Source organism: Phascolarctos cinereus, unplaced genomic scaffold, assembly GCF_003287225.1.
Source record: "Phascolarctos cinereus isolate Bilbo 61053 unplaced genomic scaffold, phaCin_HiC Scaffold_7;HRSCAF=346, whole genome shotgun sequence".
Lineage (NCBI taxonomy): Eukaryota > Metazoa > Chordata > Mammalia > Diprotodontia > Phascolarctidae > Phascolarctos > Phascolarctos cinereus.
In genome coordinates, this window is record NW_027556180.1 from 39,032,047 (window position 1) to 39,176,225 (window position 144,179).

Below are 144,179 nucleotides of genomic sequence, written 5' to 3' on the forward strand. Positions count from 1 at the left end.
AATGCTTGAATGTTAAGAATTCTTAGTTTCAGAAAAAAAAATTGAATGAAGATCAGGCTCACAAATCATGAGCTCCTACATCTATAGCTGAAAAAGACAGGAGAAATCATTTAGCCTAACCTTCTTGTTGTACAGATAGAGAAACTGAAAGCTCAGGGGCTTGAAATGAGTTGTCCAGGGTTATACACTAGTAAGTAAAACAGGTAGGATTGTCCAGGGCCTCTGATTCCAAATCCAGCACAGATCACACTCTATCACGATGTTCTCTTAAGCAGGCATTTCTATCTGTGAAGGAAATACCTTCAGTAGAGAAATTCTTATAAATTGATGAATCCCATTCCATTTTATTGAAATTTAAGATTTGGTATAAAAGTATGAATTGTTATCCATTCATTTGTTTTATTTACTCACTGGGCACACACTTGTTGATTGATTGGTGATCTATAGATGACTTTACTAACTCTGATATTTAAGTCAGCCCAAAGACAGATACTCTTTGATTCCTTTACATTTGTGAGCTCCTAATAGAAGGAGTGGGTTTGCAGTTAGACTTGCATTTGTGTGCTGTTTGAAGCCTGAACACTGATATTTATATGCTATCGATACAACTCTCTCTTTTCACATGATAATTCTTTCCCCCAGTAGCTGAGCTGCTGTAGAGGCCTATATCATCCATCAAATTAAACAGCCCAGTGGAAAGAGACCTTTGAAATGTAACCAGAAGCCCATCTTGTCACTACTAATTGGTCCAACATTACAAGGCAGCAAGGTCCAAGACTTCATTTATTGAAGACTCCCGAGTCCCAGGCCACAGATAGGAGGCTCTGTTCTTTCTAGCCATCATCATTCTGTTCTCTCCAGCATGTTCTATCTCTGCCAGGGCCAGAGCGTAGTGTCTGTTGCATTATTTAGGACCAAGTGCCTTCAAAACCTTCTATGTTGATGCTGATTATTTTTCAAACAGGGTTTCAGCCAGGCACTTTATTGTTTATTTGTCTTTTATGGAAGCAGAGAGAGAGGCCAAGAGAGGCAAAATGTCCTGTATAAGGCCATAAACCCAGTCATTGGCAGGGCCAAGCTGAGAAGGAAATGTCTGATTCATTACTCACCAAACTCTGGAAGGAGTACTCACAGGAGAGAGATTTCATGCACTGTGTCTTTATGCTGTCAAAGTATGGTGTAAAATGAAAAGGAAGATGAATCTTGTTTCAGAGGACCCAAGTTCAAATCCCAATGATGCCACATGTTACATGTTATCTTTGAGAAGGCACATCATCTCTCTGGGCCTCAGCATCCTTCTGTGTAAAATAAGGGGATTGAACTATGTGACCTGGGAGGATATTGTTCTATTGTTCTATCATCCTATTGGCAAAGTTAACAAATGGTTATTAGAAGAGAGGGAAAACTAACAACTGTGGGAATCAAGATAGGCCTCTGGTAGCAGCTGGAATCTGAGGACTGAGAGACAACATACTATAGTATATAGTGTGCTGAATTTGGAGTCAAGAAGTCCCAAATTCAAATTCTGCCTCTGCCATTTAACTGTGTGACTCTGGACAACTTATTTACTATATCTGTGCCTCAGTTTCCTTATATGAAAAATGGAGATAACAATAGCACCTACCTCCCAGGGTTGTTTCAGGGGGAAAATGAATTAATGTAAGTAAAGTGCTTTGCAAACCTTAAAGGTACGCTATAAATGTTAAGCATTCTTGTTATTGTTATTATTACAAATCTATGACCCTATGATCTTATATGTGAAGTAAATACACAATAATTTAGGGGGAAGAGAACTAACAACTGGAGGGATAGGGAAATGCCTAGCCTAGGAAAAGTCAAGTAAAGGTTGAGAGATGGCATAGGACAGTGGGAAGTGTGCTGAACTTTGAGATAGAAACAACTGAGTTCAAATCCTGCCTTTAACCATACTGTATGACCTTTTTGAGCTTCAGGGCCTTCATCTGTAAAATTAGATGATTGAACTAGATGGTCTTTAAGCTCCCTTCTAACACTAAATCTAAACTAGAGTCTATACTGGTAGGGGGAGCAACTGTACCAGATAGAAAAAAAAATAAAATTATTCACCTTTCACAAGTTTTTAAAGCAAAAGGAACTAACTTATTCAAAGAAAAGACTTAAGTATAGGACCTCAAAAGAGCACATTGAAGTAATGAAATTGAGTCACAATTATCATCTACTAGATTATCCAGAACATTCCTAATTGTGTAAATAATCTCTTAGTAATGCCAATTTCCAAAAGTTACTACCCTAAATTACAGATGTTTTTCAGGGAATTAACTCCAGAAGGGAGTTAGTCTAGGGTTGGGGAAGCTGTGGTCTCAAGGCCACATGTGGCCCTCTAAGTCCGCAAGTAAGGCCCTTTGACTGAATCCAAACTTCACAGAACAGATGTTTGTATTCATCAGAATTCAATGGAAGTTTGGATTCAATCAAAGAGCCACACTTCAGGACCTAGAGGGCCACATGTAACCTCAAGGACACAGGTTCCCCTCCCCTGGTGTTCTATTTGTCTCAGGGCCCATAGGAGGAACTTGGGTAGGTGAAGAAGGCTGAGAGAATAAATGAAAGCTCTCTACTCTTCCTATCTCTCTCTTCAGTCTTGGAGGATTTGGTTTTTGCCTCTTGGTTTGATTTTATGCATTTGGGTCTGCCCAACTATGGGAAATACCAAGAAACGACAGACAAATTGCTCTCATGGAAGGATGGATGACCTCAGTCACCTAACTCTATCCTTATAGTCTCTCAAGCTGAGTATGCCATGGCTGACCAACCTCTAACTGCAAAAACCTCCCTTGTTGGACTTTTAAAGACCTGGCCCTCAATTTGTAGTCATTTGACATTTCCTCTGTCTTGAGGGCTGAAGGTCTAGGGATCCTGCCACAGGATATTGACTCAAAGGGTAGAATTTCCTCTAAGAGAAGCAGTAAGATCAGCCTGCTTAATGGAATGGTATTTGGTCTGCCTTCCAAAAGCTATAGAAATGTTATCTTTTTTCACTTCCTTTGGAAAATGAGCTGAAGTTGAATTAACTTAGCATCAGGAAGGCTTCCCCTGATAGGAACCCTCATTTTCCTTCCTTTAATGCCTCCTCTACCATTTTAAATAATTTCTCTTCTGTTTGGGTATCTAAATACCCAAATTTATTTGGAAAGCATTAGTCATTAGCTGTCTATGTCATTTTCCCTGACACTTAATTAGACTAGCCATTTGATTCTTAGAGTCTCTGCTGGATCATCCCGTTCTTTCCATCACCGTAGCTCTCCCATCTCCCTTGGAAAAAAAAAAAAAACTCAAACAACAAATCCCCTTTCATTTGCTTCCTAACAAATGAAGGCAGACTCCCAAGATAGAATATGATTTTCTTTTGTATTTAAGAAAATTTTATTGATATATTTCTCATGTTAATCATTTTCTTGGAAATGTGATATAGAAAGTACCATGGCATGATAATAAAAGCACAGGACATGGAGTTAAGGGCCTTGGGATTGAACTTTGGCCCAGTCACTTACTACTTGTGAGAAAATAACAATCCTTCTTGAATCTTCAGATTCCTCTTTTGCAAAATGATAGAATTGGACAATATGATAGGAGCATGGTACCACTGGGAGCCAAAAGGGACAGGGTGGGATAGCAGAAAATGAGAAACACAAGCTTCCAATCTCCCAGTTTGTTTAGAATGAGTTATCTTTCTTGTCTGCTATTCTTCATTAATCATAGATTTGGAGATAAAAGGGGTCTTTGCAGCCTTGAGTTGGGAAAGTTCATAGCAAGGTAAAGAAATAGTGAGCTTGCCCAGTGCAGCATCCCTAAATGAAAGTAGGAGCAGATAAATCTGGAAATATAGGCTAGATCTCTTAAAGCTTTGAATGTCATGTTAAAGAGTTTCTACTTTATTCAGGAGACAAGGAGGAAGGATCGAAGTTTTTTAGGCAGAGGGGTAATATACTCTACATCCCCTTAAGCATCTTAGGATGTGGACAAACTCACTATCTCTTTTCCACTTCAAGGTTGCAAAGTTCCCTTTCGGCTCTGAATCTATGATCTTCTGAAGAATGGTAGAAAACAAAGGTAACTGTCTCTAAGCAACCAATAAGAATGGAAATAAAAATTGTCTTTGCCATTTCCTGGGTCCCAAGTGACATGATGCTCTTATCTAGTCCATTTTTTTCCCTCTTAATATGGTAGTGTTGTGTAGAAAGGAAGGAATTATAAGGAAACGGATGTTGAGAGACCAGTGAAGAGAAACACTGGGTGGTCAATGAATTATTCAATTGGTGGAATCCACCTAAAGGTTTAAGACTTTAGTAATGAATGAATTTCTACCTGTTCAAGTAAGGCTAAGTGATGAATCAGCCCCCATAACTTAGAATGGGATTCATTTATCCAGATTGATTATTTAAAATATTAGCCATCTCCACTCACGTATATATAAGAGTGTGCTGGAGCTGGTTCCAAATGCAATTGTTTCATTTTTACTTCATTGTGAACATTTAGGCAACCACTTCAAACAAAGCTTGATTTATTGTTTTGCTGATTGTCTAGACTTAGGAAAGTGACTGGAAAAATGTTAATAATGCAAATTAAATTTAAAAGTGTGTGCTATGGGCATTTTTTTTTTCAGAAAGCCAGGTGTTAAATATTTATGAACACCACTTTCCTAAATAGAAGCAACTTTTGGACATGCATAACTTATTATATTTTAACTTGTTATGAGTTAATAGTTTTCTTTGAGGTATAGCCATTTGTAACATTATATGTATGCTAAAAGTTCAGTCACTCCTCCATTCTCTTGTCATTTTTGCAAGAGACTTGAATGGGCTTCTTTGTGCCCCACTCTAAGTCACATCCTTCCATCCACCTGTTCATTCATCCATAGATGTATCCATTTTCCCATTCATTTAAAAAACTTTTCTTAATAACCTATTATTTTTCAGCCACTGTGCTAGGTCATGGAATATAAAATCAAAAAATAAAGATCCCCATCCCTTAAGTTCCCTAGGAACTTAAACTGTGTTGAGGGAGAGTAACATGGACACAGATAAATAAATGCAAAGTAAACATCAGGTAATTTCAGGGGACTGAATGAGCTTGCCTATAGGAGTTATCATTTGAGCTGAACTTTGAAGAAGGTAAAGATTTTGTGAACTGCAGTTGATATGGGAAGGCATTCTCAGACATGGAGAAGACCTGGAGAGGGAAGATGGAATGTTGTAAATAGGAAGAAAAAAGCAGGTGAGTTTGGCTGGGACAGAGTGCATAGAGTACCATGTACAATAAGCCAGGGTCAGATATGAAGGACTTAAAAATGTGAATAGGTGAGCTTGCATTTTCTCCAAGAGACAGCAAATAACCAGTGCAGCTTCTTGAAAGACAGAGGGATATATGGTCAGCCTTGAGTTGTAGGATAAAAATCTAGCAGCTGGGTGAAGGATGAATTGGAGAAGGAATAGAATGGAGGTGAGGTTACCAATGGGAACAGGGTATTGCAATAGTCTAGGAAGAGGTGATAACCATGAAGAATACAGTAGAGTTCCTATGAGTAGAAAGAGGGGAGCAGACACAAGAGATGCTATGGAGGTAGTTTTGCCAACTGGTTGAATATGGGAGACAATGGAGAGGGGACATTAAAAGAATCCTCAGACATTGTGAACTTTTGTGACCGGCAGGATGGTGTTTCTGTTAACAGAAAAATATGGTGTTTTTAATAAGGTTCTTCTCAGTAGCATTATTAACATATTAACTGAGAAGACTGCTGTCCTAAAATAATGGAAACCTTCTGAGTTTACTTATTGCGTGTAATGCTTTGTTTAATTATGAGAAACTAACTATTCTAGGCCTCCCTTTATCTATCTAATAACAACCATCTGATTGTAATGTTGTTGAGGGTGTGGAATGTAGGTAATGGTTGAATTTCCTGAGAAATAAATCATGAATTGAAAATAGACTGTCCCTGAGCTCTGCTGTGTGTGTCCTGGCTAGTTAGGTCCCCCCAAACCGAAAGGCTAATCACGAAGAGAGAAATAAGAAGTCTAACTTTCTTCCTCTAGGACGTAGAAGTGAACACAATTTATGCCCAAGCTGCCTTGCTGGCTAATGTTCATCTGACATCGATCAAATGGATATCAGCACTTTAATCAGTAGCTGATCTGGGCATTAAATCCAGATCTTCTGACCCAAAACTACTTCTACTAGACCATATTAGGAACTTGAGTGGCAAGGGAAAATGTGATGCCATTCATAGAAAGATGGACATCAGAAAGAGGACCACATTACAAAGGTAAGGCCATTGAGTCTGCATGATCATTTGCTATACCTATGCTAATAGACCACCCTTTTTTCACAGGTTTGCTTTCTCCTCTTTGCTCTTCTTTTTACCCTCTGGCTTCTTCAAACATTATAATGTTTCGTGTGTGTGTGTGTGTGTGTGTGTGTGTGTGTGTGTGTGAGAGAGAGAGAGAGAGAGAGACAGACAGACAGACAGACAGACAGAGACAGAGAGACAGAAAGAGAGAGAGAGACAGAGGGAAAGGAAGAAGACAAAGAAAAAAGTAGGAGGAGGAAAAAGAGGAGAGAGAAAAAGAAAGAGAAAAAAAGAGAGAGAAAAATGTCTTATGCACAGAGAGCACGGTGATTCATGTCTCTTTCTTTCATCCCTGCTTAATTAGCATGCAGGCAGCTGAGCTAGAGAGACAGATTTAGTGTTATCAGAGCCTGGATCCAGCCCTGTGTTGTAACAGCTCTCTTTGTGAACCTGCCCAGCTCCCATAACCTCACTTTATTTCTGTTGCAGCAGCCAGGACATTGGGGTAACCACACCTGCTTCCTGGGCATCAAAGACTAAGAATGATTTAATGTTAGCTAAGGGGCTTTAAAGGAAACCATTTTAGGAAGAGTCAGACCTCCGAGAAGATACATTATTAGGAATCTGGGCTGAGTCAAGGAAATTAAGTCACACAGTGTCATTGTTCTGGTCAATCATAGGTACTGATTGTGTAGTTCTGAGACAGGGGCTGGTGCTAATAGAAATTCAGGAAGGTTGAAATATTGCAAAGAGTGGGCCTACCCTTAGGCCAAATTGTGAAGCAGGCATTCTCAGAATCCCTATTCCTCGCCTACTTAGTAATATTCGCCGTTTTCTCCTCTCTGTTCTTATTGGTAAGTTTAATGCGTCTTCAATACCTCTTCTCAGGTCTTTCATTCACAGTGCAGTATGGAGTCAATGGCAGAAGGGACAATGCCCTTCTCAGGAGTATTTGCATCTTTACAAGTGAGCTATGGTGAGACAATAAATTATTTAAATAAATTCAGGTTTCCTCTAGTTATTTTTGATCCTAAAAATCCAGGAGAAAAGGAAGGGTAGAAACAGCAACAACAAAAAATGAACCAAATGAGTAAGAATCTGGACCCAGAATTTAGTAAAAGGAAGAGAATGGGTAAAGGTTTAATGAAGGTAAAGTGGCTGGGCCTTTGCCCCAGAGCACAAACATAGAGAGGAATACTTCTTCACTGACATAGCCCAAAAATTGCCATCCAGGTGCCTCCAACCTTTTCAGTCTTCCATGGTCATGCAATAAGACCTTACTCCTCCCAGCTCCAGGATGCTACTGTAATAGATCTTTTACCTCAATGCCCTGTTCTTGGACCCAAATGCCCTGACCCTGTCCAAGGCCATGCACTTACCAGTTCACTCAATTTTCCCTCAGGTTTGAAAAATCTAATTCATGGCTCTAAGAATAGGCTACAACTCTTGGGAGATTTCAGCACCCTATTAGTGATTTCACGAGTTTGTCTGTTTAATCACAATCAATGATGTTAGTTGTGAGTAATGGAGTCTGATGATCTCAAAGGAAGAAGTCAAACTTAAGTGTAACCCAAGGAATGATGGAAAGATGGATAATAGGTCTAAATGAGTCACAGTGATAAGTAGGATGGAAGAAGTGGCATAAAAAGACCATAATTAAGATCATAGATTTAAAACCGAAGCAGATTTCAGAGGCCACTGAGGGATGAAGCAGATGAGGAAACCAAGATAGAGAGAGGTTAAATGTCCCCAAGTTAGTAAGTGATAGAATGGACGTTTGAACCCATTTGTCTGACTGCAAACCCAGCATTTCTACCACACAAGGACACAAGGGACTGGAAAATCCAATAGGTTAACCACCTGCAGTCTTATATTTAGAATAAGAAAACAATGAGTAAACAACCTGAGGAGTACAATCATACCCCTGAGATACAGGAAAATAAACAAGCAACAGTAAGAGGAAGGTTCCTAGCAAATTGAATGGAGGATTCACATGTACAAAGATTTCAAATGATGAGAAGCCCTGAAGTAGTTGTATTTGTTAGGCAGCCGAAGGCTATATCCACAATGATAAAATCAAGAATCTGCCCAAGTACCATGCATGGTGCAGACAGCCTTATTGAGAAACTTTGTAGGGAACAGTAGGTTAAAGATCACTGATATACCTGTTTAGAAGAATTATGCTGTTGAATTTATTTTTATATTTTAATATAACGATGCCTCTTGCTTATAAATCACATTAAATTCTGAATTTATTATTTTTTATTTTCTATTTTCTATTTTATTTGTGCTCTCTACCAAGCACTTATTGACTCCTCTTATGAAATATAAGGTTTTCCTTGAGATCAGGAACTTTAGCCATTGGACCTCTCACACTTAGCATAATGACCGTACATCCAGTTACTTAAATGTTTGTTGAGGGGACAGAGCCAAGTGACAGAGAAGAAGAAAGTAATACAGCTGAGATTCTTTTCCTGATGCCTTCAAACAGATCTACACAATGCACCAGACTGAATCCTGAGGGAGAAATCCAGAAAAAAAAAAGTCACAAAAAGTTCTTTGTCTGGTACAGGTTGGCATAGGAAGACAGGGAGAGTGGTCTATAGACACAGGGACAGGGTCAAGGCAGGATCCCATAACATGCAGAGCATTTCAGCAGTCAGATAGAGGCTCGAGGTCCCAGATGCACACTAGGACCCCCTCAGACCCATAACAGGGCACTAACAGGGTGACCAACTGGCAGTTTTGTTATCCACTACTCAATCCTGCATCACAGATCCAGTATGAAGTGAGAACAGGAACTGAGGGAGCCCTGGTAGCATTGCTTTTCCTAGGTAGGGAAGTCTTGGGCAGTGTTGCAAGAAAGAAGAAAGTTCAGAAATCAGCAGGAGCAGTGAGGTGGCTCAGACTCCAAGTTCATAACAGAGTCTCACATCCAGAATCTAGCTCAAACTTCAGAGGAATGATCAAGGAAGGAAAACCAGATGAAAAGGGTGCCTTTGATTCTGCCACTTTGAACTAACAATTTTCCAACTTGCTGAGGGGGGCAGAGCCTAGCAGATGTCTACTTGCAAGGAGCTGAACCCAGGTAAGGAAATTGCTGAGCTCAGATCTGGTGCAGTACATGGACAGCAATCAAACTTTGCCCTGGATCACACCTCTTTGGGAGCACTGAAAGCTTGCGGGTCCCCATGTTGACCCTGAGATCCCGGAATAACATAAAACTCAATATCCCAAGAAAGCAGCATCAGGACTAGCCCGACCTTCCCTCCAGTAGTACCACAGAGTTCAGGCCCAGTATCAGGTCCAAAGTCAGGAAGTAGGCTGACAAACAAAAAAGGACCCACACCATAATGGGCACCATAATGGTGCCAGGGATGCACAAAATGCTGATGCAGAAAAAGAGAACTCAAAAACATCCCCAAGCAACGCCTTAGAGAAAAACACAGTTTGGGAACATACTCAACTAGAATTCCTGGAAGAGATGAAGCAACTGTTTTATTTTTAAGTGTTGAAAATGTTTTTTTTTTAATAAACAGAATGAAAATGCTTGAAGAAAAATGATGAAGAAATGAAAGCTCGGGAAGAAAGTGTTGAGAAGAGAATTAATAGCTTAGCACAAGAGTTACAAAATCTTGCTCAAATAACAAGCTCCCTGAAAATTCAAATGCACTGAAGAGAGGCCAATGATTTCATAAAGTGACAAGAAATAGTAAAACAAAGTCAAAAGGTTGAATAAAAATGGAAGAAAATGTAAAATATAACAAAGAAAAAAATAACTAACCTAGAAAACAGATGGAGGGAAAAAAAATAAGAATCATTGGACTTTCTGAACACAGTGATCAGAAAAGAACCCTAGACATCCTATCATAAGAAAGCTTTTAAGAAAATTGCCCAGCTCACTTAGAACCAGAGGGCAATGTGGAAATAGGAAGGATCCACAAGTCACCTCCCGAAAGAAACCCCCAAATGAAAACCCCAAGGAACATCAGAGCCAAAATCCAAAGTTCAAAGAAAGCAATGTTGCAAGATGCCAGAAAGAAAGAATACTAGTATGTACTGAGAAGTCACAGTCATGATCACACACAATTTAGTAGCTACCACAATAAAGCAGTGGGGGGCATGGAATAAAATATTCCAGAAAATGAAGGATATGGGCTTATAGGAAAGAATAACTTTGCCAGAAAAACTGAATATAATACTACAGTTATGGAAATGGTCCTTTAATGAAATAGAGGACTTCCGAGAATTCCTGATGAAATGATCAGAGCTACAGAGAAACTTAGAAGTTTAAACATAGGAGTGACGAGAAGCATAAAATGGTAAACATGAGTGAACAACAATAAAAGGCTAACCAAGGATAAACTGCTTACATTCAAATATGCGATGAGATGATACATGTGTCCCCTCTGAACTCTGTTATCATTAGGGTTCATAGGAGGAGTCCAATTACATAGGGCTTAGGAGTGGCTCTTATATCTTGATGATCTTAGGAAAATCAGAGGTGGGGGAGGGAGACACTGTGGTGGAGGAGTGATGAGAAAAGAAAGAAGAGTTAGGGAAAATTATCTCACATAATAACAGTGTGCAAGTAGACATCTACAAACAAAAAGCAGGGAGTGGGTGGGCAGTTAACATTGAACTTCACTCTCCTCTGAGCTGGTCAAAAGGAGGAAGAATAGACACAGAGAGATGGGGATTTCACATAGAAAGATATTTTGCTGGACAGAAAGAAGATAGGAAGGAAGCGGGAGGGGGAATTAGAAGGATGATAGATTAAAGCAGGGATTGGTCCTCAGCAAAACAAGCTCTAAGAATATACAAGAATGTTTATGGTTGTGTTTGGGGTGGCAACGAATGGGAATCTAAGGAACTATCCACAAGTTACAGAATGGATGATAAGTTATGCTATACAAATGTGATGGAATACTATTGTGCTGAATTGTTATTGGCATAACCATCAATCAGGATTCCAAAGGACTTACAATGGAACATGCTAGCCACCTCCTGACAGAGACATAAAGGACTCAGAATGCAAAATGAGATAATTTTTTTTTGATGGGGGTGTGGGGAAGGAACAGGGAACATGGCCAATATGGAGATGTGTTTTGATTGACTGTACACATTTATAATGAGCTTTGTTTTTCTTGCATTCTCATTTTGGGGAGGATAGGAAAGTGAGAAGGTAGATCTTGGATACTTGAATATACCTCTCCCAGCCAGTTAGCTCTTCCTTTCCAAAAACTCACTCATTACTACAGTAACAAAAACGACGTGTTCAGGAAAATTAACGGTGCCCAACGATATAGAAGGCATTCTGTACTTAGTCCTCCACTGCTTCAGTAAAAGGAGAGATGCATAGTTTCTCCACTTGGTCATTATAACTTTATAATATTCATTTTCATTTTACTGTTCTTTCCATGTTGATGTCATTACTGGACATATTGCTTTCCTGGTTCTATCTACTTCACAATGCATCAGTTCATATAAGTCTTCCCATGTTTCTATGAATGTCTCCTTTTTGCCATTTTTTACAGTACAATTATATTTTATTACTCTATTGATTTTTAAAGACAATTGAAGAGACTAAGAAAGCCACCAGACAACTCTCTTCTTAGTGACAAATGAGTGACGCTTTCCCATTTCCACTCAAAAGTTTAAAGTCTCATTCTTATTACTCACTCTACTTCCTCCTTGATTGAACAATTTCTTACAGATATAGAGAAGGAAAGAGCAATTCCTTTCTCCTGCTCCCACCATCTCTTAAAGGATAAATAGCATTTAGGCCTGTTCTTGTTTCATAACTCTGGAGTGCTGATTACACAGTCCACAGACACTCCCTTATCATTTGGTGCCCTTATACATACTTTCTCTGTGACTTCTATTTTTTTAAACCTGTCACTTTTAATCCACATCTTCTCTGCTTTTTAAATGGCCTTTTCCATTTTTCGAGAAATCACTTGGGAGTTTAAACAAAATGAATCACCCAAGGGGAAAAAAAAGAAGAGGGAAATTCACCCTTGATTCCTATGCATTACTCTGAGTGAAATTTAAGTTAATGACTTTGATATGGCAAAATTCCTTCGAGCAGCAATTTTAAATGCCACTTACTTTACTGTTTGACAGAAACAAGTTCTATGAATGGTGAGTGATATGTAATGGAATAGCATGCAAGAGTATCATGGGGAGAAAATTCCATATTCTAATAATGGAAGACAGGTATATTTCTGAAGCATCATGTAAATATAGACATGTAAGGGACTTCACTTGCCACCTACTATAACCTTTTCCTTCATGCATCTCATAGAAATGTTAATAGAGGCTAGTGATGCTCAGTGCTCTTTCTTCTTGCCCCTCCCCCCAAAAAAGAACTACAAAAAATAAAATAGAATGGCAAGATCTTCATCTGCAGGTTAATTTGCACATAACTACTGAGATTTCCAGGATGTCATCTTGGAAGAGTTTCAGGAAAAGACAATTCTCTGGGCTTGATTAAGGCATTCAATTATAAGATGTTCGCTCGGTGACTTTGCTAGCACTTCTATGACTAAGCACAAAGGTTGGAGGAATAATGAGCCTATCAACATAATGTATGGATTGCCCAAGTAGAAAGTCAAATGTCCTCATCAAGGGTGCGTGAGCAGGTAAATAGAACACGTGCTGGAACACCACAGGAATAACACCTGAAATTAAATAGAGGCAGACAGCCAGCATTTCTTTTATAACACTCCCAGGCTGCCTTTTTCAAATGGGCCCCACCTTTCCCTTTTTTCTGGACACAAATAACCTGGGTGTACTTTTTCCACTAGCACTAACTTCTCTATTATTATTATTGCTGCTATGTGGTAATGTGACCCCACTTCAAAGCCTGACTGAAAACATAAGCAGAGAATATGAGTACAATGACTGGAAGGCTAGGGGCAGAAAGACCTGGATTTGAATCTTGTCTCTGATATTTTCTAGCTGTATGATCATAGGCCAGGTATTTAGTCACCTTGACCCTCGGGTACTTCTTAATATTCTCTCCTAAGTCATATATGGGTAGCAATTTGTATAGGTGAACAAAGTGCATGATTATGGAAAGCACAGATCTTTTTTTTCCTTAAATTAATTGCATGATTTATGGAGCTCCTTTAAAGTTCGCAAAGTTATTGGCCTCCACAATATCATTTGTGCCCCTCAAGGAACAGTGATATTTACACCTACATAAAAATTCATGCCCTAGCATATACCTCATTTTTTTCTCTGCTTTTATGCCATAATCCTAAACTTTTTTACTGACCACTCAGGTAATGTGGGCTAGAGGGATGGCGGGGGGAGGGGCTGGAACAATGCCTTGTCATGGAGACAAGAATACCCACCTTTGCTACTTTCTTACTGCATGACTTTTGACAAAAAAAAAAATCCTCTCTATATACTTTAGCTGCCTTATGCATCAATTTAAGGATGTGAACTAGAAAATTTTTAAGGTCTTCCCAGTTCCCTTCTTCAATAATTTTCTTTATTCTACATACAGTCAGTTATCAATTAATGGAAGATCAATGGGAGAAAACATTAGTAAACATGAAATGTTAAATCTAGTACCTAATTTATAACCCTTAGCAGTTTTCCACTTTCATTTAAGGACACATACTCTCAACTCTAAATTTAATTTAAAGCCACATTCTCTACAGTCCTTCACAGTTAGTATGGTGAATGGGAAAAAAGCATCACACTGGATTTAGGAAAAACCTGGATTCAAATCCTACCTCTTTCTAAATGGATGGCTATAGGCAAGTCACTTAACCTCTATCTTGCCTGTAAAATGAGGAGAATTATACCCACAAGAGAGGCAGCTAAGTGGCACAGTGAATAGAATGTTGGTTCAGGAGTCAGGAAGACCTGAGCTCAAATTCAACTTCAGACTCTTACTAGCTGTATGACCCTGGGCAAGTCACTTAACCCTGTTTTCCTCAGTTTCCTTATCTGTAAAATGTGCTGGAGAAGAAAATGGCAAACCACTCTAGCATCTTTGCCAAGAAAACCCCAAATGGGAGTCACAAAGAATCAGACATAGCTAAAAATATCTAAACAACAATGATAACAGTATACGTACAAAACCCATGTCTTAGAGTTATTGTAGGGCATAAGTAAGACAGCATAGGCCAAAAGCTTTGCAAAATTTAAAGAATCTTTACAAATTAATTAATCAACACAAATTTAGTGAATGCCTATTATACATAAGGCATAGTAATCATTGATGGATCTTCAGATATAAAGTGAAAAAAAAAACAGTCCCTAGTCTCAAGAGCATTCAATTGTTGTGTGACCATAAGGTATTCACTTAACTGCTCTGAGTCTCAGTTTCCTTATCTGTAAAATGAGGTTGTAGATGGATTCTAAGGTTTATTTCCTTGCATAGAAGATCCTTGACACCTCATCACCTCTGGCTTTTCTGCTGCTACTTCACTTGGATTAATATTAAATAATCATTATTTAATGCAATGATGGTCTCCAAATGTTTTTGATCACTCATCCCTACCAGCAAAATTATTTTGAGCACTCTCTCCCAAAATATGTAACATATTTTTAAATTATAAACAGATACTACTATACAATATATTATATGGATAGAAACTAGACTTATTATTTTCTTGATATAAGGATCTCTTAGGTGAGAGAACTCCCCATACTGATGCAGATGGTCAACTCTCTGCAACTTACAGTCTAAATAGTGTTACCTGTGGAGACAGAGGTTATGTGATTTGCCCAAGGTCATGTAGCCTGAATGTGTCAGAGGCCAGACTGAACCCCAACACTTCTTGGCTTCAAGGTTGTTTTCCCAATGCCTTACAACATTTTGTGTCACATTAATCTTTAAGTATATTATAAAACTTACACAAAAATAGAAATGTAAAAAAAGAATGAGACAAAACAAAACTACCATCTAATACTAGAATCAACAAGGAGCTATTAGAGTTGATGGAACAGAAGTGATCTGGTCAGATGTGGGGCTTTAGGAAACTAACTTTGATAATTTTGTGATGGATTGGAAAAGAAAGGTACTTGAGGTAAAGAACTCAGGAGGCTAGAGAGTGAAAAAGTATCTAGCAATAAGTACTATTGCTCTATACAAGACTGTGATTGGCTCTAAAGGGAGGGTCACATCCAATCAATCTTCTCACACTCAACTTGGTTGATAACACACCCTTTGGGGTTGTGTCAAAGCCTTCTGGAGGTACATAGCCCCCATTTTGTAAACCACTGATATTTAAAGTGGTAAAGCTTTGGTAAAATCCTAGTTATATTGACCCAAAGGGCTCAATGAAATTAGAACTATAGATTTTGAGCTGAAAGGATTTAAGAGGTAATTGAGTTAAACACCTTATTTTTCAGGTGAGGGAAATGAGGACTGGAGAGGAGAAAGGACTTACCCAAAGTGACACAGGAAACAATTATTACAACTTAAATTAAAATCCCAATCATTTGTCTTCAGATCCAGCGGCCTTTCCACAGGTACACATCTGCCTATGGTCACTCAATAAGTTAGTAGCAGTGGTGAGACTTAAACCCATATCTTTCTAACTCTAGATGCAGCCCTCAATTCACACTACTATACTTCCTACACATCTCATGGTTCTTTCTAGGAAGCTTATATGAGAGAGTTTCAGTGAATGGATTTCTAACTATGAAACACAAAAGCCATCGATAACACTATCATCATCACCATCATTCATCATCAATGAATCATCATTGAAATCACCAGTGGACAAACCATCAGTTCAGATTTATCAGCAGAAGAATATTTTGATCAGTTTGGATGACATGATGTCTATTGATGTAATCATCTACTCTACGTGACCATTGGAATCTCCTAAGTCCTCCTGGGATATGCCTACCAAAGAGATGTTTCACCTTTGTGGGTTTTTTCCCCTGTAAAATTGTGATCCAATTACATCTTAATCTCTTGTACTACAGTCTGCTGGGTATGCAATTGATCAGCAAGAGCCCTTGTCTCTAATGGCAATGCATGCAGTAGATGAAAGCGAGGCTAAGAAGGTCTAAAACCAAATGAGATTAATTCAAAGGCCAGGACAAGGTCCTATCTTGTCTTTATCTATCAATGGCAGGGGACCTTTGGCTGACTCAGTGGGCAATGTCATGTCCAAGAGGCTAGAAGTTCCTCAAGTAAGGACTAGGTTCATATTTTCAGTCAAATGATACCATTCATCATGACTAACTTGCCTTGAATGTTTTGAAAATATTCCATATATGGAGCAGCTAGGTGGCGCAGTGGATAGAGCACCGGCCCTGGAGTCAGGAGGACCTGAGTTCAAATCCGGTCTCAGACACATAACACTCACTAGCTGTGTGACCCTGGGCAAGTCATTTAACCCCATTGCCTGGAAGAAACAGGAAAATATTCCATATTTGGTAATGATATTTAAAAATGTATTGAATACCAGGAAAGGTTACATTACATAATCAATAGAGAGCCAGACTCAGAGTCCAGAAGACTCTGGGTTGAAATCCTGCCTGTGATACATATTGGTTGTGAGATCCTGGCCAAGTCATTTAACCTCTTAATATCCTCAGCAACTCTCTAAGACTAAAATGCAGAGAAGGCTCTGGTTTGAATTGGTAGATGAAGTTCTCTAAGCCAATGAAATCACATACCTCCTTTTTCTGGGGGTCAGTTTTTTCTCTGTTGTTCATATGCTGAAGTGCTGAATAAATGTTCTTAATATTGTTTGATTGAATTCACGTTTTGGAGGAAGTAGGGAGATGAATCCTATTTAAAATGTGACTTTTATGGTTTTGCTCACAGGAATAAAATCTGTGTCTGAAAGATGTGGCTTTGTCACTCAAGTCTCACCATGATATTCTGGCTAAAACTGGCAGATCTAGATGTGCCAGCCAACTTATATGGAAAGTTTAGCTTCATCCTATTCACAATTAATATGTGTGGCCCCATGAGCACCCAGAGACCTACAAGTCAGAATTCCAGAACCTCTGAGTTGGAAGGGACCTCAGTGGCAATCTGGTCTCACACACACTTAGACAAGAATGCTCTGTACAGAACTCTTGCCCAGCCATTGTTTGAAGACCTCCAGCAGAGATGAGCCTGCTATCTCTAGAGGCAGCCCTCTCCATTTTGGTAAAACAGTAACAATAAAGAAACATTTTTTTCTAAGGCTAAATTTGCCTTTCTATTGCTTCCACCCATTGATTCTAATTCTGCCCTCTAGGACAAGTAGGACAAAGGTAATCTTTCTTGAGCATGACAGCCTTCCCAATATATGAAGACTGATCCATTCATTCTAAGGTTTCGTTTTACTAGGACATCCTCATCTCCTCATATCCTTCAACCAATCCTCATATAGGCTCCTATATTTAGAGCTATAAAGTCCTTTGAGATCATTGAGTCCATTCTCTCATTTTACAAATAATGAAACTGAGGTTCCATTTGACTTGCCCAGAGTTGTACAAGTGGAAAGCAGTAAAAGAGGGGTTTAATCATCTCATTCTACCACAGTATGATTTCAGCTGTTCCTTGTGATGTATATTATAGTCACTTCTACAAGAGCCTTCCCAAGTCAGAGACAAGTTGGAACAATGGAATTCTTGTCAGCACCATTTGAAAATGACACGTGTAGATACATTGAGTCACCAACCCACTGTAATCCATGTGTCGCCTTTATAAAACCAGATGAAAGATTCTCATCTCTGGCATTGTCGCAATGTTAAGGGGATTGTCTACTTTCTTTTTGGAAATTATATAGAAAGGAGAAGGATAAAAGACAAAACTAGAAACTGATTATAGGCACGTGCCAATATTCAAATAGAGCCAATATGCCAACACTACTTGGCAGTGTCTTAAAAAGGAAACTGGCTCTGTTACTGTCCCTTACAATAGAACACAATCCAGTATTCTCCCAAATGTAGGCCACATCCTTAAAATGAGACTCCTTGAAAGGGAAAAATTGTATATGCCTTTACAGACAGCATGCTGTGGCAGAGAGAGTGCTGAACTTGGAGACAGGAAGACCTGGGGTCAAATACTGTGTCAGATAAGCTGTGTGTCCTGGGGCATATCACTTTACCTTTCTCAGTCTCAGTTTCTTCATCTGTAAAATGAGGATAATAAGAGCGCCTCCTCCCAGGGTTCCTGTGAAAATCAAATGAAATTGTGTACATGAAGGCCTTTGTAAACCTTGAAGTCGTATAGAAATGTCAGAAATTATTGTCATACTGTATGTGGGAAAACAGCAGTTATTCTAAGCTGTGCCCCAGGTTTATACCAATTTGATTTAAGAAGGGTACACACTGTGTTCAGAGTAATATATAAGATGCCGACAATCACTTTCAATATAGAGTTCTAATAAAATGATTTTTGTTTTCTTATCAATAGAATCATTATATTTAGTGGGAGGAGAGGGGAACATTAATTATTTTGAATACCATTTTTAGCAGATACAAATGTAGGATGGACAGCTAGGTGGTACAGTGGGATAGAGTGCTGAGCCAGAAGTCAGAAAGATTCATCTTCCTGAGTTAAATCTAGCCTCAGAAACTTACTAACTGTGTGACACTGGGCAAATCACTTAACCCTGTTTGCCTCAGTTTCCTCGTGTGGAAAATGTAAAATGTAAAAAGGAAATGGCAAACCACTCCAGTATCTTTGCCAAGAAAACCCCAAATGTAGTGGTCAGATACAACTGAAATGACTGAATAACAAAAACGTAGGGTGACATACTTGGTTAAAGCATGAAATAACTATATGAATAGAAGGAAAATTTCTTTAAATTTATATTAAATACATATCTTACATATGAAAATGAATCTGAATATGTTTGAAAGCTAAACAGTATTATCCTTTTAAGAAGCACGTATATGTACATTTTTCCAATTTTTGTAGCATCTTGACACTAGAAAAGGGCATTACACATATCTTCTGCCTTGATCTTCAAAACAACCCTCAAAACAAAGCTAGGTGGCTGCTAAGAAAACTGAGAATCTGAGAGGTGTTTTGTTCTCTTGCCTTCTGTCTAAAGTCCCATAACTACTTAGTGTCAGAGGTGAGATTAAAATCCAGAACTTCCAAGGCCAGTGGCCTATTCGCAATAAGGCACTGCCTTAAAGTTGGAAGGAAAAGTAAGAGTGGTAAATTTCAGTGAAAAAAAAAAAGTGTGGTACAAGGAAGGAGCTGTGTTCAACTACTACCCCTGATGCTTATTACCTGTATATCCTCAGGTAAAAATCACTTAACCTCCCTGGGCCTCTGAGTTTCCCTCAAAGTTCTAGATCTATGATCTAAATGTAAATTAGAAATCTCCATAGGGAAAGTTGAGGGAAAGACTCAGAGAAGTTGTCAGGATGATCTTTTCCTAACTGGAAAAGGATAATCCCAAGCTTATAGACCCATAGGATATGAGAACTTGTCTATTTGAAGCTATTTATCTCAGAGGAAAGCTTTGAGTAGGTCATATACTTCTTTCCTGAGAAAAAGAGGCTAAGAACTTTAGGTGGGTTCATGGCCTTAAGCTCTCAGATCTGTGATTTGCCAATTTGACAAATGTTTGTTGAGCCTTATCATGTACAAGGTATTGTGTTAAGGCAATTAATAATGGCATCAAAAAGAAAACTGCCCATAGCAGAGGACAGCTAAGAATAAACTCTTTGTTGCATATATTATAATCAGGATTAAGTTAAAAAGTCTCCTTAAAGGAGAATAAGGAAGATCAAGGTGAGAGGTAGAAGGTAACCCTCTTTACAAAGCATTATGCAAATTTTAATAATTGCCATGCATAAATATTCATGCTGTTATTTTAAGAAAGAATTATATTTTGGTATAAAAAGCACAATTAACTGGATCCTGTGTTTTCTTCTGTTCTCTCCATTATCCATGCCTAGCGAAAACTAAGCTATTTTGTCCATAACATTTTAAGATGAGATGATTTCTCTTCAATGTCTGAGATGCTGGCATCATACCTGAGAGTAAACTGGCCATCTCTAAAATGCTGGCTTCCCAGCCCCAGACCTATAAAGTAACATTGAATGTCATATACTATTACATTAACAAGTTCTAAAAGCAGTGATTCCCTTCTTCATACTTTTTTTTTCTGATTTTTCCTAACTCCAGATGATGTTAATCACTATTTCATACTGCTTTTCCTACTGGGAAGACTTGAGAATGTCATAGGGCACATAAAATTTCCCCAGAGATCAGTTTACCAGCTCTCACACTGTGATGGTACTCTTGAAAAATAATTTGTAAAAACATGTTTTGTTTTTTTATTACTCACATTTCCCTATATCTCCTCCTCCTCTAACAGAGAGTCGTCCCATATGTAACAACAAATAAAAAGAAGGAAAATGTTAAAAGTATAAGTGATGTATCAAAAAAGGCTGATGTAATACAGTGTTCCATACACATCATCCCCACCTGTGTAAAGAAGTGGGTAGGGATGCTTCTATGAAGGCACTTTATAGCCTTTAACAAATAAGATCATATTGATTGCATAGAGTCACATTAGAGAAAGAAGGTAAATGGAGACAGTAGGAGGAGAGGGCTCTCCATCCTCTGTCCCACCTCCATCTCCTAGTGTAATGCTCTTTATATGTCTGACAAATAAAATCTTGATTCTGTCAACCAAGTAATTGATCAAAATGGGGATTAGTACTGTACTAAATGGCAGATTACCTGGAAAACCTGCTGGCAGTGCCCTTCTTGAGAAGGTGAAAACTCAGTGTGAATGCCATGACATCCTTTTCTAAAATGACATTTTCTTTTTGGCACTGAGTGCTGGACTAAGGACTGAATCTGGAGCACCCACCAAGTTCCTTGAAATGTGATAGCACAAATGGTTCACAGCTGTGATTACAAGGGCTCAAAATATTCTTCCAGGACCCTGACAGGGAGGAAAGGGAAAAGGACAAGAAGATTCATTTCCTACATTGGTTAGAACTATCTGAGCAGAACTCTTCTAATTTTGGGAGGGAAAAGTTTAAATGAGAAGGAAAATAAAACAAAAGTTGTGTTCAAACTCAGGATTAACCCCCTCATTTGAGAGAGAAAAAAAATTTCTGAAAGCATAACCCAGAGATATTAAGTGAATTGTTCGAGGTTGCACAGATCAGAACAGCTTCTGGAGGGATGTTGTAGGGATTTAGAGGGGTGTTTTTGGAGGAGACTTTTCTGTCTTGCCCTGCGATTTTACCAGTATGCATAATCCCCTGGTGGGGGCGGGGGGAGAAGGGGCAGCTAGGTGAGGCAGTAGATAGAATGTCGGTCAGGAAGACTCATCTTCCTGAGTTCAAATCTGGCCTCAGACACTTAATAGGTGTGGGACCCGGAGCAATTTGCTTAACCCTGTTTGCCTTACTTTCCTCATCTGTAAAATGAGATGGAGAAGGAAATGGCCAACTACTCCAGCCTCTTTGCCAAGAAAACTCCAAATGAGTTCATGAAATCATGCATGATTGAAAACAACTGAACAACAATATAATCCCTACACTAGTAAAACTCCTCTGCAGCCCCTAGACTTAGTTACCCAGAACACTGAATGGGTTAAATGACTTGTCCAGGGTCACAGAGTCAGGGAAAGAATGATGGCTTTGGAGTTAAAGCATCTGGGTTCAAATTGTGGCTCTGGCAACTTATAATCTATGTGACTCTGGATAAATCATTTAACTTCACTGGACTTGTTTTCCTCATATGAAAAAATGAAATGGTTGGATGAGATCACCTCTTAAGATTCCTTCAAATTCTAAATCTAAGATCTTATGTGTCAGCATTAGGAATTCAATGTGCATATTTCTGATTCCAGTGTTGGCCTATCTACTATAACGTTCTTCTTTCTTGGTTACTGTCAAATACAAATTATGTTTTCCTTCTGATGAATTAGCATGGTCATTTTAGAAGAAATCGAGGATTAGATAAGAAAAATACATAAAATCACGAGGACATCTCGTCTGAAGTTTCTTTTTTTATTTAGGATTTTGTTTTGACCCAAAGAATCTACATTAAACTAGGCTAAAAAATATCCAGAAACAATCACAATAAAATCTTGTGATTTTTCTGCTTGTCTTTTGCTATAACTTAGTAAGCCTTTTTTTGAATTTTTATAATGAATTCCATACAATATTCTCAGTTCTTCCTAAAATCCAGTATCTTTTAAAAAATTATAGTTGTATGCTGAATTGGATCTCAGACTTCATGAACATAAAGCTTAATTCTTTCTGCTTCCTTCCCAAATCATACTTTCTTCTTCTTAAGAGACTGAGGTTTCTGATCCCAGGGCTCAACTTGTGAAGAACATTAAGCTTCTCTGGCTTTCTATTAGAATTTATGTTAGGAAAGAATAATGGGATGTCTACTCTGTACATGCCCAGGAGTATGTTCCTTTCAAAGAGACAGCTCTAAGACTGAATATTGTGAGGATAAAAAGAATTCCCCAATTTACTTTCAAAGAAGTCTGAGTATTATGCTAGCAGCACCCAGCACTAATTGGAGAAGCCACATATGGTAGAAATAGGACCATTGGCAGGAAGGAAGGAATTGGGTTCTCTCAAGCAAGCATACATTTATTAAGTGCCTACTAATGTGCCAGGCACTGCACTTACAAAACCTTTAAACACATAATGACCAAGGAAAGATTAAATGCCAACTATGTGACAGGCATTGGGGATACAAAGAATGAAACAATCCCTATTCAAATGAACTTGCATCCTAATGGGGGGGGGACACATATAATATATATGTCACAAATGTTCATGTAATAAACATACAAAGTAGCATGAAGCATTTTGGGTGGGATGGGTCCTTGTCAGCTGGAGGATTGGTAAAGGTTTCATGCGGAATATGGTACCAGAGATGCTTCTTTTTTTTTCTTTTTCTTTTTGGTGAGGCAATTGGGGTTAAGTGACTTGCCCAGGGTCACACAGCTAGTAAGTGTCAAGTGCAAGTCCATATTTGAACTCAGGTCCTCCTGACTCCAAGGCCAGAGCTCTATCCACTGCACCACCTAGCTGCCCCCAGAGGTGCTTCTTAAAGGAAGAGAGGAAGAGATATGGAGGCAAGGAGGGCATGTATTCCAGGCATGGGAGGTGGTCAAAGCAAAGGTGAAAAGACAGGGGGTATGGTGTTGTGTGGAAGGAAACAGTGAAGGCCAGTTTGGCGGCATCCCAGAGTGTGGGTGGGGGAATATTGCCCAATAAGGCTGAAAAAGAGGTTCCACTCTCAGCCCAGCTGTCATCTGCTCATGTGACTTTGGGAGTCTGGGGGTAATTTTGCTTTGGTGTCCTCGTTCCTGTAAACTTGGGGGGGGGTTGACTAAACGATTGCTAAGCACCTGGGGTCAAAGTCTTGAGTTTGCTTATGCTCGGTGTACTAGGTGAAATGTCTAAGGAGAATGGGCATGTGGAAACCCTAACTAGAAGTGCTAAGTATTTAAATTCTCCAATGTTATTTCATATTGTTTCTACTTTGTTGAGATTTCAGCGTCAAACAAGGGTAAATGAAGCCTGATTTAAGGACTTTTTTGCACTTTCCTGGAGATTCATGAGATTTCTTAATATTCCCCATTATACTCCAGTGATTTGAACATTCCAGAACTCTGGCTCTTGGAGAAGTAGAATCTGATTCTACTACAAAATCATATATTGGGTATAAAAATGACAATTGTGACACTGCCTGTGTGCCCCACAATCTAAGGAATAAGTTGTAGCATTCAATGCCCAGAATCCAACAGCTGCCACTGCTCCACTGAGGGTTTTTTCAATCTCCAACAGATGGCCATGCTTACTGGAATTGCCTGTAGCTTTTAGAGGCAGTCACTGGCCAACTGTGGTGTCAGCACAACGACTAGAGAGATTCGGAAATAAGAGAATGCTAGATTTAGGCTTCTAAGAGTCAGTCTCAAACATGGTATGCAAATGGATCCCTGATCTCATCTATGCATCCATTCCCTTGAAAGATAAATATCATAGGGGCAGCTAGGTGGCATAGTAGATAGAGCACCAGCCCTGGAGTCAGGAGGACCTGAGGTTAAATCCAGCCTCAGACCCACAACACTTACTAGCTGGGTGACTCTGGGCAAGTCACTTAACCTCAATTACCTCACTAAAAAAAAAATAAGATCTGAAGATCATGACGCTTCCATTCTTGCTCTTGTATGACACTTATCCACATCCCTCTACATCCTCTATGTAGGGCCCACCCAAGATATTGGGAACTTTCCTTGCATTCTTTTAACATCTCAAGGCTAATGGTGGAAAACACAGGTTGTGAGGGGGTAACCCCTCACCCTTGGAGTCCATCTCCTTTTGTGATAATGTATTTATTTGATGACATAGTTTACATCTGATTCTCTTTTGTATTCCCTTATTTGTTGAAGTCTGCTCATGCCTACCATGTGCTTTCTATTGCCCTTTCTATGATAACTAGTTTTACTTCTTCAGAAACTATAGAGTTCCATGACTTGAAGTCATATTAAAAAATCAATATTGTAGACCAAATTGTATTAACCAGAAGGGACTTCATTTTAGGAAGAAGTTGAAATTCTTTTGGTCAAACTCTTTTGAATTATACATCTTTCTTGTGTACAGGCTCTACAGTATTTTAGATTTTGATGTTGTCTTTAACCTAGATTTACCTTCACTTAACTCTTTTAATATGTGATATTTCTCAGAATCTCCTAATATCCTTATCAGAATGATTTTTGTAAATGATATTCTCCATTAGTTTTGCCCTAGACCATCTTATCATCATTCCCAGCAAGTAAATCAAGTGAATACTGAATTAAAACATTTATGGAGCCCTTTTTCTATCTTCGTTATGGCATTTGACTTACATTACTTCAATTTCGATATGAAAATATTGTAATCAGTGTCTATGTCATTTCTTCTGTCCATATTCCATTTTCATCATTAAGTACTTGTTTAAATTGATCAGGTTGAAATTCTTTTAATTTAAAAGCATGTTTTCTTAATTATTTAATACATCCTTTTTCCTTCATAATAAAATCAACTTTGTTAACTTCTTTATATGTCTCTCAAAAAAAGAACCCATTCTTCCACTTAGCTTTATTATTCTTGTGTTTCTTTTTTAATTTTGAAAATGTCAATATCACTATGGTTCAGCTCCTTCAATAATATATCTGAGGGAAAGCAAAGTGGTGCAGTGAATAGTACACCGGTTGTGGGGTCAAGAGGGCCTGAGTTCCAATCCTGCCTCAGGCACTTACTGGCTGTATGATCCCAGGCAAATCACTTACCCACTATTGCTTTAAAAATAATAATAATATATCTGATCATTGGACAATGATATAATGCTTAGCTCAATGAATATAGAATTTAGCTATATAGACTGATAAATACAATAATTTTAGCAACATTTGCCCCATTTTAGACGCTAAAGCACTGACACTCTAGAAGCAAAGAGAAGCACAGAAAGTTGTTTTGTCATTTTCTTTGTTTCATGAATTGACATAGCCAAATAATTCATCTTCAAATGTCCAGTTTATTAGTTATGAGATTATGAAACAGGTCAAGCTGGTTCTCAGGAAATAGATTTATTCTCTTACTTGGACTCCAATCAAAGTTGTTCTTTTTTCTTAAGCATTTCATTAAAAAATCTCAGTTTTTACATCACCTGTATTTCTCTCTATGGCTCTCTCCCATCACATTTCAGAAACCAATCCTTTATAATAGAGTTGTTTTTCTTAAACAGGAAGAAAAAAAGAGCAGCAAAACTAACATATCAATGAAGTCTAACTTTATATGTACTATACCCATCCTCTACCACTGCAAAGAATCAGGGGAAAGTGATTTCTCATATTTCTTCACTGGAATTATAATTTGTATTTATTCAGTTTAATTTCTGTTGTTGTACATTCTGTTCATGTCATTGTAGTTATTGTGAAGATTGTTTTCCTAGTGTCATTTACTTCACATTTCCTATGAGTCTTCCTTTGTTTCTCTATATTTTTCATATTCATAATTTCTCATAAGAGAGTAATATTCCATTCCACTCATGTACCATAATTTGCTTAACCATTTCCCAATTAATGGCCATCTACTTTGTTTCTAGTTCTACCCAAAGCCTTTCGAAACCATGCCGCTCCACGGGCATTGCCTTTGGAAACACAGTATCTCTTCAACACTATTGTGAGTCACCAGAGTAGTGATCTGGTTTATGAAGATTAAAAGCTTACTATCCATTAGAGGTTTTAAAGATGGGCCGGCCTGTCTCGTGAGGTAGTCATGTCCTGATGCCCCCTGGGTTCTGAAAGCAAAGACTTGAGATGTGGCATATCCAACACCAGAGGCTGCTATGGGGCATGAAACATTATTTCTCTTCCCCTTCTCAAGATCTTAGGATACAAGATTGCTGATCACCCTTTGCTTCTACCTATACATGGATGGTACCTGTGTCACATCTCCTTTTCATACCCAATAATGTAGATGATATTTCAAAGAAATGGAGTGTGGATTTCTCAGTTCATTGTCTTCACCTACCCCAATTTATCAGATTGCTGATTTACTTTAATTTAATTCTCTTGAGGTCACAAAATTATAAAGCATTTAATTGGTTTAGGAAAAACTTAATAGAAACAAAAGCATCACTTGCATGTAATGGAGATTTGGATTATGCATTTCTGTACAGTTGTTAGACCTAACCTATCAGAAAAAAAGAAACAGTTTCTTAGATGAAGTTGTTCCCAGATCCAGATACCGCTGCTTTCATGGTAAGCTAAGGGGCAGGGACAGTAGGGAGCAGTATATTCATAACCATTCCAGCTTTCACTAAAACTGAAGCTGGATGCATGAGCTAGTTCATAACTGGCATAGAACGCTGTAGAAACTTGGGTTTCTTCTTCTGGTTGTGCCTGCATGGATGAATAAGTCACACGATACATCGGGGTGACTTCGGTGGTCCTTATAAGGCTCAGTTCCCTTGCTTAATGATGTTTTGCCTCCTCTATAAAATGAGGGACCATAATAATGCAGTCTGGAACATAGCAAGTGCTTAATAAATACTTCTTTCCTTCTTATATTTCTGTTCCTTGAAAGTGGAACGAAGTCCATTGAATTTCTCCATAGAAGGAAATCGTTATCTGCTATTTTAGGCCCTGACGGGCAGATGGTATAAGGAGATGAGCAAGCTATGTGTTCTACCATCATTGTTCTTCTCTCAATTATCTCGTTGGAAAACTTGGGTGCCATGGATAGCTCTTGCACAGTTAAACTCTGCTTGGCTATAAAAGCTAGCTAGAATTTGTAGAGAGCTTTAAGATTTGCAAAGCACTTTATAAATATTAGCTTATTTAATCCTCACTACAACCTTGGTTGGTAGGTTTTCTTATTATCCCTATTTTACAGAGGAGGAAGCAGAGGCAAACAAAGGTTAAATGACTTATCTAGAATAACCCTAATAACCTAAAATGATAAATGTCTGAGACTATTTGAAACCAGGTCTTCCTGAATCCAGTTCAACACTCTACCACTGTATCACTTAGCTGCCTGCAGGGTATGCATATCCTTACCTGGTTACAGACACCCCAATTACATGGTGAATAACTGTTTGTTGGGTTCTATAGAGGGGCTTCTTGTCTGAGATCAGAGTGGATTAAATGGTTTCTTTAGTTGTTATTTACTCATTTCAGTCATATCAGACATTTTATGACCCCATTTGGGGTTTTCTTGACAAAGATACTGGAGTGGTTTGCCATTTTATTCTCCAGTTCATTTTACAGATGAGGAAACTGAGGTAAACAGGGTCAAGTGACTTGCCCAGGGTCACATAGATAGCAAGTGTCTGAGGTCGGATTTGAACTCAGGTCTTCCTGACTCCAGGCCCAGTGCTGTTAATACACTGGGCCACCTAGCTGCCTTTAGATGGTCTCTAAGGTCACTTAAAACTCTGACATTCTGGTATTTTGTAAAAGTGAATAAATCACATTTCTGGCCCAGATATGTTTTTCAGGTCTAGTCACAAATACTGATAGCCAGGGGATAATGGGAGGTATTCACATTCTTTTGGTCTATATCACAAATCTTTTTAAGCCCTTATAGACTAACATATCTATATCTATATCTATATCTATATATATATATATATATATATATACATATATATATATATATATGTATATATATATGTGTGTGTGTGTGTGTGTGTGTGTGTGTGTGTGTGTGTGTGTTGTGTGTACACAACCAAATGCACATTCAGTTGCTAATCGATTTTCTGTTAAATCTAATACCACTTGTTCATTAGCTGGAGATGACTACAGAGGACATGCTCAGTAACTCCTGTATCTGAAACCTGAATCCCATCTGTCTATTAGTCAGCCTCTGAGAGAATAATTCTCAACTTCTCAAATCCACTTATTGTTTTTTTTTCTAGAAAGAAGTGATAGCAACCATCTGTGTGTGTCTTCTATTAATGCCCAGCATGGCACACCATAAGGATGTCAGAATAACCTGGCCATTCATTTGGCCTTCTCCATAGGAGACATGACATGCTGGTTTTTTAACTTCTATTCTTACCTGCTGAGCTTTCCAATTGTCACAAGCCACTATCAAAATTTAATGTAGCATCCAAAATGCCATTTTAAAATTTAATTTCTACCACTCAGTTACTGGCATTCCCACCTAATACCACTGAAAAGAGCCTGGAATAGAACACCTAGCATATTTCAACATATTCTGCTAAAGTTGACTAATTTTATTTTGTGCAAAATGGCCTACTTGCCTGAAAAACTGTATTAATTAAATTATTCAGAAGAACATCAACCTTATATTGGTATTCCCTATTATTTGAATATTTGAATAGGGAATTTTTTAAAGTAAATAACTCACAAGAATACATATAGAAACTATTTGAAATATCTTATTGGGAGCCCAGGATGAATGTAGGCCTTGGATAAAAATTGTATAAACAAGCAAACATTTAATGGCTAACCAGCAAAATAAAGTAGGATACTGCAAAGGAAAAGGCATCTTTCAAAACACAGAATGATTGCTCAAGTGAGGTGAGCAGGGAAACCTGCAGTGTTCAGGTCAGATGCAAAATAAAAGTTCAGTCAACCAAAAAATGATTCAAAGGCCATTTTGTAAGAGGCACCAGAGTCAATAAGTTATTCTTTAAATAAATCAAAAAGAAAGAACTGTAGGGATACTTGATGATTATAGGGAAAAAAAATGGATTCAGGGTGATAAGGAAATAGCAAAGAGATGTAAGCATCTTTTTCTTTAGTATTTTTAGGGATAGGAAGGAAGAGAGGAAGATTCCTGCTGTTCAATTATCATTGATAATAGGCATACTGGAGAGATATTATGTCAAATCGTACTAAAATGCACAGGATATTTTAGGTTTATTTGAAAAACTTGTTGGAGAGAAATCACCAGGACCTATTGGCATCCAGACAAAAGTTTTAAAAGAGCTTAAATAGAAAAAAAAAAGAGCTTAAATAGAAATATTGTTAGCTCAAATGTATAAGCAGCCTTTCATTACATTCAATCATTGTATCAGAGACTGGTAGATTGTCTCTTACACATCCATTCACAAAGCAAGTACCATATTGAATTCTGAAAACTACAGAATAATGAGGCCCATTCCTCTTCTGGTCAAACTGGGTGAATTTACAAGAGGTAGAATCACAAATTCTCTAAAACGGTGGGTATGTCTATAGTGAAGGATAGTGGTACATAGTAAATAATATGATGACCTGGAAGACCTGTATTCAAATCCTACTTGTCTCAATAATCAACTGGCTGTATGACCATGGACAAATCTTTTCATGCCTTTGAGACTCAGTGTACTAATTTGTAAAATTGGAATAACCATTCCTGTGGTCTCCCAGTTTTGTAACTTTGGCATCATCCTTGACTCTTCATAGTCATGAATTCAGGATGTATAATCAACTGTCAAATCTGTTCACAATTCTGTAATCTGGCTTCTTCTCTCCACTCATACAGCTAGCACCATTGCTAAGGCCCTCATCTCTTGCCAATACTACTTCAATGGCTTTCTCATTGGTATCCCTGTATCTTGTCTCCTCGATCCAATATACCCTCCATATAGCTACCAATATTATTTTCCTTAAGCAAAGAACTGGCCCACATCAAGCCTTTACTAAACTCCATTAGCTCCTTAACACCACATGTGAACCCATGTGTTTGGCTTTTTAAACCCCTCATGATCTGACCCCACCCTATTTTCCCCTTCTCATTAAATATCATACCACACTCTACAATCTAGGAAAACATTCCTTTTTTTTTTTCCTTTTCTTCACATACCACTCCATTTTCCATTTCTCTAACTTTGCACTGGTCATCTCCTTTGTCTGGAATGCAATCTTTCCTTGATTCTTTGTCATAGAATACCTCATTCTTTCAAGACTCAACTCAATCTCCCTAATTACTAGTGTCCTCCCTGCCAGACTATTGCAGAATAATTTTGTATTCATTGTCTATATATTATTTTATTATTAATAATTATTATTGATCTGATTATGTTGTCAAATCTTAAAAGTAATAATGTAAGTAGCTAGCATTTATTTAGAACTTCACGGTTTGCAAAGTATTTTACAAATATTATCTCATTTTATCCTACATATATATTTTGTTTCCCAGTAAAACATAAGCTCCTTGAGTATAGGGATTATTTCAATTTTTGCTTTTGTATCTCTAGGTACATGATAACTATTGAATCCATTGATTGATTGATACGTTACAAAATTTGTTGAGGGTCAAATAAGACATTGACAATGAAGTGCTTATGAATATGTTCAGTAGATAGAGTGCTAGAATCTAAAGATGCAAAATTCATAAATATTAAAAATGATTTTCACAACTCATGTGGACATAGATCAGTCAGTACCTAAGCAGCCTTTAATGCTAATGACCATACCAACAATAACAATTATAACGCTAATAACAGCTAACATTGATATAGTGTGTTAAAGCCTGTCAAGGGCTTTACATACATAAAGTGTTCTAAGCATACTATTCAAACACATCTCAAGTGTCTGGCCCCAGCCTCCCTATTAGTTACTCCCATGAGGAGTAAACAAGTATTTCCAAAATTGTTCCATTCACAGCCTCCAGGAGGGTCACCATCTAGTCAGTTAAGAGAACTTGAAATTGATGCAGAATTGACCAGTTTCTACTCCTCCCCAAAGGCAGCCACAGGCAATCTGGATCCCAAGGCTGTTTCTTCTCCTAACTACTTTCCCTTACTGCCTTCTGCTTCTTTTTTGCTTCACCTCCAGCCTCTTCTGTCTCAGCATTAGTCTACTCCTTCCCAGTCTCACTGAGTCTTCAGACAAATAAATGGCTCCAGGATCAACCAATATCTTTTTCCATGAGAAGTCTTTGTCTTCCCTTTGACAGATAGCATTTATATGGTGAATTGTTATTTATCAAGTGCTTTGCATATCGTATTTTATTTGATCCCCACCACAACCCTCTAAAGTAGGTGCTATCATTGTCCCCATTTCATAGAGGAGAATACTGAAGCTGCCAGAGGTTAAGAGACTTAAGTAGAACCACATAGCTAGTAAAACTCTGTGGCAGGATTAAAATTCAAGTCCTCCTGTCTCCAAATTGAGGACTCTATCTACTGAAACACTTATATAGGCCACAGATCTCCTCCTTCTTGCAAAGTTCAATCGTCAATGATCTAAGAGCATTTCTGCCCTGATCCTTGCCTTTTAAAAATGGGTGCAGCATTGTGGTCATGTCTGACCCAAAACTTTGGAATCATAGCTTATCAAATGAAGCATAGATATAATCCCAGTTGAACAAAGGAAGTGAATATGACCATGGGCTACAGTAAAAGAGGCATGTTTTCTAGCTATGTGGAAGTCCCTTGGTACTCTGAACTTGTCAGAAAGTGCATTTAGAGTACTGTGTTTGCTTCTAATCGCCATATTTTAGGAAGGTCACTGAAGAGTTTTGCAGTGTCTAGATGAAGACAACCAGAAAAGTTGAAGAAGGAACTGAAGTGAGGGGGGATTCCATGTTAAAGGAGACTTGCTGTGGATGTGATAGCTATCATTAAGTTGTTATTGTTGTTTCATTCTTCTTTCTAGAAGCAGACCAATGATATCACAAAAGTGATGTCTTGACTTTCATGTGAATTGGACATGAGCGGGGCAGAGCTGTGCAAAATCTCAGCTTTACTCTCTCCTCCCAAGTCATTAAAGTCCAGGAGCAAGACAAAAGTCAATACGACTGGCAGTGACCCAGGGTGCATCAAGTATTAGACAAGCCGTCAGGTAGAAAAGACATCGGATGTACTATCCAGGACCCCAGAGGGCCAGTCGGATATTGTAAAGAAGCCAATTCAGGCTCGATGTCAGAAAAGCCTTCCTCCTAATTAGGACTGCTCCAAAGTGGAATGGAATCCTTCTGAAGGCAGTGATTCCCCACCCCCATATTGGAAGGTTTTTAGGCAAAAGCTTAACAGGTCAGTGATAGAAGGGAATTTCATTCCATGGTGGCTGGAACTAAAGAGTATCTGAAGTTCCTTGCATTTCAGAATTCTGATGCTGTCAAGGTGCTATAGGAACATGCCAATGTCTATTCCCCTTCCCTAGACACAACTCAGCCTCCTCGTTGGCGATTTGGTTGCTGCTATCTTGCTGCCACCTCTCCTCTTTCTGTCGTTAATAACAGAATGCATTTCCTATGTCAGCTCCATTCAATTTAAACCTTATCTCAATCAAGCATGCTATTAATTACATCCATTCCATTGGAAACCAAGCCCATATTCCATTGAAATGGACCTGGGATTGACCAAGCATGTCTGCTGAGATGATATGATTGAAGGGCATGAAGTAGTGAACTATAGCACTGTAAAGCTTAATTATGGACATTCCTTCCATTCCCTAAAATGTGCAAAGGGGGAGCAAGTAGAAAGCATTCAGATGGCAGCAGACTGAAAATGAGTAAAAAGGACTTTTTTTATGGAGTGCATAATTAGCCTTCAGAAGCGACCACTGAAGGATATTACTCAGGCTAATATTTTAGGAAAGTTTCAAGATCAGAATAAGAATAGCATCTGTGGGCTCACCAGTTAGATTGGAATTTATAGGTCTGTCAGTCCTCATGCTCTGATCCATAAAGCAATCAGCAGCTGGTACAGGGAGGTAATCCCTTCCCACAATAAAGTTAGACACAGATATAGTATGGGCCAGTTGTAGAATGTGTTAGGTACAAGAGGACCCAGCAAAGTGTTATGTCCAGGCCACTGCCAAGGGTGAGATCATGTCTGAAGTAGACATGGTCAGCCCACTATTTCCTGGCTCAGGGCTGCTAGGTTCTTCCTGTGTTCACCTATCCTTGTTGCTCAAGGAAATCTCATTTTCCTCAGCTTATTGGCATGCTTTATGTTCCAAAGAGTTGAGCTGGGTGGGCACCTATATAGATTATCAGGGATATCGGTAGGTTGTTTCTGGGAGAGCCAGGCTGACTTTCATCTCTAACGTTGCCTTTCCTTAAAGATTCCTCCCCTGACTTTCAACCCCTCCCCCAGCCTGCTGTAGGAATGAGGACAATGGCAGTGATTGGAGCCTGCTACTTAGGACCAGCCTGGTAGGCCTGGTTATCAGAGCCCCTGCTGATACCCTAAATCCTCTCTGTTCAGACTGACAGATTCAGGTCATGCTACAGATGTCACAAACAGGGAGAAATGTATTATCGATCTTCCTGTTATTGGGGACAGATTTACTATTTTGTTCTTTTAATAAATGTTCAAAAACAAACAGAAAAGCAACACTGAGGTCAAAACTGGGGATTGCAAAGAGCAGGGCGACTCCTTTATTTCTCTCTTCTGAGGTCTGTAAAGTAATTACTGTCTTGGTTTCATGTTCACTTGCTAAGATTGAGGGCAAAATGAATGATCCCTTAGGAACCTAGGGTGCAAAAACTTAAGAGAAAACCAATTCCTAAACTGGATAACACATGTCTCTATGGGAAAGAAATTAGCCCCCAAGCCTAAATCTAGCAGAGACTTAAATGTGGAAAAGCTTCCTGGAATCTGTCTGAAAATGATCAGGGCATTTTAGTGGTCTGTGAGGTTATTTTGAGTCTACAGGCCAATTACAATAATCAATAAAGTGGTTATAATGGTTGTTGTACACCTCTTTTTGACTCCATGGACCATAGCACACCAATACTGTCCAAAAGGTTTCTTGGCAAAGATACCAGAGTGCTTTGCTGTTTCCTTCTCCAATGTATTAAGGAAAACAAAGGTTAAGTGACTTGTCCAGGGAGACACAGCTAGTAAGTGTTTAAAGCTGGACTTGAAATCAGGTCTTCCTGACTACAGGTCCACTTCTCTATCCATTTAGCCACCTAGCTGCCCCATTTTGATGGTAGGTTTTATTTAAAAAAAAAAAGGCAGAGTGCCTAATACTAGGGAACTGGCTGTCCTGACATCCTCCACCGTTGTTAGATAGCATCTAGCTTATTGGATTCAATCAACAAGTATTTATTAGTTGACCACTACATCCCAGTGACTCTGCTAGTGGTTAGCTGCATCGAGAAAGTCAGTATGCATAGTGGATAAAGAGATGTCCTTGGAACCAGGAAGAACTGGGTTCCGGTCCCAATCCTTACATCCATGGGCTATGTGGTCTTGGACAAGTAAATGGCATAGCTTCTCAGTGCTCCAAGCAGCTCTCTAAGACTAGAGGTCAGAGAGAAGTTGCTAGCCTGCATTGGTAGAGGATTTTTCTCATCAGGGAATCCCCTACACTAATAAAATCACAGATCTAGGCTTATAAATAAGCCAAGTGAGCAAAATCACTCCTATACACATGAAACCTGCTTTTTAAATACTAAAATATGATCCAAAACAAGTCATGTAAAATCCATGTGAAGAGGATAGGATAGTTTTGTTATTTAATCAATAAGCATTTAGTAAATACATACTATATACAATAGACACTGTACTGTAAGCTGAGGATATAAAGACAAAATATAGTTCCTGACCTCAAGGCACAAATAATTTGTCAGGAAGACAATACGTGCATATCTATATCTCTACCTATAATTATAGCACCTATATAAGTATCCATTTGTATATTTAATTATATCTGTATATGATATATGTGCACATGGATATACATATATATGTATATATGTATGTGTGCATACATATGTATATATGTGTGTGTACATATATATGTATATATGTGTGTGTGCATATATATGCATATATGTTTGTGTAAGTACTTATATTTAAGCTTATTGAGGATAAATATCTGGCATTTGGGAGGATAAGAATATTGCTATCTAAGAAAATCATTTGTCAAGCTTCCCTTATGCCCAAATCTTATGAGCTTACACAGTCCTTCCTGCAGCCTATTAGTTTTAGCTACTACCTGGACCTTGACCCACTCTATCAGCTGATTTCCATGAAAAGATTTCGCTGCATGCTTCTCCATTTACACTTGCATTTATACCAAGGCAGAACAGGAAAAAGAGCTCAGTCTCCCTCCGAGCAAAGAACATAAAAGGGATGGGAAAATGTCTTTGAGCTGTCCAGGTTGTCTGAGAGAATGACTTAAAAAAAAAACTGATGGAAGCAGGGCTTCAAGTCACAAACAAAGAAAAAAATGGATCTGAAGAGGCAGAGGAAAATCCTGACCTGTGGGGTAGATTAGTGGGGGAAGTATGGGACTCAAAACAGGATGGGAAAAATAAGGACCATGTAATCTGTGGAGCCAAAGAAGAGGCTGATAGGCCAAGATGTGGCAGGGAGCTTAGAGACCACCTATGCCAACTCTCTCAATTTACAGATGAGGATCTAAGGCCCAGGGAGCATAAAGGCCTAGCCCAAGGTAACCCATGTGGGAGGATCATAGGGATCCATAGACTTAGACCTGAAAAAGACTTCAGTGGCAGTTTAGACCAATCCCCTCATTTACACATGGGGAAATTAAGGCTTGAATGAGGTTACATGGGTAGAGCTGGGATTCAAACCTCGGTTACCCTTTGTCAAAACCAAAGTTCTTTTCACTGTGCAACATTGTCTCTCAGTGTGAGGTTCTTCCACAGAAGAAACATCTGATAGCCCTCCAAGAATGATGCTATGGTGGATGCCACCCAATGAAAGTCAAAGAAATAAGAAATGAGCTGTGGTTCAAAGAGCCACACTTCCTGGGTGGGGCTGAGGCAGGAATTTGGCTTCTGTCCGAAGTAGTCTACCTGCTGAGGGCCACCCAACAAAAACAAAAGGTCTGATGTCTTCCCAGGGAATGCACCTGCAACATCATAGAAAGCTTTTCAAGATCTTTCAAACCCAGTGATCACTCTCATAACACCTATTAAAACCTTTCTGGGCCTCAGTTTCCTCTTCTGTAGCATGAGATGTTTGGACTAGCTGGTATCTAAGGTCCTTTTAAATCTAGCAATTTGACTATGAAATAATAGACAAGAAGCTAAGAATTGACATTCTCTTCACTGTTGTTGATTGAAGCAAGGAGTTTTAGGGGGCAAAAGGGCAGGTCTGAGCAGTAACTATCTGGTTAACAATCTTGGTAGCCAAATAGTTGGCCAATAAGGGTACTGTCCATACCCTTCTTTGGATAAGATAATGCCAGAGCTCTGTGAAGCTGAACAAGCCCTTCAACCTCTGTCAGCCTTACTGTCTGTACATAAAAGAGGAATCATGAGACCAATAACACTTACCTCATGCAGTTATATGATCAAATGAGATAACCTACATAGAGTGCTTTGCATATCTTAAATTGTTATATACATATCAGCTAGCATTATGTTTAATGTTATATGACTGCTAGGCCACATCCCCAAAGAGATCAAAAAAGAGGGAAAGAACTAAAAATACAAATGTATTTGTATCATCTCTTTTCATGGTAGCCAAAAATGGAAAAAAAAATAAGGGATTGTTCTCCTATTGGAGAATAGATAAACAGATTGAGGTATGTGAATGTAATGGAATATTGCTGTGCCATAAGAAATAACGAAATGCACAATATCAGAAGGAATTGGGAAGACTGCTGTGAATGACGTCAGAGAGAACTGAGCAGAACTAGTAGAACATATTTTATAGTGATGACAACATCGTAGAGAAAAACTATGTTGAAAGACGTTGGAACATCGGTCGATGTAATGACAAAGCCTGAGTTCAAAAGACTGAAGATCAAACATGCCACTCATATCCTGCTAGAAAAGTAATAGACTTAAAATGCAGAGAGAGACATACACTTTTGGACATGCTCAATATGGGAATTTGTTTTTCTTGATTACGCATGCTAATGTTAAGGGTCTTGTTTTTTGTTCTTTTTTTTGCTCACTAGAGGGGGGTGGTGGGAGGAACAGACTAAAATGGAAAAATGGAGGGGGACAAATGGTGTCCCAGAAAAGAATTTATATTTCTGGATCACAGCTTAAAATAAAGGAATGAGAAATTCTTGGTCAGGGATATAATGTTCCTGGTAAGGTCTGACAAAACCATATTTGTCTGGAGTCTTACAAATTTAACCAAGAAAACTTCAAACCAAAAATAATTAAGGGGAGTAACAACCTATAAAGCTATTTTAGATAGATAGATATGTAGATACATAGATACATAGATGAATGGATGGATAATCAACCACATGCATTCCAGATACCATAAAAGTAGTAGCTACGAATTGAACAAAATAGAGTTAGAGGCAACCAGAATTTGCAAAGGAACATATTCAATTCAATTCTATATACCAAATATTGGTAAAATTTGGGAAAAGCATGAGCAACAAAACTCATGATCTCAGAGGTCTATAACAAAAAGATAGGGCACATTGCTACAAAGCAAGGTGAACATAATATTCTAAAAAAGAATGAATAAATATAACCCAGTAAATTTTAGAGAGACTTAGTGTGATGGTTAGAATATACATTGGGAGAAGCACACCTCATTCAAAAGGCTCAGGATAGATAAAAAGAGGGGATATAATGTGACATTGTATATTAAGAAGATAATTTGAGGAAAACCTGGAATCAGAAAGGAGTATGGTAGGGGGCACTTAGGCTAAGATCAATTCTGAGAGAAACAGAAGGGATATTATTGTGACTGCCCAGATAGAAGGAGGGGACTATGGAGGATTTTAGGAAGCTGACTGCAAGCCTGGCAAGGAGACAAGATAAGTAGGAGGGATGAGGGACTTAATTTATTTGAACACAGACTGCAGCTTTCTCTCTCTCTCTCTCTCTCTCTCTCTCTCTCTCTCTCTCTCCTCTCTCTCTCTCTCTCTCTCTGTCTTTCTCTGTCTCTGTCTCTATCTCTGTCACACACACACAAAAGTGGAGTAGTGTTGACATGCTGTAACGATCATTTCATTCTTCAAAATGTGATGCAAGTGAAAAGGGGTGAAATCGTATTCTTAAACAAATTCTGACTATCAGTAAAGAACTGGTGGCTTAATTAGACAGGATGACATCGTTGGGAGAAAGAACATACCTAGGATATGATAGGGGTTGCACAAGATAAACTCTAATGTCCATTCCCACTTTCCATAAATGATCCCATCACATTATGATCTTAGAAATTATGAAAGAAGAGAGGAAAATCAGCACAATCTTATAAGTGCTTTGGATTTTCAGGGAGCAGATGGAAGAATTCAGATAAAAGAAATGTACAACCCTGTAGCTAAGATTCCGCAGAGGAAGTCATCCAAAAAAGGTGGGTGAGAAACTCAAGAATGAAATTCTGAAGACACAAATGGAAGCAATGTCAATGAGTAAGAAAAACATGAACTGTTCTTAAAGAATCATATATGCCCTTAAAAGCCATCTAGTCTGATCACCACATGTTAGTTATTCAAGGAAACAGAAGCCTATGGAAGTTGGTCAAGTGAAGCAAGTTGACTTAGTTAACTAAGTTGATCAAGGTCATGTAGGAAGTAAACATCAGAGCCAGGATCTGAACCCAGGTCCTGCACCAGAGAGAATCAAGGCTCTTTCTATTACACATACTCTTTACCTAAAAGACCAATGTGGGTATATTATAAGCTCATTCCTCAACTTAAAAAGAGACACACATAGATGATGGATGTGAGGACAGATAAATACAAAAAGTCAGGAGGTGGGTGGGAAGATTACTTGGATTCCTGTTAAAAATGATATCAAGAGGAACAAAGTCCAAAATGATTTGAGACTAGTGGTAATTTCTAAGAACAACCACCAAAAATAAAATAAAAACAAACAAAACAAAACAAAAACCATGGCTATGATGTGGAAGAAGGATCAAAGAAGTAATAACCTTGCTACTTTTGGTGGATAAGATGATAATATAAGATGGAAAGAAGGCAGAAATAATTAACCTTTGTTTTACTTCTGTTGTCTCACTCTCAATACTTCTTTCTTTTTCTTTCTTTCTTCCTTCCTTCCTTTCTTTCTTTCTTTCTTTCTTTCTTTCTTTCTTTCTTTCTTTCTTTTTCTTTTTTTCTTTCTTTCTGTCTCTCTTGATCCATGTATGTTTCTTTTTGTGTCTCTCTCTCCTCCCTGTTTCTCCTTTCTTCTTGTGTCTCTGTCACTAGCAGGTCTTGACAGGTCAAATACATTTTGTTTTTGGATAGGGTTTCTAGACTAGTAGATAGAAAAACATTGTAGTGAAAATTTACCTAGGCATTTGGCCAAATTTTGGTGCTCTTCTTGTGAACAGAATGAAAAGATGTGGGCCAATAAATTTAGCTGAACTCAGTGCTAGTTGGATGATTGAATCCAAAGATTGATAAATTGAAATCAAGCTGGAGAACAGTAAGAGCCCATTCTTGGCTTTGCATTTTTAACATTTGAATTAATGATTTGAATGAAAGCATACATGACATTTTAAGCACATCTGAAGATGACCCTGGAAGCCACAACTATCATGCTGAACAGAATCAGCGTACTGTGAAATATGAGGCAAAGATGATGGGCTGTATCTAAATCAGATGAAATTTAATCAAGATAAGATCATATGCTTGGGTTCAAAACTTGAACCTTACAGATAGAGTTTGGGGAGGTATGGCTTAATAACAGTTTGTCTGAAACATGATCTGAAGTTTTAGTTGACTTCGAAATCAAAGTTAGCATTTTGATAAAGCAGTGAAAAAAAAACTAAAGCATTATTAGTCTTCATTAACAAAGACTTAGCTGTGTTTTGCATGACTACACATGTATGTAAAATTGCTTGCCTTCTCAATGGTGGGGGAGGGTTACTCAAAATTTGAAAGAAAAAAGCCTGTTAAAATTATTTTTGCATATAATTTGGAAAAAAATAAAATATTAAATTAAAAACAAAAAAGAATGGCCTAATGTCCAGAACGAGAGAGGCAAGAATACCTTGCTCTAGGTTGCCCTGAATAGACCAACCCTACAGTATTTTGACACATGTTTGGAAGGACAATGATATTCTGCAAATCATCCAGAGAATAATTTTGATTAAAAGTGCCATGAGTCTGGTTGGATGGTAGTAGGGACATCCATCCAGGAACAAAATCTATTTCATGTGGATTAGCTTTTCTACCCAGGGGATTCTTGAGTATCCAGGGCATTTCCAAACCAGGGTAGTCTGTGAAAGTATCACCCCACAAGCCAGTGAATTTGACAGTAATTCTTGTTGGTGGTGGTGGTGCTGTGCTGCTGCTGCTGCTACTGCAAATAAATATATCTCTAAGCCTGTACAGAAATTTCTGGGTGAAGCAATTTCTCTGATAAAAGGCTTGCCCAAAGAGTCCAAACCCACACAAATGAACTCTACTTAGAGGCTGCTTATATGAGCCCTCTCTTTGATCTTGCTTTAAGAGCATCCATTGTACCTTGTTTTCTGTTATTTACTTGCCAATAAAATAGCAGATATACTTTCCACCTAAGTACTGCATCGAGGTGGCATTTCCATGAGAGTCTAGCGTCCGAAGGCCTCCAGATCTGAGTCACAGTAAAAATGGGGAAATGGTTAGCATTGTCTCTCAGCTGCTAAAAAATGGTCTATTTTCTTTGTGAGAGTTATAGGATTTTAATCTAAATTCTTTTCTCCTAAAAAAAAAACTTAATTCACATTTCTGTTTGTTCTGGATTACCACGATGACCACCATTACCACCACTATTATCAATATTACTACTATTGATCTTAACGATTATGCTTGATGTTAAGAAGCTTTTTTAAAAAAATCATGTTTAATGTACAATAATAAAAATAGCTGATGTTTCTATGCATCTAGGGTCTGGGGTGGAGCCAGCAGTGCTATCAGGGAGCCCTTTCCCCAACACTGAGCCTACTTCCTGCTTAGATTCCATTAGCATCATTTTTTCCAATAGTGCAGGCTTCTGGCTAAAAGGTGAATATAGCCACTCATACCATTTCTATGAATCACTAATGATAATCCCCCTAGTTATATGGAATCCAACCTCAGGCCTAATTATTTGCCCTGCCACTGCATCATAAGGCTTTCTGCCCTTGACATCACCCTGTTTTCTCCAAATACCAAGGCATTACTGTTTGTCCTACTGCCAATCCCTAAGGCCCCTGGATCCTTACCTTTAGTTTTACAGCTGATTTTTAAAAACCTCCAGACCATTCTATCAACACCTTCTCTATGAATTGTCATCTCCTATTATTAGAATGGAAGCTTTTTAAGAGTAGGGAGTGTTTCACTTTTCTATTTATTCCCCAATCACTTCACCCAGTACTTTGTATATTGCAAGTACTCAATATATGCATATTCAGGCATTTTGTGATTCATATAATTCTTTATGGTTTAAAAAATAAAACACTTTACCTCATTTGGGACCAGTCTCAACCATAGATAGGTTGAGATGGTGTAATAATGATCATGATAGTGGTGGTAATAGTGATAGGGGTGGAAATGATACCTGGCATTTATATTATACTTTAAGCTTTACAAAATGCTCAGCATACTTTTTTCACTTATTCCTCACAATGATACTGTGAAATAGAGACTACTGTTATTCCCATTTTGCAAATGAGGAGACTGAGGCTTAGAGAACTTCCTGTGACATGCCTAAGGCCATAGAACTAGCACCTGAGGTGGGATTCAAACCAAAGTCAGCCAATAAGTCAAGAAAGCTTGTAATAAGAGCCTACAATCTGCCAGGCTCTGAGCTAAGCACTGAGGAGATAAAGAAACATAAAACAGTCCCTGCTTTCAAGGAACTTATCAGCTAAGGGCTGAGACAACAAGCAAATAAGACACATATAAGAAAATGGGAAATAATCAGTAGATCTCTCGGCTTCTAAGTCTAACCCTCTCTTCATCATGCCATGTTGTCTCTGGTTACCACGTGCTTTCTTATTCCTATTTCTGAGATAAGGGAATTAAGGGTGAGAGAAGTGAAATGGCTCAGTCATAGTCATAAACAGGCTAATGGTGGCATCTATATGCCAATCTCTCTTGAATCTAGATGTCACTTTTGTTCAAAGTAAAAAGTAGAAAGCCACACATGCCCGTGTGCTTCCTGGAAAGAGTGCCATGTACTTAGCATGTATACCGTTGCCCATGGTGGACAGAGAAAACTCACCAAGATTTCTTAGTACATAAGATAGGATCATGGTGGAGTGGAAAGATCACTGGACTTAGAATATGAGGACCAAAGTAAGAATATTGGGTTGGCCATGTCATGTATGACCCTGGATAAGTCAGCTCTCTGGGGTCTCGGTTTCCTTATCTGTAAAATGGGCTTGGATCAGATGAACTCCAGGGTCCCTTCCTGCTCTGGATCTAGTATCCTGTGAGAAGTCCTAACTGCAATGGATGACAGAAACATATTTATTACCCAAGGAATGCTGCAATTTGTCAGGTCACATTTCATTAAACCTGTCAGATCATTGATTTTGTTCATACTTTAATTATGTCTAAATTGAGGCATTTATATATCAGCAAATGTGCTGATAAACAGATGTAAGTCATTGAGTTACTCGGGATGAAAAAAAAACCTGGCTATATAATATACTCTGCAAACTTTACATTGCCTCACTTGAAAGATTGCACACTTTGCTGTATATTCATTGTTCTTGCCATTGCTGGCTTGGTGGTGGTTTTAACACCACCACCATCATGGTCATCAAACCTTTTTCTCATACTGTCCTCTTAAGCTCACCATAATCCTTCTGTCTTCTGTGCCTCTAGGTCCTGTATAATCTAGGGTGATCAGACCAGAGGAGATCTCTTCTTCCATCACAGACTGTGACATAAGCAATTCTGACTTTGTATACATTTCACCATGAATTCAAATGCAATTACAGGATGTATAGCAAGAGGTGATCTTAAAGATAATGTAGTACGACTCTGACATTAGACAGATGAGACCCCTGAGGCCCAGAGAAGATAAATGGGCTACCCAAGGTCATAAAGTTAGTAACTGGCAGAGATCAGACCAGGGCCTGTCCTATCTTTCTACCCCACTTCCTTTTTGACCTAAATAGCTCTAAGTTGTTTCACAAAATCAAGAACCAGGGTTTTAATTAATACATTGAGCTAGAGGGAACATAGAGGTCATCTTAACTGAGTCTTTAGTTTTGATTTTTTTTAATTAGTTATTATTGATATCTTTAATTTTTATATCACACTCTTTGCTACATTAAATCCTCCTACCCCACCACACAATAATTCTTCCCTTGTAACAAAAGAAAAACAATTAATCAAAACTATCCAATCCCTGTTACGTGGTAAGTGCTTAATAAATGATTGGTTGGGGCAGCTAGGTGGTATAGTGGATAGAGCACTGGCCCTGGAGTCAGGAAGGACCCGAGTTCAAATCCAGCCACAGACACATAATAGCTGTGTGTCCCTGGACATGTCACTTAACCACGGAAAAGATTGGTGACTTGACTTGACTTAACTTGACCTACCCAACACATGTATAACACCTGATAGCAAATACAACATTCTAACCCCACGTCCATCTACCTCTCTAAGAAAAGTCATCAGAAAGAGTATAAATTGTTTCAATACACAGCCAATCCACGCAAGTTCAACTGCCTGAAGCTGAACTTCTAAAATTATTTGTATTCTATTTTTTCATTTAAGTCACTGCTAAAACACCTTAATTTAGAAAGGCCAAGGGGACCCACTGCATCCCAGTCCATCACCAGTTGTCCTGACTTTTGTCTTGCCACTGGACTAATACCTGAAAGAGAGAGTAAAGATCATGACTGTGCAGCTCTGTCTCACTTAAATCCAATCCATGTAACAAGTCAAAACATCACCTTGTGGTGTCATTGGTCCACTTTGAGAATGTAGGACACACAATAATAGTAACAAAAGAATTGGTAAAATGAGCTTCAGCACTTCTTTGAGATCCAGATTGATCATTACAGATAGATAAAATTCCACTTCATGTTAGTGTTCCTACAGTAGTCACTATGCGCATTATTTTCTTGGTACAGCAGTTCATTCTGACGTGTTTAGAAGTCAGCCATGTTGCTCTTAGATTTTTATCCACTTCATTTAATATAGCACAATAATAATGTTACATTCATATCACACAATTCATTCCACCCATTCCTCAGTGAATCAGTAAACAAGTATTTATTAGAACCTACTTATGTGCCAAGCAGAGTACCAGGCACTGAGGTATACAAGTATACACAATGAAATGGGGACCTGCTTAGTTTTTGGAGCTTTCTGTTATAGTACAGAGAGTTGCTACGACAATGTGATTATATGTGGACTCTTTCAGTCTGCCTTTGAGCTCTTTGGGGTAAATATCCAACGATGGAATCTCTAGGTCAGAGGATATTGAACAGTTCAGTGACATCACTCAGAAAAATTCCATTTGCTTTCCAGGATGGTTGTACCAATTCCTAGCACCGACAATAGTGTATTGCTGTGCCTACCTTCCCAGATCCTCTCTGACATTGACTATTTCTGTACTTTGTCAACTTGATGACTTTGCTGAGTATGAGATGAATGATACCCTTATTTTACATGTAAGGAACCACAGGTACAACATAAAGGTTATGAAAAAAGGGAATAAATGTCATGTAAAATGGCTTCTGCTTTAAGCTAATGGGACTTAGTGTGTTGATTTAGTTTTATTTTTCAAACTGTCAGCATTTTATCCAATGAATATGTCTTTTCATGATACTATGGGATTTTATGGTCAATCGGTACCTGGCAATATAAAATATTACCATATAAAAGGAGCACTGGGAAGTTATCTAGTAAAGGCTATTGTTTGGCACATTTCGCCTATGCTATAGCTCAGAGGGATCCCAGGAATGCTTAGAATTCTTATTTATTTTCTATGATAGTCGTCAGATGGAGTATAAATTGTACCAACACACTGCCACTCGTGTGAGTTCAACTGCCCAGGGTTCGTTTCCATTTTCCCTTCAGAAATTGTTTCTGTCAATATTTTGATTTAAGCAGGCCCAAAAGGAAGGAAGGAGAAAGATTTAATCAGAGGATTGTCAACCTTCTGCATATGCCTAAGAATTAGTGAGCACTGCTGTATCTGCAGCTCAGCAGACCTGACATTTCTGAAGAGATGCATCTTTTATGCATTTTTTCTAAAATCATTTGTTTCTGGGAGGTTTTTCTTCCTCTAGGAATTATTTGCCAGAAGAAGAAGAAAAAAAAACCCTCCGGGAATAACAACTTGGTCCAAACAGGGACACTTCTGAGGATGTCTGACTGAAGATCTTAGAATGAGAATTTGGGAAATGTGCCTTTCTCAGATACTGGGTGAGAGGGGAGAACTTCTGCTGAAAATGTCAACATCTTAACCTAAAAGGACCATTTTGTCTATGGCCATGGACCACTTAGGTTATGAACAGCCAAAGGTATCCTAGTTTAGGCTATGATATTGTCAGACAGAAATTCCACAGAATATCAGATCTATAAAAATATTATGCAAGCCCTCCCTCCTGAGGCAGCAGGGTATTTGAAAATGGTTAACGTTAACCTATTTAATCAGCAAGCATTTGTTGAGCATCTGCTACATGGTGCTGAAAATACAAAGACAAAAGAATAAAGTCCCTGGCCTCAAGGAGCTTACACTTTTCTGTGTGGATACACTACTTGCATAAAAACAAAACAAAAATATCTAATAGAGCTGTGGACTCATAAATTTTGGTATTCACCATATCTATTATTATTATTTAATATTTATATAATGCTTTGAAGTTTACAATGTGCTTCACTCGTACTTCATTTGATTTTCACAACAACCCTATAAAGTAAATATTATTATTACCCCCATTTCATATAAGTTGAAACTGATGTTAGGACAAGTAAAATGACTTACCTAGGGTCACACAGCTCATAAGTGTTTGAGGCAGGATTTGGACCCATTCTTTTTGACTCAGACTTCATACTCTCTCCAAGACCCCACCAATGACACAGGTCATTAATGAAGTCATCTATGCCAGCTTAGCCTATGTGATCTATTCTACAATGTTCCCATTGAGATGGGCCCAGCTTGCTTTCTTTGGCATAGTGAAGACATGATCAGAGGAGCCCAGGAAACTGTGTGTATATGTATGTATGTATTACATATATATGTATGTATGTATATGTTATACCTTTCTCTTCCTATGTGACCAACACGAGTTCTTTTTCATTGGTATACTCCTTTGATATCATCCACTGCCATTTCTTTTTACTAATTCATTGCAGCCTACTCACACCCACTCTGCACTTTCCTGTTGCCTCCTGGGGGCATGTTCATGCTCAATTATTTGGAGGCTGCAGTGTTCTGTGACTCACAGTCATATAATAACACTTAAAGAATCTTGGTATTTAAAAGTTAGGTCTTTGTTTTAGGGAAATGTTTGGATACGTTATAAGAACTTCATAATTTTTCAAACAAAATTCATCCTAATATGCCTATCCTGTTCAATTCTGGGCATAATTCATTGTCTTCTAGTTTGTCAACAATCATTTATTAAGTGCTTACTCTATATTCAGCACAGAATATGTTCAATTCTGGGAATATGGAAAGAAAGAAAGAAAGAAAGAAAGAAAGAAAGAAAGAAAGAAAGAAAGAAAGAAAGAAAGAAAGAAAGAAAGAAAGAAAGAAAGAAAGAAAGAGAAAGAAAGAAACAAAGGAAGAAACAAAGAAACAAAGAGAGAGAGAAGGAAGGACGGAAAGCAAAACATAGTTCTCTGTCCTAGAGGAGCCTACATCCTATTTGGGGATATAACATGCAAACACATATATCCATATAAGATGTATACAGTGAAAATAGGAGATAATAAAAAAAAGAGAGACTATTGTAATGAGACAAACACATGAAAGTTCCCTTACAGAAGGTAGAATTTGAGATAAGACAATGAGAAAACCCGGGAAGTCAGGAGGTGGTGGCAAAGAAGACAAATATTGCAGATAGAGAAGATGGCCAATGAAGAGGCAGGAACACAGAGTGCCACAAAGTGTCAGTGTTTGAGAGATAGCAAGGCCAGTGTCTCTGAATCACAGCTACAATAATAGAGATTTGCATGAGAGATGTTCTGAAGTTAGAAATAACTGGAGGTCAGAAAAGAGGTTAGGCTTAGATATATAGATACGATGAATAAACCCATGGGAGCTAATGAGTTCAGCTAAAGAGAAAGTATAGAGGAAGAAGAGAAAGAGGTCAAGGACAAAGGGAATAAGAATGTCTTGAATAAAATCCAAGAAAGAATGAGAAAGATTGGTCAGCAAAGTAAGAGCAGAGTGAGAACAGGACAGAACAGTAATGTGAATACCCAGAGAGGATGGGTAATTGACAATATGAAATATTGAAAAGAGGTCACAAAGGATGAATGTCAAGAAACTGTCATTGAATTTGCTAATAAGGAGATCATTGCTAGTTTGGAGATACAGTAGTTATATTTGAATGATGAGGTTGGAAGTCTGAATGAATTGGATTTAGAAGAGGAGAAGAGAGGAGAGGAAGTGGAGTTAACGAAACTGAAAGTTAGCCAAGAAAAGTACGGATTATTATTATTACTTATTAATATTGCTTGAACCTAATTTTATATGACTCGAGATTGTTTCAACCCAGAATGTCACCTTGAATTCAATGACTGTCCAGAAATTCAAGGGATGCCTATGAGGAATTTTGGGTACCCTTAAGTCATGGATCCACCCAAAACATTATAGAGAAATCGATAACTTCCATCAAAGAAGAGAGTTCTGACACCTATATCACAGGTCTGGGCCATTTACCAGTGCAAATCTTTATTTATATCACTATAAATAAATCCAAATCAGACTCTATGTTTGAACACATATATGTTCCAAATTAGATGAAAACATAACAATTCTCTGTATATTACAAAAATTTGGAGACCTCCAATATGGAGAGGCTCTTTTGTTTTATTTAGATTTCCCAGGATATGGTATCTTTGAGTTTGAGGTATGTGTGTGCCATTACTGCTGTTAGACACTTTGGAAGATGGAGGAAAATCCCAATAGATGAAAAATTGTTAGCAGTAGTAGGATAATTCAAGTGTTGTTTAGTTCCAATAAAACACTTAGGCAATTTTGAAGAGATATGTCTAATTGTCATAACTGTTACATGCTAAAGGATTATTTGCATGTAGATCTTTTTTTTTGTTTATGCCATACACTTTAATAATTACTTGGATGACAAACTCCATTAAACATGGTCTTAATAAATGGGTGACATTTGGCAAGCATGATGTCATAAGTATCTTAGTGAATTTAAATTAAATTTCTATTTGAGAAACAGAAGGAGAGGTATGGTTTGTGGTATGAAATGGGAGAAGGCAAATATTTAATAACCTATCATACAGAATCATTGGACAATGGGAAACTATTTAACAAGCAAGGGTTTGGGGACCAGACCTCATTTCATTCATCCAAAAAGCACTGTGTGGATGTGGCTGGAGATGATTATGATCAATCAAAGAGTTAGGAGTATAGGTGGGCATTGTATGTGGGTGCCATGTGCTGGCACATGTTGGTAGGAGTATTACAATTGCTTCCTCACTTTCTCCTCAGGTACCAGTGACAATGCTCAACCTGGTTTATGTCAACATGACAGCACACCACTCCACATTCTGTGCACATCCCTGGTAGGGAGAAATCTTGCAAAAATTCAAATTCAAGCCTTTTATTGCACAGAGAAGTGAAATAGCCTGTTAAGATCATATAAGATTACAGATGTACCTGGAAAGGTTCTTGGAAATCATTCAGTCCACCTTCTCTAATTCTACAATCAAGGAAACAATCGATAGTGGAGAGGTCAAGGAACAGAACCAAGATCTGAACCAGCACTTTCTCATTCCAGACACAGAGTTCTTTCCACTTACTCTGAATACAAGACCCCATTGTGTTGCGTCTGCTCTAGTGCTATTGACTATCACAACTTTACTGATGCACTTATCTTACAACTCAGACCTTCCATTTTTCCTAAATTCTCTATTAATGTAGATGATACCACTAGTCCACTACTTACAAAAATTAAAATCTCAGAGTTTGGACTCTTTCCTCTCTCATCCCCTCATTATAACTAGTAACTAAGACCTTTTAAATCTGGTTGTGCAAAATCCATTGAATTCATCATCCCCTTCTCTCTAGTCCCACTGACACCACCCTACTGTTACATCTCATCTAGATATTGTAACAGGCTCTAAACTGACCTCCCTGCCTCCAGTCTTTCCTCTATACAATTTACCTTTCATGGGGATGTCAAAGTAATTTGCCAAATAAATAGCTATGATAACATCGTCCCTCCCCTCGAAAAACTTCATTGGCTCTCCTTTGCTCTCATAATAGACACTATTTAAAACCTGTCATTTAATTATGCCTGTGCCAAAATGTTTATGCAGTTCTCTTTTCACCTTAGCTACAGACCCACAACTAGGGTAAGACAAATAGAGCTTTGTCCCAAGACACCAAAATGTAGAGGGAGCAAATTTTTAATACATGTAGTCCTTTAATAACACCATAATACTTAAATCCCACTTGAGCCTTGATCAGTTAAATTTGTCTCAATTATTTTCTGCATTGTTTTCACTGAATCTATTATAAGATTACTTCAAAGGCAGATTTGTGCTGCTTGCCCCAGGCCTGACATGAGTGGGTTACCCCAGGCACCAAAACTGGTAGTTATACCTCTGCATCTTCACTGAGAAGCTGCTTAACCAGCTCCTCAGAATCACTTTCCTCTCCCTCAGACTCCTTTTATTTAGCTATTCCACTCTTCATTCGTATTTGGACTAGGAGGTAGGCAAAGAAAATCAGACAGTTGATTTAGCTTCTTGATAGTTATGTTATTTTTAAAAGATTGCGAATGAAAATAAAGATTTTACATTATCTGCATATTTTATTGATGCTTGGTGCTTTAAGAAAAATGGCATTTTATTCTCAATATGTGTGTAACATATATACACACACACACACACACATATATGATTTTTGTTGTGTGGTAGATTGTTCAAAACTCCTTTTGAGGAGTTTTCTTGGCAAAGATACTGGAATGATTTGTCACTTTCTTCTCAAGCTCATTTTACAGATGAGGAAACTGAGGCAAACAGGGTTAAGTGACTTGCCCAGGGTCACACAACCAGCACGTGTTTGTGGCCAGATTTTAACTCATATCTTTATGACTCCAGGGCAGACACTATATCCACTGCACTGTGTAGATATACATTATGTATATGTGTGTATATTTCACACAATATGTAATACACATATTGGAAAAAGAGAAAGAGAGAGAGAGAGAGAGAGAGAGAGAGAGAGAGAGAGAGAGAGAGAGAGAGAGAGAGAGAATGTAGAGAATATATGCCCTTACCCAGTTCATTAGAGAATTAAGTGCAAATTCTAAGTGGCTGAAAACAATCAGTGAGTCTCTAATGAGCACATAAAAATTCAATTTAATGAGTAGAAAACTAAATTGGGGTGAGGAGATTATGCTCTTTATTAACATGGACAGGGGTAAGGCAAATTTCTTTGCTCCTTTCTACCTGAAAAAGGGATCGTATTCCTTCCAGAACGATAATGGTGTTCAATGAGAGACACCAAGTTTCGTTAAGGCTAGTTTTCCATGATTTGGGCCCCCTGACCCATACATTCCAGAACTCACCCTTCTGACCATATTAATTAGTACTAAACAGACTTCCTATCAGCTCTCATTTCCTAAGAGTGCCCCAGAATTTCACGGCTTACAAAGGGAGCAGGAGCCAATGTCAGGGCAATGAGGCCCTGGGCCAAGACATAAAAAGTTCATTTCTGACCCTGTTCATCTCTTTTGAGAAGCAGAAATCAGTGCCTATCTTTTTTTTTTAAGGGAACAAGAAAAATAAAGTGGCTTCAAGCAGGCCTGCAATTATTACGGCTTTTTTTTTTCCAAATGATTCCAACTTGTTAGGCCCAATTTAATATTTGGCCAAGACTTGATATGCCTAAGTCTGATCATTGCTTTTGTGGCTTTTGATCAAAATCTTGCAACCTTGATTTAAAAAGGTGTGCCTGTCTTACTCCCAAATTCCATCTTATACCTAGAGGCTGAAAATGACAGTCTTTCAATGTGAGAGTGAGGCTGTGCTCTGCATTTAATCATAGATCTAAGAACTGAGAATGACAGGGTGGAGCCAAATAGGACTTCAGACATCACCTAGTCCAGGGCTGCTTAACCCTTTCTGTGTCATAGATCCCCTTGGCTCGTCTGTTTATGTATGAGGAGAATTAAAATTTTAATTAGTAACACGTACATGTTTTCAATGAACTATTTATATGCACACATTTACCTATTTGTCTAAATGAGAGTTTCTTAATTTTTTGTGTGTGTGTAATGGAATACTTAGGCAGTCTGGTGAAGCTCCTGGTCTGATTCTCAGAATTGTATTTTAAATTAATAATTAAAATGTATAATTGTTATTATAGAATATATAAATATTACATATAGCATATAATGATCAATATACCATATACATGCTATATAATCTATAGTCTATATAATACATAAATAAGCATTAATATATTAATAAACAGTACATAATAAATATATAAATATATAGTATATAATAAAAAGTTTAAATTTTAAGATTTTAAATTAATAAACTATATGATTACAAAGGGAACTATTGAAATACAGTTACAAAAATTTGTTGCTGTTTTCAAATTCACAGACTCCAAATTAAGATCTGCTGATCTAGTTTAACCCCCAGTTTTTAGAGGAGGAGAAGAGAGGCTTGGAAAAGAGAGAGAACCCACAGAACTCAAAGAGCTCACAGCCCTGATTTTCTAAGGTAAACATGGGTTTGAATATTACCTCTGACTCCTACCAGCTATGTTCATGGGATAAAAAATCCCCCCCCCATCCATGAGTCTTTTCACTGGCTGTACAGTATTGCTGAAATGGTTCCCCTTCTCACCTCCACTCCTAGTTTCCGTGGCTTCCTTCAAGTCCCAGCTAAAATCCCATCTTCTACAAGAAGTCTTACCTGATTCCTACTGCCTTTCTTCTGTTCTTTATCTCCAATTTATCCTGTATATATCATATTTGTACATAGCTGTTCGCATAATGTCTCCCCAATCAGACTGTGAGCTCCTTGAGAGAAAAGGGATTGCTTTGTCTTTATAGCCCAACATTTAGCACAGTGCTTGCAACACATAAATGGTATTTAATAAGTGCTTACTGATTGACTGTCATTATAACTGAAGTGGCAAAGCGGATAGAGCCCAGGACTTGTAATAAGAAAGATCTTAGTTTGAAACCTGCCTCAGATACTTACTAGCTGTGTGACCCTGAGCAATATAATTTCACCTCTTCCTGCCTGTTTTCTCATCTGTAAAATGGGAATAACAGTAGTATCTCCACAGAGGTGTGCTGGGAAATGTATAGCGACCAGCTCTCAGGAATGGAAGTGGGGGGAGACAAGAGACACACGACACAAGTTTTAAGTTTAATTAACATCATTAACATTTTCTCCATCAATTTCTCAAGTCTCAACAGCTGATGAAATAATAAAGTAAGCCATGATTTGTAAAATTTGCCAGTTTCTGAGGTGCAAATGATCACACTGGAAATTTACCAATCAGCTTTCATGAGCAGGTTGGCTCATGTGCTACATACCTCACAAAGTTGTCGTAAGAATTAAATGAGATAACATATTTAAACCACTTTGTAAACTTTAAGCACTTTGTAAATGCCTTTGTTATTGTTATTATTAACCAAGAAAGAGAGCAAGCATTTTTAAAGCGCCTACTGGATGCAAGACCCTGGACTACAAAGACAGTCTGAAGAATCCTGCCCTCAAAGACCTTACTTTCTACTACCTAGGCTAATACAGCTTATACAGCTGACGTATACCTTCTAAGTAACAAGTAAGTGTATATATGCTCTAATTTGAGGGGATGGGCAATAGTAACTAGGAGGAGCAGGGACAGCTTAGTATAAGAGATGACACCTAATATGACCCTTGAAAGATGCTAGGGACTTTGCAAAGGTGAGGTCAGGAATGAGTATATAAGAGGAATAGGGGAGGGCCTGCAAAGAGTAAGTGGTGGAGGTGGAGTGTCAAGTTTAGGAAATCAGAAATAAGCCACCTTGACTAGAACAAAGAAGACGTAAAGGGGAGTAAGGTGCAATTACCTTCAAAAAGTACAAATTCTATTCATCTCAATGCATATGGGTTAGAAGGTAGTGGTGACACAGCAGATAGAGCATTAGAATTGGAGTCAGGAAGACCTAAGTTCAAATCCAATGTCAGATACTTACTAGCTATGTGATATGTTATTAAACTTCTGTCTGACTCCGTTTTCCCATCTGTCAAATGGGGAGAATAATAGCACCTACCTCCCAGGGTTTTTGAGAGGACATGATGAGACATAATTTGTAAAAAGCTTTGCAAACCATAAAGTACTATATAAAAGCTAGCCATTAACATTATTATTAATGTGCCAAGACCACTGGACAGGGAGTGGATTTGGGTCCTAGGCCTAATTCTGTCATGGACTAGCTGCATAAACCCAGTGATACAAGAAAGTTAGACAGGCCTCTTCCCTCGAATGGTCATCAGGAAGTCAAATACAGACAACTAGAGTGACTGATGAATAGCCATGAGGACAGCACTGGACCTCAAAGGAATTCTACCAACTCCTAAGTTTGGCTTTATCTGGCCAAAGAGAGATGGATTCATTGAAAGGTAAATGAAGTTTGCTTACTGCTAGATTAGTCATTTGCAAAGACTTCCAGCTCCCTTTGTCTCTTTCCGTATATAGCCATACAAACCCTAATGCTGCATGCTATAAAATAGTCTGGTTACATCTGCACTGAGGTAGTTCCCTAGGAGCAATTGCATGTTCAGCTTAATTTCCCTCCCCTGGGGCAGAGGGGTGGGGGAGCTGCAGGTAGCAACAGTGCAGTTTTCACTTTCTCCTACCCCTTTTCAATGGGTGAGGATGTCCACTGAATCAGTTTGCATATTACAAATGAACCCCATCACTGGATCAATAGAACTTATCCCTGTAACTTAAAATCCCAGACCGATCAAGTCACTGGTGGGAATCATTTTCTTCTATGGCCTCAAGTTCTGTAAAACAAAATAAAAATTGTGGACTATGTAAGCTCTAAAGCCTCTCCCATCTTTATGTTCCATAATTCAAAGAGTTTGCACTTTCTAATTTTATTTTTTTCTGTATTTTTCTACTACTGTCCTCCTCTGAACCTCATTGTGCTGTGCTGACTTTATGTTTTTCTTCTTTTTTTAAAGGCAATCAGGGTAAAGTGACTTGCCCAGAGTCACATAGCTAGTAAGTATCTGGGGCAAGATTTGAACTCAGATCTTCCTGCTCAGTGAACTCCAGTGGTCCTTTTTTACTTCTTAGGATAGCATATCCACTCCTCTGGCATTTAGGTATCTTTAGAACCTGGTGTCTTCCTAACTTTCCAGATTTCTTTTATTTTACTACCCCCCCCCCAATATTTTTAATTTGTGCCATTGGCCTTCTTCTGGTTCCTCACAATGCTCTTATCCATCCCTTTGCACTAATACTCTGTATACCAAGAATACTTTGCCTCATCACTTCCAAATTCTGGCTTTCATTAAAACTCAGCTCAAATCCCACATTCTGTTGGAGAACTTTCCTAGTGTCTCCAGAAGACAATGTCATCCCTTCTCAGATTACCATCCATCTAATCTGAATAATATTAATAATAATAATAAACATTTATGTAACACTTTTAATGTTTACAAAGCACTTTATAAATATTATCTCATTTTATCCCCAAAGCAACTCTGGACAGCTAGATGGTGCAGTGGATAGAGTACCAGGCTTGGAGTCCAGAAGACCTGAGTTCAAATCCAGCCTTAGACACTTAGTAGGTATGTGACCCTAGGCAAGTCACTGTTTGCCTCAGTTTCCTCATCTATAAAATGAACTGGAGAAGTAAATGGCAAATCTATCCAGTATCTTTGCCAAGAAAACCCCAAATGGGGTCACAGACTCAGATATGACTGAACAGTAGCATCTCTTGGAGTAAGAGCTATTATTATCCCCATTTTATGGATGAAGAAACTCAGGCAAATAGAGGTTAGGTGAATTGCCCAGGGTCATATGTCTGGTAAGTATCTGAGGCTAGATTACAAAACATGACTCCCAGACTTCAGGTTGAGAGCAATTCACCTAACCTGTGTTTGCCCGAGTTTCTTCATCTTACCACTCATCTCATGCACACACACACACACACACACACACACACACACACACACACACACACCCCATATGCATGTATTGTCTGCATACACCATACACACATGTATACACTCATGATTGTGCACGCATAGACTGTATGCATACATATGAACACATTGTTTACATGTGCATATACATGGATCTGTATGCACACATGCATATGTGTGTACATTTATGTGTGGATTTTATTATGAATTGTATGCATACACATGTGCACACATATATCATATTATATTGCAGCATATCATTTATTTTGATTATGTCTAAAAATTTGCATATTGTTCTTCTCCATTAGAATATGAGCTCCTTAAGGGCTAGGAATGTTTTTATCTTTTCCTTGTGCTTATCCCAGCATCTGACTGACACATAGAAAGAGCTTAATAAATACTGGTGGCCACACAGAACCTCAAAGGATTGAAAGAAGTACCGTATTAATGAAGATACCCAGATAATGAAGGTAGTCAGTGAAGCGCATAGATGTTTCATAGGTAGGGTTGGAAAGGAAAGACTAATTGGATTCCCCTGGGAGCCCTGGTTGTAGAAAACTTGTGGGGGGGGTGTCTTGGAAAAAGACAAGAAGAGTAAAATATGGGGGCTCTCACACCACAGCCAACCTTCGTGCTCTAAAGGGGACAGATTGGAACAGGAGGCAGATGGAATAATTCACTATTTTTGTTGAGAATATCACTCTCCATCCAATCACTCAGAATCCCTCTCAAGATGGCATAAGGCCATATGAGGATAAACTGAAGGAGCTGGGGATATTCATACTGTAGAAGAAAAGACTCAGGGTATATGTGTGAGGGGAGAGGAGAATGAAAGGACTTGAATGCAACAGTGTCCAAGGGTTTGAAGGGATATACTATGGATGGTGGGCTAGACTTATTCTGTTTGGCCCCAAAGGGAAGAACCCAGAGCAATGCGGGGGGGGGGGGTATAGCCATGCTGCAAAAATTTCAGCTTGGCGTCAGGAGAAGGTCCTAACAATTTGAATGATCTCCAACCAGAATGATAATACTTCTGCTGAAGTGTTCCAGCAAAGCCTCATCAGGGACATCATATAGAATTTTTGTGACCAGTTATAGGACAGACTCTAGTTGGACACTAAGATCCTTTCCAACTTCGAGACTCAGTGACTCTTTGAAGCTAGACATGCAAAAGGAGCCTCACGATCCATGCCCAACAGAATATTCAATATTGCAGTGAAAATTGCAATACTAATACAATAGACTGGAAATGAAGATGAAACAATTTAATGTTATCCCCCTAAAATAGAATAATATTTCTCTACACTGCTTTTCAATGCTATCTTTTAAAATTTAAACTCAATTTTACTTTAAAATAAAAATTTCATTACACTTGTCTACTCAGCATGAGAAACATGGCATCTCTTGATCAGTTGCCTACCTTCTCCTTTCTGATTGAAGATGGCCACCATGTAACTACATTCTTTTTTCTTCTCAATAAAAGCATCTCTTTCCTTGAAGCAAGGCTTTGGAATCAGCCAGGGTCTTTGAATCAATTCTAATCACACTCTACCTTAATCTAGCCCTGTCAATACACCTCGGTTCAAAAATCGTCCAAAGACTTTCAGTCTGTTTCAGTGAATCTTGACCAGAGGAGAGATTAGCCTCTTCTTAGAGATCAGCTGGAGTCAGAACCTGGTTTCTAACCCCTTTACATTTGTTCTTTTGGCTACCCTGGTGTTTTCAATGAAATCAATAACAAATGTTAGCCAGGTGACTGACTGTTCCTTGAGGTCCCCTTGGTTAATTAAAGCTGCCTTTAAGCGTAGTTCCTGACCACATTACAAAGCTGGAGGAGTCACAATACTGGGTACTGTGATATAGACTTACGTCACATCACGTAAATTTCAGTGGTGCCCCTGCTACAATAGAAAAAGGAAATTAACAGCAATTACAGTCTAAATGAGCCTCAGATTACAGTCTAAATGAGCCTCAGAATGCCGTATGCCTCTGGTCAGCACATTATGTTCTGAGCAGGCAAAGAGAATAGAGCCACGTGGAAAATAAGACGGTGGGGAGGGAAGGTATGTTCAGCAAAGATTTAGGTGACCTGAGTGGGGGTGAGCATGAGGAGGAAGGAGTAGTTTTTAATGTTAGCATAATGTTCATTTGAAAGTTAAGATCATTTTCCAGTCAGTCTGGGGTTTGTCTGGGGAATCTATGTTCAATCAGAAAGCATTAAGAATTAATTGCATGATACAGTTGAATGATTAATGGATGTGGGTCAAAGGATCCAGGTGTGAATCCCTGCTCTACTCCTTGCTAGCTTGTGTGACCTTGGACAAGCTGCTATACTTCTCTGCTTCTGGTTACCTCCTCTTTAAAATGATGGGATTGGACTTAGTGACCTCTAAGGTCGCTTCTAGCTTTAAATCTGTGATCTTATGATCTACGATGTCAGGAATATGAATCTATGGTAAAATACGGTATATGATTTATGGTGTCAGCCATAGAGGCAGCAAAACATACTGGGTACAGAGCCAATCTCAAAGTAGCAATGACCTGGGATCAATTCTTCCCTCTGATCTATACTGGCTGTTTTACCTCAGGTGAGTCACCTAACCTCTTGTCCACTGGACTTCTCTAAAGCCAGAATTTGCAGAATTGTTTATATTATTATTAAATAATTGTTACATATTAATTTTCATTTTTATCTTTAATTTTATTATATTCTGAACTTAAGAAATAAAACAAGCATTTTCATAACATAGTAAAATGGAAAAAAAAATTTACATGAAGCTGCAAATCTGTTATGTACAACTTGTGATTCCTTTAAAATATATAATAATCATATAATTTTCTCTTTTTTTCTTCCCTTCCCCCCTCCCCCCCCAAGTTGCTTAGCGGCAATGGTAGAGGGAGTAGGCAGTTCTTTATATGAAATAAAGCACATGTTCAGGTTAAAAAAAAAGAAGAATGTAACCACTCAATTAAAATATAGTTCTTTGACATAATGTGTAAGGGTTCTCTTGATCTATGAAATTTTAGAGATGGAAATGTACTTGGAAATACCATAATCACAGGATCCAAGATCTAGAGTTAAAAGGGACCACAGAGGCCATCTAGTCTAACACTCTCATTTTACAGATGTGGAAACTGAGGCTCAGGAAAATGAAGTGATTTGTCTAAGGTCACACAGATTGTATGCATCAGAGGCTGGATTTGAACTCAAATCTGATGACCTGAAAGACAACATTCTTTCTGCTGTCCCATGCTAGTATAATAATGTCATGTTATAGATGAGGCTGAAGTCACCCAGAAAGTTAGTAGCAAGAACAATTGGATTCAATTTTTAAAATACCTACTATGTACCAGGTACTGTGCTAGATACCATAAACTACAAATATGAAGTTGAAACAGCTGTCCACCATATGCCACCATTCTATGGGGCAGATAGACCTCTCCTGGTTCCTTCCTTCAATCTAATGTTTCTTTGTTTGTTGATTTGTTTTTACCCACTAATCCCAAATCTAAGAGGTAAAGCTGATGAAAGTGTATCAATCAATCAATGAGCATTTATTTGGCATCTTCTGTGTTCTAGACATAGGAGATGGAGATAGAAAGACAAAGGTAAAAGCAGCCCATGCCCTCAAGGAGCTTATAGTCTGATTAGGGAATACAAAACAGATGTGCCAAGATCAAGGGTAGGAGGTAGAGAAAAGAAACACTGTCAGGCCAAACATAAGAGCCATCCAGAATACATCCTTTGGGGCTAGATGTGTTCTCACATTTTCTGATAGGTAAGGTCATTCATAGAGTCATAGCATGTTAGATATTAAAGATAGCTCCGAGATCTTTAGGGGTCCAGGCCTTTCTCTTTATTTCACAGATGATGACATGGGTGAAGTCCCCGAAGAATAGTGGCATAGCCAGAACTAGGACCCAGCCTGCTGATTCCTGCTTCAGAGTCCTGGCTGTTACAGATCCACTCCCCTCCAACCCAGCCTCCATCCTCTTGCCAGATTGATATTCCTAAAGCACAAATTTGACTCTCATTTGCCTTTTCAAGAAATTCTGGCTGGTCTTGCTAAGTGTTTTTGTGTGTTGGAAGGAAGAGTACACTGAGTGGAAGGGCTTAAGGGGAAATAGCATAAAGGCAAAATGTAACAATAATAAAAAAAAGATAAATCCAAGAATAAGTGAATAAGGGATCTCCCAAAAGGAATACAGAGCTACATTCTCAAAGATAATGGAGGAGGTGAAATTTGGTCTGGGTCTTGAAGAAACCTAAAGACATGGTATGACATAGTGAAATGAGAGCTGGACATATAGTCACAGGAATTGTGTCTAAGTCCTGACTGTACTTATTCATCACAGACAAATTGTTTAAATTCTTTCTGTCTCCTGACATATAAAAGTGGGATAGCTCTTAGAAGTCTAAAATTATGAGCCGTAACTGCATACACACAAACTCCATGAAGGCAGAAAACATGCCTTATTTATATCAATCTATCTCCCTGGGCAGAGCATTTTGAACATAGTAGACACTTGATAACACTGGTTGAAGTGAAGGATGGGTAAGAGGAATGAGATAACTCTAACTGGAAGGAGGGGTTTTCTTGCCAGAGGGTACATACAATATGCACAAAAGCACATAGGTGGGGATTTCACACGGTTCAGGAGGCAAGGCTTAGTGAAAATATAGCCTTGTTATGCTACTACTTCCTTGTAAACTCCTAATTAGACATTAAAATTTTAGGTAATTATTGTTTTAGAAAATCCTTCCGGTACTCTGACATTTTAGCAATGTCAGGCAAGAGGAAGGAAAGGCCAAATCTTGACTTCAGGAGGAAAGGCAATTCATGCTAGGTAAACATTCTTCAGGGGAGAAAAACAAAGCATTTGAGTCTGGAGCTTATTAGGATTTGTGTTTTGAGCGTGATGTTTTAGGGCTCTCCAAACTCCATGTGGGCGGAGAAGGCTGAGGTTCAGGCAGAAACGGGAACTGTAATTTTCAAATATCTCTTGCAAGAACATTTTGTTTTTCTGCTTCAGAACCTGGTAAACAAGTTGGCTGCTTCCCTGAGTGGAGGCTGGATACAGTTCCTTGAAGGAATTCGGGGTGTGGAGATGTTGCTCTGGTTCTGAGAGTGTGTTTGAAAATACTGGATATCAAAGGCACACGCAAATTAGAGCCCATAAAAAACTAATACACCTGGAGGACACAGAAACATGTTCCACTTCTGATCTCAAATTCCTTGGCCCTTGCCTGAGAATTGGGATCCTGTGATAGGGACTCCGCCTTCATCTTGGATTTGAACAACAGAAGAAAAGGTGAAGAAAATAGTGAGCTCACCTTTGAGCATCAGATAGGCAGAAAGATATCCCAAACCAAGGTGGTGTCTATGAGACACCAAACCACTCTACTGTATTGAAGGAAAAAGTGAAAAATTAAATTAAAACTGTTGTTTTATCTTCATAATATCATACAAAGCCTTTTTTTGTTTTGCTTTCTATTGAAATGATTGTTAATTGTATTTTGTTTACGAGATAGGTCTGATTTTGACACAGATGATATGTCATAAACCCCGTGGAAAGTCCGGCAAAGCTTCTGGACCCTTTCTCAGTAAAAAAAAAAAAAGAATGAACAAACAAATAAATAAATAAATAAATAAACAAACAAACAAACAAATAAATAAATAATTGAAAGAAATGATAAAATTTAGTTAGAAGTTAGTGAAAATAATGTGGTTTTTTTTCCATCCAAGTTCACTGGCTCCATGAAATTGTTCCATGAACCCCTTGGGGTTAAGAACAGCTGGCCAAGGGCATTTTTGCCTCAGAATCATGACTATATTAAATTTGTAAGGGATATCAGCAGTGGTCCAAGCTGCAGCAGAATGAGAATCCTCTGGACAACACCCATGACAAGTAATCAGAACTGCCCGAAATCCTCCAAAGAGGGAGAGCTCATAACCTCTGGACACAGCCTATTTCACATTAGGACAGCTTTAATGTGAAGGAACTTTACTTCAGATAGATAGATAGATAGATAGATAGATAGATAGATAGATAGATAGATAGATAGATAGATAGATAGATAGATAGATATGGTGATAGTCAACATATATGTGTATATGTATGCATGTTTGTACGTGTGTGTATGTGTGTATATATTATGGTGATAATCAACTGAGTCCTGCCCCCTCCTCCAAATCAGTCAGACAGTCAATCTAAATTTAGTGAGCTCTTACCATCTGCCAGGCATTGTGTTAAGCTCTGTGGTTAGAAATAAGGTAAAAACAGTCCCTGCCCACCTTATGAGCCAAGAGCTCCCATTTTGGAGGGAGAGCAAATGATGTAAAGAGCTAGGTATACATAAAACATATAAGATAATGTAAATGGCACAAATGGAAGGCAATCTTTAAGGGAAGGTAGAGCGGGAGGAAGAAATTGGGAAAGATCTTAAGTATTTGACATGTTGGAAAGAAGCAATGATCCTTTCATCCCATGGTGTTAGTAAGAGGGGCTGTATCAAAGAGGATTGGTCTGTGAGATAGGCAGAACTGACTCCAGAATAGACCTTAAGGGAAGCAAATCTCCCCTCTGGCACTTTCCTGCTATGTGTTCCAATATGTGACTTCTCTTTCTCTCTCTCTCTGTCTCTTTCTCTCACACTCTGTCTCTCTCTCTGTGTATGTGTGTTTCTCTTCACCAAAGAGGGGTGAAGGAAGATCTCTTTTGATCAACTCAGCAATAAGGACAGCTTCAGGTACATGTGCTAACTATTCCAGCTCAAGTTTAAGCCTTGGGCCCTTGACTGCCTTTTCTGCTTTGTCTTTCTTTCCCTCAGCACAGATCTTCAGAATATCGTAGCAGGGTTAAGATTTTAATCTAGCTTCTCTGATTCCATGCCCAATGTTCATTCCACTGCACCATTCTGCCTCCTTTATGACTATTATTTATAACTTTGCTCTATGGTGTTTCATTGGAAACATTGATTGCTACCAAAAGACTGCCCAGTACACAGTAGGCATTTAATATATGCTTGCTGATGGATTGAATGATTTGAATAATAGACTGGCTGGCTGACTCCCCACTAATCATAGAAGTTAATTGATAGGACCCTGCCCCTGTGCTCCCTCTTGTTCCCACCTTCCCCCTTACAACTAAAGGCTTCCTGAAATCTTTGATGACTGAATTGTCAATTAAAATCTTACTAGATAATCATGGCAACCCAAATGATCCATGTGTGGGGAGTGAGGACTGCAGAGAATTGTGCTAGACCTGCATTCAACCACCCCCAAGAATAATGGGGACATGTGGGCTCTTCTGCATTTTTATTCTAAGTGATGCAGTGGTTGCTATGGCAAACCTGTGACTATGGCAAATGTGGAAGGCTGGCATGTAATCTGAAGATTTAATGAAACATGGGCTTGCGTATGTGACTTGTTTTTAAGTGAACAGGCATATTTCACACTTTAATTCACCTCATCCTGTGTCTTCAAAAATGTGTACTCTTAAAATATGTAGTGAGGAATCCATTATTAGAGTCCGGGAAGTGAGAAATCTGAGCAACCTTGAATTCACAGATTTCTTTTTTAACATTAAGTACTGGGAATATTCTTGAATCCTGTTTGAAACTGAATTCTATTCAATTTAACAAGCATTTGCAGAGAACCTACTATGTGCAAGGCATTGTACTAGGCACTAGAGAAACTATGATAAATAGAAAATGATGCTTGCTTTCAAGGACCTTGCATCCTACTGAGGATTCAACATATGCACAGACAATTAAAAGCAATACATAGAATGCATATGACAAGTGACTAGCACAGTTCCTGGTGCACAGTAGGTATTGTTGGTTAGATGATATATAAAAAGTCTTCTGGAGGAAGCCTAACCCCTGGAGAGTGGGGATTAAGACTCATTTTAGGTAGGAGATAGCACCTGAACTGAACCATGAAGGGAGCCAGAGATAAGTGAAAGCTGTCCACGAATTTCACATGCCTGTGAAAAGGTGTAGAGATGGAAGATGGAATGTATTTTAAAAGAAACAGCAAATAGGTCAATTTGGCTGGGATATAGAGAACCTAGGAAACTAGCTCTTTGATTGTCACTCAAGCATATCAAGTTGGGGATTTTTTCCAGGGCCCATCTTGTTAAGGCATTATCAATTTCTTGTATGTACAAAATGAAACCAACTTTGTCAACTTTTAAGATTGTTAGGCTTATTACAAATCTCTTATTTTCTCTATCTTCTCCCAAGCTACCACACTGTAAAAAGTGGTTTGTAAGCCGATTCATTTCCTAAGGTTGCCAGGCAAGTCTTTTTTCCTCTGGCTGTCCAGTTGGGGAAGCATAGCAAGTTATCCATCATTAATGTTCATTTGTATTCATTTCAGTAGAGAGGATCTTAATGAATGTATGGCATTCTTGTGACCATCATCTACCCCTAGAAAAGTTTAATTGTTCCTTCTGCATTAATTAAGCTTGAATTAACGAGCACTTCCAATGTTACTCAATGATTAAATCATTGCTTTTCTAAGAGCATGGATAAGGCAGAATAAGTTCAGGCTGTGATTGCTATTACGGGTATCAACACGAAAGGCATGAAGAAATGAGTTGCACTAGGGAACAGTAAATCCTTTCTCTAAGTAAGCCATGTGTATTGGCAGAGACACACAACTTGGCATGCCCCCTAAGTGGGAGATCAATAGTCTTTGCTTTTAATTCCTATTAAAGGAGAACTGAAGTCATTGTCAAGATTTCCCCGCTAGTCTAATGAGTTTGGGGTGATGTAAGGTCCTAGTGTCCTCAATTACATCAGTATTAAAAAGAAGCTTCCTAAGTGCAATACTGGATTGTACAAGTCTCAGCAGCTCATTGGGCTACTGAAGCCACTACTTTCCTTAGTTAAGGGAGGAAGTTGTCATTAATTAGAATGATCACAATAATAATAATAGCTTAAAAGCACATCAGCTGTTATATCAAAATACTCCAATGGGTCTATGACCTCACTGATGTGAATATTCTCTATAATGATATATATTGAAGCCATTGTATGCTTCTGTGGTTCATGTTAAACACAGATGTCTACTTAATAGGCTAGAAGCCTTCTTCGTTTCCTCCCAGCTTTTCATCTGTCACCCTTCTCTTCCTGTTATTGTCTCTCTAATGACACCATCTACTCCATTCTTTTTCAAAGTTTCTTATTGCCTTAAGTGTAGAGCTTGCTCACACCCACAATGCCCTTCTCTATTATTTTCTGAATGATCTTCAATTTCAATTCTTTGAAGACTGTTGTATTTCATGTTTCACTGCCATACAACAACGACAATAGTGACTAACAATTATGTAGCACTTACTATACGCCAGTCACTGGGCTAAGCATTTTACAATTATTATCTCATTTGATCCTCACAACAATCTTGGGAAGTAGATACTATTGTTATCCCTATTTTACAGATGAAGAAACTGAAATCAAATGACTTGCCTAGGGTCACAAAGCCAGTGTCTACAATCAGATTTGAACTCAGGTCTTCCTGACTCCAGGCTCAGAGCTCTATCCACTGACACACAGCTACTAGTAGGTTGTTGGCATTTTTTTTTTTACTAGATCTTCCTTAAGAAGTTTGGAGTCAATAAAGGAACTTCAAGGTTTCCTTAAAGTAATTCAGCTCATTTTTCTGTTTCCGTTTAATGCTGAGTCTAACTTGTTTTCCACTTGTACTGTCTATCCCAGATGGACAAGCTAAAAAGACATAGATATTCTTCATCCACTTGGTTTGTTTTTTTTTTTTTTCTGTGTATATGGTCAAGCCAAATTCTTTTGTGTGGTAAAGTTGTAATATATAATGCATAATAGATATAACATCCTCCAAAGTCCTCCTGCAATACCTCATTGAAGTAAGGAGGTAACTCTGGGATCTTGAAGGTTATGCCCATGGAAAGAAAGCTTTGATAAGTTCTATTATGGTGGAAAGAATTTAGTCAAAAAGCGCAACAGATGGTGCCTGTTATCAGAGGACTAGACAACCTCAGGATGGAGAAACTCATCATTAGAAGGTAGACTGTTAGATGATGCTTTTTTGACATGAAAACCAAGAAAAAGAAACAAATACAAGTTCAACTTAATTTTAATTTAATTTCCAAAAGCATTTTATATATCTACTATGCACTAATTCCTTGATCATCTACAAATAGTAATCACTATTGGTGTTCTAACTGAAATCTTAGTCCAGTTCCTTATAAGCTAATATGGGACCGGGAGAATTGAATAATAGCCTTACTGATATTCAGTTTGCTATGTATTATGCCAAACAAACACAAAGTTTCAGGGATATGGAGAATGGCTTGGATGTCCTCCTTAGGGAGGAAGACAAAGGAGTAGGCTTCATTAGGAACTCATGGACAATAAGAATCATGCAATAATAGATTTACAGATGGAAGATACAATAAAATCCAACTAGTCCAATCATCTCTTTTTTATACATAAGGAAACTAAATTCCAAAGAGGTAAAGTGATTCATACAAGTAGTAATCATGAAAGGCAAGATTTGAACACACATCTTGTTCTGGCAAAGGCACTACTCTCTGCATTGTGTCACATTGCCATCCAACTTCAAAACACACAACTTCAATGCACAGAAGTAAACATCACCTAGAAGATAATCTCAATGCATGTACCAAAGAAGTTTGTATTAGTAGATGGAGAAGCAAAGAGATTTCTCAGAAGCACTGGTTAAGTCCCTTCATACTCTGTCTATAAGGCACTCTGTTACTTCAATGGGAATTTGGGTACAGGGATAGGCAAATGGAATCTATGCTTTATCCCAAAATGAAAGATCTCAAAGAGTTATACAAAAGTCTCTTTCTATACATAACACATACTTTCTTTGAGAAGTAAGTTAAAAGGCTGTGTATGGCGAGGACCACATAACTTTTTTAAATATGTAATAACTATCTTACCCAACAAGAAAATAACTGATAAGCTTTTCATGAATGCCTGTTGATTGATTGATTGGATGGTGGATTACAGAACAAAGAGATACTTGAAGGGGGCCAGAATCAATTAGAAGACTGTTTTAATAGACTGGCTAGGAAACAATGAGGGCTTAACCTAGCCTGGTGGTCAAATGAGTGGAGAGACAAGGAAGAACTATTTTGTGGAGATAGAATCAATGACTTGGCAACCAATTGGACATGTGGGCATATATAAGAGTCTGCCACTGCTGGCACTGTTCTTAGAAGCTCCACTGCTTTACTGCCTCCACTGAGGCCAAGAGAGCAAAAACTTCCTGATGAGAGTCAGTTTCCCAAACTTGATCCAACAAATCTTAGCATGGCCTAGGAGGTGAAACAGTCACTAAGTGTATCCTCAGAAGAGAGAGTTGGCCCCATAAAAAAAAAAAAAAAAATTGCTTAGTATTTACAAGTATCCCCTGGAGTGAAAGTGGAGATATGGAATGCAACTTTCAAGAGACTGTTTTCATTAAATTTCTCTCCCAAGTTTTGACTTTTGCTAATGCCTAACACTGGCAACTATAATATGGAAAATCATCAGGAAATAAAACACACTGTGCAGGCAATTTCAGAGAGTTAGCCAGCTCCCCTGGTAACAGGAGGAGGCTGAAGGCCAACAGCTTTTATACTTCAAGTCTAGGATCTTCAAGAAATAAAATTCTTAAAGTGTTTTATTGGTCTTATGGCATGCAAGGAGAAAAACAGCTTAATTTGTATATACTTTATTAAGATTTTATAAAGCACTCTACATACCTTCACTCATTTGACCTTCTGGATAACTTTCCGAGGAAGCTGATGTTATCAGACCTATTTTACAGACGAAGAAACTGAGGCTTAGAGAGGTTAAATTCCCAGATTATATATCTTAGGTAGGACCTGAACTCACTTTGCAAATATCAAATCCTGCGCTTTATCTACCATGCAATACTGACTCTCCTGAAAATAAAATAATAATTACAAAAATCAGAAAAATGTGTAAGCCTTGTCTCAGGAACCTCCGATAATAAGATCTTAGAACACCAGTGACCATCTAATCCAAATCCTTCATATTTTAAAAGACTAAAATGAGGCTGAGGTAAATTGTGACATGCCCAGAGTTAGAAGATGAGTATTAAGTTAATGACAGAGAAGAAATTTGAACCCCAGTCCTCTAATGCTAGATGAAATCTTTTTTTTTCCATTGCCCACACTGCCTCCCAAGAGTCCAAAATCGTCTGTGAGAGTCTCTCCTTCTAACAGTGCCACGATGTTGGCCCCTTCACTCACAAAAGCAGCTGAGTGAATAGCCCTGATGAGTACAAAGAGCCAATGAAGATGAATGGCAAGCCATTGGGGGAATGAGGCTCCATTTGTGATTTTTTTCTCCAGTGACAGCCAAATGCTTTGTCTGCTTGATACCATTTTCAAGGAAAAAGGTTATTATTGGCATTATTCATAGACAGGGCTTAAATGCTTTCATATGATCAAAGTGCTTTTCAATCATTCACTAGATGTTAGTAGATATATGCATAGAGAGAACTAATATGCAACAATCACAGCATGCTGTGAAAGAGGGTTATCTAAAGCCTGGCACAGTGACCCTTTCCTATAATCTCTACTGTGGGGGAGCCTGAAGCTGTAGATCACTTGGGTTTGGGATTTCTGGGCTGCAGTAGGACTAAAACCAATTGTGTTTCTATACCTAGTTAGGTATGAATACGATGTGTCCCTGGGCACTGTAGAGCCACATGACTGCCTAAGGAGCAGTGAAGCAACCCATGTACAAAAAACAGATAAAGTTTTCTTGCTGATCAAATTGGTATGCCACAAACTCTGAAAATCAAAGGAGAAATTAATAAAATGGAAAGTAAGAAAACAATTGAATTAATAAAAGAAATTAAGAGCTGGTTTTATGAAACAAAACAATAAAATAGATAAACCTCCATTTAATTTGATTTTTAAAAAAGTAAACCAAATTACCAGTATCAGAAGTGAAAAGGGTAGATTCACCACCAATGAAGAGGAAATTAAAGCAATAATTAGGAGCTATTTTGCCCAACTATATGCAATAAATCTGGCAATCTAAGTGAAGTTGATGGATATTAACAAAAATATAAATTGTCCAGATTAACAGAAGAGGAAATAAAATACTTAAGTGACCACATTTTACAAAAAGAAATTGAATGATCCATCAATGAACTCCCTAAGGAAAAATCTTCAGGGCCAGATGGATTTATGAGTGAATTCTACCAAACCTTTAAAGAACAATTAATTCCAATACTGTATAAACTATTTGGGAAAATAGATGGAGTCCTATCAAATTCCTTTTATTGCAAATATAGTATTATTACCTAAACCAGGAAGAGCCAAAACAGAGAAAGAAAATTATAGAACAATTTCCCTAATGAATACTGATGCAAAAAATTTAAATGAAATATTAGCAAAGATATTATAGCTATTTATCACCAGGATAATACACTATGACCAGATGGGATTTATAGAAGGAATGCAGAGCTGGTTTAATATCAGGAAAACTATCAGCACAATTGACCATATCAATAACAAAACTAACAGAAATCAATAGATGCAGAAAAAGCTTTTGACAACATACAGCACCCAATCCTACTTAAAACATTAGAGGGCATAGGAATAAATGGAGCTTTCCTTAAAATGATGAATAGTATCTTTGTAAAACCATCAGCAAGTGTTATCTGTGATGGAGATAAGCTAGAAGCCTTCCCAATAAGATGAGGGGTGAAAAAAGGATCACCACTACTATTTAATATTGTACTAGAAATGTTAGCTTTAGAAATAAGAGAAGAAAAAGAAATTGAAGGAATTATAATAGGCAATGAGGAAACAAAACCATCACATTTTGCAGATGATATGATGGTATACTTAAAGAACACTAGAGAATCAACTAAAAAACTATTTGAAATAATTAAAAATTTAGTAAAGTTGCGATATAAGTTAAACTCACATAAATCATCTGCATTTGTACATATTACCAACAACACCCAGGAGAAAGAGATAGAAAAAGAAATTTCATTTAAAATAACTGTGGACAATATAAAATATGTGGGAGCCTATTTGCCAAGAAAAACCCAGAAATTATATGAATACAATTACAAAACATTTTTTACGCAAATAAAGTTGAGATCTAAACAACTGGAAAACTATCAGTTACTTATGGGTAGCTGAGCCAATATAAAAAAATCACAATTCTATTTAAATTAATATACTTATTCAATGCCATACTAATCAAACTACATAAAAATATCTTATAGAGCTAGAAAAAAAATAACACAATTTATCCAAAGAACAAAAGCTCAAGAATATCAAGGGGATTAATGAAAAAATGCAAAGGAGGGGCAAGCTAGGTGGCATAGTGGATAGAGCACTGGCCCTGGATTCAGGAGGACCCGAGTTCAAATCTGGACTCGGACACATAACACTTACTAGCTGTGTGACACTGGGCAAGTCATTTAACCCCATTGCCTAGCCCCCCCAAAAAAAATGCAAAGGAAAGTGGCCCAATCATACCAGATCTAAAACTATGTTATAAAGCAGCAATCATTAAAACTATTTGGTACTTGTTAAGAAATAGAGTGGTGGATCAGTGGAATAAATTAGGTACACAAGACACAGTAGTAAATAACTATACTAAACTACTGTTTGATAAACCCAAAGATCCCAGCTTCTGGGATAAGAACTCAGTATTTGACAAAAACTGCTAGGAAAATTTGGAAAATAGCATGGGAAAAACTAAGCAGAGACCAACATTTCACACTATTTACCAAGAGAAGATGAAAATGGTACACAATTTAGATGTAAAGTGTGATACCATAAGCAAATTAGGAAAGCAAGACATATTTACCTGTTAGAGCTATGGAGAGGGGAAGAATTTATGACCAAACAAGAGACAGAGAACTTTATGAAATGCAAATGGATAATTTGATTACATTAAATTAAAAAGGTTTTGCACAAACAAAACCAATGCAACCAAGATTAGAAGGGAAGCAGAAAGATGTGAAATGATTTTTACAGCAAGTGTTTTTGATAAAGGCCTCATTTCGTAAATACATAGAGAAGTGAGTCAAATTTGTAAGAATACAAGTCATTTCCCAATTGATAAATGGTCAAAGGATATGAACAGACAGTTTTCAGATGAAGAAATTAAAGCTATCTATAGTCATATGAAAAAATGCTCTAAATCACTGTTGATTAAAGAAATGAAATTAAAATATCTCTGAAGTACCACCTCATATGTATCAGATCAGCTGATATGACAGAAAAGGAAAATGATAAATGTTGGGGAAGATGTGGGAAAATTGGGACAGTAATGCATTGCTGGTAGAGTTGTGAACTGATCCAACCATTCTGGAGAGCAATTTGGAACTATGCCCAAAGGGCTATAAAACTGTACTTTTGATTTAGTAATACCATTATTAGGTCTGTTTCCCAAAGATATCATGAGAAAGGAAAAAGGACCCACATGTAATATATATATATATATATATATAGATAGATAGATAGATAGATAGATAGATAGATAGCAGTTTTCTTTGTTTTGACAAAGAGTTGGAAATAAAGGGAATGCCCATCAATTGGGGAATAACTTAATAAGTTGTGGTATATGAATGTAATGGAATACTATTGTGCTATAAGAGATGATGAGCAGGTGGATTTCGGAAAAACCTGGAAAGACTTACATGAACTGATGCTGAGTAAAGTGAGCAGAACCGGGAGAACATTGTACACTGTAGCAGCAACATCATGTTTTGATCAACCATGATTGATGTAGCTCTTCTCAGCAATACAATGATCCAAGACAATTCCAAAAAAATCAAGATGTAAAATGCTATCCACATCTAGAGAAAGAATTATGGAGTCTGAATGCAGAGCAAAGCATATTACTTTCACTTTTTTTGTTTTGTTTTTTGTGTCTTTTCCCTTTTGTTTCTTCTTTCACAATATAACTAATGTGGAAATATGTTTATATGATTGCATATGTATAACTTATATCAGATTGCTTGCCATCTTGGGGAGGGGGAATAGGAGGGAGGGAGGGAAAAAATGGAACTGAAAATCTTGTAAAAATGAATGTCAAAAATTTTGGTATGCCATGAGAGGCATTTTTAGCCTAGACAAGATGAGGAAAGCAAGAAATGGAGGAAAAGAGAGAGGGGGAAAGAGAAGAAGAAGAAGAAGAAGAAGAAGAAGAAGAAGAAGAAGAAGAAGAAGAAGAAGAAGAAGAAGAAGAAGAAGAAGAAGAAGAAGAAGAAGAAGAAGAAGAAGGAGGAGGAGGAGGAGCAGGAGGAGGAGGAGGAGCAGGAGGAGGAGGAGGAGGAGGAGGAGGAGGAGTGGGGGGAGATGCCTGGATTTTAACCCTGGGCAATTTGCTTTACCTGTCTGAACCTCAGTTTCCTCATCAGTAAAATGAGGAGATCAGACTTACACATCTGTTGACAAAATAGTACCAGTTACTAAGAAGTAGATATTTGATGGTGAAAAATACTTCTGATTTTATTTTGTTTGGTTTTTATTCTTTATTCCTCAGTTCTTAAGGCTGGAACCCAAACCCTTCTTTGATCTTTCAGCTGAAAGCAAGCAGTTATTTTATTATCCTTGACAGCAGGGGAGGCCATAATTGTGGGGGAAAAAAACTAGAATAACCATTTGGAGGTTCTTAATGGCAGAGAGGAGACAGTTAGCTGTGTGCAATGAAAGTTGACCAAATAATGTCAAAAATAACACTTCTCAGAAAAGAATCCTAGTGTGAACCTGAACCTCAAATGGAAACTGATGGCAAGAGGCATTTTGGTCAATTACCATCATGGCCTTGTTTTCATCTTATCCTTCTGAGTAGCTGAAAAAAAAAAGCTGTATTCTTGGTTTCAAGAAAGGCCAAGGTTATTATTTACTTTCTTCTCTAACACGAAGGCCTTGAAAGGTTTTAAAAAGTCACATCTGAAAGAAAATTCCCCCTGTCTTTCACTGAGCAATTATCCAGCAATGGAAGACTGTTTATTCCTTTTGTTCTCAATGACAATTTTAGCAATGAGAATTTAAAATCATAAATCATTAAACTCTCAGAACTTCTGCTGGCTCGTGCCTAACACAATAAGTTCACTGGTGCTCATTTAGCCTTATGCTTTGTCTGCCCATGAATCATATGTGAGAAGTAGGCATTTGATGGGAAGGGTTTTTTGAGAAAAGTTTGAAATCCCATCCCTGAACAATTAAGTCTTTAACCCAACCCTTGTCTTGCTCTACCAACTGAAAGTGGGTAGTTATTTGGTGGTCTTAGTGTTTCATAAACTGTGGGTCACAACCCACATGGAGCCACGTACCTGAATGTGGGTGGCATAAAAAATTAGCAACAGCAAAAGGTTGCTGAACACATAACGACCAAAAATTAATTCAAAATCAAATGCATAATGAATCCAAGGTGCTTCTGGCAGTATTTGCCCATGTTGGATCACACGACTTTACTGCAGCCTTGGTTCTGAACACAGCACTGATGATTATAAAATATTGATCAACTCTGAAAAATGTTGAGGATGTTCTACATCCTCTAGTATCAAATATCCTGCCAAGATTTAATTCTTTATATAAAAATAAATAAGTACGTCCATCTCATTTGTGGTAAATTTGCTTTCATCTCTAATAAATGGTAAAATTGTATGTATACCAAAGAATTATTTTGAAATAAATTATCAGTAAATGTTTGATTCGTATACCTATTTTATATACCTATATATCTGGGGTCATGTAAAAATTTCTTGGGTGAAAAAAAGTTTAAGAAGCCCTGCTTGAGATGGGGCTTGATATAGCAAAACAGAAGTTAACTAACTATGGAAGCTCTGTGGTTGGGACTAGGGGTTAGGAGACGGATAGCCAATACAAAAGGCTATAGAAGGACATAAAGCAATCAGAGTTCATCTTTCTGCACTGAATTTTCTAGACCTGAGAGCATTTAATTAAGGACAATGAAGAGTTCTTAAAGAGAGTGGAGAAAATGAGACTAGCAAGAGACATTAGAAATCATTAAGAATGCGTGGCTTCCAAGAAAATTCTAAATGAGGTCAGCCCTTCATTTGCCACAGGAGAAGATAGGAGCATACCTTATATTGCATGCATTTCAAGGATTTCAGGGGGAAAATTCAACACAGCATTGACTGGATTTTCATCACTCTCTAGTCTGCCTGCTGGCACTGTATAAAAAGGGGATTCATTATCAAACTCAAGTCCCTCTTTTATGGTACTTTTAAGGAAATAGTTTATATATTTATTTTTTTTAGTCACAGCCAAAAGCTAAGACTTTCAACTTGTCCCCTAGAGAACAATATAAGAGCTCTTCTTCCTTCAGTTATACTAATCAGAAGTTAGAAAGCTTAGAAATTGGAAAAAGTGGACATTTGCAGAATATTGATTTGTTCAATACATATATATTAAGTAACTGCTCTGTGCCAGGCACAATGAATGAAGGAATGAACAGATGAATGAACAAAGGAACATTAAGCCCTTGTTAGATGTTAAGTATTGGGCTAAATGCTGGGAATAGATACAGGCAAAAAGATAGCCCCTACTTTCAAGGAATTCAAGGCACTCTGATTTGGAGAGGTAATACACATTGGAGGACTCAGCTGCTGTACAGATGGCAAAACCCAGATGTACTAAGAGTTCAGCAGGGGTGATGGCAATGCCAAGACATCTTTAAAGATCAAGGTACTCAGACCTATGCATCAGTATTAGTTGAAAAACAAAGGACATCAATGAACCTGAGGCAGCTAGGTGACATCATGGATAAAACACTGAGGCTAGTAGAAAATCCTGAACTCATATTCTACCTGAGAAACCTACTAGCTATGTGAACCTGGGCAAGTCACTTAATTTCTCTCAGCCTCAATTTCTCTATTTGTAAAACAAGGGACTTGAAGTAGATCCCATCTAGTTCTAAATCGAGGATGCTACAATCATGATCATATCTCACCCCAATGGCCAAACTCTTTGAGGTTGTCTGGATCTAATTATATTTCTTGTCACACATAGATTCTCCCACCTTCACCTACTTTCTCTATCACTCCCTTCCTGTTACTAGCCCTCATTCACAACTCTTTGGTGTCCCATCTTTTTCTACAGCTGGACAGCCTAATATCCAAGAGTTCTCTGCTCTCCAAGTGCTCTTTGCACTAACATCTGAACTTTGGGCATTAAAATGACAAATTGTTTCCAGCCAGCTATGTTTCCCTCTTTGATTGTTATCATCTGGCCCTTGGAATGACTGCAAAATGCATAGACCACAGAGTTCATACATTTTTTTCAAAAGCTATTAACAAAAATCTAAGCTAAAAATCTATTTTTTATGTTCAGCAACAAAACCTAATACTACCCTTGTTTGCTGATGATAGAGATTACAACCTTTCAGTTGAATATATTTTTGCTGTACTATTTGGTGGAAGATACTTTCAGCTTCTAGCCCTTTAGCACTGGCTTTGAAGAGAGAAAGGAAGGAAGGAAGGATGGAAGGAAGGAAGGAAGGAAGGAAGGAAGGAAGGAAGGAAGGAAGGAAGGAAGGAAGGAAGGAAGGAAGGAAGGAAGGAAGGAAGGAAGGAAGGAAGAATTATAAATCCTTGTGAAAGTCTAGAAACATAGAATCTAAGCATTGTAAAGTGCCTAAGAGGTCATCTAGTACAAATTTTCCTTAAAACATACATCTTCTCTTTATGTCTCTAACAAATGGTCATCTAAACTTTGCTTGGAGATAGCCATATGGGGAACTGATGATACAGTGAATAGAAGATTGTATCTGAAATGTAGGCATACATACATACATACATACATACATACATACATATATACACACACACATACACATACATACATACATATATATACACACACACAAACACACACACATATGGCTCTGATTCATTTGGCCATAAGATCTCTCACCATCCTTTAGATATCTGGTGTCATAAATAGTGCTCAGAATGGAACACAGCCTCCATGATATGCTTTCCTCCCTTTTTCAGGAAATTCTGCTACTTTTTCTACATCTTTAAATTATGATCAATATTTGTCAGCCACCTCATACAATGGACTGATGTTGAGCTGGCAGCTCACTGAAAGTATTAGGTTTTTTTTTTTCCCCACATGAACTGCTTTCTACTCTTCCCTCCCCACCGCCTTGTATATGTTAGAGTGATTTTTGAAATCCAAATGCAAGACTTTTCATCTGTTCCCATTAAGTGTCATCCAATTAACTTCAGTCTATTTTCACAATCCCTTGAGATTTAATTGTTGAATCCCAATTGTTTAATTAAATATATTTATGATCATTCAACTTCATATCACAAATGAATGAATGAAAAATGAATGAATGGATGAATGCTTACTCAGTTTACTCTGTTCCAGACACTGTGATAAGAACTGGGGATTCAAATGCATGCAATCAAAATGGTCCTTGCCCTCAGAAGTTACATTTTTTAGAATATATATATATATATATATATATATATATATATATATATATATATATATATATATATATAAGTTACATTTTAGAAAAAGAGTAGACAACACATAAAAAAGATTCAGAAAGAGGGGGAAGAGTATGCATGCACCGGCATCCTTTGCAGACGGCTGGGAAATGATAGGAGTCCTGACACTGGGTAAGATAATGTGGAAGTTTTCCTATCATCACCCAGAATCCCAGTAATAGAGTCCAGGTTTTAGTAAAAATATGGATAAGGAAAATTGTCAGAACCTAGGAAGTGTGGGTTGGAAATATCAGACATATATCAGTCACCATTGACAAATGTCCTATCTATATTTTCATTTAAATCATGGATTTAAAAATGTTGAACCAAATATAACTACAGAGTCCTATGTTATTCCACTAGAGACTAAATTGGTATCCATCTTTTAATCAGTATTTGTTTGGTCCAATCATACAACCACTTCTGCATCAAGCAAATTATACCATCGTCCTTCAGCCCCACTTCTTCATCTTTTCTACAAGTATATCATTAGTGAATTTGTCAAATGCTTGTCAAAACTGTGAAACAAAGTCTATTTGGTATTGTTTTGGTACTTGCCGGGTATTGCCTTTGATAAATCATGTAAGCTTCTTTTCAACTTGCTCACATGCCATTTCTTTAATAATGCTGTTTTGGATTTTACCAGTAATTAATATCAAAGTAACCATATGATAATTTAAAAAATCCCCCTTCTCCTCACTGTGACTTGCATTGATATGTGGTTTAGTCCTTCCTTACCATTTCCTGATTGGTAGTTTCTGTCTTTCTCATTCTCAAGCTTATTCCTTATGGGATGGAAATCAGAAGCAAAATTGCAAGTGAGTAAGACCACCTTTCTTAGTCATCTCTCATCATCATCCCATCCATTCTAACCAGTATCCCTGCCCCTTCCTTGTTTCTCCTCTTATATTCAACCTCATTTTAAATTTATTTCTTATTGTACTTGCTGTAGGCCTTAGCTTATAATAATACTGGGCTTTTGCTTTCCTTATCCCAGCCCTATGGGATCTTATCATTTTCTGACATTCATCCTCAGTTATCCCCTTCTACATTCCTTTTATAATTGCCTTAGCCAAGCAGCTCCTTATGCAGCCACATCTGTCTCTTCGCCTCCCCCTCACCCCCACCCATTCTCCTTTGTTGGAATAATTTGTGTAGACTTTTTTGACATTTATGTTGAATCACTTTTTTCCCCTAAAATATCTACCATTATTCAGTGCTTTCTTATTTCCCTCCCAGAATCTCAGACCATAACATCCTATTGATCTAGTCTCTGAATTCTTTGAAATCAGCTCTACAAAGCTAAGTTATTGTGCTATGCCCAGTGTCCCATCTGGTATTGGTCATGAGCTCTAACATAGCATGGGCTCTTCCTCTGAAGCTTCCCACAGTTTCAACCAACCAGTTTCTGGTACATGAGAAAACAGACCAAGTAATAAACAAATTCGTCTTTGAAGAAAGAACATGGGGCTAAAATTGTAAATCCATTCTTAGAAAGAGATAGCAGAAAACCACGGTGTGGTTGTTTATGTTGATCTTAAAAACAACAATAACAACAACAAAAAAAAAAGAAAAAGAACTCTTTTTTGTGCAATGGAGTCCAGAATTAAGGAGACAATTTTGTAAGATTGTTGCATTTGGAATGAGGACCTGGGTTCAAATACTATCCTTGCAATTTACCTCCTGTGTGACATTGCATTAACCTCTGTGAACCTCTATTTTCTCAACTGTAAAATTAGAAGTTTGTCTTCTAAATTTTAAGATTCTAATATACAAGGTCAATATTTTAATGGCAATATTTCATTAGTATATGAAAATTCATAAATGAAAACAATCAAGTGGGTAGAATCAGTTTTCCACAATGTCTTCTGCTAAACAGACAAAGCCATATTTGTTTAGCTCTTCCCAAATGTCTTATATCTACATAGGTTAAGTAATCTGCACAATGAAATACATGCACACAAAGATAAATACACACGCATATATATATATATATATATATATATATATATATATACAAATACAGACTCATATGCTATGTGCATTCACATGTATGCAACACATTGTAATATGCATAGGGTAACACATGCACATATTCTCCTCCACTCATATTAATATGTATATGCATGATATGGACACTTATATGTACAAAATATACATAAATTAACTTATATGATGTACAGACATATACACACATGCAAACACAGTCACATTACCATCAACAGAACAAAATTCAACCTGAATGACAACAAATGTATCAAGTGGAGAGATGTATTAGGGAAATGTGGGATGGGAGTTAGCTGCTTTAGCAGGCTAGTTGTACTTAGGGGATATGAGTCTATGGATGAGATGAGTGAAAATGAATATGATTAGCATCTTAAATGCCTCTGTTCATATATTAAGAAGCATAATTTCATTCATCAGTTCTTCTGATTCCTAAGACATAGGCCTGAGAAAAAAGGTGTGGAAGTATGGATCCAAACGTTCCTAGATCATTTTCAAAGAGATGGATTCCTTTGAATCCTAAATTTGCTCTGTCAGAGTAGAGAGCGTCCAGAAACAGAAACATCTTTAAAGATATCATGGCATATGCCATGATTTCATTTCCAGTGCAATTTAAGGAAATGGTATGGGGGTGGGGACAAGCAGCAACTCTGAGGAAGCATTCCAGAGAGCTGACAATATGAGAAAGATGCCGACCTATTTTCATGGGCTCCATTCTGAGCTCCACAGACAGCTTCAAAAAGGTTGTTTTGTTGCACAAGGGGTTTTTGAGGCATCATCATATAATGCAAATAGAATTAGAGTAAAAGTCCAAGATTAGGAAATAAATTCTCCTTGGCTTTCTTGGTCAATGATATAACCCTTGCAAACCTACAGAAAGAGTGGCTGATGCGGGTAAGACCTAAGAGATCAGATTCGTTGTGTTTTTAATTCCAGGGAGTAACCTCATTGGCTGCAAAGAGTTGGGGTGTAAGAAGTATGTCTATTTTTATAAGTTCATCTATCAGCCAAGCATCCCTAGTAAATCTTGGTGGGGCGGGGGAGGACTCGAAGGATGAAAAGAGGCAAAACTTCTATGAGCTATGGTCTCCTACTCTGGGAAAACCAAAAGGCATGGATGCAAAGTCATTTGTTTAGAGCAGGGTCAATATCACCAGTCAATTTGACATTTTCCTAGTCAAATTATAAAATTTCATTCAGCAAAAACATACAGAGTGAGATGGGGAACCTGGCAGCAAATAGGCTCAGATTGATTCTTTTTAGCTCTCTGGCTCATTTCTGATCAAGAGACACTAGAATCCAGTGGGCAGGATAAGTGCTTATGGTTATTTCATGATCAGGGTTTTGAGATACAGGACAAAAGGAAGTCTTCTGGAGCCTAGGTCAGGGTGATACTGACCCTACTAGACATGTTCAATTAGTTCTTTCCCTCCACAGTTTTATTAGCCTGGTTCTTGCTTCTCCTTTTAAAGGCATTTTTATCTTGAACTCATAGAAAATACTTTCCCATGTTTTCAATTTCACGAAATCCAGATGTAATTTTGCTGGTGGATCTCTGCATTTTTAATAAAGGAAATTAAACTTAACCCCCAGGCTATGTCTCTATGACATTCCCTAAGCAGTTTTAAAGTAGCAAACAAGCAGCCCTGGTTAAATTTATATGACTTTTCCAAGGTCATGGAAGGAGGAAATAGCAGGATTAAAGCCACATCTGACTCCAAGGCCAAGAGGCATTTCTCTCCTCCATCCAACTGCAGACAAGCAGGACTGGCTCTATGCCTCCCATCCAGTTAGGTACCTTTTACTCTACCCACTGCAGCCATATTGTCTGCTCACTCAATTCAAATATCTTATGCACTATATCATTGACTGTGATTCAAAGCTTTTCCACTCACACCAAAAACCAGAAACCATCACTTCCCTCTACTTTAGAGTTAGAAAGGATATCAAACAAATGAGTTAATGTTTAATACTGAAAATAATAAGGAACTATTGGCATTTATTGAGTTGGGGGGGGAGGAGTGGGGGATATGGCCAAGCCATCTAGTTCAACCACTACCTGAATCAAAATGGCCTTGACAACCTTTCCATCAAGAGATCTTGAAGACTTCGTCTGAAAGACTTAAGCAAGAGGGAGTCCATTATCTCTCAAATTCCCTGAAGCAGAAAAATGGCAACCCATTGTTTCACTTTGGGAATAATTCTAATTATTAACAAGTTTTCCCTGACTATTCTGGCTCAGTGTATTTTCCCCTTTCACACACCCCTAATTGCTCCTGGCTTTTCCCTCTGTGGCTAAGAACAACAATTCTTCCTAAAGATGGTCCTCAAATACTCAAAAAAAGTCATGACGTCGTCTTTCCTTTGAGTAGTCTCTTGGGGCAGTTAGGTGATTCAGAAGATAGAGTATATGATTTGACATTAGAGAGATCTGAATTCAAATCCTATCTCATATAATTACTAAGGTGTGACCCTGTGGAAGTCATTTAACCTCTCTTTGCCTCAGTTTCCTCATTTGCAAAAGAATGGCAATAATAGCATCTATTTCACAGAGTTTTGTGAGGGTCAAATGAATTAATGCAAGTAAAGCACTTTGTCATCTTTAAAGCCTTGTATGAATGCTAGCTATCATTATCATCATCATCATTATCCAGTTTAATTATCCCCAAGTTCCTTCAACCCATACTCATGCAACATGGGCTCAAGGTATGCTTTCATTAGCATTGGCTTCCTCTGCATTTTCTCTGGCTTGTCAATATCCTTAAAATGTGATGTTCGTAACTGGACCTATTACTCCCACTGGACTCTAACCCAGAGAATGTACAAGGAGGTTATTATCCCCTTAAATTCTGCACTCTATGCCCCTCAATTTAACCAAACAAAAAGGACTTTGTGGTGGGAACTGTGCTCAGCGTCATCAATCCATGCAATCTTAGATCATGCTAACTGATCTAGCCAGCTAGCTAGCTAGCTGTCTGCCTTATCATACTGTTGACACTTGCCTAAGTAATACAGACAGAAAACCACCAAGGTGTAGATTTGTGTGTTTCTTAGCAGCAGCATCCAGTACTATAATATCTTCCTCATTTTATCACTTGAGAACTATGCCCTGGAGGATGAAGCCCTGACCCATATCAGTAGTTCATCTTTATGGTGTGTTATGGCCAACGTGATTCATCCCTGGTCATTTGCTTTGTGGTGAGGACCCATGCTGAGTTTAGCTAGGTTTATTCTCGGGTGGTAGACCTATAGGGTACAGTCATTTTCTGCTCAAAGCATTTCTCACTTGGTAGAATTTGACAGAACCTACTTTTTCTTATATTTTAGCCTTGAGAACCGCCCTGTCTTAATAAGACATCAGAGTAGGATTTCAGTAGAGAAATACATTTGGAAAATATTACTTTATGTCTACAAGTCACAGAATACTCAAGTCTCTAAAATTTAAAATGGAATATCACATTACAGATGATGGAGTATAATATGGTGAACTTGGGCAGGCTGTGATCCATAACAGGTGGCAATTAGGTGGCAAAGAGAAGAGAGCCCTGGACTTGGAATCAGGAAGACCCAAGTTCAAATCCTGACTCAGACACATACTTGACTATATTCTAGTCAAATCACTTTGTCACTGTCTGCCTCCATTTCCTCATCTGTAAAATGGAGATAACAATAGCACCTACTTCCCAGGGTTATTGTGAAGGTCAAATGAAATAACACATGTAAATCCTGCTGAAGATCTTAAAGCGTCACCTAAATGTTAACCATGATTAATTATGAAAAACAACTCTAGTGAAGGATGTCGTCAAGGAAATGTATGTGTGAAAACAAAGATGGACATGGCATGTGACGAGAGTGAGGGATAACCCATGGACAGCCTGTGTACTTCACTGGTGATCCCTATTATGGCAGGAGAAAATTTAAAAAAGCAAAGGAAGCCCCCACCTGAACACACACACACACACACACACACACACACACACACACACACACATACACACACACATACTGGGTAGATCCATCCCCTTTGGTCAATTTGGGGGAGAATATGGACAAGCAAATCATGAATGGGCTGGTCTGTGTCATTGGAGGGAATGCCCATCTGGGTGTGACCATGGATCCACTTGTATATTTGAAAATGAAGTGCTATCATAGCTATACTACTTCCTTCTCCAAAAAATAATAGTGACCTGGCAAGCTTCTGGTGCTGAGCCTCTGTACCCTTTGTTAGGCTTGTGTTCAGAGGGCCATCCACCCTTGAAATCATGATCACATTTGGCAGGGCTTGCCAGATCCTGTATTCCATCAGTGTAGCTTCTGAGGGCCAACATAAGGGGAGAGAGAGAGACAGAGAGACAGAGAGATACAGAGACACAGAGACACAGAGACACAGAGAAAGAGACACAGAGAGGAGAGCATTTAAGTGCCTACTATGTGCCAGGCACCGTGCTAAATATTGGAAATAAAATTCCAAGCTAAAAGAACAGTCCCTGCCTTTTAGTAGCTGATATTGTAATGGGGAGTGGTGGGATAGAAAAATAGTCAGGAGACTCATGGGCTGGTCCAGATTTGAAAACAACATGTCTGCATGGATGCTTCCTCAAATGGATGTTTTGAGAATAAAAAAACAAATAAAAGAAGACACTGTGGGATTGGAGGCATTGCCAGTGAGAAGAAAGCCTGGGGTAAAGGTAGAGAGGTGGTCTCTGAAATGATGGGCTGAGGAGTCATGGAAGATGCCATTTGAGGTTTCCCTCAGGAACACATACTTCTTCCTAGTTTCCAGTTGGGCGCAAAATGCCAACATGCAAACAGCTCTGCCATGGGCTGATTGGTCCAGGTTGCATTATAGAAGAGGATATGTACCATGAACTTCTGCTCTGTGACTTTTATATGCTTTCCTGATGGTGAGATTTCTCTTGAAGGCTGATGTCACAACCCCATTTTCACAAACCATTCCATTTTAATTGTATTTGGGATCATAAGCATGGGGTTTTCCATTTAAGAGGGTCTTCTTCACACTGTTTTATTGGAAAGAGCAGGTTATTATAATGGTATCTCATCAGTAGGAATTACAAAATATGCCCCAACCACTAGATACAGCAATGTTATGGTGTATGAAGCTAGGATTAAGGAGAAAGATACTTTACTCTAGACAGAGGCATTTAGCCTTCTTTGTGTTGTGGATCCCTTTGGTATTATGATGAAACCTAAAAAGCCCTTCTCAGAATAATGTTTTAAAGTGCATAGAATAAAATAAAAATAGGATTACAAAGAGAACCAATTATTTTGAACTACAGTTACATATGTGAATATGTATATATGTGTGTGTATATATATAGATATAGATATATACATACACACATTTTATATACATAGATATAGATATAGATATATACACATACACACATTATATAGATATAGATATAGATATAGATATAGATATAGATATAGATATAGATATAGATATAGATATAGATATAGATATATACACATACACACATTATATATATATATGGTTCATAGTTCCCAGGTTAAGGACCCCTGCTAAGGGATTCAATGTTTAATACTTAAGGTATTTAAACTTAAAATAATTTCAGAGCTGTATAGCAGCTGGAAATCTAGCCATTGCCTAATGCCTGGCAGTGATCAGCGAATTAGAATATTGTACCCCCGTTGAAAATATTATTTTGAATATTATGTGTTTTTTTTTAATAAGTGACAGGTTCTCTTGTCTATTGGCACAACAGTGAAGTATTTGAAAAAGAACATGGGTCTTAAGAAATGAAGAGTAAAGAGTAAGTTATGCTTATAACTTACTGCTTTGCTGGAAATAACAAATAATATAAAATGCAAATATCCTTAATATGGGTTCATCCCAGGTAAAGTTATAAAATAAGAGGAGCTTTTCTCGGAAACTTCCAACTGATGTATGGCATTATGAGGTCCTTGAGACCAATATCTGAGTTGTATCTGTACATGTTGTATGCAGAGGAACTTAATATGCATTTATTGAATCAGTTCTCTCTCTCTCTCTCTCTCCTGATTTAGGTACTCGATGTAATTAGGTGCTTTTCTTTCTTGACTTTCTTCAAATTCTGCTTTTCTTTCTCACTAGGTTATAAATGACTAATAAAATCTTAAAGTTCTAGTCTCTGGAAAAGTATTTGCATTTAACAGGGAGTATTGCTTTAAATCAAATGGATTTCATTATTAAATTGAGTGGATAGAATACAAACTCTTTGCAGACAGGGACTGTTTCATTTTTTGCATCCATAGCACCTTACAGGGTACCTAGGCTCTGCTAAGCTTTTTGAAAATGTGTGTTGATTGATTGAATGGAAGAGCCTTTTTTGGGAATGAGGCTTCCTCGGTCTCTCTGAAATCATAATGCAGAGCTCATAGGTCTAGTTACTAAGACTGTGAAAGGTAGAACTTGGACATCTGCCATTCATGAAACTCAACTCAACATTGGGTTGGATATATTGTTACCAATAGATGCACAACCTACTAGCTTCCAGGTTATTGTTAGTCAATTATCTCTTTCTCTCATGAGGTACTACGGTGTATAGAGGAAAGTCCATTGGGCTTGAACTTAGGAGACCCGGGTTCAAATCCTCTATATTTATGATGAGCTCTCTAAGCTTCAGTTTCCTCCTTTTTACAATAGCAATAATAATAATATCACACTTGGAGTGGTTGTGAGGAAATCATTAAAATTCTATATGACTGATTTTGGTAGAAGGGCATCAAGCTGGAGTGGAATGAGTAACAGACTTTCCATCAGGAAACATGGGCTAGGTTCCTGGCTCTGACCCTTACTGACTGTAACCTCAGACAAATCACATAGGTTCACTGTTCTAGTTTCCTTCCTGCAAAATAGACACAATAATCTAACGATATCCACCTCAAGAAAAGCTAGAAGGTGCATGGAGAGCTGTCATCTCAATCAGGGGTTCCTGGATTCAAGTTTTGCTCATGTTGTGTACTGGCTTAGTGACCCTGGGCAAGTCTCTTAACTTCTCAGTGATATTGCCAACTTTGTAAGGTAGAGAGAAGCTGCCAACCTGCTTGGGTTAAAGTTTATTCAACCTGGAGTTTCCCATACCAATGAAATCATGGGTTTAGTCCTTATCCAGGTTCTTATAAGAAATATGTTTTCCTCATTTGCCACCCAGCTGTCCTCGTTAAGGACATCTTTGACTTCCCCACCGTATTACTTTATTATTGGGAAATTTCATCATCCTGAAAGATCCAACCAACCTTGGTATTCATATCTACACTCTGCTCCTCTGCCGAGGAGGTGGAACCATGAATTCAGCCTCCGTTTAAAGAGACAGACATTGAATTGCCTCACTCTCCACTTAGCTCCATTCATTTTGATCTTCTCCACCATGCCCTTGCCGGGTCCCTTCCCCCCATCTGGTTTTTAGCTTTCTTCTGTGTTTTGTCTTCCTTCATTACATGGGAAGCTTCTTGAGGCAAAGACTGACTTTCCTATTCATACTTGTATCACCAGGTCTTAGGGCCTGGTACCTGGTTGGCACTCGATGAGTGTTTATTGGTTAAATATTGAATCCATTTGTAAATACTTACACAATTGCGACCTGTTACACAAACACATACAGCTTAATTCCTTGTTCAGAGATATTGCTACTAATTGTAGTGCTGGCCATGTGGCCATTCAAGAATGACTTGGAGTTAGAAGTCTTTTGTTGTTATTGTTCTTCTGTCATTTCAGTTGTATTCAACTCTTCACGACCTGATTTGAGGTTTGTCTGGCAAAGATAATGGAATGGTTTGCCATTTTATTCCCCAGCTCATTTTACAGATGAATAAACTGAAGCAAACATGGTTAAGTGATTTGCCCAGGCTCACATAGCTCAGTAAGTGTCTGAGGGTAGATTTGAACTCAGATCTTCCTGACTCCAGACCCAGCCTATTCACTGTGCCACCTAGTTGTCCCTACTGTAATGAGTGTTAGCCATTCATTACAATTTCTTTTCTGCCCTTTCTCTGCTTGCTTCTCAATGCCTTTGTTCCAAATGAACTGGACCTTTTGGAGAGCTCCATAGCAAGGTGACCTGTTGGTTGATTTTCAATTCAATTCAACAAAAATAGATTTAATCCCTAGTATCATGCACTATATGCACTCAAGGTAGGGATGTGGATGATCTGTGATTCATTAATATAGGGAAATCCCACGTAAGGAAACTTCCTCTACTAGTATACATTGGTACCTTCTCTTCAGCTTAAAAGTCTTAGCACAGAGAGGGTAAGTAACTTACACATGACTGCAAAGTAAATACGTTTCACAGTCAGGATTTGAACTTGAATCCTCCTTTAATTTCCAAGGCTGGCTCTCTATCCATGAGGCAGAAGCTGCCCCTCAGGCTCTGGGCTTTGCAAAGATGAAAAAGAAAAATAGCCCCTGACTTTAAGGAGCTTACATTTCTACTAGAGGATTATTTTGTCTAGATTGATGATTTCTTCAGTGGGGAAAATGCAAGTGTAAAAATTCCTTCTATTGATGCACATTGGCATGTTCTCAATATAATTTAGAGAATTGTTGGGAGTACAAAGAGGTCCAATGACTTGTCCAGTGCCAAAGATCCAGAATGTGTTGAAGGAATAATCTGAATGCAAGTCTTTGAGGATGGTTTTCTATCTACTGACTGTCACTGGGGTAGGTATACATGAATTTGGGGCAATATACAACAGTTTAAGAGGTAAGCAGACAAAATAAATGAAAGTAATTCTTAGGAGCAGAGAATCAATAATTGAGATTCTGTGAAGAAGATGGCAACTAAGTGTTGCTTTGGAGGAAGCTAAGGATTCTATGAAGAAGAGGTGAGAAAAGAATTCATGGACAGCCTGAGTAAAGGGACATAGATGGGAGCTAGAATCCCTACATAAGGACTGGTGAAAAGGTCAGTTTGGCTGGAATATAAAGTGAGGAATAAAGTGAAATAAGTATGGAAATATAGACTTTAGCCAAACTGTGATGGGTTTCTTCCAAATAAAGTAAAGTAATTATCCTTAGAGGCAACGTGTAGCCACTGAAGTTTCATGACTAGAGGAGTGACATCAGCAAACTGCACTTTAGGAAGATTATTTTGACAGGTTTTGGGAAAATGTATTGGGGCCAGGGAGAAATTGGGAGCCACAGTCCCAATTTAGAGACTTTTAAGTACTAGATTCATAAACTACTTCACGTCCTTTAGATGTATACTTGAACGAATAATTAATGAAACTTTTCACATGGTATTCTCACTGTAGTGCAACAGGAGTCAGACTTCACTTTGTGCTTATGCAACTCTTGAACACTCCCACATGACCTTAGAATAGATTTGATTACGGGGTCTATGCTTAATTTGTCACTGTTTGAATCAGTTGTGAAGAGGTTTAGTAGCACACTACTAACAAGGACACAGCTCAGTGAAGGGGTTTGAAATGGATGTCATAGAAGAGAGCATAGTAATAAAAAAAGGAAGTTACTTTTCTAAGGATGATTTCCGTTTTGCTGACCTCTCCAACCATAGTACCAACAATGATTCGGTATGGCTCAAAACCAAATATTGTAACATTGTTTACTTCACACCTGATGCCCTTTTTGGCAAAGTCACCAAGACAGAATCATCAGTAGTACTTTGCCCAACGTCTGTGGTCAGCAGCACTAAATACATCCTCAAATAAACCATGGGAAAAGACAGACCTCCCCCCCCCCCAACACTAATCTGTGGGTAGAGACTCTGGGAATCTATTCTGTGAGATGCCAGGACACTAGAGTTATTGCTGAGGAAGCTGCCACTGAGGACAGAGCTGGGAACTCTTCGCATGTGTATTTTTGTACTTTTCAAATTTTGGTGCCCTAAAGCAAACGTCCAGCTACCTTGCCCTAGTTTTGGCTCTTTTCCAACATCAGACATTAATAATTTGCTAAAACCTAGAATGAAATAGACATTGCTTTTGCATTTGCCAGTCTCTTTCTTAAATCAAAAATTTTATAACTCTAAGTTTCTATAAGTCAGGTGATGATTTTACTCAAAAAAGAGTAATTTAGCTTGGTTGGTTAGCATTTGGTAGGATTAGTGCCACAGTCACAGATAGGATATTTTGAGTCATCTTCATTTGCCCTGTTCCATATACAGAACACACTGCTACCACTATCTGTCACAAGAAAGACTGAGTTTGAACAAATTAATTAATTGAAAAGTGTTTGTTAATCCCCTACTGTGTTCCAAGCACTGTGCTAGGGACTAAAAGTACAATGTCAAAATAGAAATAATACTCGATCTCAAGTAACTTACATCCTAGTGCAAAACACCGTAGTGTAAAAGAAAATGTGATAAATCTAGACAAAAAGACCCAGGGTTTGAATCCCATGTTGCCCTTTTACTATCTATGTTTCTGTTCTACCCAGAAAAACTGGGAAGTTTCCACTGCCAGATTTTTTTTCTGAATAAGCAAACTAGGCCATCTTTTGCCTCATTTCTTACCTAACCTTAAACCATTGAATCACTGAATGGGTCTTGCCTCAGACAAATTGAGATCTGGGAAAGACCTCAGCTTAAAAAAGCCAAGGTCTCCTCACTGCATCTGGGACCATCTCCCGTTGTCCTGTCATATGTCTTGCTACTGGATTTGAATGACTCTGGAAGAGAAAGTAAGGCTACTCTGGAAGAGAAAGTAAGGCTGATGACTCTGCATAACTCTGCCTCACAAATCCAGTTTATTTGCAAGTCAAAACATTACACTCCTGATGTCACTGGCTGTCTTCAAAAATGGAGGATGAACAACAGCGGGAGTATGAGAAATCATTTAACATTCCTGAACCTCAGTTTTCTGTTACATAAATTGAGGGGGTTAGACTAGATATCTTGTAAGTTTCCTTATAACTGTTTAGAACCATTTTCATGACTGAATCAACCATTACAAGCATAAACCCTGCTACCACTGGGGCAATAACATTAACCTTGCTGCATGCCTCCAGGGTAAGGAATCAGCTAGCAATGTACATTATAGACACATTCACACATGCTGATGATAGATATTCAATGTTCTTTTATAGTATTTGGAACAGAGATAATCATGTCAATATCTATTGATTTTTTTTGTAAACTGCATCTTTTCTTTCTTGGTTTCTCAAAGAAAATTAGAAAGACATTGTGGAGGGGGAGCTAAGATTTGCTATATAACTGTGTGGCTGAATATTCAGTATTTAAGGAGCTATATTTTACATAACATCTGTTAAAAGCAAAATCATGTAACAGGGTGCAGTTCTAATGGATAAAATCTTTAAAATATCCCATCTAAATTTAAAATTTCTGTTTTGCATAATGGACAACGTCTTGACACCAAGAGTAACCTGCAGTGAGGAGAAGAGTAAGGTAGAATCAGCATGTGGGGCATTGTATGCATTTACTAAATCTACATAAAAATAAAAATTTTGTCACCATGTTTTCCTGTGCATGCAAAAATGGGAAACAGTGCCTCCAGAAATCCAGTCTTTTATGTGTAGTCTCAGAATTGGAAGGACTTCAGAAGCCATCTCTTACAATCTGTGCTTGAATCAACATCCCCTATAAAAAAAACTCCCAACAAGTGGTAATCCACTCTTGAAGGTATCTGGCAATAGGAAAGCCACTTCTTCACAAAGCAGCTGATTTCCCACTAAATTTGCCTAAATCTACCTTTTTGCATCTATCACATATTGCTCATGGTCCTGTCCTAGCTGGGGCCAAGCAAAATGATTCCAAATTCTTTTACACTTGAAAAATCTTTATATACTTTAAAGGTACCCACCATTCCTTCCTATGTCAGTCATCTTCTCCAGGCTAAACATCCCTAATTCCTTGAATCAGTCTTCACATGGTATGTACTTGAGGCCCTTCACTATCTTATTCATGATCCACTGGAACTTGAAAAAGGCATTAGTTGTCATATCTCCTCCCCTTCATGCCTGAAATCCCTTAGAAATATGTTTAGACTTGCTGCTTTGACTTCCTCTCCTCTCATTCCCTTCTAAACCCTTTGCCATCCAGCTTATCAATACTCTCATAACTGTCCAGTCTAAATGGCCTATTCTTAGCCTTCATCCTTCTTGACCTCTCTGGAGTATCTTGCACTGCTAACTACATTCTCATGGATACTATCTCTTCTCTGAGTTTTTATGACACTGCTCTCCCTCTCAGTTTTGCTCATATCCTCTGACCACTCTTCGTAAGTCTCCATTTTTGAATCATCATCTATGTCACTCCTATTGTGGGTTTCCTGGGTATTCTGTCCTGGGCCTTCTTGTCTTTTCCCTTTATACTCTCACATTGTGAGAATTAATCTTTTCTCATGAGTTCAATTATTATTTTTATGTTGAAGATTGCCAATTCTATGTATACAACCCTAGCTTTCCTCCTGAGCTTTGGTCCTGCATTGCCAACTTTTATTTATTGAGCATTTTGAACAGGATGGCTAATAGAAATCTCAAATGCAACATGTCCAATCGTCATCTTTTACCCAAAGTCTGCCATTCTTTCAATTGTCCCTATTTTTTTTTATCCAGGGAACCACCATCCTTCCAATATTTTGGGTTCACAACTTCATTTTTTTCCTCACCCCACAGAGTCTATCAGTTGCCAAATCTTGTAATTTTTTATCTCTACAACATCTTTTAAATATGTCCTCTTCTCCCCATTCACATAGCTTCCAACCCAATTCAAGATCTTTCCACCTCTCGCCTCGATTATTTCAACATCCTTCCAATTTGTCTCCCTACCTCAAGACTCTCATCTCCAATATAACATCCACATGTGCACCAGGAACCTATAGGGAACTTTCCTTGTCCAACTAGGTGCTGGAGTCTTCCCACAAAGGCTGTTTTGTATTCATTTGTATCTGTTTTGTATTCATTTTGGATGAATTTTAGGATGGTTTAGATTGAATCACTCCATGGCGTAATTTTCCTAGAGAATAAATTTAACCTTGTTACTCCCCTAGTCGGTAAAATCCAGTGATTTCATTACCTCTATGATCCAATGTCAGCTCCTCTTTTTTGGCATGTAAACATCCCAATTTGATTTCTTCTGTCTCTCCAGTCTTCAGACACATTGCTACTCTGTAAATTCGATGGTCCAGCTGCAGCTGCCTACTTGCTGCTCCTCACACAGGACACTCCATTTCCCAACTACATGAATTTGCACTGATCATCCCTTATGACTGGAGTCAATAAATGAGGGTTGGTTGATTGATTGATTGGTTGATATTTACACTCTTCCTAAAACGGGGCTTCCAGATCCCCAGAAGCTATTATTTCAGAAATATAGGCCTTCACAGCTCATGTTTTTAGTTCACTAGGAAAAAGACTTGGTTTCTGATCTCAGCTCCACCCTTAGTCATCTGTAAGGTATCGGACAAGTAAATCCCTTGGATTTTTTAGACCTGGGTTTCCTTCTCTGTAAAATATGGGTATCACACTAGATGACCACCAAGATCTCCCAGTTCTGAGATTCCACAACCCTGTTAAAAGAAAAATAAAAAGAAAAGCTAATGAAACACACATTGTGGGCTTGGTCAACACTAAGACAGAGTCAGCTTAAATTGCAGCCCGACAGTTCGGCGTACACTTTGAACTGTAACTTTCCATTGAAGGAAACAGGTAGTCATTCCCACTGAAAGAGAAGATGGAAGAAAAGATACCTCCTACTCTAGTCTCTCAAGTTTGGGCCATTACTGGTGAACTGTGCTAACCCACTTGACCAAAAGTTATAGTCAGAAGACTCCCTGGGATTCTTTTATTGACATAAATACTGCGGTCAAAGGATCAGACCTTTACAGCTAGAAAGGACTTTAATCTAGTCCAACCCCCCTAATTTTCAAGATAAGGAGCCCCAGGGCCGGGCAATGTTTTGTCCAAAGCCATACAGTAGTAGAGTTGGGATTTAAACTCTTACCCTCCGATTATAAATTCAGTACTCTTTACATAATGACAATTTGCTCTTGATTGGATCCAAAAATGTTCAGAATTCATTAGTTAAGCCATCCCCTGCAGGAATTCCTGTTGTAGTCAAATAACCATAGCATTTCCATTGATATTACTCAGGCTACATTAAAAGTAATTTTTCTTTCCTTTCTTTTCCTACTTACATTCCATAAAGCAAGCAATTAAGAAGTACATATTATGTGCTAGGTCCTTAAGAGACAGAAATAAAAATGAAACAGTCCCTAGCTTCAACTGTTTTTGTGAGGACACAATGTGCCCACGAATAAACACTGTACAAATATATCTAGGCCGATGGATAATATGTAAGCTGACAAGTTTCGTGGAGAAAAACGTCTATAAATATAGAGCCAGAAAGGACCTTAGAAGTCATTAAAGTCAACCTTTTTATATTACACATGAGAAAACGTGGTACCAGAGGAAGAATAGACCAAAGATAAAGAAATGGATGAGATCTGTGCAATAACATAGTCCAGCCCATTCATTTTGCAGATGAGAAAACTTGGTACCAGAGGAAGCATAAGACCAAAGATAAAGAAATGGATGAGATCTGTGCAATAATGTAGTCCAGCCCATTCATTTTGCAGATGAGAAAACTGAGGCCAGTAGTGATTAGGTAATTTGCCTAAGGTCAAGCAAATAGCAGCACAGTCAAAATTTCAACCAAGTTCATTTAACTTCAAAACAGTCACTACTCTTTCTAATGACTATAATGCTTTCCTAAGGTAAACAAATATGTTTTCAGAGAAAACAACATGTATTCCAGTATAAGGCTTCCCATTTTCCTTTAATCTCTCCAAATTGATCTCTTCTTTTCTAGGTGCATAGCCATAGCTTGGAATATGCAGAGAGACATTGATATTTCACTCATTTATGGGCTAAGAATTTATCTTCTGGCTGTGAGGTTTTGATCAGTGAGTAAGTCAGCACTGGAAAATACTATGCAAAAGCACTGCAGACCTCATTGGTGAATGGAATTTTCAAATCCCTTGCTTGTGGTTGGAGTGAATTTCCATGGGGAACTGTGTTGACATAGGAGTGGATGGAGTTCAGGATGATTGCATGTAAAGTGACTAGGGTGGTGGAATGTCTGTGGAACCAAAGGAACTCTGTGACATCAGCTTGAAAAGTGATACTTTCATTGTAGGATATTTTCATTCAAAGTAAAAATAAACAAGATAAAGAAAAATAGCAAAATAAAAAAAAAAAACCTGCCACCAAATCCCACAAAAAGGAGCCCCAGATTTCTGCATACTTGCAGCTGAATGGCATTTAATTAAACGATTTATTAATCAGCTTACTAGATCAAATGAGAACACACACTTACCCAGTCCCCCTCCTCACAGTCATATATACCCACACCCATGTAATTAGAATTTTAAAGCTTGCAAAGTGCTTTACATACATTATTTCATTTCATCCTTACCACAGTCATATGAAGAAGGTCCCATTATTATCCTCATTTTACAGATGAAAAAATTGCGGAACAGAGAGTGATGTGCCCAAGGTTATATATCTAGTAAGTGTCTATTGTTGTTGTTTAGCTCTTTCCTGTAGTCTGACCCACTTGGGCTTTTCCTGGCAAAGATTCTAGTATGGCTTGTTGTTTCTCTCTCCAGCTCATTTTACACATGAGGAAACTGAGACAAACAGAGTTAAGTGACTTACCTAGGGTCAAACAGATAGTTAGTGGCTGAGGCTGGATTTCAACTCAGGTCCTCCTGACTCCAGGCCAGGTGCCACCTATCTGCCCTGAGTAAGAATGTGAGCTGGAATTTAAATCCCTCATCTCCTGACTCCAAGTACATTTCATGATATTGCCTTTTAAGATTATCCTTATGTCGAAAATAAAGCAAATATAGTGGGTCATTTAGTCTCATAGCTACTGTGAGACAAAACTTAAATCAAAGTTTTCTTGACTTCAGGTTCAGCAGTCTATCCACCTTGCTTCATGACTTGTTGTTATTTTTGTTTGTCCTTCATTCTGGAAGAGGACCATGGCATTAAGAAGGTGACGCTATGACTTGCAAGTGAATTGGATTTAAGTGAGGGAGGGCTTTGCAAAGTCACCAGCCTCACTCTCTCCTCCAGAACCATCTGGGTCCAGTGGCAAGATACAGGTCAGGATGACTGGAGATGGCCTCCACCTTCATGATTCAGTGAAAGATAGACTCAATATTCAATAGACCTAAAGTACTGTAACTATGAATACCCTATCCCCTAGGAGCTAACAGCAAATTACCATTTCAAATGTTGCAAGGAATCTGCGACCTCATGGATTTGGGTGTTCTCTGCAATGATGGCAATGGCAACTCATCCATGCCTGCCTATGCTATCCAGCTCTTGTTCACATCCTGCCAAAAGTTCTCCATATGGGATCCACCCAACATGATTGACAGACTACTTCCCCTCCTCGTCAGCAAGGAAGTTACCATCTATCCTAACTTATTTTAAGTTGTTTTTTTTAAAGACTGTGTGATGTTAACTATCTAAATGTGTAATAAAAATTTAATCTGTTAAGTCATTATGAACAACTAAACAACAACAGACATTTACTAGATGCATAACCTTGGGCATATCGCTCTCTGGATAGCAATTTTCTCATCTGTAAAATGACGACAATAATGGGACCTTCTTCATATTACTGTCGTTAAGGATCAAATGAAATAATGTATGTAAAGCACTTTGCAAGCTTTAAAATGCCTAGTAAATACAGGAATAACCTTGGTGTCAAAAAGACCTGGGTTTAATCCCGCTTCTGACATACACTAGCTACTTGACCAGAAACAAAGCACTCATATACAGGCTTCTCTCTTGTTCTATTAAATGGAGTGGAGAGGGCACTGAGCTTGAAGCCAGATGAGACCTAGGTGTGACCCTGTGCAAGATGTCTAACCTTTGTGCTTCAGTTTCCTCGCCCATAAAATGAAGAAGTATAACTCAATGGCCTCTAAGATCCCTTCTAGCTCTAAATCTATAACTTCATGATATTTTGATATCCTAATATTAAGATTGGGTGGAAATCAATAAATATCGAGTAATTGTGTACTTGGTTTTCCTTTACTTCTTCCTTTGATGAGTCCTGATGGCATGGAGGCTGATTGTGCATTTTCGAAGGTTATGGTAGCATAGTACAACCCGCTAGATTGGAACAGCTTTGAATATGGGAAAATTATCTTTTTTATGAAGACCACCCAGACTAAATACCTAGAAGAGCAGATTAGCTTCAAGGCAATGAATATTTCATCCCACCCCACATCTTGAAGATAAGGGACCATAGGATAATAGACTGAGACCTTAGGTGTGGTCTAGTCAACACATTATCTTTCAGATGTGTAAAATCAGTTTTGAGCCTAAGCCATTTAACTTTGCTAGGCCTCACTTTCTTTATTTGTAAAGTGAAGGATTGAACTAAATAGCCTCTGTGGTACCTTCTAGCACTAGAAATATAGTCCTATAATATCATATGACTGGAAGCTTTAAATAGGGGAGGAGGAACATAGTCAGGTAAAGGATAGAAAAAGTTCTACATAGAAATTCTTTTCACTAACAAAGATAATGGAGCCATCACAGTTGGACTTTATTACCATACTTTCAGACAGTTTTATACAGGAGCTAGAAATATCACCAAAGAGAAGCACTGAAGGATTGATTTCCATGGTATATGAAGTGGGGAAAAATACACCAAAGGTATAAGAAAATACACAAACAACATATGGATATATAGAAAATATATGCACATATATACATGAATACACATGTAACACATGTGTATATCCATATATAGATATATCTATAGAACATATATACCTGTGTGCATACCCATATTCATATACACACATATGTATATGTATATATATATATATCCATTTACATATATACCCATGTTATATATGCACACATTTATACCACATACATACATACGTGTGTACATTGAGGCCTGAGTTACTATAATACCCCTTAAGGAGATTCAAACCATGATCTTTCAAGAGAGATTAGCCTAACAACACATGTAGGGAAAACCAAATGGCTGATAGCTACTTATTGGCTAGATTATGATATGCTGCTGGCACTCTATTGAGTCAATCCATGAGTACACATCGCCTGATCAATCCTTAGAAACAGATATCAATCTCAAACAGAGAAAGATGAAAAGATCCACCTAGATAGCCTTTGGGAAACTGTTGTCGCTTTTAACATTCATGTTTCTCTTTCAAACACACACACATAAGTATGCAAATACATACAAACATTTAGCAAACTTTTTTTTTCTAGTAATGTTATATGACTTTGAATCACGGAAAACCACAGTGTCTGAAGAATCAACACTCCACACGACCCAAAGTCATAAGTAGTAAGAAAGGCAGAATCTTGCTGATTATTTTTGTTTAAAAATTACACTTGTGTCTTCCCTGATAAAATTGCCTCCCTTATACTATATATATCCTTTGTGTACCTATATATGTATATATAAATATATATGTATATATACATATGCATATATATGTGTGTGTGTGTGTGTGTGTGTGTGTGTGTTGTTTTCTCTATTAGAGGTAAATTATTTTAGTTTTTTTTTTTCTTTATATGCCTAGGGTTTAGAACACTACCTGGCTCATAGTAAGCACTTAATAAATGTAGCTGAATTGATTGAATAAAAGGCATCTAGGAAATTCTCAGAAGTGGGGATGAAGCATGATATGAGAATGGTAAATGGACAGCATGAGGGCTTCACTGGTCCTTTTGGACAGGTAAAAGATCCAGAGAAAGGCATTTAGCACTTTGAGCTGATTCTCTATGAAGCTCTTATGGGAAAATGTGGAATCAAATGGCCCAGGAGAAAAAAAATGTAGAGGAACTGTGAGCAGCATTGAAAGAAGTGCTGACATTCGTGAGATCATGGAACTGATGGTGCATGTAAGTCCCAGCACATACATATGTACAATAACATGCACCCACCCATGTGCTCAAGTCTCAGATGTCTAGTTCTTTAATGAAGGCAGTTTTATCAACTTCCCCTAGAACATGTGATTGGGATAATATGTATAGATATGCACATATATGCACAAATATAACCCCACATTGTTTGTTTGTACTCTACATTAAATTTAAGAGAATGCTAGAAGAAACCCAAGATATTGGGCCGTTCCCCCAACGCCTGAATGATTTGCTCCTCTAAACACAGTATCATGTTCTTATCACTTTCCCACTGAGCCACTGTCAGCTCACAGACTTCCACAAACCACAGGCTTATCACTTGTGTTGTCCTTTAAACATTTTTCAGCACTCAACAGGGAGATGATGTGTTATTAATGATTGTAAATATGCAATCATGGTTTTGAAAGTCTCTTCTCAATTTCTTATTTCCTCAGCAATCTCCAGTAACTGAACTGACCTAGTTTAGTTCAAGCCCACAAGAGAGAAACACTGTTTTTTTCCAGGGAGGAGGTCACAGCTTGGATGAATGCTGCTAACTTGTGAGACATCATGGCAGACAGAAAAGGGGAATGTAGTCTGTTAGAGGCAGCATGGCTTAGTGGGTATTACAAAGGACTCTCAGTCAGGAACACCATGGGTTCAAATCCTCTTTCACATAATACTTATGTAACCATGTACAAGTAATTAAAACTCTCTGTGCCTCATTTTACTTATCTTATGGGTTGGACATGATGACCTCTACAATCTCTTCCAGTTTTAAACCTGTGCTCGGGCCCAATGCTTTATCCACTGAGCCACCTAGCTGCCTCTAAGGCAAACAGAGGTTAAATGACTTGCCCAAGGTCATAGTAAGTGTCTGAAGTCGCATTTGAACTCAGGTCTTTCTGAGTCCAGGTTCAGCATTCTATCCACTGATCCACCTAGCTGCTCTATAAGAAACAAGGAAGACTTGGTTCAGATCTTGCCTTGAACACCTATAAGCCATGTGACCTTGGGGTGGTCTAATCTCTCTCAGCCTCATTTTCTTCACTCATAATAATATGTGCAGAAGATATGGGTAGAATCTCACAGGGTTGTGTGGTGAGGCTCAAATTGGATAGCATACATAAATTACTTTGCAAGCCTCAAAGTTCTAAATAAATGTCAATTATTAATCATTCCTAACTCCATTCAATGTTCAGCTTACGCACGTTTCCTGAACTTCAGAGGCATTAGAGCTTTCTTGCTCCCTGCCCTCACCAGAAAAAAACAAACAAACATGATTTGTGTATATTTCACATTTAAATAACAACAAGAACAACATCTGTGTTATATATCTTATTATAAGCTTCAGGACAGGATGTTGTCACTGCATCTCCTGTGACAAGCAGGCTGTCTTGTACAATTATCAAAGTTGTCTTGGTATCTAATGCTAAGCACACTGCCTCATACATTGGCAAAGGCCTATGCATTTTGAGCTATTTCTGATCATAGCAGTAGGTCAGCACTTCCAGCCATGCTCTCTGCTCAATATTTTTGTCCAAAAGTATAAATGTTAGAAACTAAAAGCCATTTTACAAGAGATATGAAGCCAGTCCACAGACTGGAGAGCAAAGCTATAGCTTAGCTACCACCACCACTCTATTAAATGGAATCTGTGACCTTGGGGTCCTGGCATGCTAATCCATTGTGCTAAGCAGCCAGTCACTGGGAACACAGAAACCAATAATTACTGATTGATGTTCCTACATAATTAGAACGTGTCCATAACAGTACTTAAACTGCCATATTTTGCCTTCTTTTCCACTCTTTTCTTTTTTTTAATTTTATTTTCAATTCATACAACAAAATTACCATCTCCATAGCAGTACAATATAAAAGATGATTGCACATTAAACTTCACATATACCATGTATAACTTGCTATTCTCTCCAAATATACAAAGTTATCATGTAAATTTATTTTTTTCCTTCTTTTTTCATCCCTTCTTTCCACCTTAGAAATGGCTGGCATAAGCCAACAAATAGGGGTGTGTGTATGTGTGTGTGTACAATTATTGTATATATACTTCTATGTCACTCCTTTCACGTGCTACAATACTGTCCTTTAACCTGTTTGGCCTTAACTGAGGCCTTTCAAGTTGTTAGTTTTCTTTCCCTGTTGAATTCTTTTATTTTATTTTACATATATTTATTTGTTATTTATTTGTGTATAAGTTTTATGCCTCCCAGCTGAATACAAACTTCTTGGTGGCAGGGATTAATTCATTCTTGTCTTTGTATGCATGGTGCCCAACAAAGTACCTGGCACATAATACGTATTTAATAAATGTTTATAAAATTTGTTTTTAGTTAAATATTTTTATTCTAAACTTAACACCAAAAAAAGCACAGCATTTCTTTATACAAAGTAGAACAGAAAAGAGCATTTTATATAAACCTATGAATCTTTTGCAATAAATTTTACACAGTACTTCCAAAACGGTCCTTCTTATCCTATGTTTCCTTTTGGTCTCCTCTGTCTACCTTTCAAAATGTTCTAACGGCCTTCTTCCTCTTTTTTTCATATTTTCCCCATTTTTTTGGCATTTCAATCACTATCCACCTTCCAAACATCCTCAATTAAAAACAGAAAGAAAAAATACATTGTAACAAATAAACATAGCCAAACAAAATAAACTTCCATACTGGCCATGTCTAAAAAATGTGTGTCTCCCTCCACATCTGAGTCCATCAGCTTTTGTCATGACGTGGGAAACATGTTTCATCATAGGTCTTCTGAAGACATGATTGGATAATGCTGGATACTCTTTTCCTATTTAATTCCCTAAGTACTTTTTGAAGGTATTAATGTTTGAAAGGTCATTTGTTTCTTCTCTGCATATTAGAACGTTGGGATTTCATTTTCTTATGGACCTGTCTAATTGTTTAACAAATTTACCTTCCTACATCTCTTGAGACATGTATTTACACTTCAAAGTTCCCATTCAGATGACTCTAGTCTTTTCATCATCATACTTGAACATTCTCTATTACATTTAAGATTCATTTTTTCCATGTAGAAGTATTCAGCTTTTCAGAATGGCTTTCTTGGTTATAAGCTTTTATATTTTGCCTTTTTGAAAATTAGATTCTGCTATTGAGCTGTAAGAAACAATGAGCATGGATAGAGCACTGACCCTGAAGTCAGGAGGACCTGAGTTCAAATCCAGCCTCAGATCAAACACTTGATACTTACTAGCTGTGTTACCCTGGGCAAGTCACTTAACCCCAATTGCCTAAAAATTTTAAAAAAGAAATGATAAGCAGGTGGATTTCAGAAAAAACTTGGAAAGATTTATACGAAGTGATGTTGAGGGAAGTGAGCAGAACCAGGAGAACATTTTACACAGTAGCAGTAATGCTGTGTGATGATCAGCTGTGATTGACTCAGCAATGCAATGATCTAAGACAATTCCTAAGGACTCGTGACAGAAAATACTATCCACATGCAGAGAAAGAACTGTGGAGGCTGAATGCAGATCAAAACCTATTATTTTCACTTTTTTGGCTTTTTCGGGTAGTTTTTTTTCCCTTTTGTCTGTTTCTTCTTTCACAATATGATTAATGTGGAAATATATTTCCATGATTACACACGTATAACCTATATCAAATTGCTTGCCCATCTTGGGGAGGGGGGAAGGAAAGGAGCGAAGCAGAAAAGTTTAGAACTCAAAATCTTATAAAAATGGATGTTGAAAATTATCTTTACATATAATTGGAAAAAATAAAATATTATTTACAAAAAATTAGATTCTAAGATCTCCTTCTTTGTGGTCAAAGCTACCAGGCCTTATGGGATCCTCCCAGTGATATCCTGGTACCTGAACTTCTTCTGTTTGCCTGACAAAATATTGTCTTTGATGCAGAAGCTGTAGATTTTGGCTGTCTTTCTTGTAACTCTTCCTTTTGGAGTCTCCTTCAGGAAATAAGCAGTGGATTCTTTCCCATTTTCCCTTTGCCCTTGGATTCCAACGTAGCTGAAGAGTTTTCATCTATGATTTTTTTTAACATAGAGCAGCCAGCCTTTTTTTTTTTCAAATTCAGGGAATCTGATGGTTCTTAAATTACTTCTTGATCTCTTTTCCAAATCAGTTTTTTTTTAACAGAAGATGGCTTACATTTCTTCTACTTTTTCAATTTAAAAAAATTGTCATAGTATTTTTTTTTTTGCTCTCTTATGGTATTATTGATTTCTGTGTGGCCTGTTTTAGTTTTCAATGAGTCCATTTCTTGGATAAGAGTTATCACTTTCTCTTTGAAGTATTTATTCTTCTTCCAACTCGTTCTTCCAGAACCTTTATTTCATTTTCTGTCAGTTTCTTCGATATATTTGTAAATTCTTATGAAAAATCTATTTTTGTCCTAACTCCCTTCTTGTCTTCTTTCAGTGGCTGCAGAGTTTCTTTCTTCTTTTAGGCAGGATTTTTTGGCGTCTTTGGGTTTATACTAATTCTTTACAGTAGTCTATATATTCCTGTGTTTGCTCATCTCTCCAACCATAGTTCCTGAATTGGAGCTTTGTGCCAGGGCCAGGCTCTGCCTCCTGTTGTGTTTTCAGGTGGGATTCTCAGTTTTGATTGGTCTCACTTTGTGTCCTTTGGGTTCCTCCACTGATTTCTGCCTCCAGGGGTTTAAGTTCCCTTCGATATTTGAGATTATTAATACAGTATCCTTAAGGCTCCCTGTGGCGTATCTGGACAGAGTTCTAGGACCTCTGGCATCAAGAACCTGGGTATTCAAGTCTAATTGTTTCCAGAACATAGGCATAACCCACTGCTTGCCACTTTCTCTCACTTTCAAGGTCTTGTGCTAAGAGTTTACGAGCTCTATGGGACTTTTTCAGGAAAGCCCAGTGTTGACTCCAAATAAACTGTCTTGCGGTTTACACCTGCTTCTGGCTGGTTTCTGGTGAGATTGAAAGCTAACGACTTGTTTGTCTGAGCTCAGGCAAAGCTTTCTACTAGTTCCCCTTTCTCATTGCTGTGATGTTTTGGCTGTCTTTTTTTTTTAAATTTATTTGATGAAGGAAAAAAAACACTCTAGTTGTTCTTTGGATTTATTGATCATTATTCCGTCTCATGCTATTTTTACAGTTTTGCTGGGTAGGGGTATGTGAGCTGGGCTGCCCATTGTCATTAGGGGCAGGCATCTTAGAAGGAAATCTGTTCAGTTAAATTGAATACAGAATTTCATAACTTATTGAATGTGAGAGCTTGGAGGGACCTTAGTACTTATCTACTCCTCAGTGTAACTATGCAGATATGAATTATCATTAATATTATTAATATAATAGACAAATCTGGAGGGGAAATTTTACAGATAAGGAAATGGATACCTAAAAATGGTAGGTGCTACTTGATTTCATGAAAACATCTGTTAACACTTATGGTTTCTATCAGTCATAAAAAAATAAACTTAATTCTAGGTATTGGTCTTACCATCTGAAAACATGGCAATTCCTGCTTTTCTTTATAAATCTCCTTAATAGAAAAGACTAAGGATTAGTAGAAATGCATATGGAAATTTAAAGTCATAACCTTAATTTCCTGTGTCTTCTGAAGAAACATACATACATATGATATGCATGAGCTACTTTTAACTGTTCACCTCACCAATGTTTGTCATACATTTGCTTTATCTATTAAACCTATTAACAGGACAGGTTAACTCTAAATGAAATTCCAAAAGAATTGAATGGGCTTTGAGAAGCAGATTTTGAAGTATATTGGAAAGGAATCCCTTAATCCAGAAGCATGGCCTGAGGCGGAGTGTGTGATGGTTCTGAGTGGAACTTGGAGATCACCTTTCAGGAAAGTAATAAACGTTTTATTTTTCTATCTTTTGGAGGATTTGCTTGCATCTGGAGGCAGGGGGAAGGGAAACAATATTTATCAGTGACAAATAATTGGAATTGAGCTAGGCAGGATACTTCCAAAAGCCAATCTTTTTCAGGCTTATGAATGTTCTTTCCAAAGTTAGAATTGAGCTTTTGAGAACAAATGAGACTTTAAGATATTAAAAAGTTATCTTTTAATCTTTCTTTGCATCTTGTCCTCAAGTTTGTTTTCTTTTCTTCTTGGATCGTTAAAATGGTCATGATAATTTACTTCTACCTATCCCATGAGAACATTCTGTTTCTACCACAAATAAGGATTGGCATGAATCAACAGACTTTGGGTAAAGTTTCCAAATTTATATTCACTCCTGAGCTATGGGTATTGATATCTGCAGGCTATTTATGGGGTTCTAAAACCAAGGTAATTTAAAGATCCATTTGAAGGCTGTTAAGCTACTATATCAATAAAGGAAAATACATAAATATGTATAGGAATTAATTTGTAGACACACACACACATATACATATATATATATACACACATATATATATACATATATGTATGTGTGTGTGTGTGTATATATATATGTATATGTGTATGTGTGTGTGTGTGTGTGTGTGTGTGTGTGTATGTTTTAATTCAGATGCTCTCCTTCTAAAATGCCTGGCATTTCCAACAGAGACTGATAAATCCTTCATGCTTTTAGTGAGAGGCAACAGATTGACAACCTAGGCAACTATTCATCTACAGCAACTAAATCAGCAATTAAAACTCCAAAACAACACTCTGTCAAAGTTCCTTCCACATGACATGAGCATGTAATGGTCGTGCCTTCATGATTGTTGAGGTCCATAGAAGCCCATGGAAAAGATTTCATTTGGGAGAGTGGTCTTCATATCACATTTCATTTAGATGTCAATCTGATTTATAAACTATTGATCAAGCCTCAGGTGGCAAGCCTAGAAGAATATAAAAGAATCCTGGAAAGAGAGAGAGCTCTTTAGAAAGATTTAGGAAGATTTGGGCAGTGGAAGGATAGGGAATGTGACTTCTGGCCTCAGAGCCATACCTAGGAATTGTCTTGCTCAGGGCAAAGGATGACATAGATAAAGGACAAGATGAAGGTAAAAGCTTAACATCATAGGCTTATTAAAATAAAGTAGAAATTAATTTAGAGATTGTTTAACTACCATTCTCATTTTTTATAGATTGATTGAATGAATGAAGTATTTCATGTTTACTATTTCTCAAGAAATTGGCTAAGTACTCTAGGGGTACATGGAGAAAAAATATACAGTTCTGGCTTTCAAAAAACTCACATTCTAATTAGAAGAGACAACAAAAAATAAAATAAAATTAAGTTACAGGAAGGATGGAGAAGCCTGAAAGTCCCAATAGTCAGCAGTGGGGTGGATGGCAAGTCCTAAAGGTTGCCCCTATGGGTCAGGTGATAATGACAGTGGTGTAGAAAGTTAAGGCCTATAGGATATTAAGACACAATGGTGGGTAAGAAGGTAAGGCCTGGTGGTGCTCTATCTCTCCAAAAGGAATAGAGGTGTTAACTCCACTCTCATCCAAGAAGTATGAGCAAGCAAGCAACTCAGATGAGTTCTATGTGACCCTGGGGCAGGGTGCTGAGTGAAGGAAGCAAGATAGATTACATCCCCAGTAGTGGAGGTCCAGATTAGTTAGGCATACACGTAATGAGTGACAGGGTCAAGATTCAAGTCCATTTCCATGTCCCCTGAGTCAAAATTCAGTATGCTTCCCAATTTAAGAGAGGGGATTTATCTGGGATGTAACCAGTGGTGGGGCAGGAAGTACATCCTCAAACGCTGTGAGATTTCCACACAACTGATGGACTGCCTTTGATTTCATAGATGTAGAAAAGGGCTCATTACTAACAAAAATTTCTCTACCTATTCACTAATATCTCAAATTTCATAAGGATATTTCCATTTATTTGGCTTGAAATTTCTCCTCTACTGATAAATTACAAATAATTCTGGGAAAGGGTTATGTACAAAGTTTTATCATTCATATTTACCTCAGTATGAATGAATTTTGTAAATAAAGGAGAAAGGGGCAGGGGGTAAAGGAGTGCACGATGACACTGAGCAACTGGACAATTTTTAACAGGATAATACAAGGGTTGAGGGAGATAGTAATGGGAAAATGAGAGGGGCAGAGTTAAGGAAGCAAACCAGAGGTTTCCCAATTTTACTAAGACCCAGTAGACTTATTTCTGGTCATCTTTGTCTAGATTCTGCCTATATGACTTTTTCTTATCTTAATTTGACTGTACCCAACCAGAGCAGACTGTCATCTACTCAATCAAGTCATGGGCTAGCAAAAAAAAAAAAATCCATTCACATTCACCAGCCAAGGTAGGATTCCAAGCCTTTCTCGTTCTCTAGGTGAGCAATTTCCCAACACAACCTGATCTGTTTCTTTGCCCAGCAGGATTACAGAAAGAATAACATAGAGTAATGAATAGTGACTCTACAATCTGGATCTTACTTTTGATGCTTCCTACCTGTGTGACCTTCAGCAAGCCAATTAATCTCCTATATTCCTGAGTCACCATCAGCTCTGGGTGCTCTAATGACTAATTTCAGTGTTTCCCAGGAATCAAATAATTCTGAGGATTTAGAACTTGGAGGATACCTGGAGCCCATCCAGTCCAGCTCCCTTATTTTACAGAAGAAACTTTGACTTAGGGAAATTAAATTATTTACCAAAAGCCACACAAGTGGTAAGAGTAAGAGACTGAATTTGAACCCAGGTCATCTGCATCAAGAGTTAGTGCTCCCTTCTGTTCTTTTCTTGAGGAAGTCTGCCTGACTCCACATCTCCTTCTCCAGCCCAACATGCTCCCCCAGTCAATGAAAATGCTCCAGTAATAACAGAGAAGGGGAATTTCTTGGGACAAACTATCTTCAAATGAAGTCAATTAGAAGGTCATGGAAATTGCTGGCTTTTACCATTCTTGCCAGTTCCTCCATAGAAATCCTTTACTCCCAGTGCAAGCCCAAGATGAGTATTAATTCACTTTGCTCCCTTACAGTTTCTAAACAAAGAAAATAATGTGGTCCCAAGTCCAACCCTTGTCTCCATGTAGAGATATTTCTCTTAACAGCCACTGAGACAGTGGCTCCTCAGGGGTTTAATCCACAGAAAAGACTTGGCCAATTATCTTCTTTGTCTAGATGCCTTTTCTAGAAACTCATGCTTGTGCAAGATAACACAAACTCTGAAATTCACAGCTCGTTGGCACCAACTGCTCCTTAGACCCCTCCCTACCAAAGACTAGATAGGATGGAGGATGGACATTGAAGAACTTTTCTATATAAAGAAGGAGCCCAAGGAAGACTCCTCATAATTTCCCCCCTGGCTACGTATTTAATCATACCCCCATGATATACTCTCCCCCCACCGCTGCCTTTTCATATCTGTTTGTGTGTATGTATTGCCTTCCTCCATTAGATTGTGAGCTCTTTGATGGCAGACATTGTCTTTTGCCTTTCATTGTATCTCCAGCACTTAGGACATGGAACATAGTAGTGCTCCATTTTTCATCAGTATTCTGCTTAGTCTGGAGCCCAGTGAACTTCATTTCCCTATGTCAGGTCCCTTGGTGTCCCTCCACACACACACACACACACACACACACACACACACACACACACACACACACACACTTTTCAGCTTCCTTTTTGTATTGCATCTCCCTTTAGAGTTAAAGCTCCTTAAGGGCAGGGCCTGTCTTTAGTTTTGTTTGCATTTCAATGCTTAACACTATGTCTGGCAGGTGGAGACACTTAAATGTTTATTGATTTGAATTGAAACAGCAGCCATTAAATAAATATTTATTGACTGCCTGAATGCTCAGCTGGCCAGGGCTGCCAGGATCAAACCTCTTTGTACTTTCCTACCTACATTCTAAAATCTCTCTCTCCTGCTTAAAAGCTTCTTTCATCCTTCTGGGATCCAGTTTGTCTAAAAGGGACATGCTTCACTGAAGCTTTGCCCCCATTCAACATTCCTTACTGGGCCTTCAGAATAGTAGAGTTGAAAAAGACCTTAAAAATCATCCCATCTAACCCACCAGCTAATGTGGTGATCCTACTAAAAATACTTATGATTGCTGGTCACCTGGCTTCAGCCTGAATGTTTCTGCTGATGAAGAGGTCAGTATTTTTTCAAGGTACTCTGTTCCATTGCTGAACAGCTCCCAATGTTTGAAAGCTATTCCTTAAATCAAGCTCAAAATGAACAGATGGTTTAAAAAAAAAAAGATGGTATCTGAGAATGGGATTTGGATTTTTGGACTACAGCATAAATTATAGGTTGACTAGCTCCTTGAAATGTACCTAAAAAGGCTATCTAGAGCATATTTTTCACTGAATCTTGCAAACCTAGTGAAAAAGTCCTTTGCACAGAAAATAAAAGTGGGGGTGGGTGTTAGGATATATACATATACATATATGTGTATACACACACACACACACACACACATATCCAAGTTAGACACTGTAGACACTAACTGTAACAACAGAAGAAGAGCCTCAATATTGCACAGGAGACAAAAATCAAAGAAAGGAACAGGAAACAAAATAAACCAATAATGGCAAAAGAAAAACCACATGGCCCGAGGATTTCTGTACATAAATACCCACAGTCACACAGTATGGATAACAAGTAAGCAAGATGTTCTGAAGACTCTCACACAAGAAGCACATTTGAGCTCCCCAGATAACTGAGATTTGAGAGAATGAAAGCAATGCCTAGAATATGGCCCTGGAAGACTTTACCTTAATCAAAAGAAACAGGATAAGCCAAAGAGCAGTCACCATGGGGGAGGCAGTGTAAAATGGTGTATTGAGATGAAATGATCATATGGGGAAATATAAGAATCATAACTGGTGAGGACTGAGGAGAGTATGGGGGGGGGGAGCTCAATGATGTTAGAAACTGAAGCAGTATTATCTGGGCAATATACTATACACCATGTGGATGAAATGTTGAGGAATTCAGGAAAGAGATGATGAATGTCACAGAGATGCAGGCCAGCGTAGTGATGGAAGACTCAGTTATCCAGACAGTTGCTGAAAGTCTATCTCTGTCAAGATTAGAGCAGTTAATATTTTCTTGATTTGTTTTAATGATGGTTTCAATTCTTCAAAGGTTCAAAAAAAAATCAGCAAGGGGAAATTCAACTCCAGATCTGCTTCTTACCAACATGAAAGAACTGAGTGCTGAGGTGTAAATGATGGGAATCTTAGGGTGCAGTAACACCACTTAATTTTATCATTTAAATAAAGGAGGGGAAAGATATGAATAATTCAATATTGTATTTATTTTGAGGAAAAGCTGTAGGTCAGTAAGCCTGACTTCAAATTCTTGGCAATGTATTATTTTTGTGTGTGAGAGAGGCAATCATGGTGAAATGACTTGCCCAGGATCACACAGTTAGTAAGTGTCAAGCGCCTGAGGCCAGATTTAAATGCAGGTCCTCCCGACTCCATATCTGAGAATGTATTATTAAAAGGATGGTAAGTAAAAATTTAGAACAGGAAGCAGCTATCAAAAGAGTCAGCATAACACCACTAAAAATAGGTCATGCCAGATAAATTCCATTTATTTTTAATCAGGTAAATTAGGAACTCTTAAATGTAGTATTTTTAGGAAATATTATAAATATAGTATACCTAGGTGTATATTCTAAATATAGTTAATCTAGCAAATAATTTAATATATTTTCTTAACTATTCTTAGAGAAAGATGGAAGACCTGGTCTTAATCATAAATATTGTGGTTTAGTGGATTTCAAACTGGTTAAATAAACAGACTCCATAAGGTCATCATTAGTGGCTCAATGTCAATTTGAAAGGAGGCCCCCAGTGAAGGATCTGGAGGGTCTCTACTTGACTCTGTACTGCTTATCATTTTTATCAGTGATCTGGGTAAGGGCTTAGATGACAGACTTCTGAAATTTGCAAATCAGGGAAAGCTAGGAGGGATAGTCAACATATTAGACAACAGAACCCTGGCTACAGTACTTGTTCAGTGTCATGCGGTTGGTAAGTGCTCTAGCCAGGGTTCTGTCTTCTAACATATTTGTTATTACTCCTTATTTTGTATGACGTGCAAACTGGATAAACAGGTCATCTAGGCTTTCATCCAAGCCATTGATAAATGTGTGCCAGTATTTTTCTGATTCTCCATCTTCTCATCTGCCAAGTGGGGATAATATTAATTAGAATAGATAGGTGTTATGGTTGCTGTGAAAAAAAAATGCCTTGCAATATTAAAAATCAGAGAATCTGAATGCTTAAAACATTCTTTGCATGCTTATAAGAAATAAAGTAATTATTACTGTTATTCTGAAAAATGCAGTCCTCACAAAACCAACACTAAAGTTTCTTAGACTAAGGACAGATCACAGAATGAGCAAATGCCACAGAATTAGTAAACCTCAGAGAAATATGACACATTTAAAATTAAATCAGGAAACTTTCTGATTTCTGCTCCTCAGCCATCATTTTGAGATAAAAATGGATTCTGGATCATGATAAAAATGCACGCTTTAGAGGCACATTTGTATCACTGAGTGGGATTCTTCACCAAAAGGACAGAATGGCAGAGAATTGATTGTAGTCCCATAAAATAAAATAAAACAAGAAATGAAGTACAATACTTCCAGTCCCTTAGTTAATGATCCAGACTCCCTTTATTACTAGCAGTGCAGAACACCATTCCTCAATATGGGGCGTGAGGAGGGAACCCTAATAGAGAGGTGTGACTAATCTGGCCTGCCTAGCAAAGCAATTTTATCTCTATTCTTTTCCATGCACACAGACAGCTCATATGGGGTCTTCCCATTCCCATTCCCAGCTCTTTGTGTTTTTAAATTTTTCTGAAAGAAGGAATAGTTTGACATTATCAGCCTTACTGTGTTGTGTCATAGGAAAGAATGAGCATCCTGCCTGTGAGGATGGAAGAGGGGAATAGGAAGGAAGTTGAATTGGAAAGATGTGTGCCACATTTAATCAGGGTTCTTGTTCGGCCCTTTTTATTATTAGGGTGTTGTGTATCTACAGCCTTTCTCACAAGGTTCCAGGAATTAATGTAATAGTTCTCTGTGGGGAGGGAGCTGGTGATCACAGCTATGTGGGGTTAGGGGATGAGAGAGGGGAGGGGTTATATATCTATGAAATGGACTAGCCTGCAAATACAGGTGGACTGAAAAAGTCTTCTATTATAACTTTTCTATATGCTATATTTTCTGTGGCATAAAATAAAAGACTCTTTTGTGCCAGAGGGAAAAAAAAAAAAGATGTGTGCCTAAGGCCAAACATGAATTCAGCACCAGGGTGATGAAAAGCAGACTCTCAACTCCCAACATCTAAGATTTAACAGAAGAATTTGGCATGTGACCTTTTCTAAAGCAAGGAAATCTGATACAGACAGGAAGTATATAAAAATGCTAGGTAAATCTATCGCATATAGGCTGCAATTAATTGATAATCGTTTCTAAACTATCCCTTCCACTCTGTTCCTCCTCTCCTTCTCCTCATGTTGATAACTAACTTCAGAAAGAACTGAGAAGATGTTCTTTTCTTGCTCCTACCTCACCCCTCTTTAAACCCCTGACTTCCTTCAAAACACAGCTCAGGTGGGGCAAGTAGATGGTGCAATGGATAGAGCACTGGCCCTGGAGTCAGCAGGACCTAAACTGAAATCCAGTCCAGACACTTACTATCTGTATGACCCTGGGCAAGTCACTTAACCCCAATTGCCTCAAAAAATAATAGCTCAGGTGCCTTCTTCTGCATAATGTATGCATTGATCCTCCAGGTGGTTACTGTTCTTTCTCTCTTGAAATTGTGTTCAATTATTCCATATATAGCCTATATCCATTTGCCTGTCTGTGTACATTATAGCAGCATGAGAAAATAGGATGAACGCAGGATTGGAAGTCAAAGGATCTGAGCTCACTTTCTTCCTCTGTTGCTCTAGGTGCAAACTTGGCTAAGTCATTAAATCTCATTGGGCCTCAGTTTCTGCCTTCCTAAAACATAGGGAATTGACCAGGGTGGCTTTTGAAGAACTATGAAGCCACTTCCAGTCTTCAGGCCTCAGTTTCTCATTTGTAAAAGGACAACACTAACCACCTGATGGCCCCTGAGCTATATTTTTGAAGGAAGTCAGGCACTTTAAAGGTGCTTAGGGGCAAGAAGAGAGTGCATTCCAGATATGGGGGTTTCCCCTCTTTAAAGGCCCAGAAGTCAGAAACACTGATCGTTTCACAAAAGAGTTTTAGTGACTTTATTATTCATTTGTAAAATGGAGATTGGGGCAGGATGACCTCTAACGTCCATTCTAGTTCTCAATCTTATGAGTTACTCCCACTTCTACTCTCCCACCCCACTCCCAGTAGAATGTAAGATCCTTGAGGGCAGGAGCAGCATTTTCTAATTTTTTTAAATTTTTAATTTATGTGATAAAACAAGCATTTCCATAACATAACTTTAAAAAACAAGATTGCCCAAGAAACTGAAAATCTATTATGGACAACTTGCTACCCCATTTACATATAAATTCCTATATATATAATAAATTTCTTTTTTTTCTTTTTTCTTTCCTCCCTCTCACCCTAGGGATGGCTACCATTAGCTACAAATAGTATACACTAGTGTACATAATATATATATATATATATATATATATATATATATATATATATATATATATACACACACACACATACATGTATATGCATATTATATATACATATATACACATATACACATACATACATGTGTATATGTATGTATATGTCTCTATTTTAAATTATTCTATAGCTATTTCTATTTATCAGTTCTTTCTCCAGATGTAGATCGCATCTTCCTTCATATGTCCTTTATAGTGAATTTAGGTATTTGTTCTTAAGTGTGTTTCTTGTAAATCACTCCTACCCCAAAGAGTAATGTCAAATGGCCACAAATATTTGGTTTGGGTTTTTGAATCCCTACCACTTGGTTCAGTGTCTTCCACATGTCTTTTTTTAACTGAATTTAATTAAATTATGTCCCCATTTTGTGTAACTCAAAGAAGGAAGTACAAGGCAATAGCAGAGAAGGAAGGATGAGGAAGAGCTTATTTTTTTTCCTATTTTTGCTTGAGAGGAACCAAAGCAAAAAAAGGAGACCTAACTGATTAAGCTATAATGAACTTAGAAAGCAAGATCTACATCTGTGTTGGGCTATTCTCCCCACTGGGAGCTGAGCTTCAGGACCTGTAGCAGACTTTGACAAATTTTTCAGGAAATGGCTCCGTTGGTGGTTCATTATTTTTTTCTTGAGGTGCTTTCTGATTCACATTGCTGGTGGTGTGTCCTTGTACCAACATCACTCCAGCTGGTGACTAAATCCTGAAAAAAAAGATCCATCCCACAAATCACCAGCAGGTAAGAGTTTGCATCTCGGCTTTTTGTTTGGATTTAAAGTCCAATGGACAAACTCGTCAGAGAGGGAGCAACACTCTGACAGCCAGAGCACCTCTACCCATGAGGGAGCAATTTGTCATTCAAAAGAGACACTCTAACTTTTAACAGTGAAGAGCTTGACTTTAGGAGGAAGAGAATTGTTGGAGATAGAAAAATGGACCCCCCCACACACACAGAGTATGTTCTTATCTTGTCTTCCTTCAGTAAATGCTCTTTAACCTTAGGGACTTATTCTGATTTCCTGATGAAAATGAATGTATAAATCTGCACTTGCTAGGGTATAGAGAAACAAGGGCTGATACAATGTCTGTTTCCTTACCTGAAAAATGAAATGCTTGACTCAGTGGCTTTTAAGGTCTCTTTGAACTCTAAATCTATGAACCTATGTAAAGTAAGTGACTGTTTCTAGAAAGGGCTCTGGTAGACCAAAAAGCTTAACTGTCCCCCAGATGGTTTACATATCACTGCTTAGAGTCAGTCAACAAGCATTTAATAAGTACCTGCTGTGCCGGGCAATATAAGCAGCTAGGGATACAAAGAAAGGGGAAAATAGCCCTGTTTGCAGTCTAATGGGACAGACAACTATGTCCAATGGCAAGATACACGCAGGATTAACTGGAAATTGACAGGGAGAAGGCACTAAGATTAAGGAGGAGTGGGAAAGTCTTCTTGCAAAAATGGGACTTTGCTTGAGATTTGAAGGAAGCCAGAGAAGTCTCAGTTTCCCAACTTTAAGATAACTTATTGCCCCTAAAGTTCTATTTTGTTGCTTTCCTGTATTTAGAGGTAACCCTAAGCATATTAAAGACTACCCCAGAGAGCACAAGGTCTTTCAGAGCTTACCAAACTGGAAAGGCTTTGATAATAGACCATATGTTGTATTGTGTGGCTGTAATTTGACAAGATAAGTTCAGTTGTCTATTAGGTGAGGAATATTTACACAACACAGAAACCTTTTGGAGGTGATGAACTTTAGTAATAGTGTACATTCGGTCTATATCCCAAAGACATCCAAAAAAAGGGGAAAGGACCTATTTGTACAAAAAATATTTATAGCAGCTCTTTTGTGGTAGCTAAGAATTGGAAATTGAGAGGATGTTCATCAATTGGGAAATGGCTAAGCAAACAGAGGTATATCATCATAGTGGATATTATTGTACTATCAGAAATGACAAGCAGTATAATTTCAGAAAAGCCTAGAAAGACTTGTATGAACTGATGCAAGCAGAAGTGAACTGAACCAGGAGAACATTGTACAGACTGACAGCAATATTGTACGATGATGAACTGCGAATTACTTAGCTATTCTCAGCAATGCAATGATCCAAGACAATACCAAAGAACTAATGATGAAGCATATTAACTGCCTCCAGAGAAAGACCTGATATTATTTGAATGCAGACTAAAGCACCGTATTTTTCACTTTATTTCTTTCATGTTTTTCTTTTGTTGGAGTCTTCTTGTATAAAATGACTAATATGGAAATGTTTTACATAATTGTACATGTATAGCCTACATCTGATTGCTTACCATGTCAGGAAGAGGATGGGGGAGAGAGGGATAGAATTTGGAACTCAAAACTTTAAATAAAAGTGGTAAAAATTGAAAAAAAAATAATAGCTATCATTGCAGTAACACTTTGAGGCTTGCAAAAAAACTTTTGCAAAATATTTTACAAATATTATTTCATTTGATCCTCACAACAGCCTTGGGAAGTAGGTGCTACTATTATCCCCGGTTTACACATGAGGAAAATGAGGCATGCCTAGGATTTCACAGCTTCTAAGTATCTGAGACAGGATTTGAATTCTAGCCTTCCCACATCTAAATCTAACACTTTATTCACTAAATGAATTCAGTGTTGTAAGTGTCCAAAATTTGCCAAAATAAAGCACCCCAAGTTTTTGTTTTGTTTTGTTTTCCTTTTCATGTAGATAATGAGGAAAGACACAGAGCTGTTAGAAAAGATATGGTGTACAGAACCAAGGAGGCGATCATCCCTTGCCCTTTGCCCTGGTCAGACCACAACTAACATAGTATATTTAGTTCTATGAACCACACTTCAGGAAGGATAATGATCATATAGGAAGCACCCAGAGGAGAGCAAGCAGAATAATGAAGGCCCTCAGTTTCATGCCGGGTAAGGAAAGGCAGAAGACAACATAAAACAGTGGAAAGACCCCTGATTGGCATCAGAGGAGCAGGTTTCCTGTCCTAGATCTGCCCCCTAACCACCTGTAAACACTTGGGCAAAGCACTTCCCCATTGGAGCCTCAGTTTCCTCATCTAGTTAGGCTCTGAGGTCCCTTGTAGTTCTGGTGCTATGACCTAGGTCCCAGGAGGGAAGGAATTGGGAAAGCCTGGAAAAGGGAAGAAGAGGGGGCTGGGTGGGGAGCAATATGACAGATATCTTCACATATTAGAAAAACTGTCATGTGGAAGAAAGATTAAATTTTCTCAGCTTGGCCTCAAAGGGCAGAACTGACCATGGTTGGTGGAAATTGCAGAGGTTCCTGATAATTAGAGTGACCAAAGTGGAATGGGCTGCCCCTCCCCCGATCCATGGCTGGATGGCCTCTTGTCAATAATATTCCAGAGAGGATTTCTATTTTCACTTGATATCATTTCTGAGTCTGAGACCCTCCGTTTCTATCCAGTGAAATTCAATTCAGTTCAATTCAATTCAGCAAAGACTTAGCAAGGGCCGAGTGTGGCAAGGCATTGTGCCAGGCATACGAAGACCAAAATGAAAAACCATGATCCTGTGGGTGGCAGATGGAATTCAGTGCTGGAAGATTTAGGAGCAGGTGGGAAAACAAAGAAAGCCCTGTGACCGTCTTACGGTTGTCCCTCCAATAGGCTAGGGCTTGGTTATTTTCCAGACTCACCTGTCATGGTGCAGCTTTACTGACTTGTAACTCAGGTGTTCATTTGACTGCTCAAATGTGCCATGCTCCCGGCAGCCTGCCGCCATCTATTTATAGGAATGACTTCACCCTCTGCTGGAACACAGCAGCTGTTCGGCAGTGCCCGGCGACACACTAGAAGGACTCGGGGCATATCTAATTGAGCACTTAGGTACTGCAGTGATAGGCACCTCGGAAATATTTAGATAAAATGCTTTTCCCTAGATGGAATCTGGCCAGGACTCTGGGGCTAAAACCCCCATCTTGTAGGATTGCCAATAAGCCTGAGCTGGGAGCACCAGGATGGGAGGGGGAGACATCAGGAGGAATGGTATACCAGCACATCCATCCCTCCTACTGTAAACATGACAAAGAAGAGACTGGGAACAGGAGAAGATGGCCTTTTGCTGCCTCTTCTTCCATTCTTCGGGAGAAAAAAGAATCACAGTCTTCTGTGCAAATGATCTAGATGGGCAAGACAGGAACAGGGGTCATAGCATCAAGTGCTTCATCTGGAAGGCTGCACCCTACCACATCTCCAAGTATGGCCTTGGAACAGGGTAGGGGAAAGGCTCAGTTGGTAGCAGGGATGTTAGAGCAGAATAAGCTCATGTAGCTTTGAGTTTGGAAGGTAGCTCCCCGCAATTAGAATGGGTCACATTTATCATTTTTATGTCACATACCTTCCAGAGTCTGAATGACTACTACTATTAGCATTTCTTTTACTGGGAGGAGGGGAGGAGGAATTAGGGTGGGGAAGATTCAAGAAATCATACCTGGGTCAGATAAAGGAAAAGCTACCCTCCATAGGATAGGGGAGTAGGGCCCCAAAAGACAGAGAAAGAAAATCTAAGACAGCAGCATTTGGCCACTATTAGGTAAGTCAATGGGGGAGGGGGAGGAGGAGCTCGTCCCTCCAGGCATCATCTGGTAGATTTCCTATTTTAACTAATTATTCTTGCTAACTAGAGGTTACACTCTTTTGCTTCTAGTAACTCCATGTGCAGTCAATACCCTCTATATTCTGTCCCTGGGGACAAAGCTCTAGGTCATACCACCCCGGGTATGACTATATTTACTGAGCAATAATCAATCATTCACCAAGTAGCAGGGTTCCTTGTCTATAATGGAAGATAATACTTCTAGGATCTGTAATTTTCACTAGAGCAGGTCCTCTTTCTGCCAATACAAATTTCAACTCCTCTACAACTTAGATAATGGTCTTCAGAAAATACGGTGCTTAAAAAAAATCATATTGCTTTAGAAACCTGGGAATCAGTCTTTTACCATAGCTAAGGTGATCCCTGGGTCAGACAGGCAAGAGAAAGCAGGGTAGCAAAGTGGAAAGAGCACAGGATAGGAAACCTGAGGCCAAGGGTTCAAATACAAGTGTAACATTGAATAAGTTGCTTCAACTTTCTGGACTCAGTTCCTTCATCTTTAAAATGAGAGGGTTGGACCTAAAAAGTCCCTTTAAAATCCATGTCTAATTAGCAAAGATATTACAGCACATTATCACAAGGATAATAACCAGGTAGCATTTATTTCAGGAGTGCAGGGCTGGTCCAAAATTAGGAAAACTATCAGCGTAATTGATCATATCAACAACAAAACTAACAGAAACCACATGATCATCTCAATAGATGCAGAAAAACTTTGACAAAATACAACACCCATTCCTATTAAAAACCACTAGAGAACATAGGAATAAATGGAGTCTTCCTTAAAATAATAAGTAGTATCTACCTAAAACCTTCAGCAAGCATAATATGTAATGGGGACAAGCTAGAAATATTTCCAATAACATTGGTGGTGAAACAAGGATGTCCATTATCACTACTCTTGCTTACTGTCACACTGGAAATGTTAGCTTTAGCAATAAGAGAAGAAAAAGAAATTGAAGGTATTAGAATAGACAAAGGATAAACAAAGCTATCACTCTTTGTAGATGACATGATGATATACTTAGAGAATCAAGTGAAAAAATACTTGAAATAATAAACAACTTTAGCAAAGTTGCAGGCTATAAAATAAACCCTCATAAATCATCAGCATTTCTATATATTACCAACAAAGCCCAACAGCCAGAGATAGAAAGAGAGATTACGTTTAAAGTTACTGTAGATGTTATAAAATGTTTAGAAGTCTACCCCTCCAAATGAACCCAGGTGAACTTATTACAAAAAACTTTTCACACAAATAAAGTCAGATCTAAATAATTGGAAAACCATCAGTTGCTCATGGGTAGGCCAAGCTAATATAATAAAAATGACAATTCTACCTAAGCTAATATACTTATTCAGTGCCATACCAATCAAACCACCAAAAATTATTTTATAGAGATAGAAAAAATAATGAGATTGATTTGGAATAATAAAAGGTCCAGAATATCAAGGGAACTAATGAAAAGAAATGCAGGGGAAGGTGGCCTAGACATTCCAGATCTTAAATTTTATTATAAAACAGCAATCATCGAAACTGCTTGGTACTGGCTAAGAAATAGAGTGATGGATCAGTGGAATAGGTTACATATGCAAGCCACAGTAGTCAATAACTATACTAACTTACTGTTTGATAAACCCAAAGACCCTGGCTTCTGGGATAAGAACTCACTATTTGACAAAAACTGTTGGGAAAACTGGAAAAGAGTATGGCAGAAACTAGGCATAGACCCAAATCTCACACATATACCAAAATAAAATTGAAATGGGTTCATGATTTAGATATAAAGGCTGATACTATAAGCAAACTGGGAGAACAAGAAATACTTTATAAGATTTATGGGAAACAGAAGAATTCATGACCAAACAGGAGATAGAGAGCATTACAAAATGCAAAATATATAATTTGAATTTGAAAAGATTTTGTACAAAGCCAATGCAACCAAGATTAGAAGAAAAGTAAAACATTGGGAAAGAATTTTTACAACCAGTTTCTCTGATAAGGGCCTCATTTCTAAAATATGTAGAGAATTAAGTTAAATTTATAAGAATTCAAGTCATTCTCCAATTGATAAATGGTAAAAGGATATGAACCGGCAGTTCTCAGATGAAGAAATTAAAGCCATCTATAGTCATATGAAAAAATGCTCCAAATCCTTATTGATTAGAGAAATGCAAGTTAAAACAATTCTGAGGTACCACATCACACCTATCAGATTGGCCAACATGACAAAACAGGAAGATGATAAATTAAGATGTGGGAAAATTGGAACACTAATGCATTGCTGGTGGAGTTGTGAAATGATCTAACCGTTTTGGACAGCAATTTGGAACTATGCCCAAAGGGCTATAAAAATGTGCATACCCTTTGACCCAGCAATAGCACTTCTAGGGCTGCATCCCAAAGAGATCAAACAAATGGGAGAAGGACCCACATGTACAAAAATTTTTATAGCAGCTTTTTTATTTTTGCTTTTTGGTAAGGCAATCAAGGTTAAGTGACTTGCCCAAGGTAACACAGCTAGTAAGTGTCAAGTGTCTGAGGCTGGATTTGAACTCAGGTCCTCCTGACTCCTAGGATAGAGCTTTATCCACTGTGCCACCTAGCTGCCCTTTTATAGCAGCTCTTTTTGTGGTAGCAAAGAATTGAAGTTGAAAGAATGCCCATCACTTGGAGAATGGCTGAACAAGTTGTAGTATTTGAATGTAATGGAATACTGTAGTGCCATAAGAAATGATGAGCAGGTGGACTTCAGAAAAACCTGGAAAGACTTGTATGGTCTGATGCTGAGTGAAGTGAGCAGAACCAGGAGAACACTGTACACAGTGACAGCCATGTTGTGCAATGTCTAACGCTGATAGGTGTCCAGCAGTGCAAGGATCTAAGACATCTCCAAAGGTCTCATGATGGAAAGTGCTATCCAAATCCAAAGAACTATGGAGTTTGAATGTAGATCGAAGCATACTATTTGCTAATTTTTTTTCTTCTGTTGTGTTTTGTTTCCTCTTTCTGATGGTTCCTCCTATTGGTTCTAATTCTTCCTTACAACATCACTAATGTGAAAATATGTTTAATAGGAATGTATATGTATAGCCTATATCAGATTGCAAGCCATCTTAAAGAGGAAGGGGGAGAAAAATTAAAAACCCAAAAGCTTGTGGAAGTGATAGTTGATAAATCAAAATAAAGTAATAAAAAAACTTTAAAAAATCCAAGTCTAGGATCCTCAGAACCCAAGGTCACTTCCATCTTCCAAGGAGGCACTGGAGAAGGATATTAGTACACATGCCTTGTGCATAGGAGGAACTTAATGAATGCTTATTGAATGAGTGAACGTTGCTTGTCATTCAGGAACTGTTTGATTCCTTCTTTATTGCTAATATACTGTTGGTCTTGATTGGGGAGAAGAAAAAAGCAACAAAGAATAATGCAAAAAAAAATAGACCCAGAGTCAGACACAGAGACTAGAATTCTAACAATAACTAGATCTGGGATCCTGGGGAGATTTCACCTCTTTGGGCTGTCATTTCATCTTCAGTAAAATGAAAAGTTTGAAATAGGTGAGCTCTAAGTTCCCTTCTAGTGCTGATATTCTATGCTGTACATGTCACCTTTGTTCTACAATGTGCCCACATTCAGACTTCCAAAAAGATTCTCCCTCCACCCTCTCCACCCCCAAACTGAGGACCATCCTCATTCTCAGAGGCCATCTGCCATGTAAAGTTAGGAAACAAGATGAGGGATACTATCTCAAGGTTGGGGGCAGATGATGGACCAAAGGCATCAGAAAGCATCCTTGTCCCCCACAAAGAGAGATTCTAAATGGCTCCTACCAAATATAAAGCTTTACCAAATTGTCTTCAGCCCTTTTGAAAAAATCTGTGCTTATCTCATTAAATACATGACAACTATATAACACACCTGGGTGGTAAATAATGATGCCCATGGCATGTACCTCCCTGGGTGTTTGTGATGATGGCTGGAAAATCCATTGCAGACCTATGTGCTGTTACCACCGATGTTTCCATCCTTTCACAGGATCACTAAATTTTAGAGTTGAAAGGGACCCTAGGCACCTAGTCCAACCCATCCACAAAAGGAATCCTCACTATGACATTTCCAACTCAAAAGCCTCCAAGGAGGAATCCACTGCTTCTCAAAGTGGATCATTCCACTTTAGTATAGCTCTAGTTGGTAGGAAGTTTGTCTTGTTATTAAGTGTAAATTTCCTTACCTCTTTTTTACTTTCTCTCATTGCTCTAGTTCTGCCCTGAGGCCAAACAGAGCAAGCCTATTCCTTCTTCCACCCTTCAAATACTTGTCGATCATTATCATGCCCTTGAATTCTCCCAGCTGAATATGTCCAGTTCCTTGACCTGGTCTTCATATGCCATCAACTCAAGGCCAGACACAGTACTGGTTGCCTTTCTCTGAATCCTTGCCACCTTGTCAATGCCCTTCTTAAACTATATTGTCCAGAAGTGAACATAACAATCCAGTTTTGATCGGATACATACAGCGAATGGCCCATCACCTTCCTATATGTAGAAGCTATAAAAAAAAGCCCAAGCTCTCAAAGAAGCTCAAGACCACGATAGCTATTTTGGCTGCACTGCTTACTCACATTGAGTTTGCAGATCACTGAAACCCCTAGAGCTCATTCAGGACAAATGCTAACTAGCCATTTCTCCCTGCTTCATGTTCCATTGATAGTAGAACTGAGATGATGTGCGCTGTTCTTGCCAACCATTGTTCTGACACGTCTAATTCTGTTTAGAAAGTTATGAGCTTGGCGATGAACAGGAAATACACTCAGGAGAAGAGAGCAAGATGTAGGACATTTGGTATGGGAGGGAGGAAGAGGAGGCATGTTTCAGGAAAAGGGTCTTAAAAGCCCTGGGCTATTAGTTATATGTACAAGGGGGAGATCTGAGCAGAGTGGGGGAAGGGGCATTTCTGTTTCTAAATTTAAGGGATTAAAACAAAACAAAAAAGCTTTCCAGGTTTTATGTATTTCCATATACCATAAAATGTTCATTAAGCTGCTTTCTAAAAAACCAAGCAAACATTGTGAGAAGAAAAAAGATAAATGGGAAACAGCATTACCTATATGTGAACCCCTAGTGATACCCCCTAAAATAAGCATGAGGACATCTCTCAAGGAAAATATGACCACTAATGCTTAAAGAAATAGATCTCCCTCTTTTCCTTCTATATCTCTGCCCCTTAGCACCTCTGCATATCTGCCTGCCTTGCTTTTATTTTCTTCCTCAGAAGCTGACTTTCTATAACACCAGAAACAAGCAGACATCAGAGTCTATGTGGCCACAGAAAGATGACTGTGGCCACATAGTAGAGGCTACAGAACTATAGTAAGCAGATAGAACATATTTGGGGCTGTGGCCCTGGGAAGCAGTTAGTGTAAACCCATGCTCCTAGGTCCAGTATCCAGTATAGGGATGGGTGGTTTCCATAGCTTTCCCATAGGGATTTAATTTAACCTTGTATGGGTCAGAGACATACTTCTTCTACATGGATATGCCAACAGTGCCTCCTCCCCCACCCGAATCTTTCCCACCTCTACCTCATAACAAAATGGCTCCGCTTTTCTTCTTCCATTGAAATGATGGGGAAAAAATCGTTCCTTGTCCTGATCCATTATATGACTTTGGGGAAGTATTTAAATCCCCCCAATTTGGCAAACCATCTCAATTGTTGTTTCAATTCCCTCTAGGCTTCCCGCTGGAGATTTTTGTCATTTACAAGCACATTTCCTCTGTTAGATTCCTCCCCCTCCCCAAAGTTATATGAGATATAATTTTGGGACTTTTCTTTTTAGAGAATTTATCCTTTAAAAAAAAATTATAAAAATGCTTCCCCTCCATTTTTAACATTATACTGACCTCTAGAGTAGAAACAGTTGAATGTCTCAAGTGAAGGGAATAAACCAAAAAAAAAAAAAGTCTATTGAAAGAAAGTCTCCCCATCAGGTTTGAACCCATCTATTAGACATTAAATAGGCTTTATTTTATGGAGTCTTTTCAGAAAAATGGTTGATATAAAAGCGTTATTAAGAACATAGTTTTACGGGGCAGCTAGGTAGTGCAATGGATAAAGCTCTGGCCTTGGAGTCAGGAGCACCTGAGTTCAAATCCAGCCTCAGACACTTGACACTTACTAGCTGTGTGACCTCAGGCAAGTCACTTAACCCTGATTGCCTCACCAAAAAAGATATACATAGTTTTTTGGGGACAGGTAGGTGGTGCAATGCATAGAGCACTGGCTTCCAAAGTCAGGAGGACCTGAGTTCAAATCCAGCCTCCGAAAATAACTGTGTGACCCTAGCCAAGTCACTTAACCCAAATTGCCTCCAAAAGAAAAAAATACATAGTTTCGAAAATCTAAGATTAACTCTGGCAGAGCAAAGACAGAAGAAAAAAAACACACAATTACAAAAATAATGGAAAGGAAAGAGACCCTGAAAGGCAAGTGAATTCTCCTTAATTTCAATGATGATTTACTTCCTTTCAGTAGAGATGTGGGAGCTATAGTTGTAGCACTGTCATATGTACTGCATTGGATATGCTTATGTAGGTTTCTTTGTTATGAGTTGGATTCTTTTTTTTCCATTTTTTTGGAGGGGAGGGTATTATATTGAAAAATCATTGTAATAAGAAAACAAAAGGAAATACGCATGACTTTGCTTAAAAAGAAAATTATCCACCTGCATGCTGGCCTTTTACCCAAAAAAAAAAAATCCGTGTGCCAGACAAAGAATCCATATTTGAGCTACAAGATATCCAGAACTGGGAAGAGAGATGTTAAAGGAAAAGGAACTAAAAGGTATGAATTAGAACCAGAGAATCTTAGAGCTAGAGGTACCTCATCACCTAGAACAGGCCCTTGCATACACTAAGTCCCTGATAAATGTTTGTTGAATGGACAGCATCTTAGCAATCTAGATCCATCTCCCTCAATTTACAGTTTGATGGTAATGTTAGATGACTCATTCCAGTCTACCCAGCTGGGTCACATCAGAGCCAGGACTAGAATGTAGTTTTTCCACTTTATCTATTATCCCATCCTTCCTTTAAATAAAGGAGGAAACATTCCAAGTTCCATTGAGCCATCTAATGACCATGGTAGAAATTCATTCAAGCACTTCTCCAACATCATCTTCTCCATTTCTTCTTTAACCTCCCTGACGCTATTGATCCCCACACCCTTTGCTCTCAGACCTTCCATCCACACTAAGGTATGAGTGACAGATAATAGGCTCTACGTGTTATCCAAAAGAGGGATGATTTATTGTCCAACAGCTGTCAATATCTTAAAATTAGCACAGCGATGATTTCTTATGGAGAATTTTCAGATATTGTATATCAACTTGCTTGGAACATATCATAGTGTACCTGTCTCCCCTTGTACCCGCTAGGGCCGGAGATACTTAACTGGAGTAGTACAAGGACAGGGGAAGAAATTCCAGCCCCAGACTGAGAATTTATGAAAGCAGAGAGAAAGACTCCACCAACACCTTTAAGATTCTACCAGAGCAAACCGGTAGGGATCCCTATGAAATTCACAACAGCTTATTCCAAACTGTTAGTTGGTGAGTTGCTCAAAGGAGCTGAGCTTTGCAAATTCAATTCAGGGAGCATTTTTAAATACCTACCACAGACTAGGCACTAGCCTACGCACTAGAAATACAAAGACAAAAATGAAATGGCCCCATCTTCAAAGGGCTTACATTTACATAGAGGAAATACCACCTGTACACAGATCAGTAAATATATACCAAAAATAAGTAGAAAACTAATTTTGCCAGGGAGAGAGCAGTAACAACTAGGAGATGAGGGACAGTTGATCAGGAAAGGCCTAATGTTGGAGGAATTACCTCAGCTGTACTTTGAGGGAAGCTTGGGGTCCTAAGAAATGTAGGCAAAGAGGAATAACATTCTAGGTGTGGTAGACACTTGGTATAAATGCATCGAACGCCACTTGCGGGGAAAAGCTGGCATTCCAGTATGACTAAAAAGGGGAGTCTCTGAAGAGGAATGATACACAATAAGACTTAAAAGAGATGTTGGAGCCAGGTTATTTAGGTTTTTAAATGATAAATGAGTTCATAATTTATCAAAGAAACAATAAAGCCACTGAGAATTTTTAAATAGAGTAATAGTATAGACAAATCTGTTTTGCAGAAATATCAATTTGGTAGCTATCTGGAACAAATATTACAGAAATGAGAAACTGAAAATCACAAGATGAATTAGAATATTATATTAGGCCAGAAGAAAAGTGATGGTTTGAATTAGTGTGTTAACCGTGTGAGTAGAGAGATGGGGACAGATGCAAGAGATTGTAGTGGTAGAATGAAGAAAGCGTGTCAACTGATCAACGTGGGGTGAGGGAGAGTAGAAAGTTGGGGATAGATATAGGAAGTGAAGGAGAGAGAAGAATCATGGACAGTGGCAAGTTTCTGAACTGGTGTTACTGGAAGGATAGTTACGTTCACCTCAGCAAATAAGACAGTTTGGAGGCTGGGTTTGGGAGGAAATATAATTGGTTCCATTTGGGACATGTTGAGTTTCTAATGCTTATGGGGGCAGTAAGTGATTTTAATCACAGGAAATGAAAAATGCCATTTACTGTCTGTCCTTGAGTTTTCACTCTACAACAGAAAGACAGGCAGAGGCTTTAGGGGGTTAGCTCCCCAGTAGCTAAAGCCGCCTTTCTGAAAATCTGGTCTTTACCCCTCAAATAAGCAGGTCTGGGACTCACCATATAAAGTGCCTTGAATTAAAGGGACCGAGGGAAGTGAGGTCTCCCAGAGGCATCTCTGGAGGAAATTATTGGAAATGTTATCAAAATGAAACCCAAAAACAACCCTCCAAAAATCAATATGCTTCAGCTTTGCAACTCGCTTGCTTTCTTACATCTGCACGGAGAGGGAAAATAAGAGAGCAAATTGTTGTCATTATGTGCTTAGTTTTTGCCTTCTATGTACATAAAGACAGAGAGTGGTCCTTTAGAGACTCAGATTCTAAAACCACTCAAGTGAAAGCAAAAGGAACAGGGACAAAAGAAAAGGGAAAAGAGATTTTAGACAAAGACTACTGTGACCCCAGCCCTTGTGAAACTGGTTGAGAACAGGTGATCCAAAGACAGAAATGAGCCTCATCAAATAGGAGACCAGGAACCAAGCTGCAGTATCAGCAGTATGCTAGCTGCTGTTTCCGTAGAGGTGTAAGATTTACATAGCATTTCTGTATACGTGCTCCCAGTTGACTCAGTGGATTGTGGATCAAAATGGATTCCCGTTTTGCCAATAGGGGAAAATCCTGCAAGGTGCAAAGAAGCTAATTTCTTGCCCATGTTCATATACCTAGGAAGTGTTAGAGGCAGGATATGTACTCAATTTTGGCCTGACATAAAATTATGATGTCACTTCTCTCATGGGACAGAGGGCTGTGATTTGTTCATTCCTCCAGTCAATAGTAAGCATTTATCAACTATGTAATCTGTGCCACTCACTGTGATAAAGCACTGGGGATACAAAAAAATAAAAATAAGAAAGAATGAATGAAACAATCCCTGCCCTGTAGGAGCTTACATCATATTAAGGAAAAGTGCGGCAAAGGACAATATTTGCAACTACAGACATGCCCCAAAAGAAGCACTAAAGAATATCTTGCTAGGTTGTTCAGTGGATAGAGCACTAGGCTTAGAATCAGGAAGCCCTGAGTTCAAATCTGCTTGCAGACATTTAGTAGATTCTGACCCTGGGCAAGTCGCTTAATTCCTGTTTGCCTTAATCCCCTGAAGAAGGAAATAACCAACCACTCCAGTATCTTGGCCAAGAAAACCCCATGGACAAACATTAGCATGCTATGGTTTGGGGTCACAAAGAGTCAGATATAACCAAACAATCCTTTTTCTTCAAGCTCAAAGTGCTTGAAGGACCACAGATTCTGGAGCTAGAAGGGACCATAGAGTTCCATGCAGTCCAATCCCATATTTTACAAAGGAGGGAAGTGAAATGACTCATACATGGTTAAGCACCTATTAAGTGTCAGAGGCTCTGAACCCAGCTCTTCTGGACTTTAAAGCTAGCACTCTTATCAGCTATAGTAATCTGCCTCTCAGAGAAATAGGTCTTAACCACCTACCTTGTAGACAGAGAAGCGAGATCATTATTTCTGCTCTCCTCTCTCATCGATTAGATGCAAACAGCCTCTAATGATAGGCCTTCATCTAGACCAGATGACACCTCTCCTTAAAAGAATGCAGCTGACTGCACCAATCAGATTGAACCAGCCTTCCCTGTACTCAAGATGGATTGAATGCCCAATTGTTGGATAGCTTTAGACAAACTGGCTGATCAGGCTGGTACACCCACAGCATTTGTTGGCAAGGGGTCCAACTCTAATCCATTTTAATGACTTGTCAGTCCCTACCTCTGTTCCAGGGCTATATAAAGGAGGGTGAAGACCATTGGAAGTGACTTTGAATAACCCCAAGGGGAAAGGGGAAGAGGGAAGAAGGCATTGCTTCAAAACCAGTGAAAAAAAGGTGATTCCACCAAAAGAGAAAGAAAACTTCAACAGATATTTGTGTGCAGTGCTTCTGTGGGTGGTGGTCAGAAATAGCCCACCCCCAACACTTTGTTTATATATCTACCTTTGTTTCTATATCTATCTTATACATTTATTTAGAGGCAGCTAGGTGGCCTAGTGGGTAGAGTGCTGGACCTGGAATGATGATAGATCTGAGTTCTAATTTGCCTTCTGTGGACACTTACTAGTGGTAGGACCTCAGACAAGTCACTTAACCTCTACGTCTGTCTCAATTTCCTCATCTATTAGATATGGATAATAATAATAATAATTTCTATTTCCCAGGGTTGTTACAAGGATAACAAATAATATGACATTTGTAAAGTGTTTTAATAACCTTATAGCATTATATAAAGGCTAACTATTCTTAGTATATTTACTTGTCTATGGACACGTTGCATCTATCCAGTGGAACCTAAGTTCCCTGAGGGTAGGGATTGTTTTATTCTTGTCTTCTTTTCTGCAGTGCCTAGCACAGAGTATGTCATATAATATGCGCTTAATAGATGTTGGTTAATTTATTGATGGTCTATAACATGGTTCGTGCCAAACAGAGCCTACGGCTGTTTGATGGATGTGGTTTACTCTGCGTATGGCAATAGCCATGTAAATATCTAAAACTGACCTTTCCTGGCTTCCTGCTGTAAGAAGCAATCCATTCAAAGGAGGCAGCATTCCTCTATTGACTGAATTTTAAAGTAATTCTCCTGTGGTTCCCTATTGCCTACTGGATAAAGTTCAAATACCTTAACCTGGCATTTAAGAACCTTCATAATCTGGCATATTGCTATTTATCAAGCTTTATAGCTCAATTCCCAATTGCTTATCCACTAAGGTCCATCCAGGCTGACCTATGCTCCATTTCTTGTATATGTTTCTACCTCCTTGCCTTAACTCATTCTATACCCTATATCTGGAATGCTCTTCCCTCCTACACCTTCTTTGTTGGAAATTGAGCTCATCCTCCAAGGTGGTTTCCTCCAAGTAAAGTTCCCTGCTCTTCAATCAGAAAAAAAAATATTGCATTTATCTGACCTCTTATGATAGCTAATAATAGATAATATTTATATGATGATTTAAAGTGTGAAGAGCACTTTACACACCTTATCCCATTTAATCTCCCACAACAATCTTGTGAAGTCGGTGCTGTTATTATCCCCATTTTACAAGAGGAAACTGAAGCAGGCAGAGGTCAAGTGACTTGTCCAAAGGTCACAAAGCTAGAAAATGTCTGAGGCTGGATTTGAACTCTAGAGTCTTGACTCCAAGTCCAGTGCTTTACCCACTGTACCACCTCGCCTCATATAGAACTTTATGCCTGTCTTAGGTTCTTATTACATAGTACTTTGCATTGTACTGTACTTACTGAAGCGTTATTGTGAAGTTGTGTATATGCATACTTCATGAAAACCTCTTGACAGGCAGTGAAGACCCTAAAGGGATTTACTATTATCTCTGCAATTTTGACTTAATCATCTCCTAGCACAGAGCCTCGTGAAGAGAAACCACTTAATAAATGTTTGATAAATGAAAGAATTGAATGAATAGAAGCCACTCTCAGTAACAGGAAGTGAACACATTCCTTGAGTTTTCCTTGATAACTTCAAGCTCAGCTCATCATAGAATCCCAGCTTCAGAATTGGAAGAGACCTCAAGATATTTCTAAATCTAAGATGCTCACCTTTACAAAGGAAGAAACTATAGCCCACATGACTAGGTGACTTGCCCAAGGTCACACAGGGTAATAGATCTGACTAGCATGGTAATTGTTGTTTTTGTTGTTCAGTCATTTCAGACTCATCATGACCCCATTTGGGGTTTCTTGGCAAAGATACTGGAGTGGTTTGCCATTCCTTCTCCAGCTCATTTTACAGATAAGGAAACTGAGGTAAATAGGATTAAGTGACTTGCCCAGAATCACACAGGTAGTAAGTGTCTGAGGCTAAATTTGAACTTAGGAAGATGAATATTCCTGATTCCAAGCCCAGTGGTATATCCATTATGCCACCAAGCTGCCCTGTATATTGTATATGTTTATATGTGTGCATGTTTACACACACACACACACACACACACACTTTTGGAAATAGATGGATTCAGAGAAACCTGGGAAGATTGGTATAAGGTGATATAGAGTAAAATGAGCAGAACCAGGAAAACAACTAATATATAACAATAAAAACTTTGGAAGATTTAGGAACTCTGATCAATGCAATGACAACTGTGATTCTAGAGGACTGAAGATGAGCCTGTCCACCACCTTCTGGTAGAAAAATGACAGATTCAAGACGTAGGATGAGATATTAATTTTTAGATATGGTCAATGTGAGGACATTATTTTGCTATGGCTATACATCCATACATGTATGTGCATACATATGCACATATATACACACATACATGTATACATATATGCATTGTGGGCATATATGTTTAGATACATGTGTACATATACACATGTGTACATATGCACTGTGTAAATATTGGGAAATCTATGCGTATATGTAAATATATGTACATGTGTGAGAACACACACATATATGTGTGTATGTGTATATATATATCCACATATGTGGATATATGGATATATATGTGTAAATATATTTCTTTTTAATTGGATATGAAAGATAGTGCTTACCACACAGAAGGTACTCAATAAATGTTCAAATACTACTTTATCTGTTCTGGTTTCAACAGATACCAAAGAGGTAGGGATAACAAGAAAATCTTAGTGTTCAAACTCTTAGGTCTTTCTTGTTTTCTAAAGCCACGATTTGCCTCTCCTCAGAGCGAGCTTTGAGCCAAGATGCCCAAGATGTACTACCTTCACTGCTTTATATACAGGTGCCAGGGGAATAAGTCATGCTATGATGGCAGAACACTCATTTTCAAGTGTGGTTGAAAAACCAGAAAAATCACTGTGGTGATTCTCAATGGGAACCCATGGGTTCCAGTCCAAAGTCCAAAGAATGACTGGAATAAAGGAATGAAGATAGCATGATAGTGATTCATGCCAAGGAGTAATTATGAAATACCTGCTATGTAGAAGCTGCTGAGTTCAAGGGACGTACAGAAACATAAAAGAGCCTCTTTCCTCAAGGACCTTACACAGAGGAAGGTGGAGCAGCATTTCTACATATAACAAAATCCAAAATATGTGCCAAGTCATCTAGATACAAGTAGGTGCTAATAACTGACAGATTCATAGGTTGTTTTGTCCTGGTTTGCCTTCTTTTGTCCCACTTTTCTAAAGACTGTTCCTTTAGTAGTTAAAAAGATAAGCTTAGAGCAAAACAGTAGTTACCAAGATCCCAGCAGCCCAGGAAAAGAAAAAAATGTGCTGAGCTCAGGAGAAAACCTGAAACGGAAGCAGGGAGCCTTCTCAGGTGTCATGGTATATAATCTCCCATTTGAACACACATAAAGTACAATCTTACTGAACACGGCTCACCACCACTGCATGGGGAAAAGCAAATGCTAAGTCAAAAAGAATTGAGCTGACTCCATTTGTCTTAAGTCCTTTGGGTTTTAGAGTACTCTGAAGATTAAGTAATTAGCCAACGAGGTTAGACATGAAAAACAGGACATGCTCTCCTGTCTCAAGGCAGGAATCTACAAAATAAACTATAAATAACTAAGTTCCTCCTTTAAAGAAGTGGAAATAGCAGTGCCTAGCAAAGTGCCTTGCATGTGGTGGGCACTTATTAAATGTTATAAATTGTATTGAATAAGAGACACAAATTCTAAGTCATTAGGTTCACAGCATCCTGAATCCCCAGCTGAAGACCAGAATCCCATAAGCAATTTGACACACTAGAAAGATTTGTCCAAAATGAGCTCCACTAGAATATAAGCTCCTTAAGGGAAGGAACTGGTGTTTTGTTTGATCTATGTATCACCAGCACCCAGCATATTGACTCATATGTGGAAGATGAGCTTAATAAATATTTGTTGAATTGAATTAAAATGAGATGAAATTAAATTGAATAGGTGAATGAATAAATAAATAAATGAGTGAATGAATAAAGGGGGAAGGGCAAAAGCATCTGTTAAGAGCTTACAATGTACAAAGCCCTGAGATGCGTAGAGAAAAAAAGCAAAACAGTCCCTGCTTTCAAGGAACTTAAATTCTAATGGAGAGGGGGAAGGAGGACAAGAGGGGTGGAATATTTCAATTGCAAATCAAATGGACTGGCCTCATGATTCTCAGGGACTTTAGAGAAACGCACGGAATCAGATTGATTAATGAGTCCTTAGAACCTCAGTTCTAGATTGATAAACTCAAGACAATTTCAATCTCCTAAATGTGGTCAGAATCACATATTTAATTGAGCTGATGAAAGATTTCTTATTTCCCTCTTCCTCCCAGTAGAATGACAGTTCATTGAGGACTGGAACAAGTTTTGGTTTCATTATTGTGTCCCTGGCACCTAGCACAGTGCCTTATACGTAGAAAGACCCTAATAAATGTTTGAATTATCTGAGGTAGGAAATAGAGCTGAGGAAGGAAGAGTTACTGCACAAGCATATTTTCTGCTTGATGGCAGAACAAAAGAATTGTAAAGTGGTTCCCTAATGCTCTACTCTCCTTTACCCAGCCCCCATGTAATGCCATTTTTACGGGACCATATTTTCCCATTATAATTGTTGACAAAGTGCTCCTTGTAAAAGAGTCCTAATTCTGTTCTAAATCAAAGTATTATTTCTGAGTAAACCCCTGGAAGACAGCTCTGGCCTTTTGTAAATTGAATTCTTTGCAAAGGGATGTTAACCTCTTAGGTTGACAAAGATTTCAATGTAATGAAAACACTTAAAACCTAATTAAGTAGTAGCAGCTCAAATGTGTGTAGCCCATTGAGGTCTTCAGAGTGCTTTGAATCTTGCAACTATCTATGAACGAGGTGTTATTAGCATTTTACTGATGAGGAAACTGTCCTACTAAGGATAAAAAACACCATCTATATCATGGTAATACATACGGCTGAAAACATAGATCAGTAAAGTCTCCACTACCAAAGAACCAACTTGACAAATTGTCTTTGGAGCCACCCAACTGCCCAATGGCTGTCTAGCCAAGTGGCCGCTTCATGTTTCCTAAGTATTTCCCTACTTCCCCTATTATAACGCTGGCCATCTGCCCATCCAACTCCTTAACATAGATTTATTCATCCTGCTCTGCATTCTCCAGACGCTTGAAGCCTGTAACTGTAGTGAACCAATACAGAAAGAGCTAGATAAATATGGCAAGCTAGAGGCTGGCTGGCAGTCCACTTGCCTCCTTGATTATTTGAATTAAAGAAATTCATGAGAGAAAAGAAGATATACTGGTCCCATGGCCCAATTATCAGGGATAACATATGGACAGCCCATGGGCTATACTTGGATTCTCTGAGGCTCAAGAGATAGTATAGAAGGCTGAGGATACTGAATGCTACCCTGCCCTCCCCTTATTGCAGGACCTAACCCAGAATTGCACTAGATGGATAAGTTTGTATGGTCTGCTATCTGCATCATTGAAGAGGAGGAGGAGGAAGAAAAGGAGAAAAAGGAGGAGTATGAGGTAGAGGAGGAAGAAGAAGAAGAGGAAGAGGAGAAAGAGGAAGAGGAGGAGGAAGAAGAAGAAGAAGATGATGATACCTAACATTTGCCAAGAAAGCACTAATTGTGGTCACAAAGAGTCATACACAACTGAAATGACTGAACAACAATGTGCAATGTCTTTAGGTCCTTTATTGAATGAAGCCGGATGCCACATAATGATGTGGTAGTAATTTTGTATACTCAAAGACATGATGTCTAGGAGGCTCGATTGACCTGGGAAAAGCTTCAAATGTATTTCATAATGGACTATGGAAGATAAACTCCTTAAAGGAAAGTATTGTTTCAGTATTTGATGAATGCTTTTTTGAAGTGAGTTGAATTAATCTAACTAGCTAAGCTCAGAGAGATTTTCTCCAGTTTGGTTGCAGGCTGATGGATTTTTTTGGCCATTACATCTTCCAAAAAACAGTTACTAAGTTACCAAAGGATTAAGATCTACATCAATGGAGGGAGTTACCCTCACCAACAAAATTATCAGTCCTTAAAATATTGAAGCTAAGTAATATGTCAGGTACCAGAAATAGTGTGGGGTGCTTTAGACATAGAAATTGTTTGCCAGAGACAACAGAATTTCCTGGCATTTATATGTGCATTTATAAAAAGAAATATTAAAAAGCATGCATTTTCAGGGGCTCCTTTGTATTGCATGTATCCTGGGCCTCTGCCTACCTTACCTACTCCCATCCTAGCTCTGTATTCTCATACATTAACCACACTGCACATTAACTGTAGTAACAATATTGTTCTTAACCAGAGACTAAGATTCAGAAAAGACATCTCAGACTGTATTTGAGTCAATAAATAATCCAAAGATCACCACAGTCAATTCCATTAGAAAGACTCAACCCAAATATACCCCATGATACTACATGATAGGCTTTTTCTTTTAATATTATTATTAACTGCATTTAATTTTTTCAAAGTTTCTTGGATACATTTTGGTTTTTTTCCACAATAATTCGTTTATATAGGTCCACCTCCATTCCCACTCCAACAATCTCTCCATTGTAATAAAGAAAAACAGATAAGCAAACCCAATTGACACAGAGACCAGTGTGGTGGCAAATGCAACATTTTTCATCCATATGGACCCACCTCCATACTAAGAAGATCATATGATTTCTAATACACCATTAGAAATACTGTCTTTCATATTCTAACTCTGCTGACCATCTATGACATATACCCAAGCCATCTGCCTAATCTGTTTTTCTAGTTCTAGCAGACAGATTTCTATGGTTTTGTCTGTACCTTCACCTAATTCTCCTTGTGACCAATTTTATACATCTTCCATTATCTTGGGCTCATTAACATTTTGCCCTACTTGAACTTTCCTTAAAGAGGTTCTTTAGTCTTTGGTTGGGCTATTTCTATCAATCATGGTCATCCACTAAAGTCTTACTCCATCTCATCATGAAAAAATGGGGACCCCAGATCCACAAAGCTTATGGTAGCAGAGCACAAACTCTAGTTTGAAAAACTTGGAGTATAGGTCCAGGGACAAAATGATAACCTCTTATCTGAAGACCAGTGCAGTTGAGTATGGAGAGACTCATCACCATCTTAGCCACTGGGTGATAAATTGTTCATCTGTGGCAATTCTCAAAAACTATCTACTAAGTTATAGAGGAATAGAGTGGACCCGGCCTGAGAAAACCGTAAATCCTTTAAATAAGTAGGCATCATGGTATCTAGGCTGATCAAAGTACCCTCTCTTTCTAGTCTGGATCTAAGCTCACGGCACTGGTTCTATATTCTAGTTGCTTCTGTTTGTCAATGTACAGACACAGGAAAAATAGATGCCATAAAAACGATTCCATAAAGAATGCTTATTTGGCCCTATAAGAATTGTCATGCTCTGTCAGTTCCTGAGGATACAGCCCTCAAGAGACACCCAATCCCTGCTGTGGTTTGCCTCTCTTCATCACAGTGAAGATAAATGTTTTCCATGTTGAGCACTTAAAGGACACCGACACGTTGAGTTCAGGAAATGATGACAATTCATCTCAAGAGATGTCTCTATTTAGTTACAACAACACCAGTTGAAGAAATCATGCCCAGGATGTTTTTGCCCTTGTATTCAATCTGGATTCCAATTTTTTTCTTTCCAATTTTAGACTCAGTACTGTCGCTAGGCTTGTGGCAAATGTCTTCAAGGTTATATGGTTTCAAAAAGATTGTTTTTCAGTCATCATTAATGGAAACATCTTTTTACCCCCTTCTCTCTTCCCATTATATCTGAACTTATAATTCAATAAGTATAATTGTAGAATCCCATGTATTCTTATCTGTTCTCCTCCCCCATGACTCCCCATCCATTTTCCTTTTCTGCTCCAATTTTTCACTTGGTTTTTTTCCCATTATTTTGCATTTCGTGAGTTGTTGTAAATTAGAGGGATGGCTCCCTCCTCCCTTTTATTCCATTCTCTTCATTTGGCCAAGTTGGGATCCTATAGCCTGAGCCAGAGCCTTTTGATTCTGATAAAGTGGTCTTGAGGAATCTATAAGGACCAGAGCCATAAACAAGAAAAGGCCTTTAGGGGAAGTTTTGTTGGTACAAAAGAACCTCCAAACAATATTAGTGATGTGGACAAGACTAAAATCTTAAAGGCTTCTCATACTATCCCCCTGTACGTGCTGTTGTATGAGAAAGACATGATTTAGCCAGCTGTAGAAGCCCAGACAGAGAGCAAGAAGAGTATTAAGGAGCCTTGCACTTCATTTATCATGAAAACATTTAAGCGTAGCTATGTGCTGAGTACCCAGGGGGCACCCACAAGCTGGTTGATAGAGGAATCCAATTAAAACCAGAGCAGAAAGAAAACAGAGATATACTCAACTTTGTCATTTGACAGATGGGCCCACATTGAGTAAGGTGGTTTACTCAATGTTACAGAGTAATTTATGGGCAGATCTGAAATGAGAATCCAGGTTCCCTGACTAACAACCTAAAGTTCTTTCCACTATACCACCCAGCATATGCAAAGTAGATCAGCAATTCAATTGAATAAACACTTTTTAAGGACAAGTGAGCCTACTATGTGCAAGGCATTTAAATAGAACACTACATTTCTTCATGGTAAGGGGGTGAGCCTGGATCCTTGAAAGCTAATTTTTTTTTCTTTTTTAAAACTTTCAAGGTAAAAATTGATTTACAATTGAACAAAAGCAAAGATAATTTGATTTGATTCAACATTTATTGATTGACAATTTAAAAAAATTGATAACAATGTGGCAATCTGCCAGGAACTGGGCATATAAAAACAGATATAAAATACGATCCAGTCCCCTAAGAAGCTTACTTTTACAAGGGGATGCAGAGTGTAAAGCAATAAGTAAATACAAAACGTTTGAGGTAGGACAGAACTCTCCCACTTTAGGCAAATAGGAAAAGTTTCTGATAGGAGGTGATATTGAATCTTGAAAGAAATTAAGAATAGGGAGTACATCATAACCATAAAAGGTGACCAATACAAAAACGTGGAGGCAGGAGACATGACATGCTGAGTTCAGTGAAAAACAAGAAAGCTGGCTGGCTTAGATAATAGAATCCATGGAGAATAATAAGACTAAATAAGCCTACCTAAATAACGCTAGAAAGTTAGGCTAGAACTAGATCATGCAGCCTTTAAATGCCAAATTAGAGTTTTCATTTTGTCTTAGAGGTAATAGGGAGTCATTGAAAATCTGTGAGGTAGGAATTGTGTTATGATCAGCTATGTGATTAAGCCAGATGACCCAGATGTGATAGGTGCAGTTGATCTTTTCTGGGAGTTCCCCAGAACATCTTCAGTTGCTCACAATGGTTCAACCTCTTTGCTAATCAATAGAGAAAGTCCTATCATGTGAAAAGTTCTCATGAAATCTTGAGAGATTGTGCTTATAAGCATGAAGTTGAAAAAGTGAAGAGAGGTAGAGCCATGTGAAAAGGAGATGGAAACAAGAAAAGCAGGGAATGGGAGTGAGCATAGAACCATGGTCAAGAGGTGTGTTGTGCTTAAACTAGAGAACTTTCTGAAGGATTTCTTATGAAGGTAACTACCAAAACTACCTAAACCAAATCTCGGTGAAATCATAGGATCTCAGCTCAAAAGTTAGAATAGACCTCAGCGGCCATCTAATCCAACTCCCTCATTTTACAGGTGGGGAAACTGAGGCCTAGAGAAGGAAATGACTTGACAAAGGTCACAGAGATAATAAGCAACAGAGACAGAATTTGAACCTATATTCTCCGACTCTAGAATCAGTTCTTTTCTCTGCTGTACTCCAATGCCTTGTGGCCCAATTTTTAACAGACTTGATGGGAGGGGAGCTAGAAGGCCCCAGTTCAAACCAAGAACCATCCAACCGCAAGGACTACCAGTTACTGATTTCACACTAAAAGAAGATTAGTAAACAGCTGACAGTTTCCTCCTCTCATTTATCTACATATAAAGGAAAAATTTCCTCTGTTGCTCATAGGATTTCTCTAGAGTGTTTCTATTCCATTTCCCTTCTGGGGTGGTATAGAAGCCAAGCGGTTTGGTCCAGTGGAAAGATCAATGGATTTAGAATCAAATGGCCTGGGGTAACTCTCACTTCCATCCCTTCAACAAGTCATTTCACCAGTCTAGGACTCAGTTTCCTCACCTGCAAAATGAGGGGGTTGGCCTTAATGGCATTTGATGTCCTTTCCAGCCTGAAATATGTGATGAGATTTCTATTCATGTTGGGATCAACAATAATTCTCCCTCTTGATTCTCTCTAAAGAAATTTCATTAGTCAATCAGTCAACTAGCTTTTATTAAATACCTAATATGTGCTAGACATTATGCTAAGTAGTGTGGGAGGAGGAAAGGAAAGGAAAGGAAAGGAAAGGAAAGGAAAGGAAAGGAAAGGAAAGGAAAGGAAAGGAAAGGAAAGGAAAGGAAAGGAAAGGAAAGGAAAGGAAAGGAAAGGAAAGGAAAGGAAAGGAAAGGAAAGGAAAGGAAAGGAAAGGAAAGGAAAGGAAAGGAAAGGAAAGGAAAGGAAAAGAAGAAAAAAAACCTTCCTGATTTCAAGAAACTCACTTTCTAATGGGGAAGACAAAGTGAAAACAACTGTGTACAAATAGGGAGGAAGGTAAGTGGACAGAACACGGGGCTTGAAATAAGGAAGACTCATCTTCCTGAGCTCAAATCCAGGCTCAGACACTTCCTAGCTGTGTGACTCTGTGCAAGCCACTTAACCTTGTTGGCCTCAGTTTCCTCATCTGTAAAATGAGCTGGAGAAGGAAATGGCAAACCACTCCAATGTCTTTGCCAAGAAAACTCCAAAAGGGACATGACTAAAAATGACCAAACAACAACATGCTACCTTCAAAGTGTTATATATAAATGCTACTTTGTTTTAATTGTTGCTACTATTACAGTTACCTAAGAGAGATTTGGCTTACATAGACAATGACCTCAAAATCAATGTCACAATGTGATGATGGTGGAGGGATGGCTAGACTGAAGTTTGAAAAAAGTGTATGAGGATTTAGGGTGACTGCAAACACAATATGAGTCAGTGGTGTGATATAGCAGCCAAAAAGTAATGGGAAGGGAATAATTATTTAGTAAGTGCCTACTACACTCCAGGCACTGTGCTAAGCACTTTACAGATATCTCATTTTATAGGTGCTATTAATATCCTCATTTTAGAATTTAAGAAATTGAGGCAAACAGAAGTTAAGTGACTCACCTAGCGTTATACAGCTAGTAAGTGCCTGAAACAAGATGTAAACTCAGGTCTTCATGACTTCAGGCCTAGCTCTCTATCCACTGACCTACCAGCTTCCTCATTAAATTTTTGACTTCATTAAGAGAGCTGTAGCTATTGGGGATAAGCAAATAATAGTACTAATATATGTTTCCCTGGTTAGACACTTTCTGGAATGTTATGTTCAGTTCTGAGGCCAGAGTCTAGGAAAGATGTTGATATGCTGAAAAATGTTTAGGGGAGAGAAGCCAGGATGTTGAAAGAATATGGGTCCACTTCAATATGAACATCATTTGAATAAACTGGGGAAGTTTAACTCGGAATATAGAAGGCTCAGGGGGAATATGGGAGTATTTAAAAGGCTGTCATGCAGAAGGATGGACCTGTTCTGTTTGGCACCAGAGGGCAGAACCAGGAACAAGGCAAGGGAGGAACAAAGAAGTAAATTTAGGTTGGATGTGAGGAAGAGCTATCCCTTCCATCTGGGCAATCCCAAAGTAGAATGGCTTCCTCAGGAGGTAGCAGGATCTCCAGCAGGTGGGGTCGTTAAGTAAAGGCTGGGTAATAAATTTTGAGGGATATTGTAGTAAGGAGTCCTTTCAAAATGTAGTTTGAAGCAGGGAGCCCTCCTAACTTCAAGGGTCTTTGCTGCTGATATCTTCCTTGCTGTTCCTGAGAAACTGGAAACAACTGGGACCATTGCAGAGAAACTTGGAAAGATTTATATGAACTGATGCAGAAGGAAATGAACCATTTATGCAATAATAATGACATCATAAAGATAAACAACTTTGAGAGATTCAAGAACTCAGATCAACCCACTGACCAACCACCATTCCAGAGGAGCAATGGGGATGCATTTTACCCAGCTTCTGACAGAGAGGTGATAGACCCAACATGCTGAATATGACAGATTTTTTTTTTTTGCATGTAGCCAATGTGGGAATTTTTTTCTTGGCTATGCATGTCTGTGACAAAGGTTTTCTTTTCCTTTTGTTTCCAATACGTAAAGAGAATAGAGAGGGAGAGAAAATAAGTGCTTACTGATCATAACCCATGGAATTTCAGGAGACTAGGTACTTGTACATCTCAATTATTAAAACCATCAAATCTCTCACTTCAACTATCAGGGTTCTTGGTCCTGGCAAGAGATGTCATAGTATAGTGGGGAAGATTACATGCTCTGGAGTCAAAGGACCTGGGTTCAAATCCCTTTTCTGATGTTTGTAACCTGTTTCAATTTGGGCAGGTCACTTAAATTCAGTTTTCTCATCTGTAGCATGAGAATATTGTACTACATGGCTTCTAAGGTCCATTCTAGTTCTACGCTCTGAAGGCACTGTTAAATTTCCCCTTTAAAGCCTTCTCAAGAAAGTAGGAGTTTGGTAGGAAGAAGGTTCTAAAAGGACTGAATTAAAACAATGTAAAATATACTAGTAAAAAAAATCATTTTCCCTGTTAAAAGAGAGAGAAAAAATTTGGAGAGACCTTACCCTGCAAGAGAAAACAAGAGGAGAAAAAAAATGCAATATCATAAACAATGTTTATTTGGCCTCAATCCAGTCTTACATCATTTAAAATTTAATAACAAGCTGACAGCAGAAAAGCAAACGATTAATCAGCCATTATTAGACCCAAATAACTTTTTTTTTACAATTGCTTAAAACTGAATTTGAGGACTAGCTAAACAATTATCAAGAAAGAACACATCAAAAGCATTTTGCAGAAAGGATTAATAGTTTGGAAGATGAATAATTGTGTTTGCTTTTCTACACATGCTTCGGGGAAAAACAAGGACAGAAAATAGAAATGAAAAAGAAAAGAAAAGAAAAGCTTTAGGACACTGGCATAAACAAATATGTAATAAACAAACTCACTAGGTACCAAGTAAATCCAGAGACCAATTATCAGCATCATTAAGTACAAAAACAGAGGAGCGAATGAGAAGTGGGAAATAAAGGTGTTGAGGGGGTTTTTTGCCCCAAATTGTGCAATGCTGGTACAATTCCAATATTTTAGTAAAGGAAGCAAAGTCTACGAGCTAGCAAGAAGAAAGATATAATGGAAAAAATTTGAAATGCTGTTTTTGGCAATATCTTTTCTATCCAAACTGACCTAAAACATGAGCAGAGTCTAAATAGGGTGGGGGTGTCTTAGCTGTGCTCTATGACGTGGGAGACGCTTGTAATTTCTTCAGTGTAGCAAACACACACATACATCCCTTGTAGGGGTATGCACTGGACTCTCTAGGGGATAGAAGACAGCCTCCTCTTTCAGTAAGACGGTACCCCCCAATAGCCTGTCTTCTGTTCTGTCACTCTCACTCCTATTCAGCTCTTTTTCCCCTAGGTAAAAGAATCCCTCGTCTGTACTCTGAAAATATAACTTGCTCAAGGTCATGGAAAAACCTCTTAAGTAAAACTCATTCCGAGTTAGGATCTGTCCATGCTGCTATTTTCACGTCTATTCTATCAGATAAAAACACGTTAAAGTTTGATCCAATTTTTGGAGACAAATAATGGACAGTCAACACACAAACTAAAAGTTAAAAAGATGAAACACTCTGCTCTAAAATAGAGCTACCAGAATGGTTATTGCAAAAGGGGGCTGAATCAGTCGTGAACACAAGCCCATTTCTATCCTCAATATTGATTTAAAGTTCTTACATACAGACTAGCTGAAAGCCCCAAGCTTCTGATGCACTAACTGATAAACACAGATCAAACAGGATTTATAAGCAATGGAGCCAGGGCCCACAATCCAAGATGACTTAGTGCATATGACAGAAATGTCAAGAAGAAAAAAAATCAAATTTCCTTCCTCTCTAAATGTTGAAAAGACTTAATGCTTCATTCTCAGCATGAAGACGCTTACACTATCCATGGATCTGTTTCTGAGATAGACCCAGCACTGCCCTTTCTTAGCCCTTTATACTCACTAGCATGATGTTACAAATGGAGAAAAATGTTTATTCTCCACTTCAAGTCAAAGAGCTCCAAGATGCTCTCTTCTACCACTAGCTGGGGTTCAGTGAAGAAATTAATCAATCAATCGATTGGCTGATTGATCAACTAATAATGAAGCATTTTTAAATGCTTACTATAAGACAATCACTATGTTTTATGCTGAAGATACAAACAAAAGCAATAGACTCCTTGCCTTCAAGGGGCTTATATTCTATTACAGGAAGATCACAAAGATAGGAAACAGGGGGCCAGAGAGGGGGTATTTTCGTTTGGGAAGTTATAAAGATAGTGAGTGGATAGAAAACTTCTCTGTGCCAGAAGAGTTTTTTTTTTTTTTTAATGTGTATCTGAGGGCTACAAGACACATAGACAACCAACAGAATGTCCCAGGCCAGGATTAATCATTATATCAATAAATAAAGCTTAGCATATTCTAGGCACTGGAGTGGGGGTGGGGGATGGCAAACACAAAAATGAAAAAAGTGGGGAAGACACTTTTCAAAGTCCTGGGTCAGACACAATTTATTTCCCAAAATACCAACAGCCTCATCTCTGATTGCCTTTTAGACATGAGGACTACCTTTATTGAGACATAGGTTTACAGAAAACCTGTTCAATGATTCTCGAAGAATCCCAGGATCTCACTGTTGCAAATGACATTAGAGGATATCTAGTCCAACTAATACCTAAACAGAAATCATGTCTGTAATGTGTCTGACAAGTAGCCATCTATCTGTCACTTTAAAGCCTTTACTAAGGGGAAGGCATCTATCTCTTGAGGCAACTCATTGTAACTTGAGGCCGTTCTAATTGTTAGAAGATTTTTTTTATTATTTTTTTTCTTCTACATCCAGCTTTAACCTGCCTCTCTACAACTTTTTCCCACTGGTCTTAGTTCCTTCATTTGGGACAAACAGAACAAGTCCAATTTCCAAGTCCGATGCCCCTCTGGGGCAACTAGGTGCACAGTGAATGGAGCACTAAGCTTGGAGTCAGGAAGTCCTGCGTTCAAATCCAGCTTCAAACAGTTACTAGCTGTGTGACCTGGACAAGTCACTTCACTTCTTTCTGCCTCAGTTTCCTCAACTGTAAAATAAGGCCAATAATTGCACCTAACTCCTGGTGTGGCATTTAAAAAGTTTGAGAAACATAATTTCTGGGTAATTTAGTTATTTTATTAATAATGACAGCATTTTTAATAATAGGACCAGTGGCATTCTTAAATGCCAAAGGCAATCATGGCAGGAGACTCACAGCTTATATGCCCTTTCAAAGAGGAGTGTTCCTTACTGGAAACTTTGTGAAGAAAAGTGAGCTCACTCCAATAGGGGGCTAAGAATAACATCGTGTCACTCTTGGCCAGAGACAATCCCTATACTCAAACCACTCCTAGTCTTGGGCAATCTAGACAAAGAACCTATATCCCCCATCCAAGCCTGAGCTAATTGAGTGGAGTAGCAATACCCAGAATGAGGAAGATGTTAATCCTATCTCCCATCAGCCCTGTCCTTAGAAGATTGGACAAGGAAATAGGACAGGTGAAAAAAATCTTGGATCCCCCAATTTTAATAATTGGCTATTAATATGACAGAGAAATAATCCTTTCTCTCACAGGGTTGTGAGAATAAAATTAAATAATATTTGTAAAGTGCTTAGTGAAGAGTCTGACATATAGTAGGCACTTAGTAAGTGCTTGTTTCTTTCCTCTTTCTTCCCTTTCTATATATTTGCCCTGCAAATTCTTGAAGACATCTCTAACGATCCTTCAAACTCTTCTCTTTTCAGAGTTAAATATCTCCAATTCCTTTAATGGATCCACATGTAGTATGATTTTGAGGTCCCTCACTATCCTGATTGCTCTTTTCAGATATCTTTCACTTAATGAATATATTTCCCAAATATGGCATCTCAAATTGAGTACCATATGCCAGATAGGTCTTGCCCCAAAGAGGATATATCAGTGCCATCACCTCCTACTTATTAAACTTCACATGGGGCAGCTAGGTGGCACAGTGGATAGAGCACCAGCCCTGAAGTTAGGAGGACCTGAGTTCAAATCTGTCCTCAGACCAAACACTTGACACTTACCTGCTGTGTGACCCTGGGCAAGTCACTTAACCCCAACTGCAAAAAAAAAAAAAAAACACCTCACTTAATTCAGCCTGAGATTGAATTGGCTTTTCTGCCTGTCACACCGGGCCATTGACACAACAAACTGATAGTCCACTACAGACCCCATATCTTTTTCATAACCAAAGCTAACATGTCAGTTTAATCATCAATGAAGTTATGTGTCTTTGACTTAGGGGAGGCAGTATGCTTCTTGGCAAGCATTTGTAAGGCTGTGATATGGAAGAAGGATTAGACCCATTCTGCTTTTCCTAGACAGTAGTATTATGTGTAGAAACTTCAAATTTTCAGTGTGTAGAAATCTAGCTAGTCAGTGCACTGGGTAGAGCCCTGGACTTGCAATGGGAAAGATTCATCTTCCTGAATTCGAATCTGGCCTCAGAAACTTACTAGCTGTGTGACCCTTGGCAAGTCACTTAACCCTGTTTGCCTCAGTTCTCCATCTGTAAATGAGCTGGAGAAGAAAATGGCAACCACTTCAGTATCTCAGCCACGAAAACCTCAAATGGGGTCATG